We start from the raw sequence: 126,473 nt of genomic DNA on the forward strand, positions 1-126,473 counted from the left end.
TCTAGATCAGGTTTTCAACAAGGATCTCTCTGTACTTTGCTCTGTTCATCTTTCCCTCGATCCGGACTAGTCTCCAAGTCCCTCCCGCTGAAAAACATCCCACCAACATGATGCTGCCACCACCATGCTTCACCGTAGGGATGGTGCCAGGTTTCCTCCAGACATGACGCTTGGCATTCTGGCCAAAGAGTTCAATCTTGGTTTCATCAGACCAGAGAATGTTGTTTCTCATGGTCTGAGAGTCCTTTAGGGGCCTTTTGGCAAACTCATAGCGGGCTGTCATGTGCCTTTTACTGAGCAGGGGCTTCTGTCTGGCCACTCTATCATAAAGGCCTGATTGCTGGAGTGCTGTAGAGATGGTTGTCCTTCTGGAAGGTTCTCTCATCTCCACAGAGGAACTCTTGAGCTCTGTCAGTGACCATCGGGTCCTTGATCACCTCCCGTACCTAGGCCCTTCTCCCCTGAGTGTTCAGTTTGGCTGGGCGGCCAGCTCTAGGAAGAGTCTTGTTGGTTCCAAACTTTTTCCATTTAAGAATGATGGAGGCCACTGTGTTCTTTGGGATCTTCAAAGCTGCAGACATTTTTTGGTACCCTTCCCCAGATATATGCCTCGACACAACCCTGTCTCGTAGCTCTACGGCCATTTCCTTTGTCCTCGTGGTTTGGTTTTTGCTCTGAAAAGCACGGTCAATTGTGGACCTTACATAGACAGTCGTGTGCCTTTCCAAATAATGTCCAATCAATTGAATTTACCACAGGTGGACTCCAATCAAGTTGTAGAAACATCTCAAGGATGATCAATGGAAACAGGATGCACCTGAGCTCAATTTCATTTCAATTTCTCAAAGTAAAGGGTCTGAATACTTGTGTAAATGAGGTATTTCTGTTTGTTATTTGTAATAAATGGACACAAATTTCTACAAACATGTTTTAATTTGGTCATTATGGGGTGCTGTGTGTAGATTGAGGGAAACAAATATTAGAATAAGGCTGTAACGTAACAAAATATGGAAAAGGGGACGTGGTTTGAATACTTTGGATGGTATATGCTGGATGTTGGCCAAATAGACTCTTTGAAGCCACTGGTCGGCCATATTGGCACTCCACAGAAGAAGGAGTCCCACAAAGGAATGAATGAATTTCTACAGTATTTCATTAAATGTATCAAGGACAGAATTACATGCATATGTATTTTGTTGTTGTCGTGAGGACAGTAACATGAGTACTTTCAAAAATTATACTTTAAATATATATATATATATATATATATATATATATATATATATATATATATATATATATATATATAACGTATGTTTAACTCACAGAATATAATTGTAAAGTATGCATTAAGGTGTTTGTAATAGAATAAATGTAAAAATGTATTTTTTCTACTGTGGTGGGTGCGTGACAAGATGTAGGCGTGTTGGCTTCAAAACTGTGCCCGGTGCTGTCTTCTAGTGTAATTATAAAGCACTGATTTTGAGCGATGAAAGCAGTTTTCATGTATTTCAATAAGACATATATTTTTCTATGAGCAAGGTTTGATTGACAGAAGGTTCGTTGTCGTTGCTGCCTGTTACAAGTAGTTCGTTCACCTTTTGACTTTTGCTTAACGGGTAGCTCGCTAGATACATATTTAGATAGGAAATGTATTGACAGTTGGGTATAGTCGGTGACTACTTGCTAACTAACATTAGCTGCATTGCAAGCTAACTAATGCAGCAACTGGTGGTGATGCATGGACTGAACAGTAGTCTCGTCGTTGCAGCTGGGTAGCACAACAGAATAGAACTTCGTTCTCTTTTGACAAGACTTTATCAAGCAAGGCAAGTGTGATAACATGAAATTATGTTGGCATGTGTGGCTGTAGAACAGATACGAGAGGGTTAGTTAAAACACATTTGTCTGTAACAGTGTTAGTTTGCCAGGTTAGTTAATGTTAGCTAACTATTGGCAAGTTAATTAAATGTGGGCTAATTTGTCAGTTAACGTAACATGACTGAGTAAGGACGTATAACTAAGTTTGCTAGCTATAACTAAATTAGCTCTAGTCCAGATATACAACGAACGCAAATATGGCTAACTTGTTGACTAACGTTAAACTAATTTACGAATGTTGCATAGCTAGGCAGCTAACTATCGAATGACTTACCAGACAATTTCAAATGAGACGATGTAGCTAGCTAATGCATCCATTATGAAATAATTTTGCAATGTTATACCGACAGCTTTGCAAATTGAAAATGCTATTGAATGCAATTTAACTGTTTGTACGTAATTAACGTTCGTCAGCTAACGTTACCATTCAAAGTCACATTATTAGACATCGTCTGCATACAATTTCAGATCATGTCGAGCATTGAACAGTTTAATCTATTGGTATTCAATGTCTATTGTTGATGTTTTGTTTTACAGAGCACAATCCATGGAACACGCGACATTAAATACCAGTCAAATATGGACCAAGAAAATGATACGGAACGTTTTTGTGCAGTTGTTATAACGAGGTAGCTAGCTAGCAAGCCAGGACATTGGAGAAATACAACAGCGTTGCAAGTGAAACACCTACATAGCAGCTTGACAGCTAAGCTTGGTCTGTCTGTGTGCGTGGAGTGCCTATGGCGGAGTTTGGAGAGAACGACGGCTCATCTCCATCGAATACTGGGGATTCGGTGGCTTTGCCCAGTGATAATACAGACAGGAGGACGCAGTGCGAAGTATCGGTCTTCAATGGGGACTGTGGGATACCGGCAGACATGGTTGGATCAGAAACGTTACATGACAGCCCAGGGCTTGAAACCGCCAACAACTCCTCTGTCAGATTGGATTCCAAATCCGGAATACCACGCAGGAGCAGCATTATAAAGGTAAATCATATTTTTATGCAGATTTACACGGATTTGAGAACACAAAGAGGTCCATGATTGGCTATATTGTTAGCTTCGTGGATGCATCCTTAGATTTGATCTTCCACTAAGTGTACATGTTATGCACATTGGTTCAGCAACCTCGACCACTTGCAATCCAAAAACCACTGTTCACACACACATTGACAATGCAAACAGTCAGGTGAAAGTAGAGGTCTTGTCTGAATTTCATTGCAAGTGTCAATTCACCATTCAGAGAAAAAAGTGATCCGTTTGCAGCATCTTTCAAACAGCAATTTTGAGTGCTTGACGTTTACCATATGTTGCCATTCAACATTTGGGAAAGTCTGGACCAATTCCTGTGGTTAAGAACAGTTTCCAAATTAAATTGATGCCATTGTTGCTTCTCAACACATTGGTTTGGTAAGCAGTTCATCACATGAGACAAGGCTTTTCCTCATTAAGACCTTTCAGCTTTGAATTTCGTTGTCTTCATTTAGATAGTGTTGTCAGTTGGCCTCAATATTAGCCAACAACAGATGGCCTCATGAAGGAAATTATGCATTCACCTATTTCCTCATATTGACTGTTTTGCAAGGTTGTTTTGTTTTCCCTGAAAGTGAAGGCTACAAATCCCTAAATAGGCCTACAAATTGCATTCAAGTGTAGCCTAGGTCTTGCAGACTGAGGCTATCACATTGCTAAACTCACAGCTTTTTTGTATTTCTCTTATTGCCGCTCACTAGGAAGGTTTCCATTGCTTTTGTTGAATAAACCTGGGTCAATGTCGCAAAAAAAACATTGCGACGTGTAATGGAAACGGCAGCTATTGAAGAAATGTTCTGAAGATCAACATTTTTTATCCATTCAACGGGTGGATTTGTCTAGTCAAACTTTCTTCATTGCAAGAAATGATGATGGAAACAGTTTTTCAGAATAAATGAATCATTTAAGGTACTCTGGGCACGTGATGTCACACGTTACTATAAAGCTTCACTACACATTTTAATTCTAAATGTCTACTGCTTGCAAAAAAAAATGTTTTTCAACTATACAAATGTTTATTTGGAGAACAAGGATTGTCTTGACTTTCAAGAATGCTTGAATTGTTTTGCCTTGCTTTTCTGGTTGGCTGGATGCAAGTTTTACAATCCAATTATTTCAGCTCTACAGGAGTGCAAGTTTCACAAGAGCACAGACCATGGCGATACGTTGGCACATGAGAATTATTAGAAAATGGCAAAGATGAGTAAATTCTTGCATTCTATCCATGCTGGCCGTTGCGGGCTACCTGAGACATGAAACATACTGTAGGTGGGAAGGCATACAGACTGTCACATTTATTAATGCGCAAATTCCCTAAATGGATAATGGAAACAGTTCAACCACTTAATTTTTTATTTGGCACTCAAGGTTTTTGCGAACAATGTAATTTTTTGGGGAGGGGGTTGATGTCATTACGGTCTGCTGTATTTGTCACAAGACAGTTCAGTAGAAACAAAGGTAGTTGTTGCAATTTCTATGCAAACTTTCTAAATGTCAACAACAAAATCACTGCACAAGTTAATGGAAACGGCTAATGTAGGCCTAGGTCTATCCCATATTGCTTTGTATCTTTAGATTTTTAAGCTGGTTATGGCTTACACTCTAGCCCAGGGATGTGCAACTCCAGTCCTTTGTGGCCTGATTGCTTTCACATTTTTGCCCCAGCTAACACCCCTGACTCCAAAAATCAACTAATGATCTTTAGTTTAGAATGCAATTAGTTTAATCAGATGTGTTTGCTAGGGTTTGAGGGAAAAGTGTAACAACCACTGAGCCCCTGAGGACTGGAGTTGCCCATCCACGCTCCTAGCCTTCTTAGTGATAAACTTATCAGATCTGCAAGTCAACTGTGTAGCCTTATGAATGGATAGTCCACACTGTGACTAAAGTTGCATCACTATCTTTAGATCAGGTCATTTCTGGACCAACTGTAGATGAGGCTCGTACTTGTTATTGTCCAAAATCTCAATCAACTGTTATTCATTGTGAGCCTTTTCATTGTGTTATTGTTGATTTGCCAGCAATGAACACAGTTCTTTCCAGTTAAGCTCTTTTCCAAGCCAGGTTTTGTGGGCAGCACTTTCTTGGCACATTGAAAGCGTTGAACTTTCATGCTCTCTCTGCCTGGAGATTGATGTAGGTAATATTGACATTTCTGCCATGTAAAGTTCCAAGTAATCTCTTACCACACAAGGACCTGTCTCACTTCCCAGCTGTGAAGAACTATTTATTTTATCTGATGTCCACTCCTGTGACAAGGTTCAATATCCTCTGTTAATAGGTCAATTATATCTATTGAAATGTATTGGAGAGCAGAGAAATCTGTATTTACCCCCCCAAAATGTATTGCACATACCTTCACTCACCAAGCTCTTGGTTGGTCCAGGAAGCCCACATTTAGGAAACCTTTTTTTGTCAACAAACCTCTTATTGCTATTGAACAAAGCATAATGCACTTGTCGTGCACGAACTGACTGGTCCGAAGGTAGTCTACTGCCAAAGGATCCAGTCAGCAAATGATCAAATTTTTAAATGTATTTTATTTCACCAGGTAGGCCAGTTGAGAACAAGTTCTCATTTACAACTGCGACTGGCCAAGATAAAGCAAAGCAGTGCGACAAAACAACACAGTTACACATGGGATAAACAAACGTACAGTCAACAATAGAAACATCTGAATACAGTGTGTGCAAATGAAGTAAGGAGGTAAGGCAATAAACAGGCCAATAGTGGCGAAGTAATTACAATTTAGCAATTTACACTGGAGTGATATGTGCAGATGAGGATGTGCAAGCAGAAATACTAGTGTGCAAAAGAGCAGAAACACAAATATGGGGATGAGGTAGGTAGTTGGTTGGATGGGCTATTTACAGATGGGCTGTGTACAGCTGCAGCGATCGGTAAGCTGCTCTGACAGCTGTTGCTTAAAGTTAGTGAGTTAGTGAGGGAGATATGTCTCCAACTTCAGTGTTTTTGTGTGTTTTCTTTGCAATTCGTTCCAGTCATTGGCAGCAGAGAACTGGAAGGAAAGGCGGCCAAAGCAAGTGTTGGCTTTTGGGGATGACCAGTGAAATATACCTGCTGGAGCACGTGCTATGGTTGGGTGTTGCTATGGTGACCAGTGAACGAAGGCAGAGCTCTACCTAGCAAAGACTTATAGATGACCTAGAGCCAGTGGGTTTGGCGACGAATGTCTATCGAGGACCAGCCATCAAGAGCATACAGTTCGCAGTGGTGGGTAGTATATGGGGCTTTGGTGACAAAATGGATGGCACTGTGATTGACTGCATCCAATTTGTTGAGTAGTGTTGGAGGCTATTTTGTAAATGACATCGCTGAAGTCGGTAGGATAGTCAGTTTTGAGGGTATGTTTGGCAGCATTAGTGAAGGAGGTTCTTTTGCGAAATAGGAAGCCGATTTCAAGATTTAACTTTGGATTGGAGATGCTTAATGTGAGTCTGGGAGGAGAGTTTACAGTCTAGCCAGACACCTAGAATGTGTGGACAACTATAAATATCTAAGTCAGAACCGTCCAGAGTAGTGATGCTAGTCGTGCGGGCTTGTCCGGGCAGCGATCGGTTGAAGAGCATGCATTTCGTTTTACTAGTATTGACGAGCAGTTGGAGGCCACGGAAGTAGTGTTGTATGACGTTGAAGCTCGTTTGGAGGTTTGTTAAACCTCTTAGGGATCCCTTACACAACCGTAAGGCTCTCCAGAGGGTAGTGAGGTCTGCACAACGCATCACCGGGGGGCAAACTACCTGCCCTCCAGGACACCTACACCACCCGATGTCACAGGAAGGCCATAAAGATCATCAAGGACAACAACCACCCGAGCCACTGCCTGTTCACCCCGCTATCATCCAGAAGGCGAGGTCAGTACAGGTGCATCAAAGCTGGGACTGAAAAAGAGCTTCTATCTCAAGGCCATCAGACTGTTAAACAGCCACCACTAACATTGAGTGGCTGCTGCCAACACACTGACTCAACTCCAGCCACTTTAATAATGGGAATTGATGGGAAATGATGTAAAATATATCACTAGCCACTTTAAACAATACTACCTAATATAATGTTACATACCCTACATTATTCATCTCATATGCATACGTATATACTGTACTCTATATCATCTACTGCATCTTTATGTAATACATGTATCACTAGCCACTTTAACTATGCCACTTTGTTTACATACTCATCTCATATGTATATACTGCACTCAATACCATCTACTGTATCTTGCCTATGCCGCTCTGTACCATCACTCATTCATATATCTTTATGTACATATTCTTTATCCCCTTACACTTGTGTCTATAAGGTAGTAGTTTTGGAATTGTTAGCTAGATTACTTGTTGGTTATTACTGCATTGTCGGAACTAGAAGCACAAGCATTTCGCTACACTCGCATTAACATCTGCTAACCATGTGTATGTGACAAATAAAATGTGATTTGATTTATATCCCATTCCCGCTCGAATCCCGTTAACAGGATTGGTTTGACAACATCCAGTGAAATTGCAGTGCGCCAAATTCAAAAACACTCATAATAAGAATTCATAAAACATACAAGTGTTCTACATCAAAATAAAGCTTAACTTCTTGTTAATCCAGCCGCTGTGTCAGATTTCAAAAAGGCTTTACGGCGAAAGCAGACCATGAGATTATCTGAGGACAGCACCTCGCATACAAACACATGAAAATCACATTTCAACCAGGCAGGTGTGCGACAAAAGTCAGAAATAGCGATATAATTAATGCCTTACCTTTTGAACATCATCTTCTGTTGGCACTCCAAAATTTCCCAGAAACATCACAAATGGTCCTTTTGTTCGATAATGTCCTTCTTTATGTCCCAAAAATGTCAATTTATTTGGCGCGTTTGATTCAGAAATATACCGGTTTCAACTTGCTCAACATGCCTACAAAGTATCTAATAAATTACCTGTAAACTTGGTCCAAACATTTTAAACAACATTCCTAATCCAACCTAAGGTATCCTAAAACGTAAATAATCGCTAAAATTTAAGACTGGGTATACTGTATTCAATACTGGATAAAAACAACGTGAAGCGCATTCCAGGTCATGCGCAACAAAAAACTTGAGTCCATCTGAGTGACACATGGAAAGAACAGGACTACTTCTTAATTTCTCAAAAGAAAAACATCAACCAAATTCTAAAGACCGTTGACATCTAGTGGAAGCCATAGGAACGGCAACCAGATTCCTATTAAAAAGGGTTTCCCATAGAAAGCTAATGGAAAACACATTGACCTCAAACATTTTTTCCCCTGGATGGATTGTGCTCTGGGTTTCGCCTGCCAAATCAGTTCTGTTATACTCACAGGCATTATTCAAACAGTTTTAGAAACTTCAGAGTGTTTTCCAAATCTAGTAATAATATGCATATCCTAGCTTCTGGAACTGAGTAGCAGGCAGTTTACTTTGGGAACGCTTTTCATCCGGACGTGAAAATACTGCCCCCTAGCCCAAAGAGGGTTTAACACCGTGTCCAAAAAAGGGCCAGATGTATACAGAATGGTGTCGTCAGCGTAGAGGTGAATCAAAGAATCACCCGCAGCAAGAGCGACATCATTGATATATGCAGAGAAAAGAGTCGGCCCGAGAATTTAACCCTGTGGCACCCTCATAAAGACTGCCAGAGGTCCGGACAACAGGCCTTCCGATTGATTTGACACACTGAAATCTATCTGAGAAGCAGTTAGTGAACCAGGCGAGGCAGTCATTAGAGAAACCAAGACTGTTGAGTCTCCCGACAAGAATACTGTGATTGACAGAGTCGAAAGCCTTGGCCAGGTCGATGAAGACGGCTGCACATGTGGCTTACCACCAATGTCCCAATTGCAATAAGGGACTGTAAGACTACACAATAACAGCCTTCTCTGCCAGTCTTGACAAGTTGGTATAATACAACACTGGTCCATATGCAAACCAGAATTGGGCAAATTTCCAGGCTAATCATGCTGGCCCTGTCAGACCAGAGTTAAAATGGACAACCCCCATTAGTAGCAGTGGGTTCTGCTTCAGGTCTTGGACCTGTTCATAACTGTGCAGCCATATTACATGCTCACATCTCTCCATTCCACTTCCACCTTACACTGTAGCCTTGCAAATATGTCAGTGACTAGAAAGTGATGCCACCATGCTTTTTTGAAATGACACTGAACACAAATATAAAAATGCAACATGCAATAATTTCAAAGATTTTACTGAGTTACAGTTAAGGAAATAATATATATATATAAGGAAATCAGTCAATTTACATTCATTAGGCCCTAATCTATGTATTTTACATGACTGGGAATACAGATATGCATTTGTTGGTCACCGATACAGTACCTTTTAAAAAAATAATAAAATGAAAAGATAGTGGTGTGGATCAGAAAAACAGTCCGTATCTGGTGTGACCACCATTTGCCTCATGCAGCATGACGCATATCCTTCGCATATAGTTGATCTGGCTAGTGATTGTGGCCTGTGGATTGTGGCCACTTTCTCTTTGTCTTCACTCATAAAATGACTGCTGATTTTCAACTGTATTATGGAGCGCAAATCCCCATTTGCACAAGTTGAATGTTTTCTGTCATTTGTTTACCTTTGAAATCAACATTTGTTTTTACATTTAGATTATTTACTCAACACATTTTCACTGAGAGAACAGCTTTCTGTGGAACGGGTAAGATATTTGTTTACATGTTTTGATTGGTCAGATAAGTGCAGATAAATACGTCAAACCCATGGTTTCCATATGTTTGATGCTATTCCATTTGCTTCGTTCCAGCCATTATGCCTCCTGTGATGTGGGGAGAAAGCGGGGTGGGCAATGTAGCGGTCTTGTCATGAAGCACTGAACATCATGATGTGAATTGGAATGTGTTTAGGATATTACATGCATTATTACAGAATGATGCACTAAAAATTTGTATTTTTAGAACATGGAACAAGGAAAAACATTATTAACCGGTTCTTAAGATTTGAAAATAATGGTTCTGACCCGAACACTAGATATCACTTTTGTTTCTGTTCCTCAAAATGGTTTTGTTCTTTTTAAAAAAAAAAAATATTTTAAAAGGTTCCAATCCCTGAGTAATATAATAACCTATTTCTCTACTAAAGCAGGATAGTTTTTCTGCAGTGATGAGAGGATGTGGTCAGCAGTGGTGGAAGAAGTACCCAATTGTCTTACTTGAGTAAAAGTATAGATATCTCTAAAGAAAACTACTCAAGTAAAAGGGAAGGTCACTTTGGCCTAACAGTTAATTTTTATCTGTTCAGTTTTGACCAACAACTGAAAATTACTGATTTTGAACAAGTTGAATGGTTAAATTATTTTCTCACAGATAGTTCACTTAACAAGGTCCCTCCATTGATAGATAGCTATCAATTCTCTTCTATATCTTGTTGCCAAACCACAGCTCAGAGCATGTCCCTGATTAGTGATCAACCAAGCAAAATGTAGGCCTAGGATTTTTCCAACTGTCCACTGCAAATAAGTCTTCTGATCTGGTCCAGGCAGAACAAAAGTAGCAAAACATTGTCTTCCAATTCAGATGCTCCATATTTCAAGGGGAGCCTTATACTGCTGCTTAGGAATCCCTTGCAGAAATTTTATTTTTCTCCCTTTTCTCAAGATCAGGGTTATTTGTCGATATTGAGTAGTTTACATGACACAATCCTACACCAGTTTATGATGCCTGATATTTCTTGCACCCTAGTGCTAACCAAACCCAGTCTCAATGTGAAATGCCATTGGTCTCATAGACTAGATGTAACATGGTAAATGTAAATCGTGGACACTGAAATTGGATTGATATGTTACATTTGCTATGGTTATATAAGATGGAAGAGTACATGAGACAAAAACTAAAGGAGGGTTTGTATGGTCGGGGTGGGTGTATAACGTGAATGTCTAGCAACCCAAAGGTTGTGTGTTCGAATCCCATTTATAATTTTAGCAAAATGTGACATTTTGCAACTACTTACTACTTTTTAGCTACTTTGCAACTACTAAGCATGTTAGCTAATCTTTCTTCTAACCTTAACCCATTTAGCTAACCCTAACCTAACTCCTAACCTTGACCCCTAACATCTAGCAACCCAAAGGTTGTGTGCGAATCTCATCAAGGACAATTTTAGTTAATTAACAACATTGCAACTACTTAGCATGTCAGCTAACCCTTTCCATAACCTTAACCCTAACCTAACTCCTAGCCCTAACCTTGACCCGTAACTCTAGACCCTAGCCACCTAACTAACGTTAGCCACAACAATTTGGAATTCGTAACATATCCTACGTTTGCAAATATGTAAAATATTGTACGAATTGCAATTTGTAACATATAATACGAAATGGATGATGGACATCCACAAAATAATAAATGCCATACGAAACATTACATATCATACTAAATGCAGTGTCTCAGAATTGTATGCACAGAATAATATGAAATGCTCTGAGGCCAGGTTGGAAATGTCTGGTGTGTGGCTGCTATTACGGATAGGCATTAGAAATAATTTCACTACTCAAATATCATGATTTCCCCCCCCCCCTTACATTTTTTTTACCTGAGCCTTGCACGAGGGAGAAATGCGGAGGGTTCCGCTATGATGGAGCAGCAGGCAGAGGGGCCGGTTGTGTGAGATGGAGAGAGACAGACTAGAAAGTGCATGTCTTGAGTCTAGGGCTGGGCGGTATACCGGTATTGATTCATGGACCAGTTTGGGATTTTACTTTACCTTCTGTAATGGTATTTGAATGTTTGGTTCGTTAAATGTGATATAGTTTGCAAAGCTACTTTAGTCATCTTTCTCAGCTCTCTCTCCATGTCGCTATCCACACAGACCTAGCCCCGTCCCCTGCCTCTCAAGGTGCAAATTTGTTGTTCCTCGACCACGAGACACTTGCATTCAGTCTGCATGGTCAATGCAGAGCATGCAACAATGTTGATGACAATGATTCTGTTTTTGCTTTGCTTTTTAATATAAATCCACTTGCGTTCTGTAATTACACAATTCGTTTGTGATTCTTACATCTGCAAACAGCAAGTTTGGCCTAAATATTGTTAGTCGCTAATTGTTAGCCACTAATGCTAATTGCTAGCTAGCTAATAAATATACTGAGTCAGAGCAGACGTAATTAGATATACAGCCTGATAATACCAGTGATGGTGTAGACCTAAATCAGCATGTTGTTTGTGCAACAGTATCTTCTAAATCAAAGAGGAATATGCAAAGCAAGACCGTGTTAGCTACATGAAGTAGCTAAGCGAACATTGAATGTAGCCAAAGATTATAGGGTCCCCTAGGGTAGGAACCAAAGTGTTGAGAAGTGTTTCCTGTCACAATAACTCCTCCCTAATCATATTTCCATGATTCCAACAGTTCTCCCAAGTGTTTTGCTCTAAGTCAAAATCGCAATTGCAACATTTGGTTAAAAATAAGGCCTAGATTGTTTGCCCATATCGTGCAGCCCTACATGGCAGTGTGGACATGATCTCAAAAGAGTGCAGGAAATGCAGAAATGGATAAATGCGTAAAATAATTTTTGGTTGAAGTTTGAACGGTATGAAACAGAATGGAGAAATACCCATTGCAATCACTTAGAATCTATGTGTTGCTGCTATATGGTCACACACTACTCATAAAGCAAATGTATAACTTGTATTATTCAAAAACATAAAATATGTCCACTCTAAAAAAATATAAAAAATAAATAAATACAGTGTTGTGATATTTTGGGCCATATCACTCAGTCTTACTTGACTGCATCAAATCGATGTAGAGAAGATAGCTAGCTGAGCAAAGTTAGCCAGCTAGTAAATGAGGCTACAATATGCTGCGCTCCTTGTCCTTGTAAACAAATAACATCATAATTCAGATTAAACAGCCTACCTTGTTCGTTGTAACCCACTCATTCTCATTTGGCTAACGTTTATTTCCATAATTTCTTTCCATTTTGGATTGATTAGAGATCTCTCACTACCCTTGCTACATGTGGACTGTAGAGCATTTTTGATTGGCTGACCAAAATCAACAAGCTACATGTGTGAAATGTGTGTAGGTTACCGGCATAGATGGCTACCAGTATGCATGTCTTTTATTTGTATTTTTATGGGGCACACGTCATACACACACACACACACACACACACACACACACACACACACACACACATACATATATATATATATATACACATACATACATACACATTTTAATAAAATAAAATAGGAGTTTCAAATGTCATCCTTGTATGTAACAGTGTCGTGGATAATTTACTTAAGACAAGGCATTTTCATTCCTAATTAAATTAGACCTAAAAAAAAAAAATTAGGCTTATTCAAATACTAACATCCGTTTCAGATATTCAAATATTTGAATAACTGTGCCCATCCCTAGCTACTCTCCAAATTAAATCAATTCGCAACAGACTGGCTCATGATTAAAATGTGCAAAGTTATTAGGGCTGTCCTTGACAAAACAAAATGTTGGTTGATCGAGAGTCGTCTGTTCTACATGTAAAACATGTATTTTTCCATATATAGACACACCCTATGTTTGAATACAGCCAACTATATGTAGGCTACTGAGCTTGTCTGATGCTTTAAGCACTGCGATTTAAAAACTATGAAAACTATTCAAATTTAAACTTCTGTTGCCATTGCCGATATGTAAAAATAGCGTACATAAAGCCAACAAATAAAAACATTGCAGTCCGCAGGTAGAAAATATCCTATGAATCACATTGGCTATGCATGGCCTGTCTGTAAGGAACTTGAAACATTGTCAACTATTAGCTTGGTCCGGCCCAAAGCTCCTGCTAGCAAACTTGTAACATTGTATAAAATATTCTGGGCCCTCAGTTTCCTGTGCCAGTGAGCTCCGGAGAGACAGACACAGCTGTAGGCTGTTTGCGGGATAAGAAGTAATCAGGTAGGTCTATTTTATGACGTTTACACCGGATCAGAGCATGACATTTTTATCAAGAAAGATTTTTCAAATAGGCTACATTGAGGAACTATTGGCATTCTCAATGGATGTGAAAAGTCTTTGTTTACTTGCTGTTTGAGGCGAAGAAAAAAATGACTTTGAGAAATAGTATCAGATCCCAAAGGGGCACATTTATAGGCCTACATTTGCATGCAGGCCCAATAGTCTATAGGCCTACTTCTATGTGTAATTAGGTGCGTGTCCTTAGTCAAGATTGACCGGAGCAGTACAGTACAAACAAGACATGGAATAAATTGACAACTCGTAAATGGAATGAAATAAACCAGGGAAGCCTAGGTTGTGCACTCTGCAAACAATGTGTCCACTCCTACAATGACAATGGTAAGACTGTAGTAATAATATATTGAATGCATAAACAGAAATGACCTTAACCAAAAAACATTGTAGATTTTTAGAAATAATGGGAATGAATTGGTAAATGTACTACTGGTGATACTGGTGTGCCGTCCCTGCGGCCTCTGCAATGGATTAGTCCACTCAGACAGGCGTGAATCAGACGGGTGCCTCGTGTGCCATACACATTTTTTATTTGCCACTGCTCGACTAAAAAAAATCTTGGTCGACCAACAGCCTATCGACCAAACAATCGACCAGTCGACTTAATGGAGTCAGCCCTAAGAGCTATGAAGGGAACATGGAGCAAATGGATTGCGGGAGCAATGCCTCGCCTCATTGATCCTGTAATTATTTATCATTGGGTAGGCTATATTATGGTTTCAGTAATCGGCCATCGAATGCATGTAGGCATACATAATTGTCACACATGCACTGTGCATCACTGTTCGTTATATTTTTTGTAATTAATATTTCACCTTATATAAATGGCTGCAAGAATGTTAGAAATTAAGCACTGCGACAATATTCTGCCTCGGTTGAAAGGAGAGAGCCTAGGCCTCTTAGCCTAGTATGCTGCGCAACATTTGCTGTCAGTGAAAAGCCGGAAAATATGTGTAGGACATAGAAAGTTCGAACGCCAACCCATTTTCATGCTAAGCTACTTGGTCAGAGGAGCAGTAGTACGTTTTTAGGGAAGACCGCAGTAGTAGTGCGTGGGTAAAATCACTGGGGAAGCCAGAAAAAAAGCTATATTACAACCTATGTGTTGCGGTAATTGCGTTGTTTGCTCTTTAACCTGTTACTTCATAGGCCTTGCAACTGTGACAAATATGCCTAAAGGCAGAGACAATAAGAAGACAGTAGCAGAATAAATTCAACCACACCTTTGTTTCATCAAAACAAGGACAGCAACATCTGTCCAGTGAAGTCCACAAATCATATTGCATATAACTGACAGTTACATGCCCTACAGCATGGTCAAGCAAAGTAATGTTTCTGACATTTTCGGGCCACTAAACAACTATTGATTTAGAACCATGGAGAGTTGGCGCAAGTCGCAAAGAAAACAGGAGCTGCCTCCACTATTCCCGCACCATTTCAACTTCATCATCATCAAATCACCTACAGTATGCTTAGTCTAATACAGTGACTACCAAAAAAGATTTAGTCCAATCAACGTAAGCTAATATGATGTGGCTGTCCATGGTTCTGATTTCTGTGTGCATGTGCGTTCGTGCAAATAGAGCGAACATGTTGACTCACCCTATTTGAAGAGAAAGGCCAATGCCATCCTCCTCATTCATGTTGATGAAACAGTCAATCACTCTGTCATACAGTACACTATTTTATTTTTTTGTGGTCCTAGGCTACCTGGATAAAATGCTTGCTCGCTAGCCTAACTTCCTTTCATGGGCAATGTTAGCTAGTTAACATTAGCCTTCTACATCTAGCTACTTATTGAACTTCCATCCTCAGGCCAGGGGCACAATGTATGAATTAATGGTTGGATTAGAATCGGCGTTATAAGCATTGGCCAGTTTGGAGAATTAAGTAAAACCACAAGTCCAAATCCCTATCTCCATGGCTAATTTAGGAAAGGGACAATTTTAGCTAGCTTGCCACTGGGGGACAACACAATGAGATACAACAATTCAAGTTGTTTCTGTCAATGACGTTTGCTCTCAATGCGATTTGATAGGAGTGACACCAAACCCAAACTGGCTTCCATTGACACGTATTTATTTATTTGTTTATTTGTATTTTTTGGGGGTGCGCCAGGACCATTCACAGTTGAGCTGACGCTGATTAGCTATTATTTTATCCTATTTTTATAAAGAAAGGCCAAATACTTGCTGGCTTCCCTGGCATTCAAAGCTACGGGCTGCGTCATACTCTTTTGGACAAAACCGCATCAGATGGCCTACACATGGAGACAGAGGTGCGCTGTTTCGCTTGCTTGGATGCTTTCTCAGATGAGATGCATTCAGCCTCTTGTGATTTGAAGGAAAATTATGAAAAACAAAGACACATTTTTGCTATGTTTTCTCTCTTGGTAATGTTTTGGGGAAGTCTGGCTACCCTTCACATCCATGAATACACACCACTGGAAGACTGTCCATCCCCCATGTACCAGTATCATTTATTAATTAATCCACTCAGGTGTCACTCATTTACAGGGCTGGGGACTTGACGGAGAACTACTGGCTATAACCTGTTATTTTAGGGGGACCACAGATGACTTGGCAGTACTCAAGTGGCTTTACCAGGGTAATGTTCATAGTAGACCACCATTAATTGAAGGGAAGTGCATAAGAGCACCATAACACAGGTATACACATTTCTGACACCTTCAATTATTAACAGATCTTAGCACCTGTTCACTTTAAACCCAAGTCCGTTTTTGAATTGTATAGTGGTAGGGAATAGGCAACTAGATTCAGCTGCGGTCTGATTTTTGTTAGAGCGGATGTTCGGGGGTCCGGAACATAATTATTTCTACACTGCAAAATTGACCACAAGTAGTAAGGCCAAAAATATATTGTATTTGAAAACAGTTTTGTACCTGATTTTATATTGACACGATCACGTCTTTTTATTTGTGGGAATACTTGATATAAATGTTAACTGAATTCCTGGTGATTTAAGTATATATTTTTTTTACAAAAATCTTTGGAGGGGGGAATCACTCACAGGCTGGTTTTGGCCCACGGGACGCCTGTTACTGACCCCTGCCATACATCTTCAAGAGTTGGCCCAGGATATGACAACTGTTCGATAGCGTACATTTTGCTCAGTCTGCAGTCACTGACTGCAATGAAGGCTAGTCGATCTCAAACACGGCCGGCATCTTTTGATCTGTGATTGAACGCTAGAAAGACAGTCACTGTCACGACGCATTGGCATTGTACTGTAGAACTTTAGTACAATTTATTGATCTCACAAGATTTCTCTTCTCACATCCTAATTTGTTCATGATTGGCATATGGATTCCTTTGACCTGACCACATTCCTTCTGCCCCAGCACCGTTCTCTTCTCCTGTTTGACCTTTGGGCTCTTCCAGCTATGCAGCTGATAAATTAGCAAAACCGTAATCACAATAAAGTTTATGCAGGCTTTGGGCATCTTGATACCCATGGCAAAAACTAAGCAATAGGGCCTAATTTTATTCACAGTGCAGTACTGTGGTGTTAAGAAGCCTTCCAGTAGGATGTTAGGCTAGTCTCATTAATGATGCCTCATTAGATGCTGAACGATATTGAAGCTGCTCACTCTCCTTCATGGATATATATTGCGTGACACGACACCTATGATTTATTGCTGCTTGCTTCTTTAAAGTGATATTTTGGTAAGAGTCAGATGAATTGTGGATACTATTTTTATGTCTGTCCAGTATGAAGGAAGTTGGAGGCAGTTTCGTGAGCCACTGCTAACTAGCGTTAGCGCAATGATGAAGTCTATGGATATCTGCTAGCATGGGTTTGGACCTATGCAATACGATGACTGCACATGTTGCCTTACTTCCTGGATCCAGTCCCATACTGTATTGAATGGGCTTTAAGATTATATAATCAAATTAATGAAAACATGGTCACTTGAGATGTGTATATGAATTTATATTTGTGGATTAATTTACTTCTACCCAATGCATTTTATAAATATTTTTGATTTCATCTAATTTTTATTTATTTATTTTTTGCTTGAAGACCATTGGAAAAAACAGAAGGGGTCACACTTTCCCATCATAAAGCAATGTTATAACTGATATTGCACATAGGTCTACCTTTCATTTACAGTATTGGCTATTGTTTCTAAAATCACATTATCGTCTAATACAAATCTGGTTCAGGTCAGATTAAAGCAGGGGTTCCCAATTAGGGCAGGGCTCGACATTAACGCTTGTCCTCTTGCCCAGGACAACTTGAATTTGAGCGGAGGTGGTCAGCATTTTAAAACTATTAATCATAAATGTTTAACTTCTTGGATATAGGGGGCGCTAATTTAATTTTTGGATGAAAAACGTTCCCGTTTTAAACAAGATATTTTGTCACGAAAAGATGCTCGACTATGCATATAATTGACAGCTTTGGATAGAAAACACTGACGTTTCCAAAACTTCAAAGATATTGTCTGTGAGTGCCACAGAACTGATGTTACAGAAAAAATCCAGATAAAAATCCAATCAGGAAGTGCCGCATTTTTTGAAACCGCCTCATGGCAATGACTCCTTATATGGCTGTGAAGGAGCTAGGTGTCGGCTTACGTTTTCCACGTTTTCCCCAAGGTGTCTGCAGCATTGTGACGTATTTGTAGGCATATCATTGGAAGATTGACCATAAGAGACTACATCTACCAGGTTGGTGTCCTCCGTCGCAATTATTGCGTAATCTCCAGCTGCAGTATTTTTCCGTTTTCTTCCGTTTTCTTCTGATGAGAAGGCAACTGCCACCACTGATAGATTATTGAATAGATACAGTGCCTTGCAAAAGTATTCGGCCCCCTTGAACTTTGCGACCTTTTGCCACATTTCAGGCTTCAAACATAAAGATATAAAACTGTATTTTTTTGTGAAGAATCAACAACAAGTGGGACACAATCATGAAGTGGAACGACATTTATTGGATATTTCAAACTTTTTGAACAAATCAAAAACTGAAAAATTTCTCTGATTTGGGGCGGGGGACATTTTTTCTAATGTGGAAAAATAAACCTGGATTAAAGGGCTCTTGCTAGACTAGCTGTGAAAGTGCTTAGCTTCCTCACACACTAGTGGTGTATGCATTGATTGCATCACTCAAATCACACTCTGTGTGAGGAGTGCATCAGGGATTGACTGGAGCTAAATCAATCAATTTGGATTTGGGTAGCTTCAGGGGCTCTATCGACATCCTGCAGCTGCAGCAGTTCTCTTCTGTCTCTGTTTTGTAATGCCTGTCTGATTGGTAACCCAGCTTGGCCCTTTGTCATTCTGCTTTCCTAAAGCTCAGTATTTACATTTTGTTTTTTTGCCCTAGCACTACACGGTTGACTCAAATAATCATCAAGCTTTGATTATTTGAATCAACAGTGTAGTGCTAGGGCAAAAAACTAAACGTGCACCCCTTGGGGTCCCGAGGACAGAGTTTGGGAAACACTGGTGTAGTAGGAATGGCCCAATTCACTGGGGTTGGTAATTACTTAGTCTTAGAACACTCTCCAGTCCACATGTGAATTTATGTATCTCTATAGTCAATGTTTTTGAAGTAGCTGTGAACTAATTGAAATGGGCAATCTGAATACTGCAGTAGAAAAGAACCAGGCCCAAATAATTACCACAACAGGTATGCTTTATCATGTGTGTGAGGCACCCAGTGAGAAAGCCACCAGGGTTTTGGAGCTGCTCGTGTGTTTTTGTTCACTATTTGGATTGCAATTTCTTTCACCCAGGATGAGCTACTGAATATTAGGGACAAGTTACCAGGTGGTTTTTGTCCTGAGATTCTGTCCTCATCCGATGATATACTGCTAGAAACCCCAGTCCATGAGTCGGATTTCTAAATGAGGCTATGCGACTGTGCTTTGGAGAAAGAGGGGGAGATGTGCCAGGGAGAAGGCGAGGTCTCCTGTTCCCTGCTCCTAGGTCATTTCCTCTCCAATGTGCATTCACCTCAAAATTGACATGCTACAACTTCTGATTAGAACAAAAAATGATTTCTGTCACTTCTGCTTTCTGCTTCACTGAATCCTTGCTAAATGACTACACACCTGAAGCTGCTGTGGATATATCAGGCTTCCAGCTATACTGGGCTGATGGTGTACAAGAGATGTATGCTTTTACGTCAAACAATTTTGGTGCAATGATGTCACTTTACTGGCGAAATCTTGATCCGTTGACTTGGAATGTATTTTCATCACCTGCCATCTGTTTTATTCACCACGTCCCTCACGCCCTGGTTTTGGGGTTCCGGGATCCCCTCCAGATAATTTTTGTATAAGGACTTTTTAACAGGACATTCTATTCCAAAATGAAATGAAAACTAAAATGATGCTGACACATTTAAAATATAATTTCCTCCTCTAGAAATTATTCCAATTACGTATTTGGTTTTTCTTACAATTATTTTAACATATTGGACCATACATATAGCCTATGCATGGTCCATATTATCAGGTATGCTACTAGAAATAAGCATTACCACATGTAGTTGGGGCTGATGCGGTGACTTTATTACCACCACGAGTCATGAAGGCAGTCAAATTCTACGTGACTGTTTAGTCATGGTAATTAGGCTTCTCCAAGCTCTGATGCTGCTGATTGTCATTAGTAGCCTACCAAACTTGCTAACTGCCTGGTACTCAGCACTCTCCTAATAACTCTGACATCAATGCAAATGTAATCGAAAATCTAATCAAACACTTCATAAGAGCCCATGAGCCTATGTTGTGCAACGTTTCTATAGGCTATACAATTGCGTGAGAACAGAGTGATTGCCTCTACTAAAAAGAGGATCCAATCAGCTTTCTATAGGCTAGGCCTACTATTTTCTCCACTTTCCTAATATTAAGCACATTGCTTACCTTTACAACAGGAGTATAGCCTACCTGGCTGGCATGAAAATGTTCCATGGGAAAAGCGTTCTCTATTTGCTATTTAATAGATTACATGTATTTTTTCCTCTGCCCCTGTTTCGAGACAGGTGCATGATTTTAATGGTCCATTCTAAATCAAAACAAATTTCACACAAATTATTAAGTATATGTAAAGACAAGATTAAATTAAGAATAGGCTAATATTGTCACCCATCAGACTATCATTTGTGAATTATATATTATCACTGAATGATGCCCAGCATAAGGCAAGAAACGATGCCTTTTTTTTTGCGTCTTTGTCGAATCATAGCCGCACACCTCGTAGTATAGGCCTATATGTTTTGAGAAGGTTTGTATTGCAACTAAAGTGGGCAAATTACTTTTTAAAATTAAGCACATCTATAAATAACTAGGCTGGGGTTGCCGATCTGTATTTATGCTAGCTTTTTTAACTATTTAGTATCCTATTGATTAATTTTATGTCCCCCCCAAAAAACTTATATAAACACAGTGAATATAATGTAGGCTTACATGTTATGTTAACTTGGGGTCTCATGGCACATGGGGTAACATGCCCCCTGCCTGTACTTCTCAAAGAAACCACTTCATGTCACCATTCCCCCCCAACACGTTCCCTAGTTGCCACTACTCTTGCTCAACCAAAAATTATGTCTCATCACAATTTAAGTCCCTACCCAAAAATGATTTTGAGGTAGGATGGTGTTTTAGCCCAAGTTACCCCACAATTGCACATGTTACATTTAGCCCCACTCCTCCCCTATGCACTCATAGTGAATTGCACAAGGCCATGACACTGCTAAAATCTACTGGTTTAAAATGGTGCAGTTTGCGCATATTTAGTACTTAAGAAACAAAGGCAAATAAAACTGCTGTTTTCCCTGCTATTGCAAGAATTGTTGTGCATTGACTGCTTTTCAGAATGCAGGTTTCCCTCCCTATGGCACTCATAACTTGAATACGCCATAAGAGGAATATTTCTCTTGCATAGAATACACAACAACAAGCCGACTAGGTAAATAGATAGATAGATATATATAAACTATTCTACAATGGGATTGTCCGGTTTTTCTATTCATTACTTGTTTTCTTTGTAGAGGAAAAGCAAATGTGGACTGTTCTAGCGTCTTCATATTTAAAAAAAATGTTTCATATTATTTTAGCGTGGCAGTAATGATTTTGCCGCCAAAATAACTGCAGAGAAACACTGTTGCTCCACCTCATCCCCTTACACAGACAGAAACTGAAACCCCCAAAACCTGTCAAACATACAGTGGGGAGTTACAATTGGGGAGTTAAAGGGCTGCCTGGACTCCACAGATTGGGCCATTTTCAAGGAAGACCATATCAACATGACAACACGGACAGGGTAGCATCTTTCATCAGTGTCTGTGGAAAACTGATTTCCAACCAGTACTTTTGTCACATTCAACAATGCCAAACGCTGGGTCAATCCAGAGCTAAAAGGCCTAAACTCAGCCAAGGAAGAGGCACATAGGAGTGGCAACATGGACCTTTTTTAGAGTGCCCTACCGCCTCACCCATTGTCAACAGCGTCACAAACGTCAGGAAAGCTGCAGGCCCAGGCTGGATTTCCCCAGCCACAGTAAAGCACTGTGCTGACCAGCTCTCCCTTCTATTTACGGACACCTTCAATACATCACTTGAACTATGCATTGTTCCTGCCTGTCTTGATTCCTGCATTGTTCCCATTCCAAAGAAATATAAATATCCTGCCTGAATTACTACAGACCTGTTGCACTCACATCAGTCATCATGAAGTCCCTCAAGTGCCTTGTTCTATCCCACCTCAAAACCATCACTGACACCATCCTTGAACCCCTGTAGTTCACCTACAGAGCCAACAGGTCTGTGGATTACGCTGTCAACATTGGCCTCCACTCCATCCTTCAGCACCTCGACAACCAAAGGACATGCGTAAGGATACTGTTTGTGGACATCATCATCCCAGATCTGCTGCAGGACAAAAAAACCTCACTCAACGGAACCTATCCAATGGCGTGGTTTTAGAGGCCCTCTTTGGCTGCAGAGACAATGTTGCTGTTTTTAAAGCTGATTTCCTACGATTCTAATCAGTTTGCCAATGGCAAAGGCCCCATGCCATACATTTTTTTGAATTTTATATTCTCTCTGACAGTTTTAGTTTTTATTTTTATTTTGGTGATTGTTAGTTCTCAAATTATCTTTATTTAAAAAAAATTTAAAATGCTCCATTATATTTCCAACATACTTTATATCTGATATTAGTTGTTAAATTTTACACTAAAAACATACCACAGTAGCGGCCAAGATTTAGCAGCAGTCATGCGCCGCTGCTGAATGCATATAGGGGAAACACTGCTTATTAATCAGCCACCTGCTCCACACTGATCGTCCCACTCAGTCTATGCACCCTGTACATTCATACTAGACTGCACATTGCTTTCTGCACTGGCTTTGGGCTATGCTTCAGACTGACTCCCACATACAGTGCCTTCTGAAAGTATTCGAACCCCTTGACTTTTTCAACAATTGGTTAGCCTTATTCAAAATGGATTATATAGTTTTTCCTCATGAATCTACTACACACAATACCCCATAATGACAAAGCAAAACAGGTTTTTAGAAAAGGTTGCTAATTGAAATATCACATTTACATAAATACTCAGTACCTCGTTGAAACACCTTTGGCAGTGATTACAGCCTCAAGTCTTCTTGGGTATGATGCTACAAGCTTGGCACAGGTGTTATATACAGGTATTCCAAGCTTTTAGCGTCATACCCAAGAAGACTTGAGGCTAATTGCTGCCAAAGGTGCTTTGACAAAGTACTGAATAAAGGTTTTGAAAACTTATGTAAATGTGATATTTCAGATTTCTTTTTTTTGCTTTGTCATTATGGTGTATTGTGTAGATTTCTGAGAAAAAAAACCAAAGTGGAAAGTCAAGGGGTCTGAGTACTTTTCGAATGCCCTGTATATGAACTCAGCAAAAAAATAAATGTCCCTTTTTCAGGACCATGTCTTTCAAAGATAATTCGTAATATCCAAATAACTTCACAGATATTCATTGTAAAGGGTTTAAACACCGTTTCCCGTGCTTTGTTCAATGAACCATAAATAATGAACATGCACCTGTGGAACGGTCATTAAGACACTTACAGACAGTAGGCAATTAAGGTCACATTTATGAAAACTTAGGACACTAAAGAGGCCTTTCTACTGACTCTGAAAAACACCAAAAGAAAGATTCCCAGGGTCATCTGTGTGAACATGCCTTAGGCATGCTGCAAGGAGGCATGAGGACTGCAGGTGTGGCCAGGGCAATAAATTGCTATGTCTGTACTGTGAGATGCCGAAGACAGTGCTACGGGAAGACGGGATGGACAGCTGATTGTCCTCGCAGTGGCAGACCACATGTAACAACAGCTGTACAGGATGGATACATCTGAACATCACACCTGCGGGACAGGTACAGGATAGCAACAACAACTGCCCGAGTTACACCAGGAACACACAATCCCTCAATTAGTGCTCTGACTGTCCGCAATAAGCGGAGAGAGGCAGGTCCTCACCAGACATCACCTACAACAACGTTGCCTATGGGCACAAACCCACTGTCGCTGGACCAGACAGGACTATCAAAAAGTGCTCTTCACTGACGAGTCGTGGTTTTGTCTCACCAGGTGTGACGGTCAGATTCGCCTTTATCGTCATCGACATGAGCGTTACACCGAGGCCTGTACTCTGGAGCGGGATTGATTTGGAGGTGAAGGGTCCGTCATGGTCTGGGGCGGTGTGTCATAGCATCATCGGACTGAGCTTGTTGTCATTGCAGGCAATCTCAACGCTGTGCATTACACGGAAGTCATCCTCCTCCCTCATGTGGTACCCCCTCATCCTGACATGACCCTCCGGCATGACAATGCCACCAGCCATACTGCTCGTTCTGTACGTGATTTCTTGCAAGACAGGAATGTCAGTGTTCTGCCATGGCCAGCGAAGAGCCCGGATCTCAATCCCATTGAACACGTCTGGAACCGGTTGGCTCGGAGGGTGAGGGCTAGGGCCATTCCCCCCAGAAATGTCCGGGAACTTGCAGGTGCCTTGGTGGAAGACTGGGGTAACATCTCACAGCAAGAACTGGGAAATCTGGTGCAGTCCATGAGGAGGAGAAACACTGCAGTACTTAATGCAGCTGGTGGCCACACCAGATACTGACTGCTACTTTTGATTTTGAACCCCCCCTTTGTTCAGGGACACATTATTCCATTTATGTTAGTCACATGTCTGTGGAACTTGTTTAGTTTATGTCTGTTGTGGAAATATTTGTATGAACATAAGATTCAACATGTTAAGTTTTCTGAAAATAAACGAAGTTGACAGTGAGAGGATGTTTCTTTTTTTTGTTGAGTTTATTAACTATTTTGCAGTCCTATGGCTTCGGAGTAGAAGCTGTTTTGGGTCATGTTGGTTCCAGACTTGGTGCATTGGTACCGCTTGCCATGCGGTAGCACAGAGAACAGTTTTTATTACTTGGGTGGATGGAGTCAGCTTCAGAGCTGGTGTAGTAGGATTTGATTTTGGTTCTGTATTGACGCTTTGCCTGTTTGATTGTTCGTTGGGGGGCTTAGCACAATTTCTTATAAGCGTCCGGATTAGAGTCCCACTCCTTGAAAGCGGCAACTCTGGCCTTTACCTCGGATGTTACCTGTAATCATGACTTCTGGTTGGGATGTGTACGGTCAATGTGCTCCTAGAAAAATTAAGGATTCTAGCTTTATTACCTCAAATGTTTTTGTCTATCTGTAACTGCACAGCACAATTTCAGAGTCAAATTCCCGTACAATCAAATGTACATGGTGAATGAAGCTGATTCTGATTCATTTCACCCTCAATTAACTTTCCTTAACACTAAAAGCATGCACTTTGCATGAACATTTGCAAATGGGGTCTAGTTTCTTACAGGGAGAGCTGCAGAATGAGTTTTAACTAAGCCCTCAATTTTGAGCGAGACACCTGATCCTGGAGCTTAAGCAGACATTGCAATATTCATTTCTTAAAGACCATGGCTTTAGCTTCAAAACAGTGTTTTTAAGCTAATTAACATCAATTCAGGGGCACACAATTCACGAAATCTACTCTATGGCTCCCATGCTAGGTATTTATTTTATGGTTGATTTGACTCTGAGGTCTGATACCAAATTACAGCATGAACAGCTGGACATTTGTCAGGTTCTTCAGTGGTATAACAGCCACATCCCAATTGGGGATTGAAAGTCCTGTATTTTAAGCATTGGCCCATATGTTCCTCCTAAAACAGGCTTTTCCTACATCCAACACCCACCATGTTCCTACATATGAAATATTCTTGAAAGCACTGTTTGCCAATGTGATCAACGCTGGAAATAGCCTACCATGAACATATCTGATATTTGCTGTGACCCCTAGCCTATTAATGCATCTAAATCCCCCTTTTATATAGTAAAACCTAAGCCAGCATGGCTGACTCCTAATTGCTGTTTTCAGATGTGCTCTTTAACATTGTGATGGTCTGTCTGCTCTGTGGATGTGAATGAACCCTGGTGTTTGGAGGTCAGAATGGTAGATGAGGTTGCAGTCACAGAGTGGGGGCACGAGCCTTCTCCACATAGGGAGGCTTCTTCACGTTATAATCGGGGGGGAAATACAGTCTGGTCCAAATGTCTCAGGCTCAGATGTCAAAGCCAATGCTCTTTTCCCTTTTGAGCGTTTGATGTTATTGAGACGAGAGCCTGATAAGGGACAAAATTATGAGCAATATCCCCTTTATGCTATAATAGGTTGGCAGCGAAATGTGTAACCTGAAATCCTATCTACTCTTCTGGAGTTTAGTGCTGTTGAATGTCGCTTGGTAACATTATCATTTGAATGATTAAAACGTTTTATAAAAGTCAAATATCGGTGTTGATTATTCAATACTATTTAGCCTAGCATAGATGTAGACTAATATTGATGATCGCATTATGCAGCAGTTGTGGTTGGTCTCTTGTGTGATGCTCAAAACTGCTAGCTCTATACAATGCGCTTGGTCTGGACTGTAATGGGTCCCCTGTGATTACTTCAGATGTACAGACTGTCCTGAACTGCTCATTGAACCAGTAAAGGGGGTTTCAGTCTATTAGGGAATTCAGAATTCTATGGGAGTTTTTGGCAGCCGAACACACTTAAATGTAATGCGGGGAGACAAAAAATACTCTCCAAATCTCCCCACGCCACTAAGCCTTGCACAGGTTTAGCTAGGCCTATGTTATTCAATTTATCAAACATCATGTCTCTGTGGTTTTACTTTACCCAGCAATACCTATGTACAAAATGACTGGAACTCCAGGTGAAGACCTTTGCAGAATCTGGCCTGCCTATGTATTTGGCCTGCCTATGTATTTGGCCTGCCTATGTATTTGGCCTACACATTTGCAAAGGAAATCAGGCTTTGCCAACGCAGGCCTATGCGTGATGATAATTGGGCCTGTGACATTCTTAATTATGACAGCAGCTCAGCAGACACCTGGGATTGTCTGGATACAGCATCATCGTCGAATAACCAAACACAGAGATTTTGTGTTACTTCAGAAATTGGGACATTTTATTATCCAGTTAAAATCTATTAATGAAATGGATTGTGTACCAGTATGCTTGTAATAAAGCAAAACAAGTAAGTATCTCTGCTGAGCAAGTAGGCTAAATGAAAACATTGGAGATTGTATGGTTGTGGTTATCATCACTAACAATTATGTTCTTGAGGATTCTGTTTCCTTTTAGTTTCAAGAAATGTTTCTCTTTCAGGATAATTTTGAGCCTTAATGAAATCATGTGTAAGTAACTAAAAACACCCTCCTGACTTTGGCCATTACATAAGACACAGAATTGTATTTTCAGGAAATAAATAACCACAGTTCAGGGGAGGGGGGGGGGGGGGCGTTCTGTGGTATCGTTTTCTTATTTGGGGAGCTGAAGCCAGTCCTCACTGAGCGCAAGAGGAAATCCTGATTAGTAGTCCTCGCCTGGCAGCCGTTGGCCGTTGAACAGGAACACTACTACTGTTGCAGGCAGCCACACCTAAAGGCCAACACGAATGAAAGCCCCCAAAGACCAGGTCAAAGTCATTGTCCAGATCACATGGATTATCTTCAGTCATGCATTTAGGCTTTTTCTAAGCCTCAGGAAAGCTCCTCCAGCAGCAGTTCTGTCTGGAGTGATGTACTTATTTTGAATACTTTACTTTGAGATTAGATCCTTCCTCACAGCACAGAGATGTATGTGAATCTCTGGTTAGGTTCTGCAGGGGGTAAACATGAAGTGGTGGGGCCCTGAGGTTGATTAGTACCCATTTTTAAAGTACATCCAGCCTTCCCTTCGATTACACCACAGAGTAAGGGCGAGAAAGTGTTTGATCAACATGGCCACAGTCCTGTCACCAGATGTGACGTGTTGATACAAGAGATGAATGTGTCTCTGGAATGCCATAGCTTCAAGGAATACAGTTGTCATGGCTTCATACCGCCAAACCCTGAAGAATGTCATGGTTGAGACTTTCATCTGCATTTGTAGACCAGGCTAAATCTAACTCATAAATTCCACACACTTTGCCAACTGATAAGCTTGACTTTTAAGATTTTTCAGATTTAAAGGCCCTGAGGTATCAAAGCTATAATGTTACTAACCGTTTATGACAAAACCAGGCTAGCCGTGATGTACGAGTATGATCCAAGTTGCCAAGAGAAAAAAACAACCACTTTTTTTCCTTTCCTTAATAACCTTTTTGGGATAGGGGGCAGCATTTTCATTTTTGGATGAATAGCGTGCCCAGAGTGAACTGCCTTCTACTCTGTCCCATATGCTAATATATGCATATTATTATTCGTATTGGATAGAAAACACTCTGAAGTTTCTAAAACTGTTTGAATGATGTCTATGAGTATAACCAAACTCTTATGGCAGGTGAAAACCTGAGAAAAATCCAACCAGGAAGTGGGACATCTGAGGTTTGTAGTTTTTCAAAGCTTGGCCTACCGAATACACATTGAGATGGATAAAGTTGCACTTCCTACGGCTTCCACTAGATGTCAACATCTTTAGAAACTTTAATGAAGATTCTACTATAAAGGAGGGACTCATGAGACCTCTGAGTCAGTGGTCTGGCAGAGTGCCTTGGTCTCATGACGCGCGCTCCCGACAGAGTTACCTCTCGTTCCAGTGCTTTTCTGAAGACAAAGGAATTCTCCGGTTGGAACTTTATTGATGTTTTATGTGAAAACATCCTAAAGATTGATTCCATACATCGTTTGACATGTTTCTAAAGGACTGTAATGGAACATTTCAAGTTTTTCTCCGGATGAAGTGCCTGCGCCTCATGACGATGGATTACTGGGCTGAACATGCTAACAACAAGTGGCTATTTGGACATAAATGATGAAACTTTATGGAACAAATCAGTCATTTATTGTCGAACTGGGATTCCTGGGAGTGCCTTCTGATTGAAGATCATCAAAGGTAAGTGAATATTTATGGTGTTATTTCTAACTTTGTTGACTCCAAAATGGCGGATATTCCTCTGCCTGTTTTGGGTTCGGCGCGCCGTTCTCAGATTATGCTTTTTCCGTAAAGTTTTTTTGAAATCTGACAGCAGTTGCATTAAGTAGAAGTCTACCTTTTTAATTCTGTGACTAACAGTTGTATCTTTTATCAATGGTTATTATGAGTATTTCTGCAAAATCACCGGATGTTTTGGAATCAAAACATTACTGCACGTAACGCGCCAATGTAAACTCAGATTTGTGGATATAAATATGCACATTATCGAACAAAACATATATGTATTGTTTAACATGATATCCTATGAGTGTCATCTGACGAAGATCATCAAAGGTTAGTGATTAATTTGATCTATATTTCTGATTTTTGTGACTCCTATCTTTTGGCTGGAAAAATGGCTGCTTTTTAAAAAAATTTTTAGACTTGGCTATGACCTAACATAATCATATGTTGTGCTTTCTCTGTAAAGCATTTTATAAATCGGACACAATGGGTAGATTAACAAGATGTTTATCTTTCATTTGCTGAATTGGACTTAATGTGTGAAAGTTACATATTTCTAAAACATATTTTGGAATTTCGCGCCCTGCCTTTTCAGCGGAATGTTGTCAAGGGGTTCCGCTCCTTGAAAGGTTAAAAGATGTCTTGGGGCTCCCAAGTGGCGCAGTGGTCTAAGGCACTGCATCTCGGGGCTAGAGGCTTCACTACAGAACCTGGTTTGATTCCAGGCTGTATCACAACCTGCCATGATTGGGAGTCCCATTGTAAGTAAGAATTTGTTCTTAACCGACTTGCTAGTTAAAGGCATTTCCTGAAAATGCCAAAAATAATTGAATGCACAAGTAACATTTTAAAGAGTGTCTCTACATGAACAAAATGTTTCTCCTAGCAAGGGCTGGGAATTTCCAGGGACCTCATGATTAGATACTCACAATACTTAGAATCGCAACACATATCGTATCACAATTCTATGTGTTGCAATTTGATACTGTGATATTGAAACAAATAGTGATGCAACAGTCCTTTTTTTACACACAGAGCCAAGTCTAATTTAGAATGACTGGGCAATTAAAAAAAAAAAAAAAACCTTTCAGCTCATTTCTCACTGACTGGCTTTGTTAACTTCTTACGGATCATTGGGACGTTAGTCTCACCTCGACAACATCCGGTGAAATTGCAGAGTGCCAATTTCAAATGACAGAAATTGTAATATTAAACTTTCATGAAAATACAAGTGTCATACATCATTTAAAGCTTAATTTCTTGTTAATCCAGCCGTGTTGTCAGATTTCAAAAAGGCTTTACGGGGAAAGCACACCATGCGATTATCTGGGGACAGCGCCCAGCATACAAAGGAATTTTAAAAAAAATCCAACCAAGCAGACGCATCATGAAAGTCAGAAATAGCGATAAAATAAATCCCTTACCTTTTGAAGATCATCATCTGGTTGCAATCACAAGGGTCCCTGTTACATAACAAATGGTTATTTTTGTTCAATAAAGTCCTTTATATAAGTTTATTTGGCACGCTTCATTCAATAATCCACCGGTTTCCCCTCCGTTCAAAGTGCATACAAAATGAATCCCAAACGTTACCAATAAACTTGGTCCAAACATGTCAAACAACGTTCCTAATCAATCCTCAGGTACCCTAATATGTAAATAAATGATACAATTTAAGACTGAAAATAGTATATTCAATACCGGAGATAAATTACCAAGGGCGCGCCCTCACCGGAGCGCGTAACAAACATTTTCCAACCAAGCAGATGCATCACGAAAGTCAGAAATAATAAATTGCTTACCTTTGAAGCTCTTCATCTTGCAATCTCAAATGTCCCAGTTACACAATGAATAGTTGTTTTGTTCGATAAGGTCCTTCTTTATATCCCAAAAATGTCTTTATTTGGTGCGTTTGATTCAGAAATACACCTGTTCATACATGCCTACAAAGGAATGTAAAAAGTAACCTGTAAACTTGGTCCAAACATTTCAAACAATGTTTCTAATCCAACCTCCGGTACCCTAATATGTAAATAATCTATCAAATTTAAGACGGAATAAACTGTTTTCAATACCGGAGAAAAACGAGGAGCGCGCAGTCATTCAGGCGCACCAAAATTCTAGAGTCCTTCTGAGTGACACGTAGAAAGAATATGAATACTTAATTTTTCAACAACACCAAAAAAACTGAACAATTTCTAAAGACTTGACATCTAGTGGAAGCCATAGGAACTGCAATCTGGGTCCTAATAATTAGGCTTTCCCATAGAAAAGCATTGGAAAGTCGAATGACTTAAAAAAACAATATTTCCTGGATGGATTGTCCTTTGGGTTTTGCCTGCCAAATCAGTTCGGTTATACTCAGACATCGTTTTAACAGTTTTAGAAACTTTAGAGTGTTTTCTATCCAATACTACCATATGCATATCCTAGCTTCTGGGACTGAGTAACAGGCAGTTTACTTTGGGCACCTCAGTCATCCAAACTTCCGAATACAGACCCTATCCATAAAAAGTTAAAACCGCTATGATGAGCTGTTATGCAATGTATAACGTGTAAATATGTGCTCATGTGTAGCTTGTAAAGATGTGCTAATGTATAGGTTGTAAATGAAAGATGTGCTGATTTCTTGTTAGACAGTTTTCTCTGCAGTCATTTTTCTACAAGACCAGACGAGTGGGGGTTACAGTAAAGTTTAGACCTCTGCCAGTAATGGTGTTAAACAAAATAGCTCACCAGCAGTTCTTTATCACAATAGCCACTTATTCAATGAATACTGAAGCTTTCTCAAAGGTAGAAGATACATATGCCACAATCTGTGGACCATACCACCCAAACATTTTTGCAATGGCTTACGTTTTGGAATCCGATCATACAATTGAGATGTTGACCTATAGAGTGTATTGGAGGATCTTTTAATTTCTCTGTGGTGTAGTCCTATATCTCTGAACATGTCGTCCAGCACTGTTTTGAACATGAAATCGTTTTTTAACCCTCTGTGTACACCGGCAGACTATAGAATGAAAGAAAAGCTCTAGCGCTGCCTGCAGAGGCTTGTCTGTATTTTTTTTAAGTGCAATCATGGCTTACTCTGGCTTTCCTTTGTCTCATTTGAACCTCAAGGTAGACAGCGAGGGGCAGGAAGTAGCTGACTAGAATAGATAACATGTCAGGATGCTGTTGCTATTCTTTCACCAGGATGAGGAACCACAGCATCAGACGGGTCAACACTTACATATACTGTACCAAAGAAAATATGTGACCTTGCCTACTATTGTTTGTAGGCTATGACATCTGTAGTGTACTCACAGGCTGTGATTCTTATTTAGCTAAATCTTATAGTATAATAGAATTGGTGTCCAAACCTCAAGTGTTACAACAAACTCAACACTAGGCTCTTTTAAAGTTTTATTAAGTTGTTTTTCAATCAACCAACAAAACACTTTCCACATTCTCAGATGTGACAGGTAAAAAAATAATAATAATAATAAAAAAATAAAAATAAAAAAATAAAATATATATATATATATATATATATATATATATATATATATATATATATATATATATATATATATATATATATATATATATATATATATATATATATATAATAAATAAAAAAAATACAATAAAAAAAAGTTTTTGGTGTATATGTGTGTGTGTGTGTGTGTGTGTGTATATATATATATATATACACACACACACACACACACACACACACACACACACACACACACACACACACACACTGGGGCAAAAAAGTATTTAGTCATACTAGTATTTAGTCAAAGATCTCCCACTTAAAAAGATGAGCGAGGCCTGTAATTTTCATCATAGGTACACTTCAACTATGACAGACAAAATGAGGAAAAAAAATCAAGAAAATCACATTGTAGGATGTTTAATGAATGTATTTGCAAATTATGGTGGAAAATAAGTATTTGGTCAATAACAAAAGTTTATCTCAATACTTTGTTATATACCCTTTGTTGGCAATGACAGAGGTCAAATGTTTTCTGTAAGTCTTCACAAGGTTTTCACACACTGTTGCTGGTATTTTGGCCCATTCCTCCATGCACATCTCCTCTAGAGCAGTGATGTTTTGGGGCTGTTGCTGGGCAACACGGACTTTCAACTCCCTCCAAAGATTTTCTATGGGGTTGAGATCTGGAGATTGGCTAGGCCACTCTACGACCTTGAAATGCTTCTTACGAAGCCACTCCTTCATTGCCCGGGCAGTGTGTTTGGGATCATTGTCATGCTGAAAGACCCAGCCACGTTTCATCTTCAATGCCCTTGCTGATGGAAGGAGGTTTCCACTCAATCTCCCGATACATGGCCCCATTCATTCTTTCCTCTACACGGATCAGTCGTCCTGGTCCCTTTGCAGAAAAACAGCCCCAAAGCATGATGTTTCCACCCCCATGCTGCACAGTAGGTATGGTGTTCTTTGGATGCAACTCAGCATTCTTTGTCCTCCAAACACGACGAGTTGAGTTTTTACCAAAAAGTTATATTTTGGTTTCATCTGACCATATGACATTCTCCCAATTGTCTTCTGGATCATCCAAATGCTCTCTAGCAAACTTCAGACGGGCTTGGACATGTACTGGCTTAAGCAGGGGGACACGTCTGGCACTGCAGGATTTGAGTCCCTGGCAGCGTAGTGTGTTACTGATGGTAGGCTTTGTTACTTTGGTCCCAGCTCTCTGCAGGTCATTCACTAGGTCCCCCCCGTGTGGTTCTGGGATTTTTGCTCACCGTTCTTGTGATCATTTTGAGTGGTGAGGGGTGAGATCTTGCGTGGAGCCCTAGATCGAGGATTATCAGTGGTCTTGTATGTCTTCCATTTCCTAATAATTGCTCCCACAGTTGATTTCTTCAAACCAAGCTGCTTACCTATTGCAGATTCAGTCTTCCCAGCCTGGTGCAGGTCTACAATTGTGTTTCTGGTGTCCTTTGACAGCTCTTTGGTCTTGGCCATAGTGAAGTTTGGAGTGTGACTGTTTGAGGTTGTGGACAGGTGTCTTTTATACTGATAACAAGTTCAAACAGGTGCCATTAATACAGGTAACGAGTGGAGGACAGAGGAGCCTCTTAAAGAAGAAGTTACAGGTCTGTGAGAGCCAGAAATCTTGCTTGTTTGTAGGTGACCAAATACTTATTTTCCACCATAATTTCCAAATAAATTCATTAAAAATCCTACAATATGATTTTCTGGATTTTTTTTCTTCTCATTTTGTCTGTCATAGTTGAAGTGTACCTATGATGAAAATTACAGGCCTCATCTTTTTAAGTGGGAGAACTTGTACAATTGGTGGCTGACTAAATACTTTTTTGCCCCACTGTGTATGGTATGCTGCTCTCAACTTTACTTTGACCTCTGTTAGCATCTCATCAAATCAGTTTATTGGATGCGTACACAGTTTAGCAGATGTTATAGTGGGTTCAATGAAATGCTTATGTTACTAGCGCCTAACAATGCAGTAAAATGTAAAATAATCCCCCAAAAAACAAACGCAAGCTATCAACAAATGTTGGAACGAACCCGAATAGCTGTAACAGTAATCCAAATGCAATGTATACATATATACACTTGGTGAATTTAAACAAGCTATACTAAGAATATGTACAGCAGTAGATACTGTATATTAGAGTGAGACATGATGAATTATGATGCATTAATTTACCCACAATAACAATTGTTTGTTCCCACTCAGCTGAGTTATTTTAAGCTCTCTACAGCCTATAGTTTCAGTATGAAGCACTTATCTAAGGTAAAATATTTATAGACATTAGAATAGCTCCTTAGAGGATGTAATTAATCTTAAAATGTTGTGCTGCCTGCTCCACATAAAAAGACCGTTAACCTTCAGGTGTGGTGTGTAGCTTGTTGTTTTAACTTCTTATGGCTGGAGGCAGTATTGATTAGCTTGGAGGAATAAGGTGCCCAGAGTAAACTGCCTGCTACTCCTGCCCAGTTGCTAATATATGCATAGTATTAGTAGATTTGGATAGAAAACACTCTGAAGTTTCTAAAACCGTTTGAATGATGTCTGTGGGTATAACCGAACTCATATGGCAGGCAAAATCCTGAGAAAAAAATCCAACCAGGAAGTGGAAAATCTGAGGTTTGTAGATTTTCAACTCTTTGCCTATCGAATATACAGTGTTTATAGGGTCAAATTGCACTTCCCAAGGCTTCCAATAGATGGCAACAGTCTTTAGAACCTTGTTTGATGCTTCTACTGTGAAGGACGGGGGAATGGGAGCTGAATGAGTCAGTGGTCTGGCAGAGTGGCATGAGCTGACCACACGCGTTCACGTGAGAGTTAGCTTGAGTTCCATTGTATTTCTGAAGACCAAAGGAATTCTCCGGTTGGAACATTATTGAAGATTTATGTTAAAAACATCTTAAAGATGGACTCTATACTTCATTTGGCATGTTTCTACGAACTGTAACTGAACTTTTTGACTTTTCTTCTGGCCTGTGCATCATGAATTTGGATTACTGGGCTGAATGCGCAAACAAAAAGGAGGTATTTGGACAAATGATGGACTTTATTGAATAAATCAAACATTTATTGTGGAACTGGGATTCCTGGGAGTGCATTCTGATGAAGATCATCAAAGGTAAGTGAATATTTATGTTATTTCTGACTTCTGTTGACTCCACAACATGGTGGATATCTGTATGGCTTGATTTGTTGTCTGAGCGCTGTACTCAGATTATTGCATGGTGTGCTTTTTCGGTAAAGTAAAAAAAAAAATCTGAACTAGCGTTTGCATTAAGGAGAAGTGTATCTATAATTCAATGCATAATAGTTGTATCTTTTATCAATGTTTATTATGAGTATTTCTGTAAATTGATGTGGCTCTCTGCAAAATCACTGGATGATTTGGAACTACTAAACATTAACGTGCCAATATAAACTCAGATTTTTGTATATAAATATGAACTTCACTGAACAAAACATGTATTGTGTAACATGAAGTCCTATGAGTGTCATCTGATGAAGATCATCAAAGGTTAGGGATGAATTTTATCTCTATTTCTGCTTTTTGTGACTCCTCTCTTTGGCTGGAAAAATCGCTGTTTTTTTGTGACTAGGTGTAGACCTAACATAATCGTTTGGTGTGCTTTCGTCGTAAAGCCTTTTTGAAATCTGACACTGTGGTGGGATTAACAACAAGTTTATCTTTAAAATGGTGTAAAATACTTCTATGTTTGAGGAATTTTAATTATGAGATTTGTGTTTTGAATTTGGCACCCTGCACTTTCACTGGCTGTTGTCATATCTATCCCGTTAGCGGGATTCAAGCCATAAGAAGTTTTAAGTTGGCCAATCGAAGTGGCAACGAAGGCTCAATATGTAGCAAATGGAGTGCGTGTTCACTAATTCAATGCCAGATGGAATACAATTATGGAATTAAAAGTTAGCAAAATGAGAAGGAGTAGGCTACAACGAGCAACCAACAGGTAGGCTATTGTTTTATCTGAATGGGGTTGGGGAGAAAGCACAGCATTTAGCCTAGCTAGCTATAGCTTCTCTAGGCTGCTCCAGTCAAGACAGGTAATGTTGTATGGGATGATAAATAACATTGTGGCTGCTACAAGTTAGCTAGTCTTGGCTAGCTAAATTAGCCGAGATGTCTCTTTCTCTCATCTCCCTTCTCTAATATTCCAGTCTCTGACATTGCACGTTCTGATATTTCTTTATTTTTCTGGATTGTCTTTTATTTTTTATTGCTGCACTGTTGGAGCTAGAAACACAAGCATTTCACTGCACCTACGATAACATCTGCAAATCTGTGTACATGACCAATAAAAGGTTGTTTGAGCCTCTCTCCCTCGCGCAGCAGCAGTGCTCATGTTAAAAATGTGCACATGTATTTAAAATATCCAACTAAATGGCAAAAATAATGATACTATTCGTATAGTGAAATGATTTAATATCCCCATACCTGCTGCCTAAGCACAACTGATTATGTCCCATATACCTGCCTCTTCCTCTTTTGATCTGAGTGTGACTTGCTTCCGCAGAGTCAAGATTTTTACTGTACACATTTCACAGAAATGTTGTAATTTTCTTTATTGAGCCAAGTTTAGTTCGATAGTTCTCTCCCTCTGGGCTCTGAGAGGTAGGGCAGAAAAGGAAACATTGAGGACCTCTAGACCATAAAGGCCTGCCATCACCAGCAGCAACATGGACAAAGAGAATTAGCAGGCTGCCATAGCGCTGCATTATGCCCAATATTTGAACATTGTTTTATACTTCACAAAGCTCCTCATGGCTATTTTTAAGAAATTATATCAGTGTATTTTTGGTCATCTGAAACGGTGCTTAATTAATGAATACATAGTTCCTCAGGGGTTAAGCCTGAGAGGTAAAATACTGTTTTATAGAGATTAATCTAGTAAACTGTTTTCTCTCTGAAAAGCAACGCTCACGATAATGCAGTTAGACGTCAAACACTGACATTAGGCAGCTCCAATCACCAAGGAATGCTAAGGAGTTAAAAATATTTCAGTGAAATAATCAACCCATTTCAATATGCAGACACGTGCAAATGCTTAGTCATACAGAGTCTAGAATACCCCCACTCCCATGTTTTCAGTTGGCCTATAGTAAGTATATCTCAAATCAAATATTTTTCTTCCTGCTCAGAGAAGTGATTGAAAGAGTATTCAGCTCCTCTTTTTACCTCTAAATCTAAAGAGATTTTACAGATCAGATAGGTACAGATCAGGTATTCAGGTTTTTGCTTTTCTCTTCCTTAGGATGGCTCGAGGCAGCGCAGAGAGAGGAAGAAGACGGTTTCGTTCAGCAGCATGCCCACTGAGAAGAAAATCAGCAGTGCGAGCGACTGCATCAACGCCATGGTGGACGGCTCTGAACTGAAGAAGGTCCGCTCCAACTCCCGCGTTTACCACCGCTACTTCCTCCTGGACGCCGACATGCAGTCTCTAAGGTGGGAACCCTCCAAAAAAGAGTCAGAGAAAGCCAAAATTGATGTCAAGTCCATCAAAGAGGTGCGGACAGGGAAAAACACAGAAACGTTTCGGACCAACGGAATATATGATCAGATATCAGAAGACTGTGCCTTCTCAATCATCTATGGGGAAAACTATGAGTCTTTGGACTTGGTTGCAAACTCTGCCGATATGGCCAACATATGGGTGACCGGGCTTAGATACCTGATATCCTATGGGAAACACACCTTGAATATGATTGAAAGCAACCAGAACAACATGCGCTCCTCCTGGCTCGGTGACCTCTTTGAGGAGGCTGATGCCAACAACAGCAAGCACATCAGTCTATGTGCTGCTGTGCAGCTAATTAAAAACCTAAACCCTGGTCTCAAAAACATTAAGATTGAACTCAAGTTCAAGGAGTTTCACAAATCTAAAGATAAGGTGGGATGTGGTGTGACTAAGGAGGAGTTCATTGAAGTCTTTCATGACCTTTGCACAAGACCAGAAATGTATTTCCTTCTTGTCCAGTTCTCTAGCAACAAGGAATTTCTAGATACCAAGGACTTAACTATGTTTCTGGAGGCTGAGCAGGGTATGGCACAAGTAAGTGAAGACACCAGTCTGGAGGTCATTCAGAGCTATGAACCTTCCAAAGAGGGGCAGCTCAAGGGCTGGCTCTCCCTTGATGGGTTTACCAATTATCTCATGTCGCCAGAGTGCCACATCTTTGACCCTGAACAAAAAACAGTGTGTCAGGACATGAACCAGCCCCTGTCCCACTATTACATCAACGCTTCCCACAACACATACCTGATCGAGGATCAGTTTAGAGGCCCCTCTGACGTTACAGGGTACATCCGTGCCCTCAAGATGGGCTGTCGTAGTGTTGAACTAGATGTCTGGGATGGACCAGATAATGAGCCTGTCATTTACACTGGCCACACAATGACCTCGCAGATAGTCTTCCGCAGTGTCTGTGACGTCATCAACAAATATGCCTTTGTTGCATCTGACTTTCCCCTGATATTGTGTCTGGAGAACCACTGCTCTTTAAAGCAGCAGAGGGTCATGTTTCAGCACTTGAAAAAGATTCTTGGTGATAAGATTCACATGAATCCACCCTCATCTGAGGACAGCTACCTGCCCTCACCCTTTGACCTCAAGTGTAAAATCCTGCTAAAGGGGAAGAAGCTGGGCGCGATCTGCATCGGCTCGGAGGGCGAAGTGACTGATGAGGATGAGGGGGCTGAGATGTCCCAAAGAATGAACATTGAAGCCGACGAACAACAGAGCATACCACTGAAAAAGTTCCAGCTGTCCAAGGACCTCTCTGATCTGGTAACGTTGTGTAAATCGATTGCGTTCAAAGACTTCCCAACAGCTTTCCAAAGCCAGAGGCACTGGGAACTTTGCTCGTTCAATGAGGTCTTTGCCAGTCGCTGTGCCAGTGAATTCCCAGGCGACTTTGTTAACTACAACAAGAAATTATTGGCGAGAGTCTACCCCAGCCCAATGCGGATTGACTCCAGTAACATGAACCCTCAGGACTTCTGGAAGTGTGGTTGCCAGATCGTGGCAATGAACTACCAGACCCCCGGCCTGATGATGGACCTAAACATTGGCTGGTTCCGTCAGAATGGGAACTGTGGTTATGTGCTGCGACCAGCCATAATGAGGGAGCAGGTGTCATATTTCAGTGCCAACACTAAAGACTCAGTGCCTGGTGTGTCTCCTCAGCTCTTGCACATAAAGATCATAAGTGGACAAAACTTCCCCAAACCAAAAGGCTCAGGCGCCAAAGGAGATATTGTTGACCCTTACGTCTATGTGGAGATCCATGGCATCCCTGCTGATTGTGCAGAGCAAAGGACTAAAACTGTCAATCAGAATGGGGAGAACCCACTGTTTGACGAAAGCTTTGAGTTTCAGATAAATCTACCTGAGCTGGCCATGGTGCGCTTCGTGGTGCTTGATGATGACTACATTGGCGACGAGTTCATCGGCCAGTACACAATCCCCTTCGAGTGTCTCCAGCCGGGATTCCGGCACACACCGTTACAATCGCTAACGGGAGAAGTTCTTCCCCACGCCTGGCTGTTTGTCCATGTGGCCATCACCAACCGAAGGGGCGGGGGCAAGCCTCACAAGAGGGGACTGTCTGTGCGTAAGGGCAAGAGAAGTCGGGAGTATGCCACCATGAGGGTGCTGGTCATCAAGGCTGTGGACGACATCTTCAAGACAGCCATACTGCCACTGAGGGAAGCCACCGACCTCAGAGAAAACATGCAGGTAAGGGATTGTACATTTTTTGTAATAAGGGTTACATGGAGAAAATCAGTCCCCTCTGAAATGAAACTGGCTTGCCCTCCCTTAAGCAAAATATATTTTACCTAATCCCTCAAAATAAATTCTAAAAATAAGTGACCCTCCCCTATACCCAAAATAATAATTAAAGCAAAGTGGATAGCAGAGAACATGTCTACTGTTTACCCTCATGTCTTGGACAGACCAGAGCATTGCATGGCAACGCAGGAATTATTTATAGCGCACAGGCCTGCGGGCCAGAAGGTTATGGGTTGGCAGACCACCATGGACAACAGTAGGGATAGAAAGATCTCTCTCCTGCAGGTCTGAGGGGGGAAAAAACCAACATTTTTCATAAAAATGTCATGCACTTTGACATCTTTTTTAATACCACACAAATTACCAAAATTACAGGCTAAGAATGGACTGGGCGATAGCTTATGTGTTAATCTTATCATATTTCTCCAATGCCAAATCAGTGTGTCTGGTTTGCAACGTAGCTGTCCGTGTTTGCAAATGATTGGGAATCTGAGCATTGGTTCTTTTAAAGGTTAGGCCTATCTTTCCACCCCAGACAGAGTACCGAAGCTTTCAAATGTAAGCTTTATCTGCTGGCCACTTTTTTCCCGTGGTTTAACCCAACGAGAGATGGTCAGAAGTGTTTCCCTAAAGGCTGTCTGGGTTTAAACGTCTTCTATTGTACACAGTGAACAGCTTAATCAACTGATAGGCCTACAGCCTAATTTAGTCTGTCAAACAGGTAGGCCTGGGTAACCATTCTGTAAATTTCGATCCATCCCTAAGGATTGACTTGTAAAACATCACCAATTTATTCCCAGTTCATATTAGCCAGGCTACCCTATATTAAGTAATATTTTGGGGCAAATGTGCATGCTTTAATAAAGTCGTGGATGAGTCGTTTGAATCAAGTTTATTTACTCATCCGCCTACATGGGCATGTTTTTGTTAGAATATGAACACTGACCCCTAGAGTCAAGCGAGGATCACAGCAAGATTTACTACAAAGGCTGTGTAGCATCTAAAAAGAAAGCCCCTTTTGGCAAGAGAAAACAAAACCACCAAGCTTGATTGAATCAGATTTGCTCTAATCCATGTGTATTGCACAACAGTCAAGACAGACTCAAGGAGACTTCGCAGCTCAGAGGCAGTCTGGTGACATCCCCACTGGAGCACTGAGGCCCGGGGTTGATATTCAGATATCCAGGTAGTGGCTTATGAGCATACCTTCTAATATATCAACTGGAAAACGTGTTATGTAATACTGCACTGTGGCGCTTATGGGCTTGTCAGTAATAATTTTAGAAGGAGATTACTGTATGCAGTCTAAAGGACAGATTACCACAAATTATGTTAAATTGGAGTGGAAACGAGACTAGTGCGTCACCTATTTTTAAAAGAGCAAAAAACAGATATGGTGCTTTACTTCAAATTTGCACTCAGGAAGCTGTTAGGAGCAATGATCAATCTTTTATTGGTTGAAACAGGACAACAGAAAGATATTGACCAAAAGATGAACAGTAGGCTATTCTTACCCAGTACCCACGTGACAATTTGCCTGTTCAGATGATCCATCTGCTTTTGTGCATTCCTGTGTGCTCACTAGCTTCCTACTAGGCCCCGCATGAGCTAGTCTACTTCAAACAGCTGGTCTTTTCTGATCTTCGCCATCTTTTTCCCACTGAAGCAATACAGAGCAATGTGTCAGAAGGAAGTCACATGTTTCCCCACTCTGTGGTTGGTCTTTTGTGGTGCATTATGTATTGTGTATTAAGGTTTATTTTGGTCGCTCTGTTTACATTGTAGTCATTATGGATAACAGGCCACTGGCCCTGAGACTAACACATCTTGGGCGTTCTCTCTGTGGCTGTTTGTCCTCCCGGTTGTTTACACGCTGTTTAAATTGGGCCTTTCACAGGAAGGTGTGTGTGTGTGTGTGTGTGTGTGTGTGTTATCGAATGACTAAAAAAAACAACAAAGGTCCTTGAAGGTAACAAGTACTCTTAACTACTTCCTATCACAGGGTGTTTCTCTGTACTTGTACTTCTGCTTCTAGCCTGTTAATTAGTAACTACATAGGCCACATTAACTTAGGTAACTTAACAGAGCTCAGTTATTTTCTATGATAGATAATTGAAAACATTAGGAATCATCTAATCACTGATCTTTAGTCATAATGAATTAAATGAACCAGCTGAATGAGATAATTACTCAAGTGAACTATCACGGCTGTGAGCTTTATCTTAAATGACTAAAACCAAACCAAACTGAAATGAAAACAAACAGGAACTCTGAACTGTAATAATTCACTTGTCATTCATGCCCCAGTATCCTTGAGGCTAATACTGTTTTGCAACTTTATCTGCAATAGGGGTGTGGACATTTAAATGTTAAAGAAATTGGGATCCCTAACCGAAAAAGTTTATTTAACATTTTTATGTAGATCCAGAAAGTAAACGGTGTGAAGCGAACCCGTGCATATGTGCCGATACTGTGTGAGAGTGACGTGTTGCATCTCTCTCATCTCTATATCCTAGCTTATTCATTGATGATAGGCCCTGCTTTACTGAAGTTGCGAGACATTGCAGGCCCAGACATTGTGAGATACAGCATTGCATTGCGAGATAGAGCTTTTGATTGCTGATAGCCTAGTTCACGGTTCTGACTCTGTCTGCCTGTTGGTCGACCTGCCTATACTGTGCCCTTCCCCTCTCTCTCTCCATCCCCATCCGTACTTCCGAAAACTGTCTCCTCCGTTCTAAAAATACAAAATCTTAGAAGTCAATTCCTAGCGGAATCGAATCTTGACACTCATGAATGGGAGTCGAGGAATCAATTATTTTGAAGTCTACTTTCCACCACTACGTCATCGTCGTTAAAAGTTGGAAAAATGGCAGAGAAAGGCAAGCGACAGCAGCAAAGTCCTGTATGGCAATACTTTGAGAAGGAAATGCAAACATTGCGTGGTGGAATTCAGGTACATTAATGGCAGTACAGGTGCACTCCCAAGCAGTGCATCTGCATTGTGAATTCACATGTAATTTGATCCATTTTTCTTATTGTTTTAACAAAATTGTTTAATTTGTGACATCCCTAGTCTGCAGTACAATATGCTGCATCTTGTCCATTATAGAAACCAACTCAAACGTTCATCTTCCACTTTGTCCAGTGTTCTTTGTCTTCAATACAACAACATGCTTAGTCTTTAGTTCATCGTCAGGACACCAACCCAAGCTTTCACGTTCCTTTGCAGAATGCCATAGTGCCCTTCAAGGAACTATGTGGCCTCTCGGCGGTGGCCAACCTGAAGCAGTGCATCCTGGCCCTGTCCTCCCGGCTGACAGGGGCTGACAACAACCCCCTCCTGGTGTTCAACCTCAAGGACCAGTACCCCACCATGGAGCCCCAGGGCCAGCTACCAGATGTCCTGAAGAAGGTGGTCACCACCTATGACATGGTGAGTACAAGAAGTTTGAACAGTATCATGTTTTTTTTCTTCTTTGTTTTATAAGGTTAGTTGAACGAGGACATTCTTTTTTTAGGACCAGGACTTGAAATCCGGGATCTTACTGCATATTTTAATCTTAATAAAAGCCTTTCTCATTTAGACCACCACAAATGTGCTGATTGTAAAAACAACCTCAAAACACCTAGAGCATTAGTTTGATTCTAATCAAGTCAAGAGGAGGGTTTAGTGGGATTTGAATGGTAACATGGGGTTAAGAGGGTTAGGTAATAGGGCAGGGGAAGAGTTGTTTTAATCAAGTCATTTAATCAATGTTGACAAAGGACTGAAGTTATATTACACCCCCTCGGGCCTTAATTATATATGGCAAATATACCACGCCTAAGGGCTGTTCTTATGCATGACGCATCGCGGAGTGCCTGGATACATTCCATTAGCTGTGGTATATTGGCCATATACCACAAACCCCCGAGGTGCCTTATTGCTATTATAAACGGGTTACCAATGTAATTAGAGCAGTAAAAATGTGTTTTGTCATACCCATTATATATGGTCTCTTATACCACGGCTGTCGGCCATTCAGGGCTGAACACCCAGTTTATAATACGTCATTGAGGCTATTTCAATACAGACCTATTACGCCTTACACCTCACCGTAATCAATGTACCTTAATAATACAAGAGTGTTATAGAATGCCCTTCATCCCCATTTTGAATGTTTCATTACTTATCTAATGTATATGCTACAATACAGAGCGCAAGTTAACAACAACTTGAAAGCTCTGCTAGATTATCCAACGTGGCCATAGAAAAAGGAACATCTGATATTTCATTCTCAAATCTGTAGCCTATTTGCTCTGAATATGTATTGAATACGCTTTAAAATATTCATATTTTTGATATTTCTATTTGACACCAGCTGTTTTCTATGTCAGACATGTTTGCCGTATACAAAGCATAAATCCTGGAGAAGTATTGGTGAAGCTTATTATCCACTGTAGAAACACAGGTCAAAGGCCACAGACTGCATTAGTACACCATTAGCATAGCATTGCATGTCATTTACCTAATGTATTCATAATGTCTTTCTCTTGACTTTAGAACCCCCGCACAGAGCATGAAGGTAATGTGCTAACTAACTTGAGAACAAATGAGTCTTGCGTAATTCTACTCAAAAGTGTCTCACTCATTGAGAGTCATAGACAGACGTCAGTAAAGTTTGGATCGTGAGTTAATCGTTAGACAATGATTTGTGTGTCCTCAGGAAAATGTGAAGTGAACGAAGATCCAGTCGTGTGTCGTCGTCCCCTGGATACATTTTATGTAGAAGGACTGAGAAGCTCATTTTGGGTGACATTTTAAAAGGACATCCAAAAGGAATAAATACAATTATGCTGACACGCCCCTTGCTTGTACTTCTCACAGAAACCACTTCATGTACCATTTTTTTCCCCCCTCCAACACTTTCCCTGGTTGCCACTACTCTTGCTCAACTAAATATGTAATCTTTCTCATCACTCCCAAAAATGATGAGGTAGGGAAGTGTTTTACCCCAAGTTACCCTACAATTGACCCGTGTTACGTTTAGGTCCACTCTCCCAATGCACTCAAGGTGAATTGCAGAGCGGTAACGTGCTCAACCATGCCGCTGCTAAAAACTCTTGGTTTAAAATGGTGCAGTTCAGCATATTTAGGAGTAGAGAAATAAGTATGAATGGAAAGCCGGGATCCACCTCTCTTTTTTTTTTAAACAAATGCTATTTAAAACGGTTATTTTCCCCCACGATTGAATTAAGAATTGTTGTGCATTGACTGCTTGTCAGAATGCAGGTTTCCCTCCCTTTGGCACTCATAACTTGAATGCGCCTTGCGAGGAATATTTATCTTGCATAGAATACACAACAACAAGCCGACTAAGTAAATACCGTTGAAATCGGAAGTTTACATACACTTAGGTTGGAGTCATTAAAACTCGTTTTTCAACCACTCCACAAATGTCTTGTTAACAAACTATAGTTTTGGCAAGTCGGTTAGGACATCTACTTTGTGCATGACACAAGTACATTTTCCAACAATTGTTTACAGACAGATTATTTCACTTATTATTCAGTGTATCACAATTCCACTGGGTCAGAAGTTTACATACACTAAGTTGACTGTGCCTTTAAACAGCTTGGAAAATTACAGAAAATGATGCCATGGCTTTAGAAGATTCTGATAGACTATTTGACCTCATTTGAGCCAATTGGAGATGTACCTGTGAATGTATTTCAAGGCCTACCTTAACTCAGAGTCTCTTTGCCTGACATCATGGAAAATCAAAAGAAATCTCAGAAAAATAATTGTAGACCTCCACAAGTCTGATTCATCCTTGGGAGCCATTTCCAAACGCCTGAAGCTACCACGTTCATCTGTACAAACAGTAGTACGCAAGTATAAACACCATGGGACTATGCAGCCGTCATACCGCTCAGGAAGGATACACATTCTGTCTCCTAGAGATGATCGTACTTTGGGGCGAAAAGTGCAAATCAATCCCAGAACAACAGCAAAGGACTTTGTGAAGATGCTGGAGGAAACCGGTACAAAAGTATCTATAGCCACAGTAAAACTATATCGACAGAACCTGAAAGGCCGCTCAGCAAGGAAGAAGTCACTGCTCCAAAACCGCCATAAAAAGCCAGACTACGGTTTGCAACTGCACATGTGGACAAAGATCGTACTTTTTGGAGAAATGTCCTCTGGTCTGATAAAATAGAACTGTTTGGCCATAATGACCATCGTTCGGGGGAGGCTTGGAAGCCGAAGAACACCATCCCAACTGTGAAGCACGGGGGTGGCAGCATCATGTTGTGGGGGTGCTTTTCTGCAGGAGGGACTGGTGCACTTCACAAAATAGATGACATCATGAGGAGGGAAATTATGTAGGTATAGTGAAGCAACATCTCAAGACTTCAGTCAGGAAGTTAAATCTTGGTCGCAAATAGGTCTTCCAAATGGACAAGGACACCAAGTATACTTGCAAGCAAAGTTGTGGCAAAATGGCTCAAGGACAACAGTCAAGGTATTGGAGTGGCCATCACAAAGCCCCAACCTGAATCCTATAGAACATTTATAGGCAGATCTGAAAAAGCATGTGTAAGCAAGGAGGCCTACAAACCTGACTCCGTTACACCAGCTCTGTCAGGAGGAATGGGCCAAAATTCACCCAACTTATTGTGGGAAGCTTATGGAAGGCTACCCAAAACGTTTGACCCAAGTTACACAATTTAAAGGCAATATACCAAATACTAATTGAGTGTATGTAAACTTCTGACCCACTGGGAAATAAAAGCTGAAATAAATAATTCTCTCTCCTATTATTCTGACATTTCACATTCTTAAAATAAAGTGGTGATCCTAACTGACCTAAGACAGGGAATTTTTACTAGGATTAAATGTCAGGAATTGTGAAAAACTGAGTTTAAATGTATTTGGCTAAGGTGTATGTAAACTTCAGACTTCAACTGTAGATATAAACTACTCTATTATGGGTTTGTCTGGTTTTGTTTGCAGATGAAAAGTAAATGTGGACTCTTCCAGTATCTTCAAAGTGCTCCTCTGCAGAAATTGTCTTAATTGAAAGTGCTGTTCTTCATGTTGTAAATGTATTGTGTAGATTTTACTAGAAAAAAATGTAGGGAAGTACCAATGTTCTACAAAGTAGTAGTTTGTTTATGATAACCATTACCATTTTGAAGCCTTGTAAAACACTCCCAGTAGCACCACAAAATACACAAATCACCATAGCTAGTATTTAGCGAGCAAAGCCAGCGTTCAGTTCAGCTGCTTACCTCTCAATCCACTATAAATACCTCCCCATGTTGCTGTGTCTGCCACCAAGGCTGTAATTTCTTCACCCATTAGTAAAGTAATCAGTGTGCCTGACAGCCTCCAGCCCTGTTACTGCAGCTGTGGACTGTCACAAACAGCCCCCCCTCCTCCCTCACACACCACGCCCGCCTCCCTCAGCTTAGTCACGACGTGTTACACTCATCACAGACTGTAGGAATGCGCTGGGTTGCCCTCATAAAACTAGGTTTGATGCCCACCTCAATAAATATATAGGCCATATTATTAATTGTCAGTGCTTTCAACTAATTTTGTAAGTCACTCCTAATTTTCAAATTATGTATCAACATTTTCTAATATCTTTATTACCTAATGTCCCCATTAGGGTGTAGAGGGCTGGAGTCTGTTTGAAACCTTCATCTCTCTCTTCACTGCCTGAAGTGGAACGCCCAGCCCAGCAGTCCACCATGGACAAGCTGTCACAGACACACAGTCACAGTTGCTGATCCCCTTAGCTCCTGTCACATCGCTCTCAATGCTCCTAAGTAGGTACTCTCCTCTTTCTCACTGGCTGGAAAACTGGCACAGCAACAGGCATCGATCTCGGGGGGGGGGGGGGGGCGGGCATGTTGTTGGGTCACCGGCTGCCCGTCAGAGATTGACTTGGCAACTGGAGCTCTGCTGAAACAGCTGCCCACGCTACCCACCCCAAGCCCCCCGCCCGGTCTGCCTTGGCAATGGAACAAGGACCTGCTTTTATTATGTGACCTTGCAGTGCTCTTAAGTCACTGAGGGAATGTACAAGTCAATTACGCCAGAGCAGCGAACATAAAGCCCAGCACCCGGAAGGCTGCCGTAACTGTGTCATCTCGCCCCAGAATCGCATTAAGAAACCTATTCTAATTTTAGATGATCCATCATTTCCTTCAGATGATCATATTAATTGCATTCCGAGAGTCGGTAAGAAGGGAGAAAGATCTAGATGGTCGTACCCGTGTGTATGGCTTCTGGGTCGTGCAGTGGGTATTTACCAGGATCCATGACAGTAAACACACGCATCATTAACCTCCCGAAATACCCCCGATGTACCAGGGATGTATTTTGGGCTGTTTATTTTTTGGTCAGGCATAAGAAGTGGAAATGGGCCTCTATCTGTGATCAGAGCCACCATGACAATTTCAACACAGTCATTGAGGTCAGAAGTGTGTGCACTCAATTAAGGCAGGGAGCTACATTTAGAGGTCCGCTACCCAGCTGTAATGCCACAGATAAGGCTGCGTTACGCCTCCGAACAAGGCCTCTCCTATTTACAACAGATTCCTGTAATAAACAATAATAACCTACTCTTGAAATCACGTGTTTTCAGACCAACTCTGAAACAGGACTTTTTATAATGGTAACATGCAATTACTGTAATACCCTAGTTGTCTTGCAACTTTCAATAACATGCTCTGATACACTCCCCTCCTTCTGTTTTTACCGTGCCTCAGCACAACTCCCGCTGCTTGGCCCTCTGTCTCTGTAATAAGGGCCTAGGCTTCTTTCTACCCCGCACTGGATACATACTTCGCAAAATGAAGATTGCTCACCACCGCAGGATGCCAGGCTGCTGTAAAGGGAATAAAGAGGTTCATATGGACTGTTTTCTCCTCTCCTGACAGATGATCCAGACCAGCAAGACTCTGCTGGAGAACTCTGAGGGAGTCTACGACCGAATACTGCTAACCCAGAAAGCAGGTAAGAAAGGGAAAGGGGATACCTAGTCAGATGTCCAACTGAATGTATTCAACTGAAATGTGTCTTCCGCATTTAACTGAATCAGAGAGGTGCAGGGGGGCTGCCTTAATCGACGTCCACGTCTTCGGCACCCTGGGAACAGTGGGTTAGCTGCCTTGCTCAGGGGCAGAACGACAGATTTTTACCTTCTGGTTACTGGCCCAACACTCGAGAGGGATAGAGCTGAATAAAGAGCGTTTAACATGAAAAGCCCATTTCTCTGCAAAGATCCACTGTCCCTCAGATCTTCCCTTCTTCCTTTCATGTACAATCATCCCCCCTCTCTGAAGTCTGCCATGGAGAGCGGCAGCTAACAAAAAAGATGGACTGATTTATGCCGGCCCTGTTACATAAGAGTTATTAACATTTGATTCATGCTCATTTCTGTGACCCGGATGCTTTGAAACGCTGCTTTGGATGTTCCTGGTTTTTGATGATTCTCACGGCGTCGGCCTCGCTGCTCCTCTAATTAGGAGGGTTGCAGCTGAGGTGTTAAACACCCAGGTTCTGAACAGAACAACATCAAAGACTGGCAGGCGGCAGCGGTCCCTTTATGCCTGGTTTCCACCAGAAACCGCACCGCTACAAGACGTGCAGAACGAGATCAATCCCATTTATAACAAAATTAAAGGGAATCATTGTATGAGCAATTGATTGGAAAATAATTGATCTCATTGTGAGGAGAATTCTGCGTTTGCACTTTGATATGAATATTGCAGCTTGTGTGCTCTTGCAATTTTATTATATCTGTGCTATTAGCACTGTTTATCCCACTCCTTTGGTGAGTCTCTGAGAATAGCCTTCTGGCCCTGCATAATGTGTTGACTTGACCTGGGCAGGGGCAGTGTTAATCCAGTCTGCTCTGGGGCGTGGGGGATCGGGAGGATCTTGAAGCCTTGATAGTGTGACTGGCAGCTCATCAATGGAACACACTGGCAGAGATCCCACCCCTCGCTCCAAGGTGGGAGAGTCTTGGCTTGAGAAGCTGTCAGAATGTTCACTCTCTCTTCCTTCCCCCATTATGAGGAGAACTCAACAAGGTGGATATTTCCAGAAAGAGCTCTAGTGGTTCAAACTCTGCAAAACCAAATTGTGTGCTTTAAAAAGCAGCATAAAATTGACCTGTAGATTTACTACAGTACAAATAAAATCATATTCAATGAGAGGATAATTTAGACGTCTGTGTCTTTCATCTAATGCAGCGTATTTCAGCAATGTTTTCCATCTAAGCATTGTAGATGTTTCATTTATCATGGAGTAACTTGCTTGGAGCGCCGAGTGAGGAAAAACAGGCCGTCGTTCCAGGGGGCTGGGATTTATTGGTTTCCAGATGGATGACATATAAAATATTCATAGTCTATTGTCTTGGCTCATCAAGGGGGTGGAGGAGTGTCTTTTTAACTGAGGTGTGCGTCGCAAATCAATGGCTTCTCGCCGTCGTCTCCTCTTAGTATTCATCACAACACCTACAGGACCTGCCTTCAAGCTGCTGCCCGAGACATTAGCCATGGGTAGTCTGAGAGTTAAGATGTAAACTGCCTAAAGGAATGGTGATGAAAGGGACAACAAAAACAACTGTTTCTCTAGGCAGCAGGGTGATACGGAATCGTGCTCAGATGGTTTACTTTTTGGTGTTCTCTAGATCTATAGTATTACAGTATATTGTGTCCATAGTCTGAAAGCATTCCTCTTCAAAGTTGCTATGAAACATCACACTTTTTCAATGTATGGCTATTTGCCTCTAATCTTTGAAATGTCTATGAAAAATGAACCTAAAAGTAACTAGGGATGGGCACACGTACACAGTACTCGACTTAAGGTTTGCATTTGTTTACTAATTATTCGAATACAAGTACTTGAAATTCACAAATACAACTATTTAGTTGGTTACATTTATAAGCACTGACAATTTCAAACTCGAGTAAGGTGTGTGTATTGAAAAAGTGCAGTGAAAAATGTGTTAAGTTTGGTTTTCAGTTCTGTATCAGAACAACCAGCATAGCGCAAACTTTTTTGCCTTCAGCCCCGTTTCACGCTAACATGTGAGTACTCAATTATTTCCATGAGTACTCAAACACAGAAATTCTTTCAAATTCCCATCCCTAAAATGTACCTAACTAGGCCACTCAGTTGAGCCAAAACTATAGGCTACTGAAGCTAGGAAATGCTTCATAAGTATTTGTATTATTTCATTACTTAATATGGGATCTCAAGACAACTTAACAAGTTAAACATGGGCTTCCACATTAGCTGCCAAAGGCAGGTCACTACCAGGCACCATATCAAATCTACTGGGCTGGATTCAACCACTGACATTTTGCAAAATAGGACACAACAGATGTTGTATTTTCATCGATACGTATTGTCAGCTGTGAGTGTGAGTGGAAAATGGGTCAATACAAACTGTATTCCCCCCGGACAGTGAGCAGAACATTCCAGCAAAAAGCTACTGGAGTTCGGAGTCATCCATCATAACTGCTCAGAGAGAACAACCCGCCTCAAAAGACCCTCTGGGTAACAATAAACAAAGCTCAGTACTTATTTATTTTATTTTACCTTTATTTAACTAGGCAAGTCAGTTGAGAACAAACTCTTATTTTCAATGATGGCCTAGTGGGTTAACTGCCTTGTTCAGGGGCAGAACGACAGATTTGTTCCTTGTCAGCTCGGGGATTCAAACTTGCAACCTTTCGGTTACTAGCCCAATGTTCTAACCACTAGGCTATCCTGCCGCACCTTTAGACTTACTGTCTAAAGCGCACAGATCAAATGCAATACTTGACACTCACACGGGTACATCTGGGACAATTCAATAGCTGAACCCCAAAATACACCTAGTCTGGACAGAGTAATGCTTATAACAGATCCCACCTAGGTTAACTTTTACGAACTGCCTAAAAAAAAACAAGCTAAAGAGAAAATGTGGAACATAAGATGAATAGAAAAACACCATCACAGTAATGGCCATTAAATGCCGTAGGTGATTATTCTACAGGGTCAAATGCATCATCTATTCAGGAGGATTGGGGACACTCAATCAATGTGTTGCTTTTGCGATTCAATCCATTATTAATAAAGCTAGTAAACATTGTAGCCTAGGCTACAATACAGCTTGGGGAAACAGTTTCATGAATATTTCCTATGACTGGGCACTCTGGTCCAAGTTCATTATGCTGAGTTATTGAGCTCCAGGCAGACGAGGGAGAAGATTACACCATCTAAAGAAGCTAATCCCTGTTGTATTGTTATTGGCCACGGCAAACCCCTTTCCTACCTGCCGCTCGGTTATGGACTGTCAAAGGTGACTGAGAACCTTTTGGTGGCTCTATACAGTCTCTGTCAGCGGGCATACGCTTGCAGAGAATTGAGTTTGAAAGGGTTTGCTCAGAATTACAGAATTAGTCCCCCCCCCCCCCCCCCCCACTCTACACTGCGTTGCTAAGCAACCCCTGCTGAGAGTTTGTGTGTGTGTCTTTCCAGCACAGTCATGCTTCATGAGTACAACAGTAGTGACTGTAGTTACAGCAGCACAACACCTGAGGGTGGGGGATAATCATTCCGGAATCATTCAGATGTTTCACAGTGCACAAATTCAAAATGGCTGGGAGGAACAGATTATTAGCACTGTGTATGGTCCAAAAAAAAAAGTCTATGCCCTACGCATTCTCTATAAGAGAATACAATAATAGCCTCAACCAGGGCCTAATTTGTGAACATTTTTTGGGGCCATTTTCTGTCTAGACTCTTCATCTAGGTCAGCTATGTGCTAACTGCTGGAGTGCCAATATCACAGACCTCAGAATCTCCTCCACATCCATCCATCCAACCCACACCCACTGTATATCTCAAATGTATGGTATTTGGTGTTGCCATGGAAACAACGGCAACAGGGCTGGGAACTGACCCAGAGCTGATAGAGCCCCGTGATAGATCTGAGCATGCTCAGTCCGACCGTTTCAGCTTGTGTTTGTGTGTGTGTGTGTCTGCCATCAGCTGAGTCTGGTAACTACTATCAGTAGTATACCAAGCTCCCGTTACAGAGCACCTTAACGGCCAGACCCTCAGCTGTTGCTCTGATGTTGTGGACTCCACTGCAACATGACTCAAATGAAACACACGGCAATGTTCGTCTGTGTATCCTAACGGAGAGCAGCACGCAGTCCGAGAGAGAGGAGGGAAGAGGGGAAGGAGAGGAGGAAGGGAGCTCCTCGGGAGACAAGTCCCTCCTCTGCTCAGCACCTTGATGCTAATCCACAGTGAGGGGATGACGTGTCTGTCTGCCCTGCCCATGCTAGTCTTGCTCTCTCTTTCTCTCATGCTCTCAAGAAGATGTCTCTCACTCCATCTTGACCTCACCGGCTTTGCTTCCTTCCTCATGTTGTCTGCTGGGCAGCTGTTTTCAGGCTGGTGTAATTTCTATGTACACTGAGAGACTAACATACAAAACTGACAGAGACAGATGGTTGAATCCGAAATGAATACTTAACGTATAATCATCTAAAGTGTGTTGGTGTTTTATCATTGTCTCACACGTCAAGAATGAAACCAAATGTGTGAAGGCCTTAACTTAAGACTTTTCTCATAGTGCTGACACTTGCCTAACCCCAATTGACATTTCATGAAAACCTAGCATATAAATGCATTGTACGTCAATGCTAGCCTCTGTGACAAATGTGTGTGAATACAGAGCGTAAAACTCATGTGTCCCCTGACCCCTCTCTCCCCAGCGATGGCGTTCCATGAGAACCTCCATGACATGGCGGTAAAGGAGGGCCTGAAGGGCAGGAAGCTGGCCAAGGCTGTGGAGAGCTTCACCTGGAACATAACCATCCTCAAGGTAAGGATAATGACCACCTAGTTTGAGTAATTTGTTTCTGCAATCTTTTTTTGTGACAGTATTTAGCTTTTGTTTAATCTGTTTTAGCTACCAATAAACCGTTTAAAACCATCACGTATAAATCGATCTGTGGACACCGTAGATCAAAATGGCTTGCATTGAGTGATAGCCCTGATTCTGACACAGGAAGCATGTCTCTTCTGCCTGTATGAAGCAGGATGTGAAATCTGACACCACTTGCAGCAGGGATGTCCCTCCTACCACTTAATTCGCCTACAGTGCCCTCGGAAAGTATTCAGACCCCTTGACTTTATTCACATTCGTCAGCAATCTACACACAATACCCCATAATGACAAAGCGAAAACAGGTTTTTAGAAATATTTAGAAAATGTATTAATAACAAAAAACAGATACCTTATTTTTGTAAGTATTCAGACTCTTTGCTATGAGACTCAATATTGAGCGCAGGTGCATCCTGTTTCCATTCATCATCCTTGATGTTTCTACACCTTGATTGAAGTCTACTTGTGCTAAATTCAATTGAATGGACATGATTTGGAAAGACACACCTGTCTATATAAGGTCCCACAGTTGACGGTGCATGTCAGAGCAAAAACCAAGCCAAAGGAATTGTCCGTGGAGCTCTGATACAGGATTGTGTCGAGGCACAGATCTGGGGAAGGGTACTGAACGATTTCTGCAGCATTGAAGGTCCCTAAAAACACACTGGCCTCCGTCATTCTTAAATGGAAGAAGTTTGGAACCACCAACCACCCGGCCAAACTGAGCCAGAACCGCCCGGCTAAACTGAGCAATCAGGGAAGGGCCTTGGTCAGGGAGGTGGCCAAGAACCTGATGGTCACTTTGACAGAGCTCTAGAGTTTGTCTGTGGAGATGGGAGAACTTTCCAGAAGGACAACCATCTCTGCAGCACTCCACCAATCAGGCCTTTATGGTTGTGTGGCCAGACAGAAACCACTCCTCAATAAAAGGCACATGACAGCCCGTTTGCCAAAAGGCCCTTAAAGACTCTCAGACCATAAGAAACAAGATTCAATGGTCTGATGAAACTGAGATTGAACTCTTTGGCTTGAATGCCAAGGGTCACGTCCGAAGGAAACCTGGCACCATCCCTACGGTGAAGTGTGGTGGTGGCAGCATAATGCTGTGGGGGGGGGGGTTTCAGCGACAAGGACTGGGAGACTAGTCAGGATCGAGGCAAAGAGGAGAGTTCCTTAACGAAAACCTGCTCCAGAGCTCTGACTGGGGCGAAGGTTCACCTTCCAACAGGACAACAACCCTAAGCACACAGCCAAGACAATGCAGGAGTGTCTTCGGGACAAGTCTCTGAATGTCCTTGAATGGCCCAGCCAGAGCCCTGACTTGAAGCCAATCTAACATCTCTGGAGAGACCTGAAAATAGCTGTGCAGCAACGCTTCCCATCCAACCTCACAGAGCTTGAGAGGATCTGCAGAGAAGAATGGGAGAAACTCCCAAATACAGGTGTGCCAAGCTTGTAGTGTCATACCCAAGAAGACTCGGCTCTAATTGCTGCCAAATGTGCTTCAAGAAAGTACTGAGTAAAGGGTCTGAATACTTATGTAATATTTCTTAAAGAATTAATAGATTAACAAATACGTTGTTTGTCGTAGATGGAGAATATTAAAATGAGATGAAAGGCGAGTTCCTAACAGGGTCAGGAAGTGAAGCTAGAGCTCCGAGAGATGTTCAAAGCGATGGGGCCGATGTTTTGATCGAGAGACCTTTAGAAACTTTGCCCATTTTCTCTAACACTAAATATACAAATATGTATTTTACAGTTCTAAGGAAGGTGAAGTCTTAATGGATTTGAAAAAATGTAATTTCAAGCCTTATACATAGTTTTGTTGAATAGGAAATAATCCAAATATGATCTGTGTAATTAAGCTTGTGTCCTCAATAGTGACTACAGCTCTGCAATTTCTAACTAGTTTTACTAGAAAAGTGAGAGTTTAACCTTGGAGTATGCAGCATTACTAGTTATTGTTTATCTCATGATAAATAATTACTTTGGGGGATTACGAAGATTACATTTTCGATTACATTTAGTTACATGTAAGAGGTTTAACTTAATGTTTGTTTTGAGGACAGACATAAGCAGTGAATTTAAATTCAAGAAACAACTTCAGAGCGAACACTTCAGAGATTATGATTCCACCGTGCAGTTGAGCTTCACTAAATAAGGAAAAAACAATATTTTTTGAGTTTGTTTACAGAAGGGACATAAGGTTTAAATTGACATTTGTTTTTCAGCTGCACCACGGTGGAATAAGAGCCTATGTCTGAGCTAGTTAGATTGCACACACTGTCTGATGTATTTGTCTTCATGCCGTTCATTTAATCCCTGTGTCAATGCAAGGGGTAATTATCGAGGAATGACCTTCCGCATATTTATTTGTGATATTTGCATGCGTTAATTGCATGCTCACCTCATGAGCGTTTGGGCTCATCATTTATACATGGTCCCCGGGAAATTGAGTTGGTGCCTGGTGAGTGTTTGGCTACGCTGCATAATTCATTATACACAGAAGCAGCGGTTACGCTCCGTGGGCATTGGGGAGGTGTAGGACTCCAATGTCTGACCGCATACAACTAAGATTAAACAGTTAGTACCACACTACTCTCTCGCTTCGTGACCTTTTTGAAGGTACAATTGGTTTCACCCTGTGTCTTTCGGTTTAAACTGGAGATTAAAGTTGTTAATACATGCTCCATTGTCTCTATATTGCCATTTCTGTCATGTCCCTTCCTCCCCTCCAGGGCCAGGCGGACCTGCTGAAGCACGCAAAGAGTGAGGTCCAGGAGAGCCTGAAGCAGATCCACTATGCCGCCCTCACCTGTAACCTCAGTAAGGACGGGCCTTCAGGGAGCACGGCGGGCTCCGAGTCCAGGGCCCGACCACGCAGCCTGGACGCCATCCCTGAGAAAGCCACGGGGGAGGACGAGCTCTCTGAGGAGGACAACTGAAGGCTTACGCCCTAAACCCTTCATACCTCCAAGCCCCTTGCCCTACCCTAGTGGCATACATAAACCTCCTTACCGCAGTCCCACTCAAACCTGACTACAGTGTACCTGTTCTAGTGCCGTTGCCACACAACTATTCTTATTCCAGTGTCGTATACAACCATTCCATTCCCACCCCAATCTCACTCAAACCTCCCTTTGCTTAACCAGGTACCACACAAAAAGCCCTTAACCCCTCCTGCCCACCTCAACGTCCAACAGCAAGATGTTGCAGGTCAACTAGGAGGGTCAAGTGAACTTGCAGCCACGGGACAGTCTTAAAGCCGTGACCTACTGTAGAGAGAGTGCACTTATTTACAGGCAGACCCCAGGGTCTGACCCTAGGAGAGCCGCTCTAAAGGGTCCAAGGATTTCTTAAGCACAATTTACGGGTTTCTGACCAACCAGAAATTAGAGCTGTGAATGTAATGGGAAACGGGAACAATGGAGAGAAGGAAAGAAGAAAAGGGAGGCGAGAGCTGTTTACAAGAATGAACTTGTTCTTGTCTGCCAAAATAGTATCTTTATATATGGAGTTCTGTTACTTTTTTTGCAGCGTGCTTCATTTTATTATTATATTCTTGAGAAATAAGATTTATTTTGTAAAGGAAATGGCTTGTCCATGAAAAATAACTATTTTATTTGTTTGTACAAATGAAATTGTGGTGTCCTTTACACTTTCCCACTGGAGAGTTCCTTTGTCGAGACGAGGGACGGATAGAGACTTTCAACCTCAGTGTGTGGTCCAAAGGGTGGCGCAACTGCTTAGGGAAGGAACCATGGAGAGAATAACTTGTTAGGTCTACGTTTTGGTATCATTTCACCATTCCACGTGAGAGGCTTGAGTAAGGTGTACAAAGTAATAATAGCTTCTCAACCCGTCCTGGTAACAAACTAGCACCCTATTCATGAATACGGTTTCATATATGACTGTGCCTCATTGCTACCAATCAGTCAACAAAAGGGATGGATGGTGAGGAAAGAGATGCTCTTCCTCACATCCCTCTTTAATCTGCTTTTGCCCACCAGTTGCTTCTAGTTTGTATTTTGTTCATTCTCTCCACAGTGCTGAAACAGCGTTGCTCCTGGTCAACTTTAGCCACCCACCGCCACCTCTGGATCTCACCCACCAGTGTTTTAACTGGGCCCACACTGAGACAAAAAGTTATTCAGAAACGTCAGTGCTGTGACTGTTGTATTTATAACTGTTGTTAACCATTTTTACCGATGGAGAGAAAAAGAAGAAAAAAATACCGGTTTTGCTTTTCTGTTAATTCCTGAAACCTTCAGAATAAACCACGTTAAATCGTTTCTGGTGTCAGATTCAATTCTACAGTGTGCTGTTTTCTGTTGTATTAATGCTATTACTGTTCTCGGGCAGGCAGGGTCTGGATATCCCAGCCATCGCATGGACCTGCTGGAGGAACTGAAGGATCTCTATAGATTTGTTAACAGTGTGCTGATAGGAGTGGAAAGAGCCTAGGGATATCTAGCGAACCACAGGCGTGTCTGGCACATGTTCTCAGATACACACAGACCTGCACACACAGCTGATAACCCATAAAAACATAGACACAATTCTTCTTCTTTTTTTTGTCACTCTGTTTCCACTTTATTTCCCTGATAGACCACTGCATTGTGGTCACTGGTCAGCACAGAAAAACAAGCACCCCAACACATCACAGGACAAAGGCCCCAGGACATGTTCTTAGAAAAGCAGAAAGATTGTCCCCTGTAAGTCAAACCAGAGTACAGCACCACAAAATAGCATTTAGAATAGATCAAAGCAAACACAGATTTGCAGATGTGCAGTAATACCTTGCAATAAAAAAAACACTCCTGAACAAATAATTAAAAAGACATTCTATAGGATAAGCCAGGACTAGAATACAGTGTATATATATATATATATATATATATATATGTGGGTAAAACCGTATGTAAACATTATTCAAGTGACCAGTGTTTAATGACTACAGTATGTACATAGGGCAGCAGTCTCTAAGATGCAGGGTAAAGTACGGGGTGGTACCCGGTTAGAACCATGACTAAAGTTCAGGGCATGGTACTGGGCGGAGGCCAGCTAGTGGTGAATGTTTAACCGTCTGATGGCTTGGAAATAGAAGCTGTTTCTCATTCTCTGTCCCAGCTTTGATGCACCTATACTGTCTCTGCCTTCTAGATAGTAGTGGGGTGAACAGGCCGTGGCTCGGGTGGCTGAGGTCCTTGATGATCTTGGCCTTCCTGTGACACTGGGTGCTGTAGGTGTCCTGGAGGGCAGGTAGTGTGTTCCCCCGTCATGTTGAGGATGAACCTTTTGAACAGTATTTTTGTCATACATTTCTATAAATTAAACATAGTCCTCATATGGAGAATTGGGATTCATGTCAGTTCAGCTGCACCATCTATAGCAATGACTCAAATCTGGGTATAATGTTTTTTTATTTTATGACTATACCTGAAAACAAGGCAACCTGTGTATAAACGAATACAAACTTTACTGTTAAACAATCTCAAAGAAGAGAGGGGAATGGATTCCATTCGAATGCCATTCTGGATGCCCGTGTTAGTGTCAGTCGCACCACAGACAAGACAGGGCCTCGCAGATCACGTCAACAACCAGTGAGGACACATTCCCCATATATAAATCTGAACGTTTGGAATAGATCTGCTTTGTAACATTGTGAAAGGTCTAAACTTAGATATTTAGTGGGTGATGCATTGGCTAATAAATAAACTATCCAACGTTTGCTTTAGGACAGACAGCCTTTCATGCTGTATGTGTTTGTTTTGTTTATGCAGTTGTGCTTGCAAGGCACTGTAGACTACTATAGACTTGTGAGCTGGCCCGAGATGCACTTGTACGTGCAATCCTCTGGTCGCTGGTCTGGCCTGAGAAGCGAGTCTCCCTGTGGTCTTCGTGATGAAGCAGTGGAGGCCATTAGTCTAGCTGTGGACCAGGCCTCATTCTCGGGAGCTACATCCGGCCGGCATGCCATGGCGTGATGGCCGGGAGATGCCTTGGACTAAGCAAAGGCTATGGAGCCAAAGTCAGCCAGTACCTTCTCTCAGCTCTGCTCTGCTCCCATCGATCCACATTCATCCCTTTTCAATGCTCACTCAAAACTCCTATTCTGCCACTGTGAGCAAGAGAAATGTCATTTCTTAACCCACAGAGAAAATAGACTTTTGATCCATAACTGATTTATGGGTCAGGCTTCTGTGCAACGTTCTCTAGGAATAACCAGAGGCAACTGAACAAACAGTAGCCCTGTATTAGAAAGATACTATCTTTTCACGGTGAATAATTCATGCTCTGCCAGTCACTAAACTGCACGTGCCAGAGCGTATTGCTCTCGCTCGACGGTCCCCTTTGTAGAAAACCTGTGTTGGTCATCCAGAGCACTCAGTGCTATGCGCCTCTCTGCAGACTAAGCACCGCAATCATGCCCGGGGGCATAAGCCTCAAGACTAGAAAGAGTATTCAGAGAAAAAGGCCCACAAAAAGATAGAGCTCTCCCAGAGCTAATGCTAACACCGAGAGTATTTTTCTGCCTCCACATAAAGAGATGTGTAGATAGCTAGCTGCTTATCAGTTTAGCTAGCGGCTGGCATGTCCAGGGAATTGCTCGTCTGCTAACAACGTGGTGAACAACACCATGTTCCCCCCATCAACTATAAAGCTATACAGGACAAATTGTGTGCTTATCTCAAGAGAAGCTTAATGGACCACATGTATGCAAGCTAGGTCTGCAGGGTGCTCTGTTTATGTCATTCTTTAACAAGTTGTCTAGTTAAACTGTAAAGTGGAAATATTCCACATCAAGAGTTTCAAGTTTTGCATTGTCAAAATGACATTGAACAGCTCTGACCACCCAATGTTCTCACGCTGTCTGTCTCACAGATGAAGCTGTCACGTCGACCAATGTGTACCATACACACTGATCATAAAACAGTAATGTATTTACATATCAACATACAATCGAGATACCTGGGGAAGTGGCGATGCCATGTCAGACTACCAATCCAAGCTACCATCTTGACCCTAAAATCTGTTAGAGGAATACTGTGCATATTTTTGGTAACTAACATAGCAGAACCTTGACAAGGGATCCAGCGTTGACTGGTCTTCCGTTCCTTTCACTGTCACACTGCTGCACGAACTCCAGTTTTATCATGGCAGTGAAAGTGAAACAGGGTATTCCAGTTTGTATTCCAGGCTAGACAGAGTGGGGGTTGAAAACACACCAATTATTCTGCTTTCTTTCATAAATATCATTATCTCTCCTTGACTGGATCTGTGAGAGTGTCATCCTCAGACATGACCGACTCTCTTCCTCTTAGGCCTCAGATCGTTAAATGATTAGTCTCAAAGTGACTTGGCTTGAGTCAAAAATAGACATGTTAAAGGACTTGTGAAAGCTTTTGAGTGATCAAAAAGAAATTCACTGGATATAGATGTCTTATGTGGCCTACCCATTAATGCTTTTACAAATGTGAAAAGAAGTGTGGGTCAGGGTGTTTAGGGGAAGGATCAAAGTTACTTTGAGAGAAAGGGCCTAGATCACATTAGGCTACCACTTTACAACCCACCCATGGCATATAAAATGAGTGTACAAAACATTAGGAGCACTGCTCTTTCCATGACAGACTAACCAGGTGAAAGCTACGATCCCTGATTGATGTCACCTGTTAAATCCACTTAATTTTATTTCACCTTTATTTAACCAGGCAAGCTAGTTTAGAACAAGTTCTCATTTAGAACTGCGACCTGACCAAGATAAAGCAAAGCAGTGCGACACAAACAACAACAAAGAGTTACACATGGAATAAACAAGCGTACAGTCAATAACACAATAGAAAAAAAAGTCTATATAGTGTGTGCAAATGGCGTGAGGAGGTAAGGCAATAAATAGGCCATGGTAGCGAAATAATTACAATTTAGCAGATTAATACTGGAGAGATAGATGAGCAGATGATGATGTGCAAGTAGAGATACTGGTGTGCAAAAGAGCAGAAAAGTAAATAAAAACAATATGGGGATGAGGTAGGCAGATTGGGTGGGCTATTTACAGATGGACTATGTACAGCTGCAGCAATCGGTTAGCTGCTCAGATAGCTGATGTTTAAAGTTAGTGAGGGAAACTTAAATTAATGTAGATGAAGAGAAGGTGACAGGTTAAAGAAGGATTTTTAAGCCTTGAGACAATTGAGACATCGATTACTTGTGTGCTATTCAGAGGGTGAATGGGCAAGACAAAATATTTAAGTGCCTTTGAACTGGGTATGGTAGTAGGTGCCAGGTGCACCGATTTGAGTCTGGTTAGAACTGCAAAGCTGCTGGGTTTTTTTTCACGCTCAACAGTTTCCTGTGTGTATAAAGAATGATCCACCACCCAAAGAACATCCAGCCAACTTGACACAACTGTGGGACGCATTGGAGTCAACATGGGACAGCTTCCCTGTGGGACACTTTCGACACCTTGCAGAGTCCATGCCCTGACGAGGGCAAAAGGGGTGCAACTCAATATTAGGAAAGTGTTCCTCATTTTTTGTACATTCAGTGTATAGTAGCCTACCAAAACAAACATACGAAAATGTGGGACACAACTAAACAATTAAAACAGCTGTACTTTCCAAACTAGAACATGTTTGGTAGTACCAAATCCTTGTCATGTGCCTGTGATGTTTAAGGTAATAATCAATGCTCTCTACATTCCTCGTAAGAACGTTTCAATAAGAGGTGTTATATTGACCCTCAGTGGCCGTAGGCGGTACTGCAGGCATAATGTTGTCACAAGGGAATATGATAAACTGAAGGTTAAGACATCCATACAGGGGGACAGTTGCATACTGACTGGGATGTCAGTTATGGATGTGTGGGTTATATATTCACATGTTGTTCCTCTATAAAGAGCACATAAGGCATCTTATATTGTTTGGGTGCTATCTCAGAAAAAACAGCATAGCCTCATTTTGGTTCCTCTGTGAAAGACTCTAAAATAAACATGATTTGCCCTGCAGATAATTATTTCTCTGCCTGCATACACAACAGGCCCACTTGTAATTCAAATTCTCACAACACACCTGTATCTGTTATAGTGTATAACAAGTATGCAGGATTCAGCCTGTCTATTAGCCCCTTTTCAGCCTGTCTATTAGCCCATTGAACTCAGACCCCCAACAATGACACAGCATGTGTTCCACATAAATAATACATGCCTTTTAATGAAAAAAAAATCAAGAACACCTCACCAACAAAGCCTTTCAAAAGGACAAACAAATGGTTTCAGTTACTCAAAATGGCCAGACTAATATCTAGTGCACAAGACCTGAGATACTGGCTTTCATATACTGTATGCACTGGTTAAAACGTAAAAGCCTGAGCTACAACAGTCTCTCTCACAAAAGCTCCTCTACTCCACTAGGTGGCAGGTGGAGCTAAATCAAGCGCCGTAGCATCCCTACACAGAAGGTTCTCATGAGTTCTGCCTTCCAATCATGGGTTATTCTACAGGGGCCTGGCTCTGAGAGCTGCCTCCCGGAGTCTCACAACTGCCTGCTTCCCTCCTCAACTAACCAAAAGCAGCATCCCACAATGCACCACCTTTCCCTTCAGTGAGGATCTGACTGCTTGCAGCCGTATGCACATATGCCTCATGTTCAAAAACTAACATCATGCTTCATCGACTAACCTTTATCATGGTACCCCTATAGGGTTACACTACTGGAGGGGTAGTGTAACCCTATAGGGGTACCAAATGATCAGCAGATGCTTATGCATCTTGAGGATCACTGATATGTTGGCATTATTTGTAAGGCCACAAAACAAAATGTATTGATATTTGTGCCTATAAATCTCTGACGCAAACGTCCAAGGTGCTATTAGGCCACATAGAACCTAGAGACACAAGCATTCCGCTGCACCTGCGATAACATCTGCAAAACTGTGTACGAGATCAATCAACTTCGATTTGATTTAGCAACAGGAACCAAACCGAAACAGCTCATACTATTGCCTACTCTCTCTATCGACAAATCCCTGAGATGCTATTGTCTATAATTACATAAAAGAAGGATGGGACAATTATCTAATGTACATCATTATACTGTTGGACATAACCCTACAATCAAATGAATGAGCAGGATAGACCTTTCTGTGCACTGCAGTGTCTCTTGTATGCCAGTAGAATTGTTTCATCCTTCCTTTACTTATCTAATTTTAGGCCATTGTTTACTGAGAGCCGCAGAGAAACACTGCATTGTTTGTCGGGGGGGGGGGGGGGGGCATGATGGAATCACTGCTCAAAGTACATTAAAATGGAAGGCAGCGTCGAGGTGACTTTAGCTCCTAATTAAAAACAGATGTGTCCATTTAATAGTCTTAATACTTTGAGGGAGAGAGACAATCACTGCAGAAATATCTATTTGCCTCATTAAATCGAGAGGCTTGATCATGATGGGGAGGAGAATAATGAATTAAGACAGACATGTTTACCAGGTTGTTTAAATAGTATTTGCCAGAAGAAAGAGAAGATCTAAATAGACTGTTGTTGTGTTGCACAGATTATTGGCTATTTAAGTGATGAAGTGACACGATGAATGGCAAGGAGTAAACTAGGAGCGGAATGGCAGTGAAACCTTATTATGGACAAATTCTATATAGATCACAGTATAGAGAGCTTGAACGTCTGTTAAAAGAAACAACAGTAACACTTTATTTGGATAGTCCCAAGTAGATGTTCAATAACTGTCAACAACATTTCAACTAACTATCCACGAACGCTAGCCCTAACCTTAACCCTAAACTTAACCCTTAGCCTAACTCTAGCCAATGCGATAGTGTCAAGACAAAGCTAGAGATTAGATTTGAAAAAAGTTATCCACTACAGTATGTAATGGTGTTATATCCAAACATAAACATTTCACTGGTAGTACAGTAGCTGTTTATGTCAATACACACCACATATAGGTGTGAGAACAATGTTACACAAATCATATCGCAGACTGTTTTGTCGTGTACTGCCAGGTCACCTCATTGAGAGCTTGAGTATGACATGCGTGACATATCCGATTAGATTGAAGTTGTATAGACATGCAGTAGATAACTTAAATCTACTTGACACATCGGTCTGTGTGATGGGGACAAAGATGTGTCTGGACACTTCAGCCTTGTTCAGGGATCTACTGTCATACTCAATCAGATCTGTGCACCGTACCAACCTCTACTGACGCCTGTCCAAGCCTCCAGGGGGGATCAAAGAGTGAGTGGCGTTGGGGCACTCCAGGAAAACCTCTCAGAGATCCATGGTACTGTTCTATTGTTAACACCTATAACAGCTATAACAGTATGGGCTTATTTGAAGTACAGTGGAGGTTGTTCCTTTATCACAGATATTCATGGTTTTACTTAAAGGAGTTGGCACGGGCACTTTATTATATTTTTAAGGTGTGAAATAAAAGATCCCAGACATTTTCCATACACAAAAAAAAGTATTTCTCTCAAATTTTGTGCACAAATTTGTTCACATCCCTTTCAGTGAGCATTTCTCCTTTGCCAAGATAATCTATCCACCAGGGAAGCTCATCTGTGTGCTCGTCGTCCTCACCAGGGTCTTGACCTGACTGCAGTTCGGCATCGTAACCAACTTCAGTGGGCAAATGCTCACCTTTGATGGCCACTGGCATGCTGGAGAGGTGTCCTCTTCACTGATTAATCCTGGTTTCAACTGTACCAGGCAGATGGCAGACATGTGAGTGAGAGGTTTGCTGATGTCAATGCTGAGAACAGAGTGCCCCATGGAGGCAGAGGGGTTGTGGTATGGGCAGGCGTAAGCTACGGACAACGAACACAATAGCATTTTATCGATGGCAATTTGAATGCAGAGATACCGTGATGAGATCCTGAGGCCCATTGTCGTGCCATTCATCTGCCGCCATCACCTCATGTTTCACAATGATAATGCACAGCCCCATGTCTAAGGATCTGAACACAATTCCTGGAAGCTGAAAATGTCCCAGTTCTTCTCTGGCAGGCATACTCAACAGACATGTCACCTAATGAGCATGTTGGGATGCTCTGAATTGACGTGTACGACAGAATGTTTCAGTTCCCGCAAATATCCAGAAACTTAGCACAGCCATTGAAGAGGAGTTGGACACCATTCCACAGGCCACAATCAACAGCCTGATCATCTCTATGCGAAGGAGATGTGTCTCGCTGCATCAGGCAAATGGTGGTCACACTAGATACTGACTGGTTTAATGATCAACTTCCCTACCTTTTTTTGAAGGTTTCTGTGACCAACAGATGCATATCGGTACTCAGTCATGCGGAATTGATAGATTAGGGCCTAATTAATTCATTTCAATTGACTGTAACTCAGTAAAATCTTTGAAATTGTTGCATGTTGCACTTATATTTTTCTTCAGTATATATAAATTCAATTGTTGCATAAGATGTTTAATCAGAACACTTGATGTCGACCTCAAAAGCTTAGTTAAACACTTTTCGGCTTGGGCAATATAACAAGATGTTTGTCCTCTCCATTGAGCATTTTTAATCAAAAGTAAACACGAGGTAAGTAAACAATAAAAAATGCTCTTTACATTTCTATGGAAATATAACACTAAATCATATATCTTAAAATGAATTTGCAGTGGCAAGAAAGAAGGCCACACTGCTGAGCCTGATAAATTAGTTGGTGGAAATGATGAGGTAATTGGCACTGGATGGATCTGCTGTGTGAACAGGAAAATAAAAATACCCAGAGGGGCAGAGTGATCTCACGACAAAGGAGGTGTGGGCTCCCTGGAGTCACTCTCACAAGGGGAGCGAGGGAGAAATGGAGGGAGTGTCTACTACAGAGACAAAGTCAAGAGTAACCTACTCAGGTGACATCAAAGGAAGACCAACGGGCATAGACAGAGAGAGAAGGAGGTGGGGTGGGGGTGAGGAAGAGTCAATCTAACAAAGCAGGAGGGGATCAGGGGATGAGGGGTTGGCGCTATTGTGCATTGTGTGAACGAGACATGCCGTTCCCTGGGGAAGGGCTTATTGGCGCACAGGACCCTGACTGAGACACTTCGTTAGCGGGACTGTGTACGTAGGGACTGGGATAGTGCCTGGGGGGGGCATTATTATTATTAACGCAATGTGCCCCGATAGTCCCCATTCCCCAATAGCACAGAACAGACCCACATAGGGGTACAATGAGAGTGTCCCATAAGGGCAGCAGGTGGGCCGGCGAGGCGCTAATATCTGGGCTAATACTGTCTGTAAAGTGCGGCTAATGGCAGTGGTGGGGGACACAGAGGTGACACTGGGGGGACGTCTCAGACTCTGGCCGTGTGGGGACAGGGCCTCAGGTTGTAATTAGTAGCCGGTGAAAACACAGCTCACCAGAGGAGCAGGGAGAGGTAAACGGGGACACCAGGGTCTCAGCAACAATAATAATTACCAATCACCAAAACAATCAACCCAGGATATTCTATTAGACAAGCTATCACTGCCACTACTGACCCACTGATTCAGCCATGTGGTTAGGCCAGGACCTCGGGGCTAAAGCCAGTTGCATCCAGGAAGATAATGTAGAAGAAGGCATGGATTTTTTTGCCATGACGATTTATTTACTATTTTAAAACAGTTTGGGACATCGTAGGAACATCAGGGAACACAATTTGTGTAATGTCAGGGAACACAATTTGTGTAATGTCAGGGAACGAACCATGGAACTCAAACATTGTATTGTCCTCAACGCACATTTTATAGAATGTCATAGGTTCTGCAGTGAAATGGTATTTCACAGCCTTGCCGATACCATTTAGATGAACGCTGAACAAAACAGGCCCTAAATTGGAGCCTTGGGGAACCCCCTTTCTAATACTCATTTGAAACCCTCACATCGTATGTACATTAGAACTCTCTTTCTTGTCATGTGAAAGGTAAAGAGAACAGGATTTATCTCCATAGTAAAATCATTTTGATTGTGAGTGACAAAATACTGTTTTATTCGGGATTCATTGAAGCAAGCAACCAAGTAACCACTATGTACCATTGAGTACAGCTGGTTGGTGTTGTATTCTTTGAATAAGTATAAGTATCAGGAGAAAAAGGAAAGAGAGCATTGTCAATGTCAAGTATACAGTTAAGAACCAATTTGCTTCCATGAACCATAGTTCAAATGTTAATATGTATATATTACTTTACTCAACAAAATAGATTGAGTCTATATGTGAAAACTGACAAACAAAGTAATACAGGAAACCACATCCCACTGCGACCTCATGTACGGCTGTTACAGAGTATCTAAAGTCGACCTCTCGCTGCATCGAGCCCAGGGCAGGGGCTGATGGCAGATCTCGGGGGAGCCATTAGCGTGTGGATCGGCGGTGGAGCACGGGGGTAGATAGCACAAGTCATGAGAGAGCGCCGGAAAACTCACAACACACTAACAACACCTGTCACCCCTGCACCTAATGAGAAACACAATTAGCAATTAACGGTGCGATCTGTCAGTGCTAATACCTGCCTCGCAGCACTCACACACACTGAGCTGTATCCCCTTCATCAGCACAGACATACATACAGGTAGGGAAAGAACCCAAACAAGCAGACCCATTATAACTGGTAAGGTGATGTAATGCGGGCTGTATTACCTCTTTCTCAGGTGTCAGGTGGACTGGGGCGGCTCGTATTAGCTCAATACCAGGCACATGCACAGATAGGGCTCAGTCAGTGCCCTTTGGCCCTCTTACGAAAAAGTGCCCTCGCAGCTCGGTGGATTTTATTTGATCAATTACTTTTTCATTTGATTTTGAGTCTCCTAAATGTTTTTATTTTAAAGGTAATGAATTGCACATTAAACTAGTTAATTTCATAAGCTTCTGAATCTTTGAAAATTCCCCATCCCTGCCCTCCAGCCCCAAGAGTGCACTCGTCTGACTTGCATGCAGTGGCCATTGGTTGTGGGCGCTGGGCGGGGAGACTTGAATACCGGTAGGAGGCTACGTTTGAGATGGATCTGTCATGTGTGTCTTTCCCTGTTAGGGACAAAGAATGGGGGCAATTCGACTGTTTGTTAGTAAGAGCCAGATCTCACAAGCAGCACATATCATATCAAGTAAAAACTAGTTTGTTTCAAGCTAGCATATTTATATTGAACAAGAATATTAACTCAACATGCAACAATGTCAAAGATTTTACTGAGTTACAGTTCATATAAGGAAATCAGTCAGTTTAAATAAATGAATTATGCCCTAATCAATGGATTTTACATGATTGGGCAGAGGCGCAGACATAGGTGGGCCTGGGAGAGGGCATAGGCTGGGAGGGCATTGGCAGAATTGTTTTTTCCCCACAAAAGGGCTTAATTACAGACAGAAATATCCAGTTTCAGCTGTTTGGGTGGATCAGCTTTAATATTGCAGATAGATTGTAACGTCCATCAATGTAATCGTCTGCATCCTTAGATAGATTGTAACGTCCATCAATGTAATCGTCTGCATCTTTTCCAATCCCCCATATATATATTTTTAGGATACACCTTAGCCAAATACATTTAAACTCAGTTTTTCACAATTCCTGACATTTAATCAGAGTAAAAAATCCCTGTCTTAGGTCAGTTAGGATCACCACTTTATTTTAAGAATGTGAAATGTCAGAATAATAGTAGAGAGAATGATTTATTTAATATTTTATTTCTTTCATTACATTCCCAGTGGGTCAGAAGTTTACATACACCAAATTAGTATTTGGTAGCATTGCCTTTAGATTGTTTAACTTGGGTCAAATGTTTCGGGTAGCCTTCCACAAGCTTCCCACAAAAAAATTGGGTGAATTCTGGCCCATTCCTCCTGACAGAGCTGGTGTAACTGAGTCAGGTATGTAGGCCTTCTTGCTCACACATGCTTTTTCAATTCTGCCCACAAACTTTTCATAGGATTGAGGTCAGGGCTTTGTGATGGCCACTCCAATACCTTGACTTTGTTGTCCTTTAGCCATTTTGCCACAACTTTGGAAGTATGCTTGGGGTCATTGTCCATTTGGAAGACACATTTGCAACCCAGCTTTAACTTCCTGACTGATGCCTTGAGATTTGCTTCAATATATCCACCTAATTTTCCCTACCTCATGATGCCATCTATTTTGTGAAGTGCACCAGTCTCTCCTGCAGCAAAACACCCCCACAACATGATGCTGCCACCCCCGTGTTTCACGGTTGGGATGGTGTTCTTCGGCTTGCAAGCCTCCCCCTTTGTCCTCCAAACATAACAATGGTCATTATGGCCAAACAGTTCTATTTTTGTTTCATCAGACAAGAGGACATTTCTCCAAAAAGTACGATCTTTGTCCCCATGTGTCTGGATTTTTTATGGCGGTTTTGGAGCAGTGGCTTCTTCCTTGTTGAGAGGCCTTTCAGGTGATGTCGATTTCGGACTGGTTTTTACTGTGGATATACAGTTGGAGGATTGAGGTCAGGGCTTTGTGATGGCCACTCCAATACCTTGACTTTGTTGTCCTTAAGCCATTAAAATACGCTGCTCAAAAAAATAAAGGGAACACTTAAACAACACAATGTAACTCCAAGTCAATCACACTTCTGTGAAATCAAACTATCCACTTAGGAAGCAACACTGATTGACAATAAATTTGACATGCTGTGTGCAAATGGAATAGACAACAGGTGGAAATTATAGGCAATTAGCAAGACACCCCCAATAAAGGAGTGGTTCTGCAGGTGATGACCATAGACCACTTCTCAGTTCCTATGCTTCCTGGCTGATGTTTTGGTCACTTTTGAATGCTGGCGTTGCTTTCCCTCTAGTGGTAGCATGAGACGGAGTCTACAACCCACACAAGTGGCTCAGGTAGTTCAGCTCATCCAGGATGGCACATCAATGCGAGCTGTGGCAAGAAGGTTTGCTGTGTCTGTCAGCGTAGTGTCCAGAGCATGGAGGCGCTACCAGGAGACAGGCCAGTACATCAGGAGACGTGGAGGAGGCCGTAGGAGGGCAACAACCAAGCAGCAGGACCGCTACCTCCGCCTTTGTGCAAGGAGGAGCAGGAGGAGCACTGCCAGAGCCCTGCAAAATGACCTCCAGCAGGCCACAAATGTGCATGTGTCTGCTCAAATGGTCAGAAACAGACTCCATGAGCGTGGTATGAGGGCCCGACGTCCACAGGTGGGGGTTGTGCTTACAGCCCAACACCGTGCAGGACGTTTGGCATTTGCCAGAGAACACCAAGATTGGCAAATTCGCCACTGGCGCCCTGTGCTCTTCACAGATGAAATCAGGTTCACACTGAGCACATGTGACAGACGTGACAGAGTCTGGAGACGCCGTGGAGAACATTCTGCTGCCTGCAACATCCTCCAGCATGACCGGTTTGGCGGTGGGTGAGTCATGGTGTGGGGTGGCATTTCTTTGGGGGGCCACACAGCCCTCCATGTGCTCGCCAGAGGTAGCCTGACTGGCATTAGGTACCGAGATGAGATCCTCAGACCCCTTGTGAGACCATATATTGGTGCGGTTGGCCCTGGGTTCCTCCTAATGCAAGACAATGCTAGACCTCATGTGGCTGGAGTGTGTCAGCAGTTCCTGCAAGAGGAAGGCATTGATGCTATGGACTGGCCCGCCCGTTCCCCAGACCTGAATCAAATTGAGCACATCTGGGACATCATGTCTCGCTCCATCCACCAACGCCACCACAGACTGTTCAGGAGTTGGCGGATGCTTTAGTCCAGGTCTGGGAGGAGATCCCCCAGGAGACCAGACGCCACCTCATCAGGAGCATGCCCGGGCGTTGTAGGGAGGTCATACAGGCACGTGGAGGCCACACACACTACTGAGCCTCATTTTGACTTGTTTTAAGGACATTACATCAAAGTTGGATCTTTGTGAATGTTTGTGTGATTTTGTTGTCAGCACATTCAACTATGTAAAAAGTATTTAATAAGAATATTTAATTCATTCAGATCTAGGATGTGTTATTTTAGTGTTCCCTTTATTTTTGTGAGCAGTGTATATTTTATATATAAGTAGCCACCCATTGCCTTGATGACAGCGTTGCACACTCTTGGTATTCTCTCAAACAGCTTCATTAGGTAGTCACCTGGAATGCATTTCAATTAACAGGTGTGCCCTGTTAAAAGTTTATTTGTAGAATTAATTTCCTTCTTAATGCGTTTGAGCGAATCAGTTGTGACAAGGGCTGTTATACAGAAGATAGCCCTATTTGGTAAAAGACCAAGTCCATATTATGGCAAGAACAGCTCAAATAAGCAGAGAAATGACAGTCCATCATTACTTTAAGACATGGAGGTCAGTCTATGTGGAAAATTTCAAGGACTTTCAAAGTTACTTCAAGTGCAGTCGCAAAAACCATCAAGTGCTATGATGAAACTGGCTCTCATGAGGACCACCACAGGAAAGGAAGACCAGGGTTACCTCTGTTGCAGAGGAGAAGTTCCTTAGTTAACTGCACCTCAGATTGCAGCCCAAATAAATGCTTCAGAGTTCAAGTAACAATCACATCTCAACATCGACTGTTCAGAGACTGCGTGAATCAGGCCTTCATGGTCGAATTGGAGTAAACTAACGGACAACAACATTTGACTTCTACTTCCAGCTTATACTGTACATACTATATACATTTTACAGAGACAGTTTATTTTAAAATAATTGTCTTTTGTTTGTTTTTTGTCCCATCCCATCTATCTCTGAAGACCATCCAGTTTTTCTATTTTCAACTGTGCTGTGATGTTTCACAAAGGTTCTGAACCTTTCTATTCTCATAGTTCCTACAAACTGTAAATTAAAGATCTTAAGATCTTACTTCTTATGGCTGCAGGGGCAGTATTGAGTAGCTTGGATGAAAGTTGCCCAGAGTAAACGGCCTGCTCCTCAGTCTCAGTTGCTAATATATGCATATTATTATTAGTATTGGATAGAAAACACTCTGAAGTTTCTAAAACTTTTTGAATGATGTCTGTGAGTATAACAGAACTCATATGGCAAGCAAAAACCTGATAAGAAGTGAGAAATCTGAGGTTGGTCGATTTTCAACCCAGGCCCTATTGAATTCACAGTGGTATATGGATGAAGTTGCTTCCAAGAGGCTTCTACTGTGTTGTGGGCCTGAATAAGAGCTGAATGAGTCAGGTTACTGGCAGAGAGCCATACCCTGGTCACGCGCATTTCACATTATATCGACATGCGTTCCATTGCTTCTCTAGACACAAAGGAATTCTCCGGTTGGAACTTTATTGAAGATTTATGATAACAACACCCTAAAGATTGATTCTATACTTAGTTTGAAATGTTTCTTCGACCTGTAACATAACTTTTTGAAGTTTTTGTCCGACGTTCGGCTGGACCTGCACGAGCGTTTGGATATGTGCACCTAACGTGCTAACAAAAGTAGCTACTTGGACATAAATAATGGACATTATCGAAAAAAATCAAGCTTTTATTGTGGAACTAGGATTCCTGGGAGTGCATTCTGATGAAGATCATCAAAGGTAAGTGAATATTTATAATGTGATTTCTGGTTTCTGTTGACTCCAACATGGCGGAAAATCGTATTTATTTTCTAAGCGCCCTCTCAGATTATCGCATGGTTTGCTTTTTCCGGTTGCATTAAGGAGAGGTATATCTATAATTCTATGTGTATAACTTGTATTATCATCTACATTTATGATGAGTATTTCTGTTGAATCGATGTGACTATGCAAAATCACTGGATGTTTTTGGAACTAGTGAACGCCAATGTAAACTCAGATTTTTTTATATAAATATGAACTTTATCAAACAAAACATACATGTATTGTGTAACATGAAGTCCTATGAGTGTTATCTGATGAAGATCATCAAAGGTTAGTGATTAATTTTATCTCTATTTGTGCTTTTTGTGACTCCTCTCTTTGGCTGGAAAAATGGCTGTGTTTTTCTGTGGCTTGGTGGTGACCTAACATAATTGTTTGTGGTGCTTTCGCTGTAAAGCCTATTTGAAATCGGATTAACAACAAGAATACCTTTAAAACGGTATAAGATACATGTATGTTTGAGGAATTTTAATTATGAGATTTCTGTTGTTTTGAATTTGGCGAATTTGGATTGCAGCCCTAAGAAGATATTAGTGATCGATTGACTGCAACTTTTCAAATCATCCAGCAGTGCTATTTGCAGAGTTAGCTCCAGGTAAATGTTGCAATTATTTAGCCATTCCTGAACATATGACAAAAAAAAAGCTAAATATGAAAAGTACCTGTCACGTATACTCCCTCTCCGGTCTCTAGGTCATCAGGCTGCTGATTATGCCGCACACCTGTCACCATCGTCTCGCGCGCCTGTGCCTCATGACACTAACCTGGAATCCATCACCTCCTTGATTATCTTCCCTATATCTGTCACTCTCCTTGGTTCTTTCCTCAGGTGTTATTGACTCTGTTTTCTTGTTGTGCGTTGTTTGTGTTTTGTGTTCATTGTTTCTTTTATTTATTAAAACATTCACTCATAGAATTTGCTTCCCGACTCTCAGCGCACTCGTTACAGTACCAAACAAATGATCTAATGAGCCTGTCTCGTCGCAGCAAAATCTGGAGAGCTGGGATGGTTGTATCCCCCCATATATAACATTCTATTTGTTGTAAAATTTTGTATAATAATTTAAAGTTTTGAATCTGGCATTGTTTTGTGTATAAATTTATAAAGCATGTGCCATGGAATGGGTACATCGCAAATCTCTTCCCAACTATTTTGCAACCTACAGTGGGGAGAACAAGTATTTGATACACTGTCGATTTTGCAGGTTTTCCTACTTACAAAGCATGTAGAGGTCTGTAATTTTTTACTTCAACTGTCAGAGACTGAATCTAAAACAAAATCCAGAAAATCACATTGTATGATTTTTAAGTAATTCATTAGCATTTTATTGCATGACATAGGTATTTGATCACCTACCAACCAGTAAGAATTCCGGCTCTCACAGACCTGTTCGTTTTTCTTTAAGAAGCCCTCCTGTTCTCAGCCTTATTACCTGTATTAACTGCACCTGTTTGAGCTCGTTACCTGTATAAAAGACACCTGTCCACACACTCAATCAAACAGACTCCAACCTCTCCACAATGGCCAAGGGGGCTGTGTAAGGACATCAGGGATACAATTGTAGACCTGCACAAGGCTGGGATGGGCTACAGGACAATAGGCAAGCAGCTTGGTGAGAAGGCAACAACTGTTGGCGCAATTATTAGAAAATGGAAGTAGTTCAAGATGACGGTCAATCACCCTCGGTCTGGGGCTCCATGCAAGATCTCACCTCGTGGAGCATCAATGATCATGAGGAAGGTGAGGGATCAGCCCAGAACTACACGGCAAGACCTGGTCAATGACCTGAAGAGAGCTGGGACCACAGTCTCAAAGAAAACCATTAGTAACACACTACGCCGTCATGGATTAAAATCCTGCAGTGCACGCAAGGTCCCCCTGCTCAAGCCAGCGCATGTCCAGGCCCGTCTGAAGTTTGCCAATGACCATCTGGATGATCCAGAGGAGGAATGGGAGAAGGTCACGTGGTCTGATGAGACAAAAATAGAGCTCTTTGGTCTAAAGAGCTCTTTGGAGGAAGAAGAAGGATGAGTACAACCCCAAGAACACCATCCCAACTGTGAAGCATGGAGGTGGAAACATCATTCTTTGGGGATGCTTTTCTGCAAAGGGGACAGGACGACTGCACCGTATTGAGGGGAGGATGGATGGGGCCATGTATCTTGAGATCTTGGCCAACAACTTCCTTCCCTCAGTAAAAGTATTGAAGATGGGTCGTGGCTGGGTCTTCCACCATGACAACGATCCGAAACACACAGCCAGGGCAACTAAGGACTGGCTCTGTAAGAAGCATCTCAAGGTCCTGGAGTGGCCTAGCCAGTCTCCAGACCTGAACCCAATAGAAAATCTTTGGAGGGAGCTGAAAGTCCGTATTGCCCAGCGACAGCCCCGAAACCTGAAGGATCTGGAGAAGGTCTGTATGGAGGAGTGGGCCAAAATCCCTGCTGCAGTGTGTGAAAACCTGGTCAAGAACTACAGGAAAAGTATGTAATTGCAAACAAAGGTTTCTGTACCAAATATTAAGTTATGCTTTTCTGATGTATCAAATACTTATGTCATGCAATAAAATGCTAATTAATTACTTAAAAATCATACAATGTCATTTTCTGGATTTTGTTAAATCAAATGTTATTGGTCACATACACATGATTAGCAGATATTAATGCTAGTGTAGCGAAATGCGTGTGCTTCTAGTTCCTACAGTGCAGTAATATCTAACAAGTAATCTAACAATTCCACAATAACTACCTAATACACACAAAGCTAAATAAAGGGATGAATATGTACATATATATATGGATGAGCGATGACCGAGTTGCAAGGCAAGATGCAATAGATGGTATACAGTATATACATATGAGATGCAAGAATGTAAACATTAAAGTGGCATTATTAAAGTGACTAGAGATCCATTTATTAAAGTGTCCAATGATTTCGAGTCTGTATGTAGGCAGCAGCCTCTCTGTGTCAGTGATGGCCGTTTAACAGCCCAAACAACTACCTCTTTCCCTACTGTATTTATTTTATTTATTTATTTATTTTGCTCCTTTGCACCCCATTATTTTCATTTCTACTTTGCACATTCTTCCACTGCAAATCTACCATTACAGTGTTTTACTTGCTATATTGTATCTACTTTGCCACCATGGCCTTTTTGCCTTTACCTCCCTTATCTCACCTCATTTGTTCACATCGTATATAGACTTGTTTATACTGTATTATTGACTGTATGTTTGTTTTACTCCATGTGTAACTCTGTGACGTTGTATGTGTCGAACTGCTTTGCTTTATCTTGGCCAGGTCGCAATTGTAAATGAGAACTTGTTCTCAACTTGCCTACCTGGTTAAATAAAGGTGAAATAAAAAATATAAATAAATAAAAACAGACTGATGGCCTTGAGATAGAAGCTGTTTTTCAGTCTCTCAGTCCCAGCTTTGTTGCACCTGTACTGACCTCGCCTTCTGGATGGTAGAGGGGTGAACAGGCAGACGCTCGGGTGGTTGTTGTCCTTGATTATCTTTTTGGCCTTCCAGTGACATCGGGTGCTGTAAATGTCCTGGAGGGCAGGTAAATGTCCTGGAGAGCAGGTAGTTTGCATTGTGCAGGCCGCACCACCCACTGGAGAGCCTTGCGGTTGCAGGCGGTGCAGTTTCCGTACCAGGCAGTGATACAGCCCAACAGGATGCTCTCAATTGTCCATCTGTAAAAGTTTGTGAGGGTTTTAGATGACAAGCCACATTTCTCCAGCCTCCTGAGGTTGAAGAGGCGCTGTTACATTGGAGATGTTGTACCCACTGTGACTATTAAAACCTACCCTATTCAGAAACTTTTACAGATGCACAATTGAGAGCATCCTGTCGAGAAACTTAAAACTTTACACCTTCTCCACTGCTGTCCTGTCAATGTGGCACACTCCGAGTGCCCTCACCTCCTCCCTGTAGACTGTCTTGTCGTTGTTAGTAATCAAGCCCACTACTGTTGTGTCGTCTGCAAACTTGATGATTGAGTTGGAGGCGTGCATGGCCACGCAGTCATATGGGTGAACAGGGAGTACAGGAGGGGGCTGAGTATGCACCCTTGTGGGGCCCCACTGTTGAGGATCAGAGAAGTGTTGATGTTGTTTCCTACCTTCACCACCTGGGTGCGGCCCGTCAGGAAGTCCAGGACCCAATTGCACAGGGCGGGGTTGAGACCCAGGGCCTCAAGCTTAATTATGAGCTTGGAGAGTACTATGGTTTTGAATGCTGAGCTGTAGTTGATGAATAGCATTCTTACATAGGTATTCCTCTTGTCCAGATGAGATAGGGCAGTGTGCAGTGTGATGGCGATTGCATCGTCTGTGGACCTATTGGGGCGGTAAGTAAATTGTGAGTCTTGGTTGGCAGGTAAGGTAGAGATGATAAATAAAAATTTAACTTTGATATGATTTGATATGATTCTTGACAAGTCTCTCAAAGCACTTCAAGATGACAGAAGTGAGTGCTACGGGGCGATAGTCATTTAGCTCAGTTATCTTTGCCTTCTTGGGTACAGGAACAATGGTGGCCATCTTGAAGCATGTGGGGACAGCAGACTGGGATAGGGAGAGATTGAATATGTCCGTAAACACACCAGCCAGCTGGTCTGCGCATGCTCTGAGGATACGACTAGGGATGCTGTCTGGGCCGGCAGCCTTGCGAGGGTTAGTCCTTGGTAGCGTCGGTGGCACTGTATTATCCTCAAAGCGGGCAAAAGTGTTTAGTTTGTCTGGAAACAAGACGTCGGTGTCCGTGACGTGGTTGGTTTTCTTCTTGTAGTCCGTAATTGCCTGTAGACCCTGCCACATACGTCTCGTGTCTGAGCCGTTGAATTACGACTCCACTTTGTCCCTATACCGACATTTTGCTTGTTTGATTGCCTTGCGGAGGGAATAACTACACTGTTTATATTCGGCCATATTCCCAGTCATCTTTCCATGGTTAAAAGCAGTGTTTCAAGCTTTCAATTTTGCGCGAATGCCGCAATCTATCCACAGTTTCTGGTTAGGGTAGGTTTTCTTAATCACAGTGGGTACAACATCTCCAATTAACTTCCTTATAAACTCACTCACCGAATCAGCGTATAAATCAATGTTATTCTCAGAGGCTGCCCGGAACATTTCCCAGTCCACGTGATCAAAACAATCTTGAAGCATGGGTTCCAATTGGTCAGACCAGCGTTGAATTGTTCTAGTCATGGGTACATCCTGTTTGAATTTCTGCATATAGAACGGTAGGAGCAAAATGGAGTCGTGGTCGGATTGAGTCCAGTGAAGTTCCTTGAGGGACGTCGTGGTATTGGCTTGAGGAGGGATATACAAGGCTGTGATAATGACTGACAAGAATTCTCTTGGGAGATAATTTTAATTATTTTTCAGTTCTCTGCAGCTAGCGACTGGAACGAGCTACAACAAACACTCAAACTGGACAGTTTTATCTCAATCTCTTCATTCAAAGACTCAATCATGGACACTCTTACTGACAGTTGTGGCAACTTTGTATGATGTATTGTTGTCTCTACCTTCTTGACCTTTGTGCAGTTGACTTTGCCCAATAATGTTTGTACCATGTTTTTTTGCTGCTACCATGTTGTGTTGCTACCATGTTGTGTTGTCATGTGTTGCTGCCTTGCTATGTTGTTGTCTTAGGTCTCTCGTTATGTAGTGTTGTGTCTCTCTTGTGATGTGTGTTTTGTCCTATATTTAGATTGTAATAATTTTTTAAATCCCAGGCCCCCGTCCCAACAGAAGGCCTTTTGGTAGACTGTCATTGTAAATAATAATTTGTTCTTAACTGACTTGCCTAGTTAAATAAAGGTTAAATTAAAACAGACTCCGGCAACATATCCTGAGAGAGCCATGTTTCCGTGAAACAGAGAATGTTACAATGCCGGATTTCTCTCTGGAAAGCAACCTTTGCCCTAATTTCGTCTACCTTGTTATCTAGAGCCTGGACATTGGCAAGTTATATACTCGGAAGCAGATGGTGGTGTGCACGCCTTCGAAGTCTGATTAGGAGGCTGCTCCGTCTACCTCTTCTGCGGCGACATTTTTTTTGGGGTCGGCCTATGGAATCAGATCCAATGTCCTGGCTGGTGGTGCCAACAAAAATGGCTATATTTCATTTTTAAATAACCGAAAATGAGAGGTTGTAATCTAAATAAAGTGAGGGGTTAGACATTCTTACTAATCTGCACGAGAACCTGTTCAGATTTAAGTATAACATTTTTATGACTGAAACCTTTAGTGAGAGGTCTAATGTTTTATAATTTAATAATTTCTGCCCTCCGAATTCATATTCATTATATAAATAGGCCCATTTAATTTTGTCTGGCTTGCCTCTCCAAATAAAATTGAATAATAGGTGTAGGCAAGGCCATACACAAATAGGTAAACTGGGATATGACTAAAGAGTTAATCAGGGTGATTTTTCCACTAATAGACAGGTATTTTCCTTTCCATAGTTATCAGACCTCAGGATAAGACCCAGATGCAGACAGTTCGAATCACAGATGTTTATTAACAAAACAGGGGTCAGGCAGACAACAGGTCAAGGGCAGACAGAAGTCGGGTAATCCAGGGCAGAGTCAGAAAGGTGCAGAACGGCAGGCAGGCTCAGGGTCAGAGCAGGCAGAGGTCAGTAATCCAGGGCAGTGTCAGACCGGTATAGAACGGCAGGCAGGGCTCGAGAGAAACAGGAGTATGGGAGAAATACCCTGGTAGGCTTGACGAGACAAGACGAACTGGCAACAAACAAACAGAAAACACAGGTATAACTGCACAGGTGGCTTCCCGAGTGACGCAGTGGTCTAAGACACTGCATTGCAGTGCTAGCTGTGCCACTAGAGATCCTGGTTCCAGTCCAGGCTCTGTCGCAACTGGATGCAACCGGGAGACCCATGAGGCAGCGCACAATTGGCCCAGCATCGTGAGGGTTTGGCCCGCTGGGAATTCCTTGTCCCATCGCGCTCCAGCAACTCCCGTGAAGGGCCGGGCGCATGCACGCTGACACGGTCACCAGGTGACCGTGTCAACACATTGGTGCGCCTGGCTTCCGGGTTAAGCGGGCTTGGCTTCCAGGTCAAGAAGCAGTGCGGCTTTCAGAGGACGCACGGCTCTCGACCTTTGTTCGTACGTGAGTTGCAGCGAAGGGACAAGACTGTAACTACCAATTGGATACCATGAAATTGGGGGGTAAAAAATAAAGAAAGAAATAAATGCACAGGGGATAATGGGGAAAATAAGCAACACCTGGAGGGAGGTGGAGACAAGCACAAGACAGGTGAAACAGATCAGGGTGTGTCAATAGTAGCAAGATCTTATCTATTTTTGCTAACTTTCAATAAATGTATTGTAGTGAGATATTTTTTTATTTTGGGATATGAATACCGAGTATGTCCACTTCACAGTCAGACCATTTTAATGAGTAGGTGTGTCCAAACCTTTGACTGGTACTGTAGGTACATGCGTTGAGTAAACACTTGGTGAGACTGTCCACAACATGTGATGTTTATGGTTCAGTCTGTTCCATGATAGAATCACGTGTAAAAGGAGCTAGACAGAGATAAATGGATGAGATATAGCTGATATCTCCATCTACTGCCCTGTAGACACATTCTTGCATTGGTTCTGTTCATGAAGTAGCGGTACATTGATCATTTAAAGTAATTGATTCTTATCAGCGAGAAATTGCTAAAGTTCCCTTGCATGGGGAAACCAAAGTGCCACAGTATAGAAGATTAAGAACAGAATAGATAAGAATGAAAGAGAATGGGGGAAAGAGAGACATAGACAGAGAGAGAGAGACAGAGAGAGAAAGAGAGAAAGAAAGAGAGAGAAAGAAAGAGAGAGAAAGAGAGAAAGAGAGAGAGAGAAAGACAGAGAAAGAAAGACAAAGAGAGAGAGGAGAGAGAGAGAGAGTTAGAGAGAAAGAGAGAGAGAGAGAGAGAGAGAGAGAGAGAGAGAGGGGGGGGGGGAAATAAAGATAGACGAGGGATGGCTCACTTGGAGAGTGATTTGACCAGCCCACAATCGGAACGATTAGTACCAGTACCAGACTCTCCATCTCTCTTAATGACACACAAAAATGCACACAAATACACACACGCACGCACACACACAGTGTTTGTGTTCTAATTGGATTAGGCCTGTGTGTGTGGCATCTCCAGGATGGTAATTGTGTCAGCCGTGCTGGTCAACGGGGAATTCAAGTGTTAAATCCAATTTCGAATTTGTGTCTCTCGTTCAGGGGGGGATGTACAAGAGTACCAACCATATGTCACCATCCCCAATTCCAAGGGATGAATATGGATGAGCGCAATGTTAGGCTCCCGTGTAGCCCTATGAGGAGCTGGCTACGTCTGTGACAATGTGTACTATTTGTTATGGCTGACGACGCGCGGTACTGCAAGACATCACCAAAACTAAGTGTGGAAGGTAAGATATTTCCAATGTGTCCCTTTTCTAATCAAATTAAACCGCAGGCTCTTAGTTAAATCCTGTGATATTGTACCGTGTACATTATACGGCATTTTAGTGGTAGGTCTAAATTATGGCTCTTACATCTTAACTGTCAAATTGCATCTACACTAAGCTAAGAAAGTGTAAAGCACTATAATAACTGGAATGTACTGTAGACTAATGTGTTAGTTAATGTGTGGGTGGTTGTGTACATCAGAACTAATATAGGTGGTACAGCTCAAGCACAGTCTGTCCAACAATAGCAGCTTGCTAATTACCCATGTCAATTACGCAGAGTTTTGATGAGTTACAAAACATGCACAACATTCTGAAATTAGATTATTAACAAGTGCATGTGTCTATAACAGTCCTGCAATCTTTTGAAGACTTGATCACATCAATTACTGTCAAAGTCAGCACAAAAGTGGCTTCCACACACACGCACACACACAACACACACGTGTGTAAGCTCTCAATGCATGTGCACAGGTGCGCACGCACGCACACAGGACAGCAGGTACACTTGTACATGTGTGAAATTGGACAAATATAAGCACACTCCAAAGTGTTATTATTACACACACACACACACACACACACACACACACACACACACACACACACACACACACACACACACACACACACACACACACACACACACACACACACATTCCAGAGAAGGCCTGCCTACTAATTAAATCAACAAGTGGTTGCTTTTCATAACTTGCATTATGCCTGTACTTCTGTGGAAACCCAGTGGCTCCATGTGAGGGGAAAGTTTGTTTTTGTAATTGTCCCTGCACACAGACTGTTTGACAGGGGCAAACAGAGGTGCAGCTCTATCCTTGATGTGCCTGCGAGTGCCAGCCGGTCCCCAGAGGGCCAACTATACTAAAAAGACAATTCACAGTTAGGATGAAGTGCAGAAAGAGAGAAGAGAAGAAGAGAGAGAGAGAGTAGCACTGTAGCCTGCAGGTGCACAATAACATCTGGTGAGCCTAGGACATCCAAGATTTCTTCAAATGACAGCTTTTAATTGGGCTGTGAATATTAGTGTGTGTGTGTGTGTGTGTGTGTGTGTGTGTGTGTGTGTGTGTGTGTGTGTGTGTGTGTGTGTGTGCGTGCCTGCGTTTGAGAGATAGAGACAGAGAGAGACCCATATTACGCAAGGACAATTGTAAACGCCACAGTTATATGCATTGTAAAATGTAATTTTTCAGTTGTACGAACTTTGAGAAGCAGAATGTTGGGTATTTCGAGGAGGTTGCAGCAATGTTGTACCAAATGGTGCTTTTAAGACAACTTGGAACTCGGGGAAAAAGTTAGCTCAAATAATGACGTCAGTGATCTCCAGGTCAGAAAGTCAAAGCTCTAGAAAAATGTTTCTGACTTGGAATTCCGAATTGGATGACCATTCAAAAACAAAATCCCAGTCGGAGCTCGTTTTTCCCCAAGTACCCTGCTGTTTTGAACCCAGGATCAGTTGACTTTAAATCACTCTTCTTCCTCTAGCATCCTTACCTCAGTTCAACCCTCTTTAGAGAAACCAAGGCAACACTGATGAGACAGTGAACACTCCTTTCTATCTGCATGGCGCCCTCTAGCCTGGAGGAGACTGGTGATTCATCTCTGTGTATCTAATGAACTGCATTTAACAATAAAATGCACTGGAAATGGAACATTTCATTTCACAACAAGATCAATGGCACTGACAAACTCCCCTTTCGCAGAGTTAGCGGGATGATGTTCCGCAGGCAATCCAATCAATCACTGAGCACCAACGCCAAGATCAATCAATGCTCAGGCTTTAAAAAAGCAGAGGAAGGAAAAGGAGGGGAAAAGAAGTGTTTCTCTCCCCTCTTCGTTGAGAAGGGCCTTGTTAGGCTCACTAATCACTCGTTCGAAAGGTCCTCCTCCTTATCACCCTGCTCGCTTGTATTCCGGGATGATTCTTTTTGTGTTTCAGAGGGGGGAAACATGTACAAGTCGAGGGCTTGTGAGTGAGCGATCACGATCATCATTGTACGCTCCATCTGCGACACAAACAAATTCATAATGCCAGGCATCTGCTTTCATTTATAAAGGGCTCACTTAGCCAGCATTGCTCTCCTTCACTCCGCCTCTCTCTCGGTCTCTCTAGCCACATCAGGCTCCATGAGAGCGCTACTTGCCCTCTTCCTCACCTAATCCTCCCCCTCTCTTTCTCTCACTCCATGCGTCCTTTGTTTATTTTTTCCCCCTCGTATCCCACTCTTCTCTCCATCTCCCGTTGTCTAATCATCCAAGTCTGACTCAGGTGATTAGAACACAAGTGATAGAATGCACAAGCACACATACCGGCGTAGGAGTTTGATGGAGACCTGTGAAAAGTGTTCTTCGTCAAAGTCCTTGAACTACTTACTCAAAGGTGTGAAGTTGGAGGTTTTATTACTCAGTACGTTCCTGTACAGAATAGTTGTTTCATCTGATTCAGATTTAATCCAATTTCAAATTCGCAAAATGCTTAATTTGATTTAATAACATAAATTGAACACATTGATTTAATCACATATTTTCTTGATTTGTGTCAAAGAACATGTTACTCATGAACACCAGTGGGATAGGCCTATGAAATTCAACATCACCTGATAACAGTTTAATTTGCAGGATCAACATTCCAGATGGCATGATGACAGTTCACATAGTAGGTAAACTAGGTACACAGGCACACAGCTCATTCAAACATTGTTTGATCGATTTCATTTCAAATCAGGGCCATCAATATAAGAAAAGTCTTGGTATTAACAGAAAAAAGTTAAGTGCAATTTACCACCAGTAGGTGGGGTACTTCGCTCGCTATACTTGAAGACCCTCACACACCCGCACGCACACAAAATAACCTACAATACCCATTATGAAGTACATTTTCAAAAATGGGTTTTTATCATGAAAAATAAAATGCAACATCTGTTGTAAATATATTTGGATACATTAGTGTGTCCTTTGGGATCTGCATGAAGCACATAGCCCGTGGTGATGGCTGGCAGTGTGTGGGCACTGATGCAGTCCACAGACTCCAATGTCCACAGTCTTCCAAGCAAAATACAGAGTGGGCTAAGATGGAATACTACTGGAAAGAGGATATTTTTGTTCCGATGGCTTTCTGCACTTTGTCATAGAGTAACTTTATTTTACAAGTAAGAAGGTCACCAGCCCCACGGAACTAAACAGGGTATAGTGCAGGTGGTTGTGGATGCAGAGCTGAATCCTGGGTAAGCATGTTATTTATTTTAGCCAGCAACATTGCACAACGTACATATGTCACTCGATATTGCACTGCCCTTAAAAAGGCACAAATATTACATTCTATGATGATAACTGCTTAACCAGAAAATATTCGAAAGCAATTTGAAATCCTGCAAGTGTCTATGAAATGCCTCAAGCACGCCTCAAATTATCCCCATTAAAGTTACTCAAATAAACTCAAAACAATAACTTAAAACAAATATCCATTATTTTCCCAAGCAACTGTACCATATCTCTATATGAAAAACACTACCATTGCCAGAGTGGTCATTTATCCCAGCTAAATGTCCCTCCGTGGCAGCCTATAGTCCCAGGGAGAACACCCTCCCATGTTGTCCTCCAGCTGGCTGGCGGTAACCATAATGGCAGTCCCCAGTAGGCGTGAGCAGAGCAGGTCGTGGCTGTCTTTACCGTCATCATTAAGCACCATTGGTTTAATGAACACAGCATTTAGCAGTGCTTGGACCTTCATGCTCCGCTGCCTCATTAAGTGGAAAGCAAACTAATATGGGGAGGCAACTAGAGCTCACCTCTATAGAGAAGAGCTGCTATCTGTATGGTGAACACACAGGCCCATCTCCCAGAGCTGACACTCAACAGCAGACGGAAAGCCTTCCCATGTACTCTCAGAGCTACAACTCACTGTCCAGCCTTGAACATGTGAATATCCCTATTGGTTGAAGCTTTTACAGTGAGATTATTCAAGATCTTTTAACCTATGCGTTTTGATATGCTATTAATGGATAAACATTCAATCTTATCAAACTACAGAACATGTAACAAAATATTTTTTATACAAAAATGCAAGCATCACAGATTAAAGTTTAAATTTAAAATGGTTACGGTAAGGGTTAAGGTTAGGGTAGTGGTTAAGGTAGGGGTGTACAAAGGATCCCAGATAGCACTAACCCTCTCCCAGGGGAGGTCTTTGTCGGGGATCTTTCCCGATCTACAGAGAAATAATTAAGGGCCCAGCTCTCTGGTTTATGGTCAGAGAAGCAGCTGCTTTGACATTTACAGTCTGATACAACAGTGAGGGGAGAGAAGAGTAGCACTGTCCCCTCCCTCCAGCTGTGTGTTACACCCTATTGCTGCTTATTCTGCATAATCCACACCTCCGTTAGTCAACCATAAACAAATCATGTCACCGACAAACTGCAGTGGGTTTTTCCCCTTCAGACGACGGGAGCAAAAAATAGGGCTTTGGCAGCATGGTTTGAAGTGTTGATAAGAGATATTGAGCAAGATGTGAATAGTGTTAACAAGAGGCCTTGGGGATGGGACTCGTTGAAATGAAGAGTCAAGTCATTAACGAGACCTCAAGTGATTAGAGACAACAGTGAACGTGGAGCCAAAACTACTTTTTCAGTCAAACGTAATCCTAAATCAGTGCCTTGCAGGATGAGTTAAAAAATAATGGCTTCAGAGAGTTAACTCTCTTACTTCACAATTCATTTTGGAGAGTAGATAAGCACAAATGGAAAACATACTGTGCACTCATTTGTTGCTCTCATCCGAGTATCAAACTATGTGATTTGGTAATAACTTTGACAACAAACAATGGTTAAATAATTTCCTCATAATTGTATCCACTGTAGACAGCAGTACTGTATTCTCTATCTCTGCCTGACCTCTCCTACAGAACGTTATAATGGCAGATGCTCTCTATCTTCCTGTGGCTTATTGCTCCTTTTACCCATGACTTCACTCTTCTGTAACAGTCTCTCTCTCTCCCGCAGCCTTTCTATTTCTCCCTCCCCTCTCTCTGTTGATCTTTTTCTATCTATCCTAACCCTCCTCTCATTATTTCCAGACATAGGTCGTGCAGGTCAAGGGAAGATGTCTTCATTACGAGTGAACGGAAAAAGTTGGATCTCTCTCCGGTTATTTTGGCAGAAGTATCCATCAAGGACGGGAATAGAGCTGTAATGCTACAGATGTCCTATTGATTGACTCACTGTCAGAATCAATAAAGTTAGGCATTTAAATGGCCGTTTGAGTAGCAGAGACATTGAGGCTGCTCCTGCACAAACATTGAGAGATTTACAGTGTCATTACCTCAAGGATCTGAATGTTTCTTTGCACTATTAATCATGGCCTATATACGGCCAGTCTGAGATACTAATGACTTTAGAATAAACCATTGAGATTCATAGGCCTTTTATTACCACCACAAACATACAGGGCACATACTGAACAAATGTGACAGCAGTGTACTGGACCAGAAAGGGTTAAAAGTATCTCCTCCATTGTCTATGTGTGGGACATGTGGCCTCATTCAGCTACCGGAGATGCCCGCACCACAGCCCACAGCTAGCAGCAAGTTAGCAACCAAGGTCCTCCTGACAGGCAAGGAACTGTATTCATTAATTACTCCTTCCATTCCTCACAGCAAAACTGTAAACAACACGGGGATATGGGGAACTAGAGAGCGATTAGTGAGATAAAAGAAGTGGAGGAAGGGAGGAGATGGAAAGAGTAGGAAGGAAGGAAGGATAGAGGTAGGTGGAATAGAGGAGGGAAAGACAATAAGATGAAGAAGGGGAAGGGGAATAAGAAGGGCCCAGGGAAGACAATGTTAAGGGTAAGGGGAAAAGTGACATACTGTATTTTGCAGGTCTGTTTTTGGCGAGCAGGGGACATTGTCGCAGAGGCATCCCAGTGCCTTCTCCCTCTCTAATTATTCCAATTATCATGGCACGCTATGAAAACGTGATTAATAACACAGAAGATATTGTTGTGGCAATTAGCCATATGGTGGTGGGACTCTGCTCTGTCACGATTTTGCCATTAGCATCTACTTATGTTTGTCAGGAGCGTGGAGCCATGACAAGCTCAAGTTCTGCTCACCTTGCACTCCCCACAGAGAGACACACACTGGGGGACTGGGTATTCCTCCTGGCTCCTTGCTTGACTGCATTTTTCATGCAGCATCCAGTTCAGAGTGGGGACAAAATGTCAACTAGCGTCTGGGACGACTCATCAAACTCTGGTGCTCTTGGGGAGGAAGAGGGAAGGAGGAAGAGGGGTACTTAGTGGATTATCTGCTGTGGTGTGACATTCAAACACATCGTTTCTCTCTCTGTGAGATTATTAGGAGATTCAAGCTATTTTAAACTACGCTTTTTATCCTCTCTCTCTCATACAGGGTCTCGGCCAGTCAAATGACTGCTTTACGGTAAGCAGTTTTTACAGCGAGTTCTCTTGTGAAGACCTGTTGGAATTTTCCAGGTGGCAATAAAAATGCATGAGGTCTCCTGGAACCGTGGAGAGCGCCGCCACTTAAGAGAGAAAAACAAAAACACCCAGAGAAAAGGAAGCAGGTAGCTAGTTTCTGCTTGGAATCTGATACCCCAAGGACCAGGAGGAGAGATCTTCACAGGAGAGTATTGCACTGCTTGGAGAACTGAGGGAGGCAGTGCATTTTGTTATGCCAACAAACACTCGTAAACCTGTTGACAGACAAGAGAGTCCATATGCTGTTTCAAAAATGCTAGAAATGTTTTATACAAGTGAGGAGAGATAACTTGTCTTTAGCCTTCAAAACCATGTTTTTAACCTTCAAAATTATTTACAAAAATCATATAATTTACACTTAAAGCAAGAAAAAGAGTAGGCCTATAGAGGTCTATTAATGTTACATACGGTTAAACAAATCCTGCAACAAAGCAACTGCACTGATTTACCATTAATAAAATTTATAACAGATAAAATTACATTATTGTCATTAACCCGTGTAAGACAGGTATAATTTCTTTAAAGCTGCAATATGTAACCTTTTGGGTGACCCGACCAAATTTGCATACTGTAGAAATGTGACTTATATATCTGTTTCATTCTCATTGAAAGCAAGTCTAAGAAGCAGTAGATCTGTTCTACTGTATGTGAAATATTTCGATGTATTCCATTCTTACGTTTCCTTTTTGTGTCTGTTACCTTCGGTGTTGTACACCAGCTTCAAACAGCTAAAAATAAATATTTTTTGGTTATTTCACAGTGGTTTGGATGGTACAATGATTATCTACACTATACTTTGCTTGTTATGAGAATTAGGTGAACTATTAGAATTTTAGCAACCAGGAAATGGCAGATTGATTTCTGCATATTGCACCTTTAATAGTTTTATTCCAAATCCTCCAACCTTAGTCGACTCACTTCTGAGCAACATAGAAGCACCTGATAACAACATTGCCATGCCATCAGGGGCCTTAATACGGGCTGAAGAGAGGAGTCGAAGAGGAGGGATATGGGCTTTTCATAGGATCATTAAAACAGCAAGATGGATTCAGTAATTGAATGAAAAAGCAGGATCTGAACAACATCTGTGCCATCCACATAAATCATTTCAATGAGAGGCTCAAACTACAATAAAACCCTCAGCCTTGGAGTCAGAGAAGCTGTCAAATACGGATGACAAGATAACAGTCCATAGACGCAGCAATTCAACTCACTATTCAAAATAATGTGGTGGAATGAAAAAGAGGCATACATGACAGGAATGTTACTCAGTCACTTCTTCTCCTCTTTCTTACTCCCTGTGGAGCATAAGGCCCCATGACAGGAATATAACACAGCCCGTACACAAGCTAAAGGACAAACGCGTTTACCAAAATAACTCGTAACGCCCGTCAAATGAATTCCTCCACATGCCATTGTGAACTTGTTATTGAGTTGTTTCATTAGTTCTTATATGTAATACTTATTCTTCAGCTTCCACACCATCATCTGGAGTCGACAGGATCCGGAGATTACAATTTTTCTGCTAATACAAAAGAATGTTTGAAAGATAAATGGAATCCAACAGAAATGTCCACCTAAACCAGGGACAGTATTCTGTAATGCGATTCAGTTTCACTCTGGATGTCACCTGTACCTGCCTTGTTTTTGCAGACGTGGCCGACATACAAATCTAAAACGTCCATTTACTTCCTGTCAAAATGCATCTTGCAATATGAGGGGGTCTTTGTGCAATATGAGGGGGTCTTTGTGCAATATGAGGGGGATCTTTGAAGCTCAAGCCCTCAAAAGAGGTGACATTCTTGAGAAGTTGGGAGGGTGCAATTGTCTACCAATATCTCACTTGTGTAAACCACAAACTGTCAAATCTACTCACAACCGACAAACTACTCATGATAGGATTTTGGCAAAATGCATGCTGACGTCCACTAGACAGAAGTTTTCTACATAAAATACCATTTAGTTCATTCTACCTTGATGGTGTGGCAGTGGGTGGTTTTAAAGATAGTTCCTTACCGTTTCAGGCTGAATTTAACCTGAAACAAAGTGCAGAGTTCATTAATAAAATATCCTTCACTGCCCAGAACAGTATGTGAGTCATACTGTAGCTAAGAACTCATTTAGAGCGGTCCTTCAGTCCAGTAAAGAGAATATTCTGTCTGAAAGCTACATTAGTGTGTTGATACTATGTGATATAGCAATCAAACATGGTCTAGAAAGCCTGGTTCAATCAATTTGGTTGACAAACAATCAGACGTGTATGAATGAATGTTAACTTTCTATCTAATTTATTTTTATACTTGTCACGTGAATATTCCCACTGGCTTTGACCTCTTTCAAAACAGCTAAGACAGTGGAAATGCATGCTTTGTGTAGTCATGATCAACCCACTAATTATTCAATACTCCAATAACACAATTGGTCATGGTGAATGACTAAAGCATTGACACCAGATGGTGGCTTTGTCGATAAAACCCCACACACACCGTGTGTATTTCTCAGCCAAGAAGGCGGTCGGTCAACAGTAACTTTTGAATCTTAGAAATGATCTATGGCTCTGTATTGGAAGGATGTCTGAGACAGATACCTGCGGAGTGCTGGAGGGCATGACGATATGATGTCAGCAAGGGTTTGTGCATTATTGTGTGTGTGTATGTGTGTGTGTGTGTGTAAGTGTGCGTGCATGCATGCATGTGTGCAGCTCATCATTTGTGATGTCCAGTTCAGTATTTGTATAGTCAACAAACAATATTCCATGTCATTCACTCCAGGATATACTGAACACCACACATGAATGTTTTCTCTTCAGATTGAGAGGGTCTCTTGAGGCTGTTTCATGGTGCAGGTAGCCTAGTGGTTAGAGCGTTGGGACAGTAACCGAAAGGTTGCTGGATCAAATCCCTGAGCTGACAAGGTAAAAATCTGTCGTTCTGCCCCTGAGCAAGGCAGTTAACCCACTGTTCCCTGGGTGCTGATGTTGTGGATGTCAATTAAGGCAGCCCCCCGCACCTCTCTGATTCAGAAGGGTTGAGTTAAATGCAGAAGACGCATTTCAGTTGAAGGCATTCAGTTGTACAACTGACTAGGTATCTCCATTTCCTTACTGTCCCTTGTGTGCACCTGCCATTGTACAGCCTTCTTTCATGGCCTTTTGTTTAGCTATGCAGATGTCCCTCATCATCAACGTCAATTTAATAGTGCAAGACTGGCAATACGCTGAACTTTGTTGTAGTAAACATCAAAATAAATGGATGTTGGATGAAATTCGGAGTATCAGAATAAAGAGAGTCGCACACTCCATATATAAACTCCCAGTGATTTATTGAGTATTTACCAACGTTTCGGCATCACTGAGCCTTAGATATACATCCTATATCTGGTTAATTGTTAATTGTACATTTTCCACATGAAGAGGCCATTAAGTGTGTGTTACTTATCCTGATGTCCATATAACAGATGCTAATAATTCTCCTATAATTGAGGACGGATAGAGGGGAAGAATTTTGTTCAACTTGCTCAAAAAATGCTTGTGGATATGAAGACAGCAATGCTTTAAAATTATTTTTTTTTTTTTTACCTAAGTAGATAACCAACCAGTAAATAACTGTTTAAAAATGAATTACTACAATGCATCATTGACATGTTTATATGTGTTTGTATAGTTGCTAATTTAATTGCATTTAATCTACATGGCAAGGTATAGACTTGTACAACCTATTTTGACATTGTCATTAGTTAACGGGGAGGTGGAGGAAGCCATCTTGTTTTGCTTGAGTTTGTACCAGAGAGTGACTGAATGGCACTTTGTAAGGTGGTGGATAAGGTAGGTATTTACACCTCTCAACAGGATTAGACACAACACAGAAGATTAACACTTCCTCTATCTGCACATCTTTTTTTGTTCTCCTTCATTTGTCTGCTGGTTGTTGTTGTTGATTTGCGATCCTAATGGCAGATATCCATGTTTAATTCCCATGTAACGCTGTGTCTGATTACCCCTCTGATGTGACTTCTTTATCTGGAAAGAACTGGTTCCACTGGCAGTGAAAAGTAGTGGGATTGTTGTATTCGATCTGTACCCTGCATCTGCCAAAGATTACATTAATGTCGACTTCACTTCATTTCAAGGGTTAAACAAATGATGACTCCAGCCTGCATTACTATCTTATCAGTGAAAGTGTAAAGTAATTGACTACCCTTTCACACAAAAAAATGTGCACTGTCACATGTCGGTCCCATGTTTTATGAGCTGAAATGAAAGATCCCCGAAATGTTCCCCCCGCACAAATGGCGTTAGTGAGCATTTCTTTTTTGCCAAGATAATCCATCCACCTGACAGGTGTGGCATATCAAGATGCTCATTAAACAGCATGATCATTACACAAGTGCACCTTTTGCGGGGGACAATAAAAGGCCACTCTAAAATGTGCCGTATTGTCAACCAATACAATACTACAGATGTCTCAAGTTTTGAGGGAGTATATAATTGACATGCTGACTGCAGGAATGTCCACCAGAGCTGTTGCCAGGGGTGATGGTCCTGGCTCCCAAGTGGGTGGGCCTATGCCCTCATAGGCCCACCCATTGCTGCACCCCTGCCCAGCCATGTAAATTCCATAGATTAGCACCTAATGTATTTCTTTAAACTGACTGATTTCCTTATATGAACTGTAACTCAGTAAGATCTTTGGAATTGTTGCATGTTGCGTTTATATTTTTGTTCAGTATATATTGCTAATTGTCTTAATCTTACTCATCTCATTTTTTTCACATGTTGATATGTACACTGCTTAAAGAAAGTGGTACCAGAGAAAAACAACAATGTATTTTCCCAAATTTGAATTTCCATCATAATTAGTTACATCAAAACTTCTGACAATTTTCTATAATAATCTGTGATATCTACCGGTAAATTTAAAAACAACTTTAAAGGCATCGTTCCATCTGTGTTCATCATTACAATATTGCTTACTTTATGTGAAGTTTTGTTTATATTACATTTTCTTCTGATCTTTTATGATTGGAGTTGTAATTAGAGTGTAGATTGCAGTGGCGGGTTATGGGATGCACTGCTTGCTTTATGGCCTGCTATAAATCAAGTTTATTTATGTCGCTTCTGTAATGAATTAAAAAAAAAACAGACCTTTATTGGCAGAAAGCAGAGTGAAACTTTCTTTCAAGCCTTTAAAAAGGAAGCTAGGGTAAATAGAAAATGTAGTGAAATGTTAATGTATGCCAAAAAGTAAAAGGTATCTGATATTGTGGTGAATCCTTTGTCCTGTCTTAAGACTGTCCTTGTCTTGCAGACTAACAGTAACAATCAGTTGAGGGCTATTTAACGTCTTCATTCCACATGATTAAATCCGGTATTAGGCCAGTAATACTGTCACTCATTTCCTTGTTACTCAACTTGCAATACAAACTAATGTCATGAACCTACATAGAACAGCTTCACTAAAAAGATGGGCAATTAAACCAAATTCACAAAGCGTAAAACAACCTTGACATTTTCCCCGTCTCTGTTCAAAGACTAGACAAAACAATTCTATAACAATTAAAACTGTCCAAACATATGTGCTTTGATTTTCTCTGTCTCCGTGCTTTGTTTTGTCTATTGAAGCTCTGCCAAGACAACCACTGATGTTTCAAACTGTGACATTTCCCACTATAAAGTGATTATCCATTTTGATTCATTAGCTTGTAGGATGCTGCACATGAAGAGAAAGTTCACCTGAACATTGAAGTATGCTCATTTTGAGGAACAATTTCACAAAACTGCAGCTAGTTGAACAGAAGTGATGAAAGTCACGCAGAAGAAAAGGAATTCCATGGCCCTCGTTTTCAAACAGGTAGTCACTTTATCGACAACTTACAGAGACAACACTTTCAGGGAGAACATTTCCCAAATGACAGAGTAGAAAAAACATTTCTGGATGTATCATTTTGAGGAAGCCTCCATTGGTTCATAATCATAATCTGGTTGACGGTCACAGTCAACAAACAGACAATAAATACTGTACACATTACGGATAAGTAAAGAAAATGAGTGCTGAAAGATAAGCTGGATGTTAATATGACCTTAAATATGCTTCATAAAAATGACATGGTCGCTGTGGTAGAACGTTTATTTTGACTGGCGATTTTCTGCATTTATCAAAGTCCCATCAGGTAGCCTGATTTCAGATGTGTTCATGTAAATAGGATTACTAGGGAAATCGTTCCTCTTGCAAAGCATGTAAATGTTTAAATCAAATTTATATTAATCTGACTATTCACAAATCGTATTGTGTGCATGTAACAGTACTCACTGTCTGAATCACACACCATCTGTGAGAGCACCTCTTCTTCTGGCATCAGCATGACTTTTCATTCCCTGTACTTATAAATGCCTTATACAGTACAGAGCTGAGAGACATTTCGAAAAACAGGTTTTAGCGAGCTCTTTTATCATGTGGATTAGCAGTGTTCTTCAACTTCAACAACTTAAAGGACAATCTCAGCACGTTATAACCAATTATTATGCTGTTAGTATTGTTGCGACCCTAGTTTATAAGCGCGGATATAGACTCTGCCACTTGAGCATGCTTTTGTGCTACAGTCGATGGCGCGATGGCCTTCAGGCCAGAGGGTTAAGGGTTCGAGCCGTGCTCCCTGCCTGTTTCATTACAGTATACAGTTAATTTGGAAAGTATTCAGACCCATTGACTTTTTCAACATTTTGTTACGTTATAGCCTTATTCTAAAAATATATATATTTTTTTTTATTCTCATCAGTCTACACACAATACCCATAATGACAAAGCGAAAACAGTTTATTTTTTATTTTTGCAAATCTATTAAAAATTAAAAACAGAAATACCTTATTTACATAAGTATTATAGATCCTCTGCTATGAGACTCAAAATTGAGCTCAGGTGCATCCTGTTTCCATTGATCATACATGAGATGTTTCTATCTTGATTGGAGTCCACCTGTGGTAAATTAAATTGATTGGATATGATTTGGAAAGGCACACCTGTCTATATAAGGTCAGAGCAAAAACCAAGCCATGAGGTCAAATGAATTGTTGGTAGAACTCCGAGACAGGATTGTGTCGAGGCACAGATCTGGGGAAGGGTACCAAAACATTTCCGCAGCATTGAAGGATCTCAATAACACAGTGGCCACCATAATTCTTAAAAGGAAGAAGTTTGGAACCACCAACACTCTTCCTAGAGCAGGCCGCCTGGCCAAACTGAGCAATCATTGGAGAAGGGAGGTGACCAAGAACCCAATGGTCACTCTGACAGAGCTCCAGAGTTCCTCTGTGGAGATGGGAGAAGCTTCCAGCAGACAACCATCTCTGCAGCACTCCACCAATCAGGCCTTTATGGTAGAGTGGCCAGACCGAAGCTACTCCTCAGTAAAAGTTTTTCAGTAGCAGGGACTGGGAGGCTAGTCAGGATGGAGGGAAAGATGAACAGAGCAAAGTACAGAGAGATCTTTGATGAAAACCGGCTCAGGACCTCAGATTGGGGAGAAGGTTCACCTTCCAACAGGACAACGAACCTAAGCACACAGCCAAGACAACCCAGGAGTGTCTTTGGGACTGAATGTCTGAATGTCCAAGCCAGAGCTCAGACATGAACCCGATTGAACAGCTCTAGAGAGACCTGAAAATAGCTATGCAGCGACGCTGCCCATCCAACCTGACAGAGCTTGAGAGGATTTGCAGAAAAGAATGTGAGAAACTCCCCAAATACAGGTGTGCCAAGATTGTAGCATCATACCCAAGAAGAATCGAGGCTGTAAACGCTGTCAAAGGTGCTTTAACAAAATACTGAGTAAAGGGTCTGAACACTTATGTAAATGTGATATAAGTTTTTCATTTTTAATACATTGCAAACATTTTGAAGCGTTTGCATTGCCCTCGTCTATAGCACACTACGATTCCCAGGGAGCATTTCGTCTCCCGTGATGCAATACTCTGCATAGTTAGCCTGCAGTTAGCTTACTAGCTAGCTGGCTATCAAGCCCAGATGAAGCTTAGTCTAAATATATTCCTTATTATGTCATAAGTAATGAGTGCATTTCACAACATTCCAAACAACCTGTTAGAGGAATTAGAGGAAGCTGACTGCAAATATCATTCCATAGTTTTTTGAGCATCTATTTAAAATATTGACAATGTTATTAGACAAAGACAACCAGAGCAGGGAGTTCCAATATCATCCGAAAACTAGAGAGGGGTTATATACAGTAGATCGCTGAAAATGACTGAAAATGACTGTTTTGCTCATCACTAAACAGTCAATAGATATGAAATCATAGAATTACACTAAAACTGTGCAGGACACCACTGAATACTTCACAATAACAACCCACGTGTTAAAAATTGTGTCCTTTAAGCTTGTGTAACGGATGTGAAACGGCTAGCTTAGTTAGCGTGGGCGCTAAATAGCGTTTCAATCAGTGACGTCACTTGCTCTGAGACCTTGAAGTAGTAGTTCCCCTTGCTCTGCAAGGGCCGCGGCTTTTGTGGCGCGATGGGTAACGATGCTTCGAGGGTGACTGTTGATGTGTGCAGAAGGTCCCTAGTTCGCGCCCGGGTATGGGCGAGGGGACGGTTTAAATTTGTACTGTTACATTGATGCTGTTGACCTGGATTACTGGTTGCTGCGGAAAAAAGGAGGAAGGTCAAAAGGGGGGTGAGTGTAACGGATGTGAAACGGCTAGCTTAGTTAGCGTGGGCGCTAAATAGCGTTTCAATCAGTGACGTCACTTGCTCTGAGACCTTGAAGTAGTAGTTCCCCTTGCTCTGCAAGGGCCGCGGCTTTTGTGGCGCGATGGGTAACGATGCTTCGAGGGTGACTGTTGATGTGTGCAGAAGGTCCCTAGTTCGCGCCCGGGTATGGGCGAGGGGACGGTTTAAATTTGTACTGTTACACTTGGCCCACCAAACACTGAAGGAAAAAGTATTTGTCTTTTCAAGATGGGGCCGGAGGGGATGGCTGCTGTTTTATGGGCTCTTAACCAACCGTGCTATTTTGTTAGTTTTTTGCATTGTTCGTAACTTCTTTTCTACATAATGTTGATGCTACCGTCTCTTATCATCAAAAATAGCTTCTGGACATCAGAACAGTGATAACTCACCTTGAATAGGACAAAGTATTTTTCTTGAATGAGTCGGACGAGAGGGATTTACTCCAGACAAGAGGCCCTCATCCCCATCATTCAGGAGAAAGAGACGGAGGTTTCGCGAAAGGAGATCGGGGTGCCTTGTGAGGATCCGGTGACGAGTGGCTAATCTGTCTTTGCCATCGGTACTATTGGCCAACGTACAATCGCTGTATAATAAAGTCGACGAACTAAAAGCATGTATATCCTGCGTGCTCAGTCCCCTCCTGTACTCCCTGTTCACTCAAGACTGCACAACCAGGCACAACTCCAACACCATCATTAAGTTTGCCGATGACACATCAGTGCTAGACTTGATCACCAACAACGACGAGACAGCCTATAGGGAGGTCAGAGACCTGACAGTGTGGTGCAAGGACAACAACCTCTCCCTCAACACGATCAAGGCAAAGGAGATGATTGTTGACTACAGGAAAAGGAGGACCGAACACGCCCCCATTCTCATCGACGGGGCTGTAGTGGAGCAGGTTGAGAGCTTCAAGTTCCTTGGCGTACACATCACCAACAAACATGGTCCATGCACACCAAGACAGTTGTGAAGAGGGCACGACAAAACCTATTCCCTCTCAGGAGACTGAAAAGATGTGGCATGGGTCCTCAGATCCTCAAAAGGTTCTACAGCTGCACCATCGAGAGCATCCTGACGGGTTGCATCATTGCCTAGTATGGCAACTGCTCGGCCTCCGACCGCAAGGCACTACAGATGGTAGTGCGAACGGCCCAGTACATCACCGGGGCCAAGCTTGCCATCCAGGACCTCTATACCAGAGGAAGGCCCTAAAAATTGTCAAAGACTCCAGCCACCCTAGTCATAGACTTTTCTCTCTGCTACCGCACGGCAAGCGGTACCGGAGCGCCACGTCTAGGTCCAAGAAGCTTATAAACAACTTCTACCACAAGCCATCAAACTCCTGAACATCTAATCAAATGGCTACCCAGACTATTTGCTTCTCCCCCCCTCTTTTACGTTGCTGCTACTCTCTGTTATTATCCATGCATAGCCACTTTAATAACTCTACCTACATGTACATATTACCTCAATTACATAAACTAACCAGTGCCCCCCGCACATTGTCCCTGTATATAGCCTCGCTATTGTTATTTTATTTAAATTATTTGTTACTATTTTTCTTTCTTTTTTTAAGGTATTTTTCTTAAAACCTGTTGTTTTCGGTGCATGTGACAAATACAATTTTATTCGTTTTTTTTTTATTTGATTGGAAATTACTTTCAATTGTCAATTATACCGTCACGCCCTGGCCTTAGATTCCCTTATTATTTTCTATGTTTGGTTAAGTCAGGGTGTGACTTGGGTGGGAAAGTCTATATTTTCTATTTCTTTATTTTTGTCCGTGAGTGTTTCTCAATCAGAGGCAGCTGTCTATCGTTGTCTCTGATTGGGGATCACATATAATTGTCATTTTCCTTTTGGGTTTTGTGGGATCTTGTTTTCTGTATAGTTTCTTAGCCTTACAGAACTGTGCGCGTTCATTTTTTGTATTTGTTTGTAGCACTACAAAGTTTTACGTTCGTTGTGTTGTTTATTGGTTTTTGGAGGAACATTAATAAAGAAAATGTACACCTACCATGCTGTACATTGGTCCGGTCATTCTCCAAACGAGGAGCATAACATATACCCAAACAGGGTTCTTGAAAAAATACAGAGGCATGATTACACATTTGTGTACTCTGAAACAAGTTGTGAGACAAACAGGCATAAACAATGAAGGTAAAAATAGCACACAAAAAACAGGATGGGGAAAAACAGAATCATCTTCCAAATGGATTTGGAGGGAGGCGGGGGCTAAATCGGTCTTGTTCATTTGTGACGGACTTGGCGTGAGACTTGTGCTTGGATACAGAAAAGACGGTTACACCAGAAATCGGCAGTTCCTTGATTGTTGCTGTACACACAATTTCCCTCTTCTTACCTTCTAACAAACGGTGCAGAACCTGATGCACCACAATCACCCATTAATCCCTCTCTCTGCCGGATCCCAGCCAGGTAATTACTGTTTAAAAATATTTCATCCCATTCTCTCCAGAAAAGGAGACAAGTGGAAACAAAGACAACACTGTTCTGAACAACGACAAAGGGCCGCTTTAAATTCTCTCCCTTTCTCCGGAAGAATTGGTGGCTTTGTTTGCACACAGTACAAGGTGTCTGAAACAAAATCTGCTGCTATTTCATATTCAAATGTTGCAGTCACGCTCTAGTTTCTACACTGAGAAGTTGGGTCTTTGTGGGGGAGGTACTCTTTTCTTCTCGCTGCAATGTTCTATGAAGCCACTCCGTGGACTTGTCTTGCACAACAGTTGAAACCAAGCGGAAAGCTACATTTTTACTCATAATTCTCACGGCCAAAGATCTGTTCACATTTTGGTGCAGTATGAATATACTAATATGTATGATACTGTAATTAGAGAGTAGCTTGTTCATCCTTTCACAACCTGTCCTGTTTGTGTGTACAGTCAACCCTCAAACAGTGACCTCTTCCTGACACAGTAACTATTGAAGCCATAAACAAAGGCTGTGCTGTTTAGACAGTTGAAGATAAGTGTAGGTGACATGGATTAATGAGATAAACCAGACCTGAGTGATATGACAGCTGTATTGTGGGAAAGTTCTTAATCTGCTCAGAGATATGACACAATCTGATTATGATTATCTACAGCATTTGACCTGTTCTGCACCACTGTAAAAGAACATCTGAGCTACCAGATTAACTCCTCCTCAAGCCCTTGTAAAATACCTTAGAGGGGATGTTTTCACGCTGAATCTGTTATACTTTTCTAGAGTGGTTTGTGCAAAGAATGAGTATCAGTCTAACCATCAAAAGGGCAAGTTAAGTCAAATAGAAAAAAATATGCTAGACCACAACATTATCTCAAAATATTCCACCTCTCAGAGATTTGAGGCATTGCAAATATCTATTTCTCAGGTCCTTATTTCGTAAATTAGGCCTATAGAGTTGGTTCATGTTAACAAGGACGTGTTGGGTGTAGTAAACGCCATGTTCTTTCACAAACCAAAGTCTTGGTTATGTTGTGACATTTTGCCCCTAAAAATAGATGACAATGCTACACATAGTTGTGAAATGCTGGCAGTGGCAGGAGATGTCATGATAAGTTTGCCACTGTATGAACACTGCACGTGACAGCATAATACTCTATAGCCTATGTCTTTACACATCCATTGACTAGCCTCAGAATGTCAAAATCCTGTATATTCGCATACAGTGTAGTGGACATAAATTACATCTTCATGATATTTACTGAACATTGTAGAAATATTCTCAGAATAACTTACTCTTATTCTTCTTTTTGTGGCTTTCCGGGCAGACTAGATGCTGTGTTGCATATTGCTGCCTCTCACAGGTCGGAGTTCATGTTGCACATTTTTAGTCACTAAGAACAACTTACTCCCCAATTCAGCATTCAGTAAAAACTGAACAGCACCATACAGCCCCCCCCCCCCCCCTCCCCTCCCCCCCTGTGTGAGCACAGGCGGTGGAGTCAGCGATACTGCTGGGTAATGCAGAGGAGAGGAGCTCAGGTGTGCTGACAGGTAGTGCTAACGGGCCCCAGGGGCCCCATGGGAAATCATTTGCTGTGCTACTCTCACCAAATGAGTGTGTTTACCGCTCGGGAAAAACAAACACACGTACACAGAGAATGGCTGTTCCTCTGTGTGAGTGGAGAGAAGACAACTACCAGAGCATCGTAGGAGTGAGAGCGGGTATCAAGTAGGGTCGTGAACGAGGTTTTTGCGTCATGTGTCGGCCGCACAGGGACAGAACCCACCTTTATGGAGCCAATGCATTTTATACCGACAAGAACATTTTTTGAACAATAGTTGTTTTATTGGAACAAATTAAAGGGAAGGTATTCACACTATGCGGTCTACCAGCCTGGTCTCAAAGACTAGACGTAACATAGTAATCGTAAATCTGGAACACTTCAATTAGTATTAGTTACGTTTGGTATGGTTACATAGACAGATGGTTACTTAACCCTTAGGGCTAGGCGTCCCGCTAGCGGGACAACTTCCGGTGAAACTGGAGGGCGCGCAATTCAAATAAATAATCATCAAAATTATGGATATTAAATATTTAGGTACATATAAGTGTCTTATATCGGTTGAAAGCTTAACTTATTTTTAATATAACCGCACTGTCCGATTTACAGTAGCTATTACAGCGAAAACATGCCATGCGATTGTTTGCAGACGGCGCCCCACATAAAAATATTTTTCCACCGGCACAGGTTTCATACATTCACAAATAACAATTAAATATTCACTTACTTTTTGAAAATCTTTCTCTGATTTCTCATCCAAAGGGTCCCAGCTATAACATGTAGTGTCGTTTTGTTAGATAAAATCCTTCTTTATATCCCAAAAAGTCAGTTTAGTTGGCACCATCGTTTTGAGTAATCCACTCGTTCATGCAGAGAAAGGAATCCGAAAATCTACCCCTAAACTTTGTTTCAACAAGTCAAAATACAATTCTATTTACTTCTCAGATAACCTAAAATGTAATCAAACTATAATATTTCCTACAGAAAGAAGTATGTTCAATAGGAAAATTATTTTAGCAGGTGCGTCCTGTCTTCATGGCACGCACAAACACGAATTTCCAAGACTGTGTCCCTGTACTAAAACTGATATTTCTTATTCGTTTTTGAAGTTACAAGCCTGAAACCTTGACTGCTGACACCCTGTGGAAGCCATAGTAATTGCATCCATTTTCAATATGACCTTTTACTTGCCATTCTAAGAGGATGGTCTCTCCAAAAAGAAATCTGGTTGGTTTTTCTTTGGATTTTCTCCTACCATATCTATTGTGTTTTATTCTCCTACATTATTTTAACATTTCTACAAATTTCAAAGTGTTTTCTTTGCAATGGTACCAATTATATGCATATCCTGGCTTCAGGGCCTGCGCAACAGGCAGTTTACTTTGGGCATGTCATTCAGGAGGAAATTGAGAAAAAAGGGGCCTAGCCCTAAGAAGTTTTAAGGCAAAAACGAAAGGTGGGTGGTTGTATAACACAAACGTCTAGCGACGCAAAGGTTGCGTCATCCAGGACAACTTAGGCATTTTTGAGAATTAGAAACGTTCCAACTACCTACTACTTTTCAACTACTATGCAACTACTTAGCATGTTAGTTTACCCTAACCCTAACCTTAACCATTTTAGCTAACCCTTCCCTTAACCCTAACCTTAACCCTTTTAGCTAACACTAACCCTAACTATTTAGCCTAACTCCTAAACTTAACCCTAACCTTAACCCTAAACCCCAGCTAGCATCAGTTAGCCACCTAGCTAGAATTCGTAAAATACCATACGTTTTGCGAATTTGTACCATATTGTACGTTTTGCAAATTCGGAACATATAATACAAATTGTAAATCGTAACAGATCATACAAAATGGAGTGTCTCAGATTTGTATACAGAATAATACGAAATGCTCTGAGATCAGGTTGTGTGTCTACAGGCAATAAGGCCCATTGGATTGTAGATGGACCAACTTTACAACAACTTTAATAACTATTACTTCTTCATCAATGCACATCAAAATGTATAACGGATCAAATCAATTATCTAAATGATACAACAAAATGCCAAATCAGAGGACGGTTGGAGAACAAATTGGCGGTAATGTTTTTTAACCTCTCTCAGTGGGATTATTGGTTTGCACTATGTGTGCCATACTACAGAGAACCCATAGTAGAGTGTTTCTCAACCCCAATGTGCAGTCTCATACACTACAAACACAAAGAATTAACTTCTGAGGGTTTCATGCCTAAACGCAAGAATATGGATGTGAAATTATCACGGGGAAACAGCAGGGTGTGAAAAAAAGAGCCTCTTTAAACCCACAAACACACTGCCTCTGTCATGGAAACCTGGCCAAGCCCATGGTCTCCTCTAATCCCAGCTACAGACTGATGTTATAGGTGTGTGTGTGTGTGTGTGTGTGTGTGTGTGTTCTCCTTTTTAATTAGAATTCTTTCTGCCAAAATGTGTTTTGTTGTTGTGACCAGTAATTTTTTAAAATTTTAAATCAAACATCATGGTTGGCAGAAAAATATACAATGAATCAGCAGAGTGCCAAGGTGTCTGGATTCACTATTAATTGAATATGTGATTCTGATGGCTGATATATTGCTTTTTTTTTATGACCTCACACTAAGCAACACTATAAGATCATATACTTTAAAGAAAACTGTAATAAAGATACAAATATAGAAAATAGAAATAACAATACAAAATGCAAAAATAACACCTCAAGGAAATGACAGGTCTGATTCATCTTTACATTGTTGCTTTTCCTCCTTGTAGTTTAGCTCTTATGAAGCAGAAACCCAAGAGGACCGTGCTCAAAGGACACGCAGGCTGACGCTCCCTTAACCTTGAGCAATAATATATCATTACCTCCAATGTGTGTAGGTAGAAATAAACAGACTGTATAGCAGCTATACAAACAACTTTTATTGCTACTCCAGGAATTTGCTGCATGTTTATCTGCACCCCCATAATCACAAAGATTCCCAAAGTTGAACTGATTCCTTTCCCTACAATTATGTAAAAACGGTTTTGTACAATGTTGACTATAGATTATAAAGCAATGGGGTGTTTTAATGTAAAATGGTGTTGAAATCTTTTCTATTTAGCTATTTGGACATGCTTTCTCATTTCATTTCTATAACGTCATATTGACATTAGGGGGTGCTGGAATACTTCAGAGGGGAAATGTTTAGGACAGTTTGATTTGAGTTGTGATGATACAAAGAGCTTGATATCTTATATCATTTTAAGAACTTTATAACACTTTTATTTTAAAGGAGTTAGATGAGTAGAATAAAGACATCCAAATCTAAATCCTAATACTATACAATCCACAGTAAAGTGCATTTAGGAATATTCTGGAAATAATGTTTATTCCAAATTGAATAGGTATTTTGCATTTGACCTTCTACAATATAGTAAAAAAATACATACTTGATCCTTAAGAACAAAATGCTCACTTTCACATACTGTATTCTACATGTATATCCATTTGAATGCATGTCAAAGCAAACTGCAAATATTTATACATCACTATTAGACACATACTCAGTCCATCATCCACATAGGGTGAATCTAGCATCAAATCTTCCATACAAACTCTACTCAAACTTCTACCAAGTAACTTATTCAAAGTAAAACTCATGAATTATTTAAGAGAACACATTTCCCCTTGTTTATTTATATATACATATGTATAAAATATCATTTATTCTAAGAGGGTCTATAAATCAAAAGTATTCCTGGAGAATAACAGATAAGTGAGGTTATTGTGCAATGAGGCCAGCTGGTGGTAATAATTTAATGACGTTTTACAGGCGCTATAAAGACAGAAAACAGATGTGGCATTAAGGATTATAAAGTTGGTAAAACTTTTAACAAGTGAGATGTATTTCGGCAGTACAACAACACAACCCCAGAATAAAAGGAATTTACACATCCTTCAATTCCAAAGCTATCAATCACACGCATGTTATTCCTCTGGGAGCGTCTTTACATGCATATTTATCAGCTCAACATGCTAATTCCCGCTGCTATACGCCCGCCAGGCACGTCTCCAGGCGTGTTTATGACTCATAATTGTTGATATCCTTTGATATATTTCTCTCAACTAAGACATCATTTGGCTTTTGTGGTCTAAAGTCAATGAGGCACAATGACCCGGGCTTTCAATTCAAATTTACAGTTCAATATCTATTATATGCTATTCAGAGCCTGCAGAGGGACCGCTCAAAGGATAGGAGTTGACAGCAATGTATTGTAATGCTCTTTTCTAGGAATACAATAAAGCTCAGGTCAAGGTTAGCTAATTGAATTGAGAATCTGGTTAATAATGGAGGTGGTTTCTGCTGCATTTGGTGGTGTAAATGTCCCTGGTGTTATCTATAGCTGTTTCCTTAAGTATCTTGAATTAAGACTGAGAAAGAATGTGTACCTGGAAGCAACATATGCTAGTATTGCACTAGAAGTTGCACTTAACGAAACAGTATTTTTAGTAGTTTCTCTCCTCCTGCTAAACAATTAACGTTCTAGGCCTGTAAGAGTGCCACATTGGAAATGCAAGATTATCAGCATGCATTTACATTGCTAAGGAGCATCTATAGCAGATGTATGAAGTATCTCAGCATAAATTCAACCCTGTTGTGGGGAGTGAGTGGGAGATCTTTCTCGTTCTCTCTCTGTTCCTCTTTCTCTCCCCCTCTTTCTCTTTCCCGCAGACACCTGCCGCCAAGCGCACACCTCCAGGGAACAAACATCTGAGAAATGCAATTTGAGCGTTTCAGCGCCACAAAGAGAAGACAAACAATGCTGGGAAAAACGAGGGGATAAACACGCGCAGGTTTGACGCTGGACAAACATGTCGCGTTCCTCCAATTCACAAATGGCCTTGCCATGTTCCACGCGCACAGGTGTGGAAATTCAAGGACAAATTTGATTGCGGCTGTGGCCGTTGTTGTTTGTTTGCTTGTTTGTTCCATCATTGTTTCACAGGTTGGCTCCTTGAGGGATATAGTTCTTTAGCTTGACAGCACGAGGACATGGTTCCTAGGCTGTGAGGACGAGAGTCTATCTTGTTAAACATAGGGTTAGAAGATGAAATGGACAAGCAGGGATCGTTCATTCACCTGCATTCAAGAGCATGCCAAAAAACACAAACTGATAGTTTTGTCTAATTCGATGTTTGTCTTCCTATAAATCATTTTTATGCATTTATGTTTTACTTCAGTTTATTTCAGTAAATACTTTCTTTACACTTATTTTTCTTAAAACTGCATTGTTGGTTAAGGACTTGTAAGTAAGCATTTCACTGTGAGGTCTAAACCTGTTGTATTCAGATCATGTAACAAATAACATTGATTTAATTTGATTTACTAGTTTGGAGTTCTAGAAGTGAGGTTGGTAGAGAATAAATAACTTGTCTCCTCTTTTCAAAAACCTGAAAAATGAAATGAAAAAAACATTTTTGGCTCAAGCTTTCTAGTTTCTCTGAACCATATGATGCCGATGACCCTCTGAAGTAATAGAGCTAATATTGTGAAGAGTTGTTCATTTTCCCCCTAATCTGTGAATGTGAAGAACAAGTCACTTGTGTCATGTTCCATTTATAAATGACAAATAATAATAATAATGTGGGTGTCAAAACTGTCAAAAGTTATTTTACATAATGTAGTTAATAGCCATCCCCTGCAATGTCACTGCTATAGGAAACATCTTAAACCCACTTAATTCAAATCAACAACAACCCAGGTGTGTGAAAAATGGAAGGGCTGGAAGAAATATGAATTATTAATGGAGAATTTAAGTATTATAACAGAAAATCAATGAACATACCTGGCTTAATTAACATGCAAAATGTTTTCCATAATCCAGCACAGTATAATTATGCCTCGCTATTCTGGAACATGTTAGCTTTAGCTTTTTCTAAAGTACACAACACCTGTTTGCTTTGTTTGCTTGTTCGCTCTTTTTTCCCCCACTCATAATGACAACAGAGCTCTTAAATAATGTTCAGCCATGAGTTTATATTGAATCTGGACTTGATCATTTGAAGCAGGATGTGAACTTCATGTCCGAGGTCTGGAATAACATAGTAATATGACTTAAGGTGGACTATTTAAAAACGGTTAACCTAATGAGACTTTTCACGACTGGTTATGATTGCAAGACATGCTTTATCACTGAACATGTATAGGATCTTAATTCGATCCCTCTTTTGTTTCTGAGAATATGTGCAGGAAACACAAACTTGTAATGTATTCCAGTTTTAAAAAGGCTTCTAAAGTTTGTAATTTCCACTTTAAAATGTCAGACTTGATTTGCACGAATGAAAAATGTATCAATCCCAACACAAAATGTTCATTAACTAGAATCCACATAATAATTCACATTTCCTCTTGCTGCTGGACTATTTTCCTGCTGTAGCAAACTGGCTCAAATTAAGATCCTACATCTGTACATAAAGATCAATCTGTTATTTATTGAAGAAAACAGGTAACATGTCTAGTAATCCCTGATTAACACAAACACTACAAGTGTGACCAGTAGCACTGAGCAAGACTTCCCATCATTCCTGAAGGAGAACGCAGAACAGCTTGAGTGGGCACCAACGTGGGACTGGGACTTTTTGGCAAGTCCAACTTTATCAGCATAAACACACGTTAACGAAAACAAACACAACCCAGACTGCTAATTACCACTTGGTTGGACTGCTGTCCCTATTCCTCATCATCACAGTCAAAATGGCCACTCTCCACCACCCTCTCACCATCCAGGAACCTGTAGGAAACCTGTACCCCGAGATACAACCCTTGTTGCACAGAATAATATGTTGACGGATCTCTACCAGCAGAGATTTTTCAAACCCATTATTTCCCATGCAAAGTTACAAATTACACAAGTGACACCAGGCTGGTATCTTCCGGGCCATGTGTCCTGAACCAACGCCAAATCCGACACCGCTAATTGTACTAATTGCCTAAGCCCGGCCAACACTTTTCATTGGTCCAGAGCCTGCAATGTCACAGGAAGCTAATGAGAGCTAAATAATGTATGTGAACCCCTCTAATTGCACCATTTCTCATTTTGGTTACCAATTCTGGAATCAGAGGTGGGATGCCAAAATATTGTTGGTAATCATCGTTGTGCTAAATATCAACACCAAGGCAAATCTTTCAGGTAGACAAAATATGTCTAGAGTTGGAGCTGAATCAGGTCTTGAAGCATTGCCTTTTCTTTCCCTGGACAGTATGATCATCACACTGCATGTTATGGTCTAAAAAAGGTAGATGTGTTACTATCATATGATTAATACAATTCCTGTATTGTGAGACTGAAAGCGATCAATTCAGTGAATAATCTCAACTTAAACATGCCCACCATGGGTTAATATAGTATTGCATTTATTCTAGATGTGCCAACTGATGCATACAGTATCATCAGGTAACCAGTCTATTCTGGCATATGCCACCCGGATGGTGGGCGTATGCGCGCGCGCGCGCGTGTGTGTGTGTGTGTGTGTGTGTGTGTGTGTGTGTGTGTGTGTGTGTGTGTGTGTGAGAGAGAGAGAGAGAGAGAGAGAGAGAGAGAGAGAGAGAGAGAGAGAGAGAGAGAGAGAGAGAGAGAGAGAGAGAGAGAGAGAGAGAGAGAGAGAGAGAGAGAGAGAGAGAGAGAGAGAGAGAGAGAGAGAGAGAGAGAGAGAGAGAGAGAGAGAGAGAGAGAGAGAGAGAGAGAGAGAGAGAGAGAGAGAGAGAGAGAGAGAGAGAGAGAGAGAGAGAGTGCGCGCGCTCGCACGTGTGTATGTGCGGGTGCATGCGTGTGTGTGTGTGTGTGTGCATTACTTCACTTCTGGCCAGTTTCCCATCCCAGCACACACCGACCACCTCTCCGCCTAGTCCTATCAACAGGGAAGCTGTAATTTAGCAGTGAATTTAATCATCCAAATAGCTGAATATTTAATGGTATTAAAGCACAGCCTAAAAGAGATGTATTATTTATTTACTCCATATAGTGTAACCTCTATTCAGACAACATCAGGTGGTCTTGTAAATATAGTCCATCTAACACACATGTTAAATTATTGACCAATAATCTATCATAATTCATGTCACCGAAAATGTAATAATGCTCACCAGTCCAGCACGGTTCTCTCCCCCCTGTGACCCAAACCTGCACAGGCGGAGCCCAATGCCCTACAGTACCAAAGTGTTGCCAAGGTTGATATACCGGGAAACATATCAAGCCTGAGATCAGTTCTAAAGTAACGTACCTACTAAAGGACATGGTGCTGTGTTCATGTGTAGTGTTTACAATAATGTGAGGCTTCACTGTTGCCTCAATGCACAACACCATCAAAACACATCTGCAGTTTCACCCTCTCACGTTCAGTGGAAGATATAGCATGTGCATTCAGGAAAATATGTAATCTGTTATATACAGCGTTTTATTGAAGCATCTTGATAAAAGCACTGTACTGTATAGCTTGGTTTACTGTGTTGCAGTACTATCAAGAGGACTGCCCTCGTTGATTAACCTCTCTGTGAGGATATGACCTCATGTACAGTCTGACTTCAGTGTTCTCAAATACTAAATAAATGGGACATGAATCTACAATATAAATTGGCCTGTACAATGATCACACAATAGTGTTGTATCAATACAATATCAAATCGCATAATCATCTTAATCAAGTTGTCAATACAACTAACGCAATAATACCAAATAGGCTAAAGAACGTTACAGACAGAAAACATTTAAGAATTTTAATCACATTATGAGATTTAAGCCATATTGTAATTCGTCAGGGATAAATATTCAGTAGCCTATTTCCAAGATAAATATAGACAAGTACGAGAAAAGAAAATCACAAAAATATTCAATAGGATTAGCAAGAGCATAACCTAAATGCTCTGTGAGGTGTCAATGATAAAAGGATTTGAAATGATTCATCTCCATAAAACAAACATCAAGATTGTCATACCATCACTGTATTATACTGTATCAGCTTTATCTGCACGTCAATCTAACAAAATCAAAATTGGAGCTGTATTTTTCCGTGTTGTTGTATATTAACACACGGTCTGCATTTAGAGTGTAACAACCATATTACTTAGTCCCCTCAGGTTACTGCTCTTTTAATAACGGCTGCCACTAAAGTGACAAACTTCCATTGTGCTTCAACCAAAGACAATGTCATCTTCAATGAATTCATCTGCAATCAATTGGTTGGATTTGTCACGAAATTAATCGACATGGGATTCATTTCTGTTTTCAATCAATAGGCTGATACAATCCCAATAGACTGTCACTGAGCATCTAATAAAAACATACATTAGTTTCATTTGGTCTTACATTTATTGTTGGGTATTTTATGTACGGGGAGTTGTAGCATTTCTTTCCCCTCGCATGTTAAATGTTTGGGGGTTGAAGACTATATAAGGATCCACATTCTATTTGATGTCATATTTGCCTAAGCCTATCCCAGAGCATCTATGTCATGCAATTTGACAATGTTCTGCACAAGCTACTAGTAGTACATTGTTTCTAGTATGTTTTGTGTCGTATAATGTGAGAAACCCTTATCCGAAGGCACTTGCTGTGGCAAACCAAAGTGTTATTACATACATCAGAGGAGGCCGTGGAATTGGCAATACTTAAGAGAGTTGCTTCCGATACTGTGCCTGCCTTGGATGATCATTGGACGTTCACACGGTTTACATCCATATTGTAGTTGAAGATGTTTACAATCCTTTCCTAATGACTATATTATCTGGAAGTAACTGCTACAGTATGACACAATGGATCTAACAAATCAAATAATTTGACTACAGACAAAAAAGATGGAACACTTAAAGGGGAATAAACCCATGCATACACTCATCTGTAAGTGAAACACAGCGAAGTTCTTTGCCGTTGATTGCTAAATCGTACATTAAAACAACAATTTGATCTAAGCCCCTGACAAGTGAAATAAATGTTCAGAATAATTTCACCAAAGAAAACATTTCTTGTTAATTTGGGGCTAATTATAGTCATGGTAGTACAGGGAGTTGGTAATTTAAGCTCTTGGGCGCTGCTTGTCACAACGACTCGTTGAAGCTTCAGCGACTGCCACCAATAGTGGCACACCTACTTAATAAAAATTAGCCCACAATCAGCAGAGTTCAAAGGGAATCCTGAGCGCCACTGGATTAAGGGACCTCCGTCATAGTACAATGACTCAGGCTTTTGTGGTAAGAAACTGCAACGTCCCAAATCACATTGGTCAAATTATACTCTTTGTACATTATAAAATAATAACACCAGGGGTTTCCCTGACGATACTCTTGTCGTTTTCCTCTGCAGGCTGAACACTGACAATATTAAGAGCATGAAAATGTGTGTTGAAAGAGCATAAATTACAGACAAGAGTGCAGAACTTAATGAGCCAACACAAAGACCCTCATGGGCACTTACTGTGGCTGAGCTCAACGCTATCGAGAGGATGCAGGTGAGAGCAAGTGGAGGCAAACATAGGAGGGTTGAGAATACGCTGTGTGTGTATATGACCACATGTATCAGCAGGTGAGAAGGTGCGCGTACTATACAGTACCTGAGGTCACACCAGCACCTTTGGAGGCAAAAACAATCACCTTCTCAACCCAAATAGGGAACTGAGCTCTTTACAGCTTTAAGAGAGAATACAAACACAGTCTCATGAAATGAACATCTCTTGTAAGAGACCCTAAAGGTAGCACTTTGGCACGCAACAGGCAAACAAGTGGAGCTCTTGGGAGCTGTGGAGGGAGAGGTGTCCCTTGTTTTGTCTTTCAATCCAACACTTAATTGGAGCATCGCATTGAAGGGCTGACAGGGGCAATATGTTCACACACAGAGTGCCATAATACATATAATGCCTTTCAATGCTTCCAAATATAGTCCTTTTCGATTCAAAGAGGGCACAAACAGTTTGGTGTATCTATACCAACATGCATGAATACTTCTTCATTTGTCCATATTTGAGGTAAAAACGGGTAGACTCTTCCACTATGCCAGGCATGGCATATAATTAATGAAATCTAAATTCATTCATTCATTCATTTTTGCAAGTCCAGTCATTTTTCTGGAGCATCTGCTTCAGTAAGAGTAAGTGTGACAGCTGTTTGTCTGATTGGACACTGAGCAAGTGTTCCATTTGCAGTTTGCATGCCATGTTGCGAACATGATTTTGACACATTTCAGTGCTGAGGAATTTCTAGTTAACGGCACATATTGTGCTTTGGCCTTTAAATTCAAGAGCTAAAAAATAAGATAAGAGGAAAACTACAAACTGAAGAGCTTATTCAATGCAGATGTATCAATATGAGTGGGGGGGGGGTATTTTGAACTTTTGCATGAACGTGACACATTTTCTCATCTTTTGACTCAAATTCTGAAAACTGGTGACAAATTCAACTCGTGGTTTAAAACAAAAGATAAACCAGGTCAACTGAAAATTCCTTGCGGCTTTTTATGTGTCTCTGTGTACAGTATGCATGTGTGCGTGCATGTGCTCAATTGCACCAGATGTGGTCATTTTGAGACGGTTTGAATGACCACAGTCCAACTAAATGGAAAATGTGTTTGTCCTGTAGCAGACATACTTTCCACGATGCTCATCCTGTCAGTGTCTTTTCATTTACTTCATGTTCACGTCTGCAGGTAGCGTTTCTGTACGATATTTAAAGGAGTCACACATGCTGCTCTCCCCCACCCACCTACCCCACAAGTGGGACCCTGCCTGGTGTTTCAGCTCTGAATAGCATTACCATCAGTCCAGTGTAAATAACATGAAGTGGCAACTCATAAATAGTTAATGATGCAAAAAATCCATGAAGCCGGTCCCTTGGCTTTTGCAAACACTGCACCGCAGACGGTTGCTGCTTTCCTGGAGGGACTTTGTGGGCGCCCACTGTTGGTTTGAATCATGAGTCGAACGGTGACGATTCACAGAGCGATAAGTAACAGGTGGTAAAACGCCACTGCAGGTTATTCAAGGAGGGCTGACATCACAGAGCTAAAGATACCATTAAGTGTTTGCACTGAATATCAATACAGACAGCCATAAAGATAAGAGCGTGCAAGTGTAGCACATGGGGATGTGTGAAACATATCCCTCAGCCTGAAGTGTCCCCACTTGCATTGCCACCAAATTGCTAGCTTTTTGTGTGGTGCCAACTGGTAAGAAGCTACAGGAGGGTGGTCAAGTGTGCTAGCAAGACAGAGGTCCTGGGTTCAAGCCTTTGTTAGCCGAATCAGGAGGAAGTGGTACTCGCTAAGCAGTGGTGTAAAGTAACTAAGTAAAAATACTTTGAAGTACTACTTAAGTCATTTTGTTTTTTTTTGTACTTTAGTTTACTATTTATATTAATATAAACGTTAACTTTTACTCCACTACATTCCTAAAGAAAATGTACTTTTTACTTCCATATATGTCCCCCTTCATCCAAAAGTACTTGTTATATTTTAAATGCTTCACAGGACAGGAAATTGGTCCAATTAACACACTTATCATGAGAACACATGGTCATCCCTACTGCCTCTTATCTGGCAGACTAACTAAACACAAATGCTTCGTTTGTAAATTATGTATGAGTGTTGGAGTGTACCCCTGGCTATTCGTAAATTAAAAAACATGAAAATCGTGCCGTCTGGTTTGATTCAAATAAGGAATTTGAAATAATTTATAGCATTTACTTTTACTTTTGATACTGAAGTATATTTAAAACCAAATACTTTTACTCAAGTAGTATTTTACTGGGTGACTCATTTTCTATTAAGGTATCTTTACTTTTACTCAAGTATGACAATTGGGTACTTTTTACACCACTGTAGCTTAGCAAGCAGCGTGACGTCCTTTACAATGATGCTGTGACCCGGATCTACAGTTGCACTCAGCTCGATGCTGGAGTCGCTGTGCTAATGGGGTTGTGTGAAACTTACTCCTCAGCCTGAAGTGTCGCCACCGAATTGCTAGCTTTTCACGTGGCACCGTCTGGCAAGAAACTTCAGGTTGGTCACGTGTGCTAGCAAGGCAGAGGTCGAATCAGGAGGAAGAGGTACTCGCTAAGCAAGCAGCGTGACGTCCTTTACACGAGGACAGGGCTGATGAGCACCTTTGGTTTTCAGTGATGTAAGCAAATACAGTGATTCGCTTTGAAATAATATGTTCCCTACTGTAGGAAGAGTATTCCTTGGTGTTACCCTTGTAGAAGTAGACGTTGTTTGACCAACACTATCTCGTGAGTTTGTGCATAGTTAAATTATTTTATATGTGTATTGAGCATGCTAGCGATTGGTTAGTGTTAGGGGTTACTGTAAGGTTAAGTTTAGCCATGGTAGCGAGTGGTTAAAGTTTGGGTCCAAACAAAAAACATGTTTAGATTCACACCTCTGCCACTCACTGATTACCTGCCAATTTAATTACACAAACAAGAGAAAACTATTCCCCAAAAGTAATATGAATAAGTGTCTGTATTTCAATATCTCATTTCCATCCAAGGCAATACACTTTAGGGAGTTACAGACTGCCAGGTCTTATTTTGTACATTAAATCAGATTATGGCGTGGAAGGACCAGCAAACTCCGATCAAAGTCCACAAACCATGGCCAACAAGAGGCAACCTGCTTTCCATATTAACACAGACCACCCCTTGGTCTTCACAAAGACTGGGTTTCAACCCAATGAAGCCTAAGCTGGACCTTCAGCCCATCCTCTAGGACAGCCAGTCAGACACAACATTATTTCCATGGCTCAATTGGATTTCCTCATGCACACAGTCTCCCCATCAGCTGCCTGCCTGTCTGTCAGTGTGAGGAGGGTAATTCGGAAGGGAAGGGGCTGTGGAACAGCTGCTCTCGCAACAGCCAATAGTAATGCAAAAAAATGACTAACCTTAAAACTGGGGAGTAAATTGGGAATGTACACAGCTTTGGCGGCCCCTCTCCTGTGAATTGTTTCCCTCCTGACAAGCAGCTCATTGCATTCCATGCATCTGATCGGTCATTCAGAAACACAAAACACTAATAAGTCAAGTCGACCATCTGCTTGTTAGCGGCAACTATAAAAAACTTATTTTATTTTTTATAAATAATACATTTACTTTGACGGTCCAGAGACCACCTGAATGGAAAATCTAATATTTTATGTTATTTAAGTTGTGTTTCTGCCGGCTATTAAAAAAAAGCATAATCTTTAATTTATTACAGCAACACACAATACTCATGTCATCCTCATTTTCTAAATCAATAATCAGCACAGTATGCTTCATTAACAGTGACCAATCACAGACAAGCTGGGGATCTCATTTTACAACATGAGCATTACGAAGACATAAACCATCTGCTACTTGTAGAAACAGAAAAATCAAATTAATCCATTCTTATCATGCATTCAGATTTTAAAGCAATTAAAGATGTTCTCCGTCTAATCGCAGATGCAGAAGTAGCTTGGTAATGAGGAAGACTCTTCGGTGAACTTTCCAGGGTTCTCAACGACGGGTTTTGGAAACTTTACAATACTCACACACTCCAGTGAGCCGTTAGTCCTACGATACAGATGTTGGCAACAACAATTCATTTTTTATTAAGCATTTAATCATTGTGCAAACCAAGAATTCCCATAATATGGAGCTAAGACACAAAATCCGGAGATGCCAAATCATCCAGTGTAATGTTTTCTTTTTTAATATAAGAAATAAACAGCTGCCACATAAACACAACTTGTTTTAACATTATATAAAACAATTGATGAACTGCAATTTAGAATGTACCTTAATTAAGCTTGGGGAGAAATCAACTCCAGCAGAATACAAATTTGGCTTTGGTTCTAACCTCTGAGGATATGTATGAAATCCATGGAACAACAGCTTATTGCAAGGTCTGCTCCAGTGTCTGTCTTTATAACATTATACCATGGAGACTGATGTTCCTTCCTTGAATGGGATCTCAGGCTCCAACTCTGTCTTGACTTTATCTTGGGATCTGGTCATTGACTGTATCAGATGTTTGTACGATTTTTACGTAACAAACTACAATCTTATGTCTTTCAACAGACGGATGAGTAAGGTGAGTAGTTGAAGAGCGAGTAGTTCTTTCCCTCTTTCCTAGCACAGTAGTCGCCATGTGTGCTCACTGCTCACGCTTGTGGCCCCAGTTGAAATTCATGAGGTGCCCCTCTGCCGGGGCTTCTCAGCTGGCGACCAAACCAGGCCCAGAGAGCAATGAGCTCATTGTTACGCTCCGACTGCTGCTCTCCATTTCAGAGCTATCAACAGCTGTCGATCGAGATGTCCTGGACCTTGTCCATCAATCACAGAACTATCGTCAAGAGACACAACAATAACAGTCAGCCAGATCCAGATATACAGCCCCAGAGTTAAAGCAGATGCAACAACAACAACCAGACACCAACATGATTCAACTCCTGATGCTTTACAGACACAGGTCCCATTCTTATCATACTATTGTCAAACGGTTACTTCCGTCATAGGTAAAGACGTCAATGGTAAAGCACTTGGACAAACTAGATGGAAATCTGAATTCATAATTTGACTGAACAAATGGCTCTATAAAGTAGTTTGTATTTGCATGCACGTTTATCTTTCCTTGAGAAAAAAATAAAGATTATCCCATGAACTCAAGGAGGCCTTCAGGCATCTAATAGGGATGTCATGTCACATTATGAAGAATGGGGATTGTTAGCAAATAAATTGCTATGAAGCCATTGTTAAGGGTTCAAAGCTATCCATCCCTCAAGCCCTATTACACTGTCAAGTCAGAGAGAAACATGGACGGGAATAACTGAAGTATAAAGAAAAATGGCATTTACAAAAACATGCAGTTAGTTAAGCCATTCAAATGATCTATGAAATCAATAAAATACACATTTCTCTGAAGGGCAAAGTGAGTCAATAAATTTGATTAAATCACTCAATGCTCCCTATGGCAGGGACAACTAGTTTTATAGAACGCACTTTCAGTAGCCAGACAGATGCGGTTGGTTGCGACTGAAGGCCCACCTCAGAGTAGAGCGGCAGGTTACCTAGAGGTTAGGAGCATTGGGTAAGTAACCGAAAAGGTTAGCCGAGCCGACTAGGTGAAAATCTGTTGAACAAGGAACTTAACACTAAATGCTCCAGGGTTGCTGGCTGTGAGCCCACTCTCAGAGGGTATCTCAAGGCGAGTTGGGATATGCAAAGAAACACATTTCAATTTCACACTTGTACAAGTTACCCACTTGCACATGGAGTGAAAAAGGACAAATATAAGCACCCCCTATTTGACCTTTTGAGAGCAAAACAAAGACCAAGGAAATACACTTAGAAAATTGAGATGTCACAAATATAAACATTATTGGAGACTCCTTATTAGTTTTGGAGGCATCGCAATATTATTTTAGACTATATTATATTGATACTTATAAACTGGGTTGTTCGAGCCCTGAATGCTGATTGGCTGACAGCCGTGGTCTATCAGACGTGGTCTACAAAACATTTATATTAGTAAACAGTTTATAATAGCGATAAGGCATCTTGGAGGTTGCGTTGTGCCTTGTTGGCCATATACCTCACCCCATCGTGCCTTATTGCTTTTTTTGACTCCAAGTTGGTAGAGTCAGTTAACGCTAGTCGGCTGTACCTGCGCCAAAATTCCAGTATTTTTCATATTATACTGTAGCTTGTTCTCCATCTTTAAAAAAAAAAAAAAAAAATAGGGAGATGTTAAGTCAAAAACTTTTGTCTCCAAAAATGACACGGTGTCTCAGTCGGTGTCCCGATTGTGACATAGCCTAATCCACTTTCCAAGCGTATTGTTTTACAGTGAGGAAGTTGAGATTGGGAGTGGATTAGAGCAGGGATGGCTCTCACTAATAAAGTACAGCACATTGCCAAGTCCTAGCCTGCTTCTAACCCTTGCTAGCTCTGTGCACCATCTGTTAGCATCAAAACTATATGACAAGATATTATATATAATTAATAGGTAAACAACAACCTAATTAAAATGGACAAACTGGATGCTCTCGCCATTAAGGGAGCTCTAATTATGGTCCACGTTTTAAGCTAGAATTAAATATTTAAAGAGAAATCTTATCTTTCATTCTCTGGTCTTGAATGTATTAATGTGAAGATGTGAAGTGCCTTCGTGGTGGGACCTCCAAGATGCAATTTGCTTTCATCAAAACAGTTGTGTTACTGTCCCATATTTACACAGTTGCTGTACAGACTGTAAATTAGCCCCTTTGCATTCCTGTCAATAGAATACTTCATCAGATGGGGGTATTTCTCAGGAAAGTCAAAAGTTAGAACAGTCATTGGATCTCTTAGACTGAGACTAAAGGCCTCATCTACTCTGTTATAACACCGGTGATGTTGGTAAGGAACACTTCTGTGGCTGTGGCCCTCTCATCGTCCATTATGCTGCACTGTAGGCTACACATGAAAGCAGCATGGATGACATACAGTACACTACTCCAGCACTCAAGACCCCTGTTCAGGACACACTAAAAGTCTGTCCATGTAGTATGCTATGTACGTGCACATACCTTCTTGCTCTGTATACAGTATTTTTCAACATCAAACACACACGCACACACGCACACACACACACACTGTTAGAGTAACATGATGTTTCCCAGCAGACCTAACAATTCCTATGTGTTGCAACTAGCGATTCCGAGCTGCCATCAAAATCCAAACAAGATCCGTCAGCAATTAAGGGAATACGGGGGGACATTAGGAAGACGAGCTGCAATCCAGCCTACTGCTCCATTCCCTGCACAGTGGGTAGTGGGATGAGCCTGGCATGAAGGCACTCATGGAAGACCCACGCATACCCTGGGTCATCTATATTCCACCCATGCTATGGCAATATTGATATTGGCAGGCAGGCAGCTGATATTGGGTATGTAATGATGCAATTAAAACAGGAGCCATTTTACTGTTATTGGCACCCATGTCTATTTCCCACCCCCCATTTTAAGAGGAAAATTTGATTTTGGAAGCTATGCACAGAGACCCAGAAAGAGGCACACTTGTAATAAAGGAATTTATCTCTTCATATCAGTGTCGTTTTAGATTCATCTGTCAATGCACTTTATTAAAAGAGTAACTAGCTTTGTGAAGTTTGATGTATTAATGCACATTTATGCATACGATCAGATTTTGTAACATTTAAGTGAAAATGTTTTGTACAGTACATTAATTACTCTTAAAACAGATATGGATATGTCTTATGTTTAACATAACTGCACTCAAGTTGTGAATAAAACATATAATGACGGAGAAGATAAGTTTTCTTAATCCACTATTGAAGTCATCGGTGAGGATAGGAGATAGGGAAAAAAATCCCAGAATTAAAGAAAAATGCAAATCAATAAATGAATGTTGGATTTACACACAGGTTATATACCTTGGAAATAAAAGGCCCGACTTCTTTTTGAGCCATATGTTGTTCCTTTGTTTCAAACAGGGGAGATGGCTCCACGTCACTTATGTTTCTGATTAGCAAAATGATTTATGCCACAATCACTAAAAAATTCAGCCAACGAATGCGAAAATGCATTGTGACTCCACCAGATGTGCACAATAAAACAAGATTCCCATTGTAATCTAGGGTACTTCGTTTATATGAAGCTAATATAAGGCACACTTGGATGTGCCAAAGTCACTCTTTAAAAAAAAATGTGGACTATAAATGATTTGCAAATAAATGGTGTGTTTTATGCCGGATGGCATGAGTGGGTTGATGAATTAGGAACAGTTTTGTACCCTGACTTATCTACAAGACAAACCTGGAGGAGATCACAGGGATTAATTGCTTCCGAGTGTGTGGAATGGTGCTTTCCCATTCTTCCCGGCGCATTCCGCACCTAAACAATGATTAATCACCCTTTAACTATTCTCCAGAGAATCCTGGCGTTTGCCAAGACCGGGCCTTATCCACAGAAATCCGCCTGTGCAGGTTGGGAAGGTACTTGCCAGGTACAGGGAAGGCAACCTGTCCTCATCCGTTATCAGATTAGAGAGGTGTCAGGGAGCAGGCGCACAGGAGCAACGCTGTTGTTCCTCGCAGATCCCAGATAACTGCCTGCCGACCCCCCTCCCTCCCCTTCACCGCCACTCACTCCAAATCATCAGCACATCTCACACAGACGTCTCCAGCTTCCCTGGCAAGCTGTGAAGCGCTGACGTCCTGCGCCAGAGAAGCACTGCTCAGAATCAGTTCACGTGCTTTTTACTTTTGTGCTTCAGTGTATACATTTATGACAGTGCTGTAACAGGTTTGTTTTCTGTGGGTCTATTATGCACTTTACTATCTGCTCCACTAGGAGCCAACAGGGAACAATATGACAACAAATTCAATAATTACCTGGGCGTCAGCTACGTATTATCTACCCGTTGGTTGACCCATCTACTTTTGACTCAAAACTCTGTTCAATAATCAAACACGTGACACACTGCCATTGTGAGAACTACACATCTATCTCTTCTATTAGATTGTTTTATGCCTCTAAAAGACAGAATACATGTAGTTTTAGTAGCCCTTCAGAACTGGGTTGACTGTTCAAAGTACAATTGAGGCTAATCTTAAGGGGGTTTTCACATGTGAAATTCGGTACCCTGGTTCAGTTTCCTGGAGCGTTTCAGGGCGCGATTAGTAAGATGCACATTCTACATGACGTTAGGAGCTAGCTTGTTTACAACGGGCAAAAAAAGTGTCACACGACTCGCGCCACGATATCTGGTACTCTGGTTCTGGATACTGGACCTCGTACTCACGCAGGTCCAGGATTCGTTACAGCCAGGGTTCCTTTACACACATACTTTATAGTGCGGATCAGGGTACCAAACGCTCCAGGATCCAGATCATAAGGGGATATGTGAAAGTGTCCTAAATGAGCTTTAAAAAGTGGATGATCCCCCAATGATGTCATAACGTGGGGTGGCAGGTAACCTAGTGCTTAGAGCGTTGGACTAGTAACCAAGAGGTTGCAAGATCGAATCCCCGAGCTGACAAGGTAAAAATCTGTCGTTCTGAACAAGGCAGTTAACCCACTGTTCCCAGGCAGCCATTGAAAATAAGATTTTGTTTTAACTGACTTGCCTAGTAAAATAAAGGTAAATAATGAAAAAAACAAAACAAGGTCAAAGCTCCAATCTCAGGAAGAGCACAGAGAGGAATGAGAATCAGAGACCTTCACACTGTAAACAGGGGACAGGCACCCCGTTTGTTAAAAAACAACATCAATAAATCATTCACTTTGTCCGACCCAGGACACACACAAGTGGAATGTTTGCTCTGGTCAGTTAGCGAAACGAGGTTACACTTTAATATTTGATGCCACCTGCAGCGAGCGACTGCTTGCACTAATGCAGGTGACAGATAAACAGACGGCCGGTCCCTTGTTGATTATTCTCATGTCCGGGGTGCGTAAGCGCGTGTTTTTATCTCTATACCAACTCGATATCTCAAATGGATCATTTGTGTTGCCTCTCATTTGCATTGGAGGAGGAGTGAAGCGTGAAAGCTGTGGTGAAGGCAGGGACACCTCTCGCTAATGCTGTTGGAGTCTGCTCCTTCTCCTCTGGGGTTCCCACCACGTTCTGTGTTTCCATCTCCGGCTCAGCCTCACAGATGGACTGCACTGCACTACTGTCTATTTAACGCTCCTCTACTCTCCATCTATCACCTGTCAAACACAATGTTAGCATTGTACATTACAACCAAAGAGACAACATTACTTAGTCATAGGAGTCATGTGGCACACATGATGTGTATTCTGGTCAAACTGTTCAATTATATCAAATAATTGTCTTCATATTTAATTATATAGCAGATCTTCTCCTATTGTCCACAGACAGCAATAATAGTGTTTTGCTTCTGGTACAGTATACTGAAATTAGGTTTGATCGCAAAGGCAAAAACATATTTATAAATCTTATAAAAGAGAATGTAAGAGCTCTACAATGTCTTCTTCAAACATCCAACGATGCAACACAGTGTCTTCCTATAGAAGCACTTTAATTATCCACTTGACATGCTATCCATTGTTTTACATTGTGCATTAGTTTCATTTGAACGTGTGACAAAACATGAGCATTTTTGACACATCTCAGATATGTTAACAATGGCAAAGTGTTGCTGTTGCACAGAATTAACCATATGTTATTACACCTAGACACATTCTCACATTGCTACAAAACGCAATCTGTTGTACTGAAGTAAAGTGAAAATAAATGTGAATGTACAAGTGTTAATCAGTGGGGGGGGTGATAGACCTGTTTTTAAGAAGCAATGATTATGAGCTTTGGCTTAATAATTTCAGATACATAAGGTATTTTTTCTCTCATCAGATAACAGGTTGAAAGAAAATTATTCAGGGCAACTGCAAACAAAAGAAATTAAGACCAACATAAGATCCATCACAGTACCCGAAAAAATAAATCCAGCTTTCAATTCAGATATATATTCATATTTGATTTTTTTAAAGAATCAGCTACTCAATTCCAGTGGTTCCTTTTGTCCCCTTTCGGAAGAACAACAATCTCAACTTGATTACCTCCTACTCTGCCATTACCTAATAAGATCCCATACACGGCTCCCACACGGATATTTCCCAACCAGAGACCCTTTCCCGGAGTGTTGATTGCACCTGGTGCGGAGGACTGTTTGCGCAACACTTTCCGACTTCAAGGGCCATTCCGCCTCGCTCTAGCACAGGTGGCAAATGTGTCGGAGGTCGACTTCTTTAAGGACTAGTTCATTAACATTTGAATCACTCTCTCTCTTTATATCTGGAATGTGGAATACTATTCCGTGAGCCACGCTATGGCAAGATGGCAAGATGTCCTCCGGGGGACTGAATGCTCCTAGGTTGTCGAGGGCGCTTGAGGGTTCATTATTGTAGGTGGATCATCAAGTGGGAAAAAGTAGAACCTTTCTCAGAAAACTTCACAGTGTCATCCCTGGCTGAATGAATAGGTACATATTTTCCACAAATTCCACAAAAAAAACTGTACATTTTATATCCCTCAGACTGGCTCAGCAGTTCTCCAAACTGAGTGTGGCATGTAATATGAGTACCCAAATTCATACTACTGTACCAAATGAAGCCGTCTCTAAACGAACTGTAGGAATCGCAGATGACTTATCCTGGATAAGGTGTAACGTGCATCTTTCTTTTGATCAACATTACCAAGCTGACACAGGCTCCTAGAAGTTCAAGAGCAATAGCCTGGGGAGACCTGTGGCAAGGCAAGGGTGCAAAGTTTGGGCAAAGTTGTCCCTTTCTGCTCCAAGGGATGGCAGGTCCAGCAGCTGGCAGGTGCAGCAGTTTATTACAAACCCAGAAATAATTGGAAGTGACAACTGGCAGCACCACAAATGATTTATTAGTCTTTTACTCAGCTCCTAACCATCCTCAGGGCTAGAATCAATTATTTACCAACTATGTGCCTTCAAATCATTAATTCTACTGTGTGAAGCCAAACTTCATTCTACTTCACATGGCATTTGGGTGTACCAAAAACTATGAGAACTGTTTCCCCAAGTTCTTTCTGGCATAATTTTTGTGACTCTGTCTCTAAAGAATGGTTATTGCAGTACCTCATATTGTCATCTTTGACCCCACACCGATGAGGTGATGACCTTAAGTACTACCAGAACATCAGCCACTTTCTCTACTCTTCTAGGCAAACTGACTCACACTCTCATAAGTACAGATTACCCACTTTGCCCCATGATCTTACCACTAAAGCTATTGCAGGGATTTCTGTCAAATTTAACATGATTGTACATAGTCTCTTAATCACATTCGGAAATGGAGAACGAGCCTTGAAAAGCAGGAAGCAAAGCCAAAACAACACCATTTCCAAAACTAGGCATTTTTTCAGTCAGAATGGTTTAGGTTTTATGTATAATTAACTTGGTATGTTTTTTAAGTTTAGCGAGCAGCATTTTATTTATTATAGCTAAAGTGTTCTCATCCTTATAAATACAAAGCATATATAATGTTATGCTTCCCTATTATTAATTATGGAAATAACACAACAAAAGCATATCCTAAATCCATTACTGTTGTAAGCTAGACTTGTCTCAATAAATCAGCATCTACAATCAAAATTGAAATAATTTTTTATGCATAATGTATGTGCTTGTTGCCACAACATCTGTTCATTATGCAGAGTAATGCATTCTTGTAGTTTTAAAAAACTTCAGTCCTATAAAATAATCATAATGACTGCTTCATTATAGAGCGCGAGAAGACAGAAGTACATTTTACAATATGTTGCATGATTTACGGTTTCATCTACTTTTTATCGTCAATCTCAAGTTTCAAATGAGAAGAGTTGAGGAACTGTCATTAGGCAGATGTTTTTCAAGACATTTTATTTGTTATTTTGGATATTCTATAGTATTTTATATACCACACCTTAAGTGAACTCGTCAACTCACACAAATACACAGTATGTAGATACTCATTCTATCTTTTGAACATACTGTATAATATATTGCTTTTATATAATATATAAGTATTGATTTCACAATGCTTAACATACTGAACTTAAACAATTCCAGTAATGACTACCAATTTAGATTGAGAAAAAAGAAAAGTTTTTTTTTTAAAAAACATATTGCGCTCTAGACAAATGAGTGAGCCATTACAGTATATTACAAGGAATTATGTCTCTATAGAGAATTAATCTCTAACACGACAACATATTCAACCAAAAGTAAGCAGTTACAAATGGTTAAGACAGTTTTACGATGTTAACATCAAGTGGCATTTTATACTTCATGTATGCACAACAGTCCCAGCAATGGAGTAGAAGTGATGAACGGGAACATCCTGTTGCTACTGTGTGTTGTCAGGGGACTCTTATCTCTGCTACACATAAATCCGTCTGGGATGATGCACCTCTTCCCTCTCAATAGAACATGACAGCTCTCTTTCATTTTGTACTTTGCTAGCTAGCTAGTGATGATCCCGCATGTCATGTACAGAGATGTCAATGGATATGAAGCAAAATGTCATCAGGGAACCTGACAGTTTGGGACTAACATGTCGTATTTAGAATCAAGCTCTATGCATCGAGAATTAATGCATGCCCAACATTCTGTCTATCTGACAGGTGTCTTGATCACAAAACTTAGCTTTCGTCGTTTTGTTGTGAGCCATCTAAATGCAGGAAGCAACAGGACACAGGCCTTCAACAAAATGGCACCCAATACCACACGCAACCAGCTGATTATCATATTCATTTTCCTCAGGTGTTTAAAAAGGTAAGCACATTCTGCATTAAAGTAACATTCTACACTTCCTGCATTTCTATATTGGATTCACAAACTTTGATTAGTCAGGAAATTAAGAAAATAGTGATCTAAAAGAAGGACA

The 126,473-nt window shown here is 41.2% G+C and overlaps 1 protein-coding gene across 3 annotated transcripts; it reads left to right on the forward strand.

Annotated features, from left to right (window-relative positions):
• The first annotated feature begins 1,452 nt into the window (after positions 1-1,452).
• Positions 1,453-59,014, forward strand: LOC110487926 (inactive phospholipase C-like protein 2). Of its 3 annotated transcripts, XR_005036479.1 has the most exons (8): positions 1,453-1,829; positions 2,419-2,870; positions 38,233-40,716; positions 44,003-44,206; positions 45,317-45,338; positions 49,708-49,783; positions 54,550-54,659; positions 57,461-59,014. XR_005036479.1 is itself a non-coding variant. In XM_021559846.2 (7 exons), exons 2-7 carry the CDS (start codon positions 2,622-2,624, stop codon positions 57,665-57,667), a joined length of 3,330 nt encoding a protein of 1,109 aa, XP_021415521.2. In that variant the 5' UTR covers positions 1,453-1,829; positions 2,419-2,621; the 3' UTR covers positions 57,668-59,014. The 3 variants fall into 3 exon arrangements, 2 of the variants coding, with proteins under 2 accessions (XP_021415521.2, XP_021415529.2); XM_021559846.2 differs by lacking the exon at positions 45,317-45,338; XM_021559854.2 differs by lacking the exon at positions 45,317-45,338 and having other exon boundaries at positions 1,475-1,558.
• Positions 59,015-126,473: the final 67,459 nt, after the last annotated feature.

Source organism: Oncorhynchus mykiss, chromosome 2, assembly GCF_013265735.2.
Source record: "Oncorhynchus mykiss isolate Arlee chromosome 2, USDA_OmykA_1.1, whole genome shotgun sequence".
NCBI lineage: Eukaryota > Metazoa > Chordata > Actinopteri > Salmoniformes > Salmonidae > Oncorhynchus > Oncorhynchus mykiss.

Coding starts and splice junctions, on each gene's coding strand:
- LOC110487926 (XM_021559846.2), top strand. CDS start 2,622: ATGGCGGAGTTTGGAGAGAACGACGGCTCATCTCCATCGAATACTGGG. Junction 49,784..54,549: donor ACTGCTAACCCAGAAAGCAG/GTAAGAAAGGGA, acceptor CTCTCTCCCCAG/CGATGGCGTTCCATGAGAAC. Junction 54,660..57,460: donor GGAACATAACCATCCTCAAG/GTAAGGATAATG, acceptor CCTCCCCTCCAG/GGCCAGGCGGACCTGCTGAA.